This window comes from Pinus tabuliformis, chromosome 1_2 (genome assembly GCF_031772625.1).
Source record: "Pinus tabuliformis cultivar Carrire ecotype Pingquan chromosome 1_2, CPIR1, whole genome shotgun sequence".
Taxonomy (NCBI): domain Eukaryota; kingdom Viridiplantae; phylum Streptophyta; class Pinopsida; order Pinales; family Pinaceae; genus Pinus; species Pinus tabuliformis.
The window spans coordinates 466,762,597-466,885,582 of record NC_142298.1 but is presented as its reverse complement, the minus strand read 5'-3'; the positions used below and the strand labels follow the sequence as shown (position 1 = coordinate 466,885,582).

The window sequence follows — 122,986 nt, the reverse complement described above, 5'->3', positions numbered from 1 at the left end:
TCATTTGGATTTTACAGATGGATTCACAAATAATAAATCAGTAAAGAGTATACGGATCAATTAGTTTCAATCCTTGAAATTATCACTAGATTCCAATAAAAAAATATGTCAGGAAGCCCTTCCATAGCAAAAAAATAGTGTTGATGTGGCATTAATGATGGGTAAATTCTAGGTTTGCCATTGGAAAGTCATAATCTTACAGAGATTTTTGGTTTTGTGTAAATGTAGAAAACCATAGGCCTATGAAATTTAGAGTGCCCGCATTGCAATACATGTATGCATGGGATTTTTACACGATAGGATTTGGGTCCAATCCTATGGAGCTTGCTTACATTGAATTGCATGCCCTATATTTGAACACTTGGCTACACCACCTCAGTGAAAAATATCTACATTCCTTCGTTGGAACTTGAAAGCATTTAACTTCAATGAAATCCTTTTCTGGAATACTTTCTGACACAACTGGCTCAAGTTTATCCATTTTTCTACTGGTCTGTGAATAGACATAGAGAGGATAGATGAGGTTGAGCAGTGCATGGAAAATATCCTGGTCGTAATGATTCTGGATAGGAAGTTGAGTCACATGAAAAAAGAAGCTGATTTAATATGAAAACTTGACTCAAATGAAATACAGTAAATGGGTATGATTTACTAGTGGCATTTGAAAAGGAAATAATAGGATCTGAAGAGAATGATATATGCCCCTTAATATATATCACCACTAAACAAATTAGGACTAGGTAATGAACTCCAATTAGACTGAGATGCAGATGCAAATGTAGTGATAACTTGATGATCTATCATGTCATTAAAATGCAAAGGTAGTGTAAATGACTGAAGGCATCTCTAGTAGAAAAATAAGATGATGAATTGAATAGCTCGACCTTCATTCTCAGGTCAGCTATAGGCTGGGAAGATGAGCTGAAATTTTGAGGCAAAAATTCAACTCCACCATCATCAAAAGTGGGTCCATCATTCAAGTCAAAATCTCTCAGAACACATGAAGCTCCAAGGGACGATACACTGGTGTCAGCCTTCAAAGTCAATCCAAAATGTTCAGCATTGATACCAAGAGGAATTTTGATCAGTTCATTCTTCCCACTATCATCAATGTGATTCAATTCTAAATATGAATTCAAAGGACTACAAGGCCTGGTATGAGCAAAAGGTTCAACAATTGAAGATATAAATCTTTTTTGCTCATATCTCTGCATCCAAATCGTATTGATGGTTCACATATTTGAGAAGATAAATGTGTTGTTATTACCCGATCTTCATATTTTTTCTCATAAGCCACATTAAGATCAATATATAATGAATCTCTATTTCCTTTTCCAATTGAATTAAATGCATCAGAATATGAAATTGGTATTTTGGAGATAGGATGTTGAAGATCAATTATTTATCTAGTATCTATTGGTCGAAAAGCACTTGTTGCTCCATATCCTTTCTAGCCTAGTTCTCCTATGAATTTCACTGGATTTATTGAAGGAATAAAAGGTCCCTTTGACCTAGCAACCACTACACTTGGTGTTGCTAAGATAGTGCACGATACAGGAAGGGGAAGAGAAGCACTTGTGTAAGGCACAATTGATAAATGAGATGCTAATGTGGATAGTGTTGCGTCATAATGACCCGCTTCATCCAGTTCAACAGATTCATTTAATTCAAAAGCAAGTATTTATGATGAATCATTGCTTTTGTCATATTTTGCTAGAGGGATGGTTGTTGCCATAATTTTGTCAAAAGAATGCAATTCATCTGACCACGCACTATATACTATTTGTTTTCAAACAAAATTCTTGATGTTCTACAAATGTTGAAGATACAACTATAATGCTTTGTGGACCTTCATAACCAATATTAGAAGATACCTTTGAAAGCTCATTATGTTTGATTTGAAATTTCCTTTCAATGTCACAAATATCAAGAACAATACAAGATCCCTTCTCTGTAGTAACATTTTTCTTGTCATAACTAGTAGTCACACCGATTCCTTTATTTGCTACTTCTCTAGATGCCACAGTCTGCTCTGGTTCCATGCACTCTCTTTTTTCAATCAGAGTTTCCTGAGTTTCCTGACTTATATGTGATGCTCCTGGCAACAAGAAGATGTTAATTACCTTTGTGTTCACCCTTTCCTTGGTCTTCATGTTCAATTCCATAGGTAGAATGATATTCCTTGGCATCAAGCCCGTCAGTACTTTTATTTTGTTGATAAGACAAACTTATATCCTCTACATCTTTATCAGGCAACTTATTATATCTAGACTGCTTGTCATGGCCCTCTTCTTTTTCCAACCGTGTTTGCCACTTGATGTGTAATTTACACAAAATTGTTTTCAAAAAGGCCTGCATGATAATTATTTGGCTCCCTAACATCAGAATTAGAGGCCCCTATGCATGGAACATATCCTTCACTTGGATTTTCTTGGTTTTCATTTCCAACCTCTTTTTCCTTTTCTAAGCAGTGTTCACTAATTCCCTGGTTGTCTCCTTCTACACTAATGCCCTTGAAATGTACCTTTTCTTCTTGTAAATTAATTGCGTCCTGTATTTGGTCTCCACCAAGTACCTATTGTCTGTCTCTTCTCTCTAGTTCAGATTGTTTTTCACAGTTGAATCCAGTCCATCTTTTCCTTTGATGTATAGTTATTCAACATCATAATAGAACTCATGCCTTGGTTGTTCCCCACCCTTGTTTGAACATAGTGCTCTTGTATTATGTCCTCAATAAGGCCCTTTATACCATCCCCTACCATAGCAACATTTACAGTTTCCAAATCCCTCATAGAGGAATTCAAAGCATCCTCCTTTTTACCAGTAAATTCCAAATTTTGAAATGTATCCAAGTTAGTTCTAGAAGCATCTCGATTATCCATGGAATAGTGATCATTCTTTTCTTTCTTCATATTCAGCACATTTTGACCTACTACATCATCACTCCGAGGTGAATTGAATTGGGATCCATAACCTGATAAACCATCCTGGCCTAAATTCTCTCATGTTCCCATGAAAGTTGTTACAGAATTGCCTACAACATTTGCATTCTCATATTTTGATATTTCAGTCACAACTATGATTGCTAGTAAATTCATATAGCGTTGATCCACGCTACTATTTTTGCTTGAGAATGGACAGAGAATCCTTAACTGGTACCTTTTGATTTCTCACTAGGTTCACAATATTTTCTTCTTTCTATCTCAACAGTCCCCTCTGCCAAGTCTTCCTTTCGCTTTTCCCTTTCACCAAGGTCTGAAGACAGAATTTGAGCTGTATTGCACATTTCCAACATTTTTTCACTATTTTCACCATTAATGCTACACTTTACTCCTAAATAGGTATAGAACTTATGGATTTGGTTTTATTTCTCTAGAAATCCTCTGTATTAACCTTTGGAGAGGAATTACCATCAAAAAGAATATTTAGTTCTTTTATCTTCCCATAATGCACATCCTGTTTTTCTTTCTTTCTAGGAGAAATCCCATGGTTCCCAGGAATTGCTTTATCTACATTCAATCCACAGTTTACACTTCTAGTAGGACTTTAGGATGGGTTAGGAAGTCTTTGTATCAAGTATCAACCTGTGAATGTTATGCCCTTGGGAAATATTTATTCCCTTGTCACATAATTTTCCATAGTGTGATTCTTTCTCACCTGATGCATTTCTACTACGTGACTATGCTTTCCCAACCATGGATTCTTCGTGGCTCCCTAATAGAAGTGAACTATGGACACTCTTGATTGAAATCTTACGTGGTGAACTACAAAAGAGGACTTATTACTAACTAAACATACCATATAACTCTGAGTATCTTGTTTTTTGAACTGGACTAGAAACTTTTGCAAATATATAATGAATCAAATACAAAATTTCCTCTTAATTGTAAAATCAAGCAGCAAATTCCCTTTTTTATTTATCAAAAAAGCATTGTTGGAACGTGAACAAATTGATCTGTTCATTTAAAACATTCAAGGGATATAGGATAAACTATATCATTAAAACAATAGCATAAGAAAAAAAAGTAAAAATAATGACAAGATGTGGTGAAGTTTCAATGTCTACCAGATTGTTGTAATGCAATCATATCAGCTGAAGCAATCAGTAGCAATCGTACATAGTGGCACAAGAGTTGTGTCCCATCTTTGCCCATGGAATCTTGTTTGCCCCATGCAAAAGGAAAAAATAGATATTCCCTTAGTCCACTATAACATAAAGTTGCGTTCTTCACCCATGTTTCTTTCTAATATTTTTCAACAACACCTTTAATGTCATTTTCAAATCAAGAACTAAATACCATTACAATTGTATTAAAGTTTGAATTGTTTAGGATGTAGAAGTACTCAAATATAGAGTAAAAGAGTACTAATTGAAAACAAAATTATAATAATAAGGTGCATGAGGCTTCATTACACTTTTAAACTTGAAGAATATAGAGATAATAAAACAAAAGTTCCTAAATTCCCAAACCATGCCAGTTTAATATAAGCTATCAACTCAATTAGAAAATTGGAAAATTCTGGAGAGGGAATGAGAGAAATTTAAATCCACATGAAAATATCCATCCAACACTTCCCTCTGGGTTGATTAGAGGAAAATAGATGCATAACAAATTCTAAAGAGACACACAATTTATTATGAAATTTGAAATAAATTCATAGTATTACAATATCCTTGCAAAATGAAATGATAAGGTAGTCCTTGATAATTGATTTCAAATCCATTAGATGAACTTGCACTTTTTTTAGGAAAATGCATTTAACATACCAGGATCCATATGTTGTGAAAGCCAAGCCTTTCTTTTGTTCCAGCAAAAGCCTTCATAGTAGCAACAGTTAGCTACAACATCTACTTTGCTAAACATAGACACCCAGTTGTTGTCTTTGCATTTCCAAACATCTCTTGAAGTAAAGGATATTTTCTAAAAGTCTTTTGTTCCCCATTAAGAGATCATTTTCAAAGAACACTGGGAAGATCTCCTACATCAATCCTTATAACCATGTCCCTCAATTCACCTCTTTTACTATCAGACTGCCATTGTAGAAAAACCATAGCCTTAGCCTCTATCATGGAATCCTCCATGTTTTCTAGAATGTCAATGCTTCAAACAGATTCACAAATACCACTCATCAGTGCACCACTAACAGTATCAGGATGCTCTTTACAGGTTTCCTCCCCAGCAAAGAATAAAAAAATTTCTACAGGCCTACCCAAAACATCGTAGTCCTCTCCAAAAGGACCAAAGACAACATAAGAATAAGAACACCTATTGAATCGTCCACCACCTCAGTGTGTAGAAACAAATTCAATGGGTTTTGGTATAGTAGTTTCTCCAAAAAAAATTCAGAGGATCATGACTGCATGTTTAACATGATCGGAGGTTTCTAAATCCTGGCCATCTATTGCAACCTTTCCAACAACAATAGCAATCAGAACTAGTGCACCAACTCTTTTCTTCAGATTCCAAAACATAAAACATCATCCCCATAACTCTGTTCTCTTTGCAGTTGCCCCAAAATAATCCACACTCTCATCCAAAAAGACCTTCAGGAATCCCATAACTACCTTGTTCAAGACAAAAAATTCAAGTTGTTTAATGGAGGCTAATTTCCAATCTGGAAAATCTAGTGAAAACTCTTTTGTATTTGCTTTCAAGCAGCTAAGGGGTACAGTTATTAGAACTACATCACCAACAACTCCTAATTATTCTCAGTGCAAACTTTGACCTCTCTCTCTATTCCACCTTTTGACTTTGGGTCCTTTTGTACAGTATGAAATCTCTGTTACAACATGACCTAGCTGAATATTAAGACCTTCAGTTAATGCCTCCATAATAGTGCTATAACCTCCTTTAATCATACAATGAGCTCCTCCAAAACCTCCGTAAGTATCATCATGATTCCAGTAAGGGAGTGAAACCCAACTAATTTTCGCTGCACAGACATACTACAAATTAGAAAAATTCCAATCCATAACTCATCCCTCAAGTGGATTGAGGCTCTGCTATTCCATGTTGGAATTGTCAGATAAATTTAGTTTATTAGGTTGAGATTCCATGTTAATTCCATTTTCCATACCTGCAACTATTAAAATGTTACTTTCAGAAGCTGCCTTTATACGAGAATCAACTGTTTCACTCAGTGCCTCTAAGTATCCTGCTGAGGAATCCTAAATTGTGCTTTGACATAATTGTTAAGAAGACCTTTACTGCTTGCCAACACTGAACCAGTTGAACTTGATCGAGTGATGTGTCACTTTTTTTAGAGAATGCTCTAACTCGTCATCCAGAGAAATGTGCATTGCTACATCTCCATTTTGAGCAATAAGAATCACCATATCATCAAGTGGTACATTATACTCTGCTTCAAGTGCCTCATCTAAGGTGGCCGGAACTTTTGACCAGTCACATAATCATATAGAGGGAAGTAACTATTTAGCACTGTCAACTCTAGGCCAAGTTGTGTACAAAGCAATGCAGATGGATCTAGTTTTCTTTCTGTTGTCACATCTACCTCGATGCTAGTAATAATGCTAACACCTAGATCCATCGGCACTCAGAGTGCTGAAAAATCTATATAAACTCTTCCACCTACCCTATCTCATGCTTCCAAAATAATTACATGACAATTTAGCCACTGTAAATGCCCAGCAACTGCTAGCTCAGAAGGCCTTGCACCAATAATAATTATCCTTTTCCAACTTTCTAAAATAGAATTTCCATCATTGGCCTGTGATGATGCATTTCACATGGATTCTTGTTTATCAATTTGTCAGTCCACTTGCAAATCATGCTTACGAAGATTATGCAAAACGTTTGCTCTATCAATATCACTAAACTCATCTTCACCATAAGAATTTTTTATCTGGTCCAAAGCATAATGAACTTTGAGTAATGGATCCACTTCAATTTTTACTCCATGATCCTTTCCTAAAAAAACTTCATTTTCAGTCTCAGCCAGAAATGTCTCTTGTTCCTAGCTTATCATCTTTGTGGGCAACAACAGATTCAATTTCCACCTCATTTTTCAAAACAGAGCTTCTTACAGCCTCCACAGTTAAATTCCCTGTTGTATTGGGTACAACCACTGGGGATCTGTCTATTTTCATAAGAGAAATACCACATTCTTCATAATCCATTTTATCTGATTCTGTTGACCAAGAGCAGTTCTCTGGAAGTTTGTTTCTCTTCACATATTCCACATTAAGCAACATTGTCTGGTTTTCACCTTCTACCTAAATTTGATTCTTCCCAGGTGAAAGGTTTTCCTCATAATCCTTAATCTGACCAAGAATGAAAGAAACCTCCTCTTCTCCATCAATCCCTTTGTCGCCACAATTTTCTGTCTACATACTCTCTTTTGAAAGCTTCGGCTTTGGCTCAAAATCATCTTTCGTTTTTGGTTTTTTCACTGCAACACCAACATTTATATACCCCTGCAGTAATAATCATGCACATTGTGAGCCAAAAATTCTCTTCTAATTAGATTTAATTTTTTTAAGGTTATAACAGATGCATGGAAATACATTAATGACTACCAAAGATGCAACTCCTTTGAAACAAGACAAATGCAGTAAGTTTATCAAGAATTTTATCATAAATCAAAGAAGAAAATAATTTTTCAAATAACTAATAAGGATCTAATTTGCAAACCTTGAATGGAAGACGTTTTCTGAGAGTATTTCTTCAGGCTATGAGACAACAAAATGCTGACCTAAGTGCACCTTCTGCAGCCTTGTAGAGTGGATTCATAGGCAGAGTTTTGAGACAATTCTGGGCATTCACACATTGATGATTGGGTTTGGATTTTCGATAGCATTTCAGACTCCTTTTTTTCTGAGCACGTATGAGATTGATACGCTAGTTATCTATGCTCTGCGGCCTATCTCAGTGACTGAAGGCACAAATATATGCACATCGAGCTCCAAAAATCAAACAAAAATTTGGGTAAAGGTGGTTGACTGATCTGTGGCTGAAGCAAGCTTTTGAAGCTTATTTCTTAAGGCCAATCTAAGAATTGAAGGCTAAACTGTGATGCCCTAACCAGACTCCCACCAAACAGGGCACAAAAAATGGTATCATTTTGAATGTTCTTAAGGACATTTGGAAGGCAGATCTGTGAGACTTCTTGGCATGATTTTGAGGTTAAATTCCTAGCATAATTCTGAGGATAAGTCCTTTGTTGAGCTCTTGTAAAAAGCATGGTATATTGGAAATTTGTTGCAAAAAAATACCATAGATCCAAGCTGTTCTTTTGACTTACAAATCTGAGGCAGTTTCTGTGACAAAACTTGGCACTGTCTAACCAAAGATCTGAGTGAATTTTGTGTGCATAGTTCAAGCTTATTCTAAGTCAAACATTTGTGGCAATCTTGGTACACTAATTGTTCTTTGCTCGACATTTTCATGGAATTTGTTCATATTTTTTTAAGCATATTTTGCAAACTAATTCAGGCCCAAAGTCTTTTCTGAAGTGAAGCCATGAAGAACTTCTGTGCAAGCTGGAGTTTCGGCCTCTTATTTCTTGATGATTAAGCTCTACAATTTGGCAACTATCTGCATCCTTTCTTGAGGCTGCCTGTGTAAAATTCGTTCTGCAAAACTACATGTTCTAGAGGTATGCTATCTGATATTAATGACTGTATTTGAAGGACTGATAAAGGTCATGAACCTGTAACTTTAAGATTTCCTGGCGTTGATCTAATGATGAATTTATGGGGCACCTTGGAAGCAATATTAAGATTGTGATTGTGTGAACAATCGTCCTTCTTTTGGCATGTCTGTGCAAAGTTGAAGTTGACAGTGAATCAACAATTACAGTCCATTTGTGATAAACCAACTAAGTATCCCTATGCAATAAATTTTTCTGATATGTGTCATGAATCAACAAGGGCCACTATGTTAAAGAAGACAGAAGAAAAGTTAATGTCCTTAGGGTTTGCAAATGTATTTGAATAAGACCAGCAGCAAGCAGATACAGGCAGAGGCAACAGACAACAGCAAATAAAGGCAGAAGCAATCCTGAACCTCACTGTACATGTAAAGTTGGGCTTTGGTCATCGTTGTAGCTGTGAATTGCTTCCAAAAGAGCGGAGACAACATGATTTGTGTATGTTGTAAACACCGGGTCTATGTTTGGGTGATGTATAGTTCTTGTATTGAATGGTTGATGCCATATGGTTAAGAAAGGGTGTCTTACCATTATTATTAATGCCATGTGAAGCAGAGAATGTAAGTGTTTATGTTGTTTTGTCATAAGAATTGCTACAGGGATGTATGGCTGATGTTGTGTCTGTAGTTGTTGATTTGATGAGTGAAAAACATGATTGGCATGTTCTTGAGTTTTATGGTAGTGGAGGAAGAATTGTTAAATCATAAGATTCATATTCTTCTCAGAAGATTAACAATCTTGAAGATCAAGGCTCAACTTGCAACGTTTTGAAGCTTCCTGAAATCTAAAAGTTAGAAAACATTAGTATGATAAGATCTGTGGACTGACGTAAGGTTTGTGTACTCCAAATTGAAGAAGTAATTCTAACACTGAAATAATATTTCAGCCTCAAATTACAACAGTCTAGGTATGTTTCTGAAGTCATCCCTGAGATTTTGTGTTACTTATAGCAGTAAGGATTTATCTGGAGAGTATATATTGCTACTACTCTGAAGTAGTTTTGAATCTTGATTATATATATGATCATTGGAAGCTTGTTGTAGTCTAAGCATTATAAGCTAGATTCTGAAGATTACATAACTCTTTTAGCACACTAAGAGACTCGAATGTGAAATCTGGAATCAGAAATATGACTTTAAAGGAAAGTACGCTATGGACAATAAAGAACTGAAACTTGTGTATGTATACCTGAGATACACTATGCATTGCAGCACGTAGGAGGAATGGTAGTATCTTATGTAGTTCCTTCAGACACTCATATAGAAGTCCGTCCAAGATTCTTAATTAACTAACCTAGAGCAAATCACTGTGATGATGTACAAGAGAAACAATGATTTCTAGAGCTTGATCTCTCCTTGAAAGGAGCACTGAACCCCTGGCTGCTAACAAAATTGTCTAATCTTTATTATATCTGAATTGTTGCACTATACGTAAGTGAAAAAGTGGTTGGTCAATCACTCCAAAGAAAGAAGGTTTGATTGAATATCTGTGTGTCTCAACATTAATGACCAGTGGTTGGGTTCCTTGCATAAATACACTATTGCTATTGAGCTATCATTATTATGTCTGATAGAGCTTATATATATTGTCAAGTTAGTATTTTGGTGAAGCCAAGGTTGTATCATTGATGTGCTACCATCTAGATGCACAGAAGTTTATGGTGACAGAATTACAACAGTGAATTTGAATACAATAAATGACCCAAGCATTATGTAGTCCATCTAGAGTACGAAGATATTCAGATCAGTGACAATAAGGGCTACGAATCAGGATTGTTTAAAACATGTTGGCTCACTTAGATTTGTAGTAGTCAGTTCAAAAGCATCAGAGCAGAATTCGGAGAAAATCTCTTCGATGTCTTTACATAATTGGAAGTTCATGTATAATTCTGCTAAATCCATTAATTTACTGTTGAATGGTTATAGCATGTGTGAAAGTCTGATAGGGCAAGTTTTGTGGATATAGTTGCAACAAGCCGAGGAACAGACATGGAACAGACTAACGAGGAAACAACTGAAGTAAGACCTAGAGGGAGCTCTGACATAATAACTTGATGAATCTTCGTGGCAAAGATGACTCTAATGATGCCTTGATGACCGTGGCTCATGAACATGGGTCTATAGTAGAAAAAGGGCAGGTTACAGGTGGCTCAATGATTGTGTTTTTAGAGGGAATTATGACCCTCTCAGTTGTTAATATAAGAGGGAGTAAGATCAGTCGTGTACTAATATATGATGTTGGATGGAGCTATTGATGATTTGGTCAGCAAAATCATCACTCAGTTATGGTCATGATTTTCAGATGGTTCTATCCTATATATAAAAGGATCATTGGTTAAGATTGAATATTGAGCTCTAGGAGCTCCTGGGAACTTGGGGTACTTTTTGAGCTATGAGAGACCACAGGGTGAGCGGTTCACTGATGTGTTGTGTACAGTGTGAGTGGTTCACCTTCCCTTGTGATACCCCATAGTGGCTGACATGTGTGTACGGTGAGCGGTTCACCTTCCCCTACGATTGCAGACACATGTATGTAGGGTAAGGGGTTCACCTTCCGCTATTGTTGATGACATATGCATAGGATGAGTGGTTCACCTTCTCCTATCGCATATGAGGAGGATGAGGGGCTCACCTTCTCCTGTGGATACCCCAATTAGAGATGCATATAGGCATTTGTTGACAATTCAATGGGATGTGGTTCATCCTTTCCCCATGATTGATTGTTGTGATGTGTGATTGTAGGATGTGGTTCATCCTTTCCCTACGTGTGATTGTGATTGTGATTGTAGGATGTGGTTCGTCCTTTCCCTACATGTGATTGTGATTGTAGGATGTGATTCATCATTTCCCTACGTGTGATTGTATTGTAGGATGTGGTTCGCCCTTTCCCTACGTATGGTTGTGAGCAGGATGTGATACATTCTTTCCCTACTATTGGTGCAGTATCATCCTACCCATGTAGTCTAGGACACATGGGAAGTACCTCTCATCTAGCCAATGAGTTGGAAAAGTGGTTAAGGACCATAGCATTACTGATGGACGCATCGGCTACTGTCGTACTCCCTATGACTAGGATGCATGGTGTTGTTCAACTTGATCCAGGATCAAGTCTGATTAAGGATTTACCTCTGGAATGACTTTTGTCAATAGAGAGTGGTAAAGTCTTGTGAGTCCCTCTCAATCAATTCTTTTTCATTATTACATCAGTGTTAAGCAAAGAAAAGTAGAGCAGAGACGGGATTCAGAGATGGTTCATGGTGTCAGGATGGTTTTATGATCAGTGACAGTGGTTGATGGTTTGAGAGGGGGAATTCTCCCTAGTTGAGAGGGATTGTTAAAATTGGAAACTAGGGCGAAATTCCACTTTGATCTGCTCTTTTAAAGAAGATTATTGTGGAATTAAATTCCTCTTTTCAAGAGGTCCAAAATCGACCATAATATCACCAAATTTGGATAGCGAAAAATATGTACTTACTTAAAAGAAATTCTACAAGTCATGAGCTTATTAAAGTGGGAAAAATGAAATTTGAAATTCAAATTTGCCTCCAAAATGTTAAGGTCGGCTTCACCTCCATAAGTATAAATTGTTATATATATAGGTGTCCTCCATTCTCATTAGACATATCTTAGAGACATCAAAAGGCTTCTGAGGTAGCCGAGTTCTTGAAGGAGAACACAGTGCTTGTTGTTTTGGGTCTCTCTTCTCAGGTAGGGCCGAGAATTTCCAGAAGGGCAACTGCAGACTTTGCGGGAATTTATGAAATTTTTTTGTAAGTAAAATTTGTCCTTGCAAGATCCAATTATAGAGAAGAAAGGCCGGTTGTATTCATGTACTGCTCCTGGGTTAGTTTGTGGACGTTTTGAGACTGCTCTTCAGATCTACCCCTCTAGGGCAGCTGCAGGTCTGCATCATCACAGTCAAGGGGACCGAGACTACTATCATGGGCCCAGATCAACCCTAAGGGTCAGCGATGGTCTTCTTCATGCATGTCAGTGGAAGCTGCAGTAGAAAAGAGGGTCTTTGGATCAAATGAATGAAATCAGAGTGGACAGTAAGCAACCCTAACTAGATTACAGTTGACTGAATATTGGTATTACAATTTGAGCCCTACACTTGTTTAAGATATTGAATCTTCAAATTGTCAAAGTCATTTTGACTTTGGATTATTGTACTCTCTCTCTGCTGAACATTCGATATTAATAATAAGAAGAATTGATATAGGGTTTTCCCCATCTTGGGGTTTTTCCTTGGCTTGAGCCATATCCTTGTGTACTCTTGTCTTGGCTTGTCTTTTGCATCTATCTCTTATGTTCTTTGTTTAGTCACTATAATTTTGATAATGTTTCATGAGATTTCTAATGGCTATAAAATAGACTAACAAATGAGCTTATATGAAATTTTGAAGTGACTGTCCTAAGCTAAGAACATGTTATCTAAATTAAAAAAAAAATCAGGCTTTTCAAAGTTTGAATGTCTTGAGAAAAACTTGTGCTAATGAACGATTTGCACAACAATAAAAAAATAAAATCCATACAAATTCTTGAAGGCCAATTGTGAGGAAAATATTAGGCATTTTGCATGCACCACTGATCCATGCCATTTGAATGAAATTGCAATCCGACCTGTGTAAATATACACCGACTGTAAATAGATGGAGAGTTATTTCAATGATACAGGCTTTTCTAGACTTCTAGGAAGCACAATTAGAATTTCACAAGATCCCAAATGGAGTTCTTGGAGACAATTCAGGTAACATAGAAAGAGAAAGGAAACCAGAAGGCCAAATTTAGGTACTCAGAGTAAACCCCGCCCACTTCTAATGTGCGTACATGCTATCATCAAAGAGCGCAGAGGTGTCTGTTGTATCTGCAATGAAAAGACCTTTGCATTAAGCCATCAAAAAACCGTTTTGATTACTTTTTGAACATGCCCATTATGTGCCATAACTATTAATTTTCTCTTAACTATTAACTATTAATCCAATGACCTAAAAATCTTCAATCGTCTAACATTCCATCCGATGGTGTAGACTGGTACAGAGTGGCAGTTAGGGGAGTTTTTCTCAAAGGGAACGCCTTACGGCGTAAATATTCTTCACAAGCTAAAACACCAAGCTGGTGAAGAATATCTCCTGCACTGTCATAGCTCAACAGACTCAAGACTTTTATTTTACGAAGGTAAAGTGGTCAATCCTTTTTCAGTGTTGAACAATAGAGTGATTTTCCAGAACAATCACCAAGCGTTGGAGATGTTTCTTCAAGTTAAGCATAGATCAAGAGTCCATTGTTTTGCTAATCAAAGGAAAGTGCTAAAACCCCACAAAAAATAAACAAAAGAAGAAATGAAAAACAATATGAAAAGAAAAATCTCCTGCTGTGGTCAAAACAAAATTGAAGTAGAGTGTTGAGCAGAACAAAATCCAAATACTTTGAGAAGGTGAACTCTAGTGTGCAGAAAGCTTCAGTTCAAAGTAGTTGTAAGTGAAGGAGATAGTCGATGAAAGAAGCAAAGTATTTTCAGGGAAGAAGGTAGAATCTAACAAATTAAGGATGGTGTAGAGTATCTAGTTAAGGCAGGATAAAGTTTTCAGAGAATGTGAGAAGTCTCATAGAGCATGAGATAAACAATAATTCCATTTCTACTTTGATTTTGTCAATATTTGTAGATAGTTACCCAATACTCTTCATATTTATGATTTGTCTTATATATATGCTATAAAAAATGAAAAAAATCAGTAACACTTATGTACAATGAGAAAAGTGATAGCTCTGTGGCTAGGGTTGGAGCGGATCTCAAATAAATGTGGTAGAATTAGATTTCTACAGTGCCAATAGGCCTCGTGCCTATGCCCTAACCATCTCCATTGTTGTTCTCCACTTAAGTAAGCATTTACAAGGCTGATTAATATTCTTCACAAGCTAAGGAACTAATCTAGTGAAGAATACCTCCTAAGCTACCATATCTCAACAGATTCAAGACTCTTATTTAACGAAGGTAAAATGGTTAATCATTTTTCAGTTTTGAACAATAGAGTGATTTTCCAGAAGAATCACCAAGCGTTGAAGATGTTTCTCCAAGTGAAGCATAGATCAGGAGTCCACTATTTTGCTAATCAATGGAAAGTGCTAAAACCCCCCAAAAAATAGACAGCAGAAGAAAATCAAAACAATATGAAAAGAAAATATCCTATGCAAAGTGGATTCTTTTCTTCTTTGTGGTCAGAATAAAATTGAAGTAGAATGTTGAGTTGAAAAAAATCCAGGCAACTTGATAAGGTGAAGTGAAATGTGTAGAAAGCTTCAATTTGAAGTAGCTATAAGTGAAGGAGATAGAGTCTGTGAAGGAAGCAAAGTATTGTGAGGGAAGAAGGAATAATCTAATAGCTTAAGGATGGTGTAGAGTATCCAGTTAAGGGAGAATAGAGTTTTCAAAACAAAATCCAAGTCCTCACTCTGATGCATGTTAGAAGCGAACTAAAAATAGATTCATTTAATGCATGAGGTTACAATGTGCAAGAGAGAAATAATGCAGATGTGGAAGAACATTCAGATGGAAACAATTATGTAATACATGTCCACTTAGCAGAGATTGTGAGAAGTCTCAGAGAGCATGAGATAAACAATAATTCCATTTCTACTTTGATTTGGTCTATATATGCAGATGTTACCCAATACTCGTCATATTTCTGATTTCTCTTATATATATGCTATAAAAAGATGAAAAAAATCGTTAACACTTATGTACAATGACAAAACTGGTAAAATCATATTTCTGCAAGGCCAATAGGCCTACTTCCTGTGGCCTAACCATCTCCATGCTCACTCTCCATTGCAACCCTATTTTTCCCACCCCTCGAATGCAAAAAAATTTGAGGACAAGGTCGACTTCACTGAGGATCCACTTGAAGGTTGCAACATCTAGTGTATCCCACTAAAGCCCTCACCGTCTACAAAAACTACTAGCACATCAAATCATGATGACAGTATGACACTCTTGACAATCCTAGTGAACAACACAAATGAGGTTTGGGGGGTTTAGAAAGGACATATAATCCTTGACTATCATTCCTTCACATGTCATGATTATTGGCACTCCTAACAAGATGGCAATTTCCTTGGAAATCAAATAGACTCTCCTCACCTCGAAATTTTTTAGGAAGTTACACCTCTTATTGAAACCACTCCATTATAAAACAACTACTATGATACAAAATATTGTTAAAAGAAAAAATGTCAGATGTGAAAAACAAACCTTTATTTTATCTAGCAAGTTCCCTTCATCCTTGTACAAAAATCCACAGTGCATGAGTGCACAAGAATTCTGGGGATCAAGTGCAATAACTTCAGCAAAGCATTAAAATGCCTTCAGAATGAGACCTTGCATTTGGACACATTTTCATTTTTCATCGATATTGGTAGGCTTTGTTTCCAGAATAATTCCATAGAGACCAAGTGCATTTGAAAATTTAATCGTCGATCACATTATATTGGCATAATACAACGCATCCTTTCCTTGAAACCTTCGAAGTGATGAGGACGAAGGGGAGAAGGCAGGAAATGGCTGATTCGAGTTCTCATTGTCGCCTACGAAATCTCCCTCCACCATTCCAGCATTTAGTATTTGAGACTGAGGAGATTGAGTGACATGAGGTTTTTTCGATGCCATAACTGGACCCATTCCACTCATCAATGCCCTTAGTTTTCCATGCTGCTCCACTTCACAACGTTATTCCGTCAAAATAAAAATAAAAATGCCAAGGTTACAGACTTATTTCAGAAAGCTAATCATATCATAACCCGCCATTAAACCAAGCTTTGGGATGATAAGCTTTACATTAGGGTAGTGCAAGACAAATTCTTGATGGCTACTTGTTCTGAAAGGCAAAACAACAAAAGTCTTAAATTCCCACCAAATTAATAAATGTGTGGAGGGAAATATAAAAAGAGTTTTCCACCAAATCAATATATGCATGGAGGGAAATATATAAGGAGTTTTAAATGTTAAAGCTCCCACTAAATTAATTAATAAATAAAAACTTAATGATCACTAAAAGAGGTAAAAATAAGGAACGATAAGACACAGGTAATTTACCTCTTCACCAAAGCCAAATGCTAATAGAAAAAAAAGTCCACTCCCTATGTTCAAGATGTTAATATAAAAAATGATCACTTCTTATGTTCAAGTCTTTATTGCATATTGATATACATCTCTTATCATTCTATGTCTATGTATACTCGTATATTTAATTATGAAAAACTAAGTTATAGTGAAAATGTGGTAATGGTGATAATTGTGGGGAAAAATAAATATATATATATATGAATGATAAGGATATTAATCTTGTTAATATGTGTTAAAATTATTGTTGTTATTAAAATTATGGGTAATTTTTATGTTGGTTTAGTATTGTTTTGCTTTATTTTTTAATATTTGAATATATGACTTTTTAAAGTCAATATTAGTCAGTAGAATGTTGAAGCTCAACTACAAAGATAGGCTATCAAAATAATAGTTAAAAAATAAATCGCAATGTTGTTTATCTAATATATATATATATATATATATATATATATATATATATATATATAAATCCAATTTTATTGGGAAAAATAAATTTTAAGATTTTGATTAATCTAACATTATTCGTATTTTTCTAAGGTTTTAAATTCAATCAAATATCCTTAAACACTTCTAATCATGGTAGGATCATGAGAAAAACTATGATCCAAATGTAATGATAATCCATGATTGAATTCCATCTGAAATCGTGCCTATAAATTGTTACATTTTGTGTGTTATTTTACATATGCCATAAATGGCTAGAGTTCAATCTTTGATAGATATCAAGTAATAAAAAAAAATTCCAATCATCACTTTGGTTTGATCTCTAATAAGGTAAGAATAATAATCTACATTACTCCATTATAAAAACTCACTTTAACATTGAGGGGAGAGGTTTGTCATGTTATGGTTTGGCAGCGAGTTGGAAAACTTATTATAATGATTCCCCAAGTTTAAGTCACAGCTTGAAAAGTTGTGCTCTTATAATGTCGACATATTCAACAATCGGTGGAAGTCCTAAAATAAATTGACAATGCATGGATACGATGATTTTTTTTATCGTGGCTTAGTTGCAATGACCATTTTAGTAAAGAGAAAACATGGGAAGGGGCAAGAAATTTGAACCTTGTGCCTCTCACTTGCAAGAGAAATGACTTTAGAAGCACCCACTTAATATGGGAAGGGGATATTTGTTGAGTTTTGGTCTACATATAAGTTGGGGTTCTTACCTTAACGATGACTTGGGTTCAAGTCTCAATCCCAAAGTGCATGCTCTTATTTGCTTGTGTTAAAGGTTGGGTGGAAGTCCTAGCTAGAAGAAATTCATGGCCTATGGATGTGGCCATAATATTTCTAACACCAAATTATTATGGCCTTAGTTGTAGTAATCATTTCAATGTCTAAAGAGCATGGGGGGGAGGTTTAAACCTTAGACATCTCCCATGTAAGAATAATGACATTACCAATTGATTATATGATAATCCACCCTAATTTGGGTGGGCATTGAGGATAACATGTGTAGGCTTTAATCCAAATTTCTATTTGCAATCAATGTTATGTGTGCATTACACACTAGTAGGGTACCCATGGCTGCCTTAAGGTATTGAGTTATGTCATTTGGCAGGTGTTGAGGAGACCATGGGTCAACATTGGTCCATATATATGTGGGAAATGGTTGTGTTATGTGTGCATTGCACATTCAACCACTACCTCTAAATGTTTGCATTGTTTCCTATGCTCATAATGTACGTTCAAACTAGATAAACAACATGGTATCTGAGTTAAAAACTAGTATCCTAAGTTCAATGGATATGACCCTGATAATAAAAAATGTAGATACACATGAAAAGTTAAGTCTTCAACTAAAGAAATGTGCCATCTACTAATTAACCAACACTTCTCCTTGCAGGTATTCTTCATAATGTATTTGATTCAACTGTATGCCCACTCTCATTTTGGATAATTTGTCAACCTTTGAATTTAATTCCCTGTGAATGTGGTCAAAGGATATAACCCTGAAGATTCTAATAAGCTCCATAAATCTAGTCATCCACTAATCCAATAAAGAAGTATTTAAGGAAGTATAACCTTTCAACCAATCTATATTAATAGCCTTTGAATCCCCTATCACTTGTAAGTTTAGATTGCTAAAGTGACACAATTAAAATGACGAACATAAACCACTAATTTGTATTACTGTAGTACTTGTTAGGTTGTAGTTTTGTTCCTAAACTAAATTAGTCATTTATGTTAGTCATTTTTAGTTGTATTACTTATTAGCTAGTCATATATTTTAACCCGAGACTAAATTAGTCATTTATGTTAGTCGTTTTTAGTTGGGTCACTTAATATTGCTCATTTTTTGTAGTATTTCACTTTGAAAAGTTGCAGTGACTAACTTTTTTAGTCACCTAGTCACTAATTTCTCATTTTTTTACTAGTGTATGATGAAAACGTGTTGGCTCAGTTATATTATTAAGTGAAAGTTCCATTCATACATACACCATTGACAACCACTAGCCGCAATGGTGGAACATTATAGTCAAGACCGCTTGCTCCTCCAAAGAGATGTACTACATCTCGCTCTATGCTATATAACAAATGGTGGGGTAACCCTTGGTGTTCCCCTTTGACTCTTTCACTACCCTTGTGACTCTTCAACTCATTTACAAATAACTCTTTACATTACATAGTGACAATTCACATTCCACTATTGACACTTGGAATTTCACTTACAATATATTTACAAGTAATAATACAATTTCCACATATACCCATGTGATACAAAATAGGCTTGAGTATCCTAACAAGACAAACACCATCACTTGGAATCTTGGGGAAAGACCAACCCAAAAACATCCTCATGATGTTCTTTGGTGACAAACTGATACCAAGCTTGGTACTCTGCTATTGTGTCCCCATACTATTTGGTGATGTATTTCTGTAAATGGACTCTTGCCTCCATGGCTTCAGGGTATATGGTTCTGTGACCTTTGTCCAACTCATCTTGAAGCATGCGTAGAATTTTCTTGAGTGTTGTTAGACCACTGATGTACTTCTGCATGTTTTCTGCACTCAGCTACAAGTCATCGTTGGTGGCCTCTCGCATCAACTGCACCATGTACTTGTTGATCTCCAACAGGACTTAGCTCTTCTTCATGGCTTGAGTGAGGGATCTGATTGAAGGGATCATGTGTGTCCTCACTATCACATCAAGAATCTTGAACAATCATGCATAGGAAGCCTCAATGCTAGTGATGAGCGGAGGGAGCTTCTCATAGTTCCAGATCAACATCTGAATATGTGCTTTGTCTATCTTTGTCTACGATGTCATTATCTTATGCAAGTAAAGCGAGGCTCCCTTGTACCTCATTTTCCATTCCTGTACATGCGTAATAGCAACATTTATGTCTTTGAGATTTTTGACAATCTTCATGCACTGCTGCTGAAAACCATATAGATGGCCAACCAGCTTATGCACAGTGACAAATATTTCATACAATTTCTGCATCGTGGTCTCAAGAGTCGATACTTCAGCAAGTATAGATTTTCTCATTTCTTCCATAGCGGACCTTGTGGATTGTTTTGTCCTCTGCTCGGCTTCTTGCAAGTCCTTTTCCATCTGATAATTCTCTACTAACAATAAATTGACGGGTTAACTCATGGTTTCTGCATAAGAATTAGAGGCATCGCCCAAGGAAGTTGGATGTCTTCTAACATCTGACACAATCAACCTTTCCTTTATATGTGCAAGTGATGTGTGATCATTCGGGAGATACTTTCTTCATTCTTGTACAATCCTTTGATGTGAATAATTAAATGACAGATTGTACAAATCCATCACTAGATCATCATCAAGGAGGACAATCTCTCCTTGTTCACTCGGGAATGGTTCTGATTCTAGAGGTGGTGGAGACTGAGGTGCGACCTCATATGTTCTCGAGATGAGGTTGGTATCTTGGTCCTGTGACTCCTTTTCCAACTCCATGTCCCTTGCTTCAACCACCTGCTCAATCTACTGATCAAGTTCCAAAACCTGCACCTGCTCACCCTCTTCTTCATTTGCTAGTTGCTCTGACTCCTTCAACTATATAGCTATAGTTTTCTCTATCATTGCACCTTGCCTTTCATCATGTTCTTGTTTCTTCTTCGCTTCCTTTTCTCTCCTTCTTAGTTGTTGCTCTTCTTTTAGATTCTTCTCTATTTCCTTCAAATTCGTCTCTACATCCTCCAACCATTGCTCCTCTCTCTGCCTCTGTTATACTCTCCTTAAGTGTTGTTTCGTCTTTGCCTCTATTTACAAAGATGCTTTCTCAACGAGAGGATCTTCTTTGAACTTGTATCTTTTCTCAACCTCTGGGTTCTTGGCAATCTTCCTCTTGCCTTTGTTCTTCGTTGGTTTGCTACTCACTGTTGTTGTTGTTGATGCTTCATGTGGTTCTTCTGCCTGCAGAGTTGTTTTCCATTCTATGGCCATGCTCACCGGTTCATTGAGCTTAGAGGAGTTTTAGAAATACCTCCAAGGGTCCTCCTTTGGCCAATGACATGCCCCATGGATCCATGGATAATACACCTTTGCACATTGGTTCTTGCATATGCAGTGGGGATTATATGGATTTAAATCCTGGATGCCGAACTCAAACTTCTCTAAGTCCTTGACCTCGGAAATCACATCCTTCAAGCTCCGGATGTTGTACAATCCAATCCGCAAAGGAAGAGAATGCCATGGTGCCTTTTTCCTCCTATGAAATCTTGTTAATAACCCTATGGAGATGTGATATGCAACCTCTTTCATGACCAACTTATCTGTGGAAAACCTTGGTAGCACATGCAGAGACTTATCTCCGCCAAACATCCTGATGAAGGTGCCACTAGGTGAGGCATACCAATCTGCAATGTTAAGCAACGCTTGCATCGCTTCTTGGGACATGCAAGGTGGATCCTGCTCAAAGATCATCTTGTAAACTGGCATAATGAAATGGCCAAATAGCCTCTCCATGACTCCTCGGTAGTTGCACTCAAAAAGAAACTTGCAAAAAATGTTCACAACATTCTTTGATGGTGTCCATGTCTAATCCATGCCAGGAAACTGAGGTTGGGCATAGATTGCATCAAGCAAGTACACAAAAATATAGAATATCGCTTGCTCATCATTGAGCAGGTTCTGGGCATTAGCCACATGCACTTTCAGCTGAAGAGCCAACATATCCAACCAGTTGAATGGCCTACCTTCATTTTCCAACTGATCCAACACAACCACCCAATTCTATGGAAAGGTCTCTATGCTCTCTTGACTTTACAAGCGACATGGAAAGATGATCAAGAGTTGGTAGGCCTTTCTAGGTGACGTAGTTGTGTAGACTTGATTGTTGACCTGGAATTCGATGACTCTTTTACCCAACGCTTCATGGTGTCTCTAGTGTTCACATTGTGGTTGAGAGTATATAAGAGTGCATACATGTGGTTCACCGGTTGTGGTAAGTGATACATCTGATGATAGTTTTCCGGCCCGAAGGTAGAAAGTTTTGTTCCACTAGCACTACTCAATGTCATCATCTTAGGATCGGTATGTGAGAAAATCTAGTGAATGATGTCTGCAAATGGGAAGGCAGGGTACCTACATGCAACCTTATATAAGCCTGACATGTGGATTTTGACATAGTCCTGTCGATCTTCCAGATCTTCCTTGAAGCTACCTGCAAATATGTCTTGAATTTCTTGCCATTTTATCTTCATGTCCTTCTCTATGAAAAATGTGTTTGAATACACTAAAAATTTCATTGACACCTATTCAACTACATTTCCAGTGCTTCTCTCTATAGTATCCTTTATTCTAGCTCTCTTGGAAGCCATACTACTTGTACTACTGAGGAGTTTCTCAACAACTTTTTTACTTGGAGACAGAGCGAACACTCATGGAATGGAAACGTGTGCTTGAAATCAAAAAGAAATTCAAGGGAAGATCATGCAACAAACTAATGTTGGCTTGATGGGCCCTGACCCAGGTTCAATGATAATTAGCCAAGCAAATCCCTACACTACTAACCCTTTCGGCATCAATCCATGGAGTGCAGGCTAAAGTCTCACTCGAAGTAGTATGGGGGGATGCAGGAACCAAGTTTCCACACCCAAAGATGGTAGTGATGTCATTTTGTACCCTAAACCTTCCTTCACGTAGGTCGATATTCCTTTTAGGGCTTATCAATATACTCCTCTTAGTTGTCCTTTAACCCTCTGCGAAGGTCTACGACTGTCCTTCGCGTACCCTAGATAGGTGGATCATACACTTAAGCACCTCTATAACTCCTCTTACTTCTGTATTTACCCAAATTAGCTTAAGCATTGAATAACTTCAACATGCATTAAGATGATTTTTGCATAAACATATATTCTTACGTGTGTTCATATAACAAAGCAAAACATATGGATTTGCGCATCAATACAACATTAAAACATAAACCCAGTATTCATCATAACATAATCATATGCATTTATAACAGAAGTAAAATAGATCATACACAGATAATTCTAGATTAATTCTCTTTATTGATGCTTCAAATCTTCTTTATAGACTCTAACTTCCCTGCTTACACAACTGCAAGGGTCTGCGTGCTCAGCTGCGGATTTCTACCCTAGGCCTATATGCACATAGCTGTAGAGCCTCTTTCCTACGCTAATACTCTTCTCTCTTAGCTCTCACAGACCCATTATGTTCATCAATGAATCAAAACATACCAAGACTCAACTGCCTTAGACTTGTTTAAGACTCTCCTTTTATACAATCCCTTGGTCCATGGACCATGGGTGGATCTCTTAAAGCCAACATGACTTACATGAACTAAGGGTGGAAAACCTTGATGACTCTTTACATATTCATGCTCCGCGGCCATAAAATGCAGAGACATTAAATTCTTTATACAAAAACTTGGGCTTTTAACCCCAAAATTGACTCAAGGGGACCTGCTCCCAATAGGCCCCCAACCCAAATATGGTGACTTGCCCCCGGAGTCACTCTACTCGCGAAGACCTCCCAGATCCACTTGCACTACTACAACCTCAGCGGTACACTGCATCGTCGCCTGCTTAACTTGCTCAACCAACTGCTTCGTCGCTAAGCCTACACTATCTATCTATATCTTCTGTTGTGTTTCCTGCAGACTGGCCAATTTTCCTTCAATGGCGGCCATGATCACATAGGCTTCATCTAGCCAAGGCCCCAATTTGGCCTTCAGTAATGCCTCCCTACATTGTGCTAGATCCACATGTTCCTTTAGTGCCTTTGCTTCTTATAGCTTCGCCAACCTCTATGTGATGGAGATGGTGTGTGTCATCGCTCTGACCTCATCATACTTCTGCTGCAGTTCCCTCACCTCAGTCTCTATTCTCTGCAGGTTTGGATCTTCCTACAAACTGGTAACTACTTTCAGTGACCACTCAAAGAGCGTAGTGTAATCCTTCACGACGGCATCCAGGGCTGCAACTGCATCTTTTGATAGTTGCCTCGTGCTACTGTCTGACTTCTGGTTGAGTCAAAGGCTAGGCATTCAACTCAAGCTCTGTGATCTTAAGGTTCAACTCAAACTGAACGTTAGCCAGCTCTGTCTTTGCGTCACACATACCTGTAACAAGCTTCTAAATTCTGGCTTCGACCGAAACATCTTCTGGGATATGCAGCTCTAGAACAATTCTGCATGCTTCAGCTACCACGGCTATGGTGCACTCATTCCTCTCCTGAATCTTCTTAATGATATCAGTTGTGAAAGTCTTCTCTATAAACATTTAGCAATTGTTAACTTTTTGTTAGTTGATCACATTCAGAGCACGCTGCCCTCGGGCCCGAAGTTCTTGATCACACCATCTTGCAGGGTGTGAAGGGCTTCACTTGGAAACATGGCCAAGTTCAACCCAACCTTCTTGAGAGTGCTGATGGTGGCCCTGTCAACTTCTGCTTCTGCAGTCAAAGCTCCATCCAGCAGCGTGAGGCCCGGGGATCCATAGAGCGAACCATCTCTGCTGCTTTTGAGGTTCCAAGCACTAAACTAGTCCACACCGCGCTGCCCCGCCCTACACCGGCCTGCAGTTGAGTAGCCTGGATCTGTAGCTCGTGCATACCCATTTGAATGGCGACCAAGGGTTGTTGTTGTTGCTGCTCAAACTGCTGTAGAAGTTTCGCAGTTGTGTTCCTTACTGTGTCCCCTATGTCATTCAGATCACCTTCTGTCAAAGTGATCGGGTCGAGCGATGATTTACTGGCCTTGGACTTCTTCCGTGGCCCTTCTCTTTCCTGCTCCCTAGTGCGCTTAACTCGGAATGGAGTAGTCTACGGGTCTGCACCACCCTTTCCTAATAACTTCTCTTCTTCCTCTCTCTCTGGGAGACTTATGACTTCTGTTAGAGTCATGCTCTTCCTCATCTTCCTTTTCTTCCGTGTGCTCCTTAGTAGTGCGCTCTGCTCTCACTTTTTCCTCAGCCTCCTTTTTCCTCCTGTCAGCCAACTGTTGCATCTTCAACCGAGCCTCTTCCTTCTTCTGCTTTCCTTTGGACTTATTGGACCCAGCTAACAAATATGAGGCCATGCATCACTTTGTTGGCCAGTGCTCAAGGACTGTTGTGATTGCATCGTATGTTGCAAGGTATGGGAGATCATACCACTTCTGCTTAGGTTCCTTCCGTGCTCACATGGAGACACAGTGGAAGTCTGCTTTGAACTCTACATAGCCTGACAACTGCTCGAAGATAGTTGGTGATAGTCACATCTTGCGGTTTTTCACAGTGCGGATTCTTGCTTCCATCAGCACCCAAAATATCTTACTGTCCTTGACCCTTTCGGGGTCCTTTGTAGCCTAGATTGAAGCGAACTTTGTGGCTTCTAGTAGATCTGAGGCAATGGGAGGAAACTGGCTATTCTCCGGTAATTCCCACGCAACCAACACAATTGAGAGTAAAAGCCAGGCATAATGGAAGGTCTTACTCTAGTCTTGTGCTTCTCTGCAGTTCACGAGAAACTCATTGCAGAGGTAGTGCACCCAATTAAATTGTACGCCCTTTGCGCACTGAGTTGCTAAAGATACAACCCGTGTTGGCACCTCATCTGCGTGACACTTCTTCACTATTTTCCCAGCTAGGATCTGGGTGGCTACCTTAACCGCAGGGTCGGTTATGCTGGAAAGTGAGTAGCCGCGTGGCTTCTTGGCAAGCTTAAACATGTCCTTCATTCTCCCGGCAAGGTCATGCTCTCCCGTCTTTCTGCCAAATGCTCTAGCCAGATTTAACCCTGAGTGTGGTGGCAATGTGGTCCTATGGATTAGCATATCAGTGATCAGTATCGGTTCTCCTAACCACAGGCACCTTTTGTGCACCAAGCACAACAATTTTTTGATCACTATTAGAGTGATGGGCGTGGGGTTGTAATGTGGCACCCATAGAAGGTTCAACAGTCTTGCCTTGTCTACCCCTTTAATCGACTACCTCTACTCTAGCGCGGTGACACAGAATCTTTACAGAAGACGCGGGTCATAAATGTATCAGTCACCAAGTGGGGGAATCACTTCGTTTTCGCCAAGTCCCAATCCTCTAGCTTGAGATGGGGGTTGTGCGCCAAGTGCGGGCCTTCAATGTGATCTGGTCTAGAAGCAATGGGGTATTCATTGTTATCGGGAAATCTAGTTTCTATGCAGAACTGCTAGTCCCACTAAGATGGGTATCTATCTTAGAAAAAAACAGATTAAAGTTATTCTTATTTTCCTTTATGAGAAGTAGATAGGAGAGGAGCAAAGAATACCAACCTCGATCTCTCGCTCGGTTCCTTGCTTGTTCCTTCTCCTCTCTGATAGGTCTTTGCTGCTCCTTCCTTGATCACTCCGCTTCAATGAGTACCTGTAAAGTCAAAGCTGCATAATACCTCTAAAGTGCAGAGATCTACAATTGTAAACAATAGAGGGCTAGATATATATTGACCACACAAATGCATATATCATCAAACATACAAGAATGTGGAGGAAAACTTGAATAGATTTATTGATAAAAGAGTAGAAGATAGGATTACAACCAATTGATTTGACCCAGCGTCATCCTCCCAGCATGAAAGCCCTTTTTCACCTCATGAAAAGCTTAGATCACCCAACACTATGAAATTCCACCAGGAAACCAACAACACTTCCTTACAAGATACAAGATTCCAGCGTCTAGATCTCTGGGATGAGGGATCCATATATAGATGATTGAAAGGGGGTGAGTCAGCTTCTGGGATTTTGATTAGTGTCTTCTCTCTGATAGTTCTTGATTCCACTTGGAGATTGATGATCTCTTACTCATCCCTGGGCAAATTCAAAGAGGCAAGTGTCACAGGAGAAGTTTCTGGAAGATTCCATGATCATCCACCTTGCAAACTGTCTCTGCCATTTGTCTACTCTCGCCCATCGCACCCTACAGAAGGGCTTTCCAGTATGCATCGCACTTTTTACACTGAGCAGGTGAGATGCATCGCACCCTTAACACTGGGCAGTCTGTATGGTCCAGTTTTGACCAGTTCTGAGTAGTTTTCTGTGGATAACTTCTGGGAGATGATGTAATCAGCAGACCTTGCTCCTTTAGGGCATGAAACAACACTTTTAGGGGCTTAGAAGCCCTCGGTTTATGGACATATGTGATTGGGGATGCAGTGCCCAAATATGTCTATAACAGTTGCCCCCTAAAGTATGAGGTCGAGAATCTTTTGATGTCCGGTGAAATGCTTTATCATGAGGATCCGAGGTTTTTCGAACTGGAAGGTGACCTGTAATAAGATACAATACAATGCATTATCTTCATAACATTTTTATGATCTAGCTGAGGCGGGCATTCCCATGCTCAGCTTTATAAATTCATTTTCATGTACATAGGACAGACAATCGTCTGTGTGGCAGACTGATGATTCTGATAGAGCCATCATCCTTTTGATTCAGATGATTATCTGTGCAGCAATGATGTACATTTGATGTCTTTATTTTCCTGAATATATCGCAGCCCGGATTGATGAAACTAGATCCGGGGTCTTCAAACTCATCCAATCTTCGTCTGAAGTACAAGTCGATCCATGTGAGAAATGTTTTGGACTCGAACATGGAAAGACATCGCCTGATTACCAGCCAATGATGTAAGCTGTTAACAGGCCCGAGAGGAATCACCGATAATGATGATGACCCTCAAGGTACTACAGTACAATTCGCATGGTGTGAAAATGAGACTTGGCGTCGAACACCATGCAAAATATTTCGGTCAAAGGCCATTGATGTCAACCTGTCGCCGAAAGTGAGAAACTTGCCATTGAGGCATGCAAGCTTCAAAGTACTGAAGGGTTGTTCCTAGGTCGACTTCCTGGATAATGAGTTGTCGTCGACAAGAAGTGACCCGTCGTAGGAGGGCCTTAATGAATCCCACATCTACGACATGGAACGGAGCAAATGATTTTGTGGAGGTGAAAATGATCTGATGATACAGTGTTCAGGGTGGCAGTCATGAAGGAATGAAGTGTGAAGGTATTGCAGCGGGTGAGACACAAGCGGAATTGGTGAATTCTCTGATTGACTTCTCTTGAACATATCGGCGACACTGAAATGGATTGGTAGCGTTAACCCCAAAGATGGATGGTACGGTGGACCAATGGCTGTATGACCGGTGAACGGAATAACCCAACCCGACTCAATCATGGTGATGGAGTGAAAGTGTCATGTTCAAGAGCGACTCGCTACCAATAAAGTTTCTTCAAGTTTTCTCCCCAATTTTCCCCAGTCATTGCTGACCAGTACCTCTTTATTTTTATAAAGCTTGAGGAGAATAACATATGCTTGTTCTATAATTTTCCCTTCGGGCAAACCCTTCGCTATGTTTTAACGAGCCTAGCGACAGTGAAACTCGTTCTTGTCTACATGGACAAGTTTGTCGCTATTGGTTTTAACAAGTTTAACGACAAAGACAACTCGGTCCTTTTTTAATTTTAGAGAGTCTGAAAAGGGACGAAAAGAAAACTCCAGTAATCCTTTTTCGTCATATAATCCCTTAAGTCCGAAAAAGTATAAAATAATACGAAAGGGATGAATTTTCGATCGTTTTAACAAGCCGAACAAGACAAGTGCTCTATCTTTTTGTGTAATAATCCCTCAGGTCCAAAAAGATTAAAATCTAGAGGAGGGATAGCACTTCCGATAGCTTTAACGAGATGGAGAGGCCAATTGCTCGGCAATCTTTTCATATTTTACGAGTCAGATGAAAAGAGCTTAAAGGAGACTCATTTTTGAGGAACGAGTGATATTTTCGGGTAGCTGCTAATTCCAGGTAAGGTTTGGAATTTTCCAATCACGACAGTGTCACAAGGATGGCTAATAGAATCACTCTTCGCAGTTGTTCCTAAAAAGGGGTAAACAATCAAATAAAGGCGAATGATCAGCCAAAACAGAGTGGAGGTGATGGTAAGAACACGACCAAGGCTCAAAAGGCTGATGATACTGCATTCACAATGGTTATTTACCGGAGATTGGTTCATTTTTTAATGAGCTTAAACTCTGGGGGAACATTTTCTCATTGATTAGGTTTAATTTTTAATGAGCTTGAGCTTCGCATAAAAACTGATCGTGGCGGGTTTATTTTTTAACGAGCTTGAACGTTGCGGTAACACTACTCGTGGCGGGTTTATTTTTTAATGAGATTGAACCCTCTGGTAACACTGCTTGGGTTCAGTTTCATGTTTACACAAGCTTGAAACGAAAAACTGTGCTTGTTATAAGTTCACATGCCCCCAACATAATAAAGCAAATTGAGGTGCATGCCCCCCAAGCTTCATTGCATTCAATGCGGTGGTTGGAATGAAGGTTTACTTCCGAGATCTGTGAAAGACTCAACTTGGAAAGGAGTTGTTTCATTTTTTAATGAGGTTGACACAGTAAAAGAACTATCCTCATAATCCACCGTATTTACAATATTTGATAGAAAATAAAAAACTGAAGGATGATTAAGGTCGCTGGAATAATCTTCATGGTAATCCAGAAGATGGGAGCGATGGTGGTGATCTTCCCATGGTGCCACTCCTATCATCATTGACTGAATGATTCCTTTGTCTGTAGAATGTACATGCGACCAAGGATCTGAAGAGGTACCATATTCCTTAGACCTATCTATCCAAACACTCGATGAGCGTTGATTTGGGTTTTCCCCCCAGGCCAAGAAAATTGATTGCTACAATATTTATAAAATGGCGATGATCCATGCTGACAAAATGTTCAAGAATCTTCTGAATCTTTTAGATATAGAAGATACCATATTGCAGGTTTCCACCGTGGCCACTTCCACGTTACTTGGAGGCGGTAGGGCAAAAGTACCCATTAAGGCAGGGTCTTTTAGGAGGCCTACTCCGATATTTTGAAGCGATTGAGAACTTTCGTGGATCATCAGAATGCTTCCCGTAACTTGTAAATTGTTGGGGAGAAAGGTTTGCTGGTCGACGATTGTAATCCCTCCTTGAAAAGGAAATGCAATCTTTCTGAAGTATGTCAACACAATAGCAGCCATAACATAAATCCAGGGCCTTCCCAGTAGGATGTTGTAATCGAGGTTTCCATCGATAACTTCAACATCAATTTCTACTGTTTTTCCCCCCAGTTTGACTTGCAAGTTACTTAAAATCCCGTATGGAGTGTATGTTCATCCATCAAATGCTTTTAACGTCATTGATGATCGCGACAAGGGTGGAGATCCTAAAGTTTTCCAGCAACTCATTGACATAATACATGTAGATGCCCCCTCATCAATAATTGTTCGATGAACAGTTTTGTTGAGGGCTTTCACTTGAATGAGGAAAGCGAGTTGAGCTGGTAACTGAGGTTCATATCCTTTATGATTAAAGGCCACAAGATTGGAATCCGCTGGGTCAATCCCACCTATTGCTGATAATAGAGCCTGCTTTTGGGAAGGGCAATTTTGCAGTACCTTAAGTGTCGACATAGCGGGCGGTGATTGGGCCAGGTCCTCTACTATATTATAATCCTGTGATGCTCTGGCACGAGGATTAAATGTCGATTTGTGTAATACTCCCTTTGGCAGCTTTATCATTAGCTCAGGAATGATGGGTGGCACAACTTCGGTCGAAGTTGTTGTCGAACTACTAGGTTGATCAGTAACCTTGTTGTTCGACATCTGTGGATTCTCGTAATCTTTATTCCTTGTCGATATCAAAGCATCATTTTGTTGTTTTGAAATGGACAACATAAGCACTTAGGATCGGGAAGCATTTTGATTAGCAACCAGCTTGGTTCCCGGGTTTGGAAATGGATCAGTCAATGCCGCTGAGGTTTTTGAACTCTTAAAGAGTTTCTTAACTTCAACTTTATGTGGACAATCTCTCGTCTGATGATCCTCATCGCATATTTGACACCCCGTAGGGGGTTTCCTTTGCCCAGAAGGGTTTGCGGAAGGTTTTTCAGGAGAAGACTCATCCTGCTTCTTCTTTCTCCCTTTCTTTTTCTTCTTGCCCCCTGGTTGCTTCAGTTGTTTGCCCTTGTCGGTTGACACGACATTAACTTCCGAGGCTAGAAGTTCTTCATTTGCATTTTGATCAGAAATCTTACGGGTTTTCATAGATGTAGCCTTTGTCGATTTCGTGCTTGTCGTACCTATCACGCCATCACTGGCATGAGAGTCCTTGTTTGATTTAGGAGGAGGAGGAAAAGAAAATTCTAGTCTTGGAGCATCATGGATTTTGTCATAGAGCGTGCCAGACTGAGTATAGATCAAGTTTAGATATATCGTGCGAGCGATGACCTGCTCTTCAGTGACGACTCCTCCCTTTGCCAGATCTTTTGTAATAGAAGGTAACAAAGACTTTATAAACCATTTAGCTAGTAGTTGATCAGGGACATATGTCTTCACCATTCTATGACGACGTTGCCACTCATGAATATGATCGGATATGTGAGTGGCCGTTGTCTATTTGAAATTGGTAAGAGGCTCTGTTCCTGTTTCGTACCTTATTGGTAACTGAAAATGGGTTAAAAAGGTTGTGGTGAGGGTACTGAAGTTATCGAATGAAGCTCTAGGCAATTTGATGTACCATTTTGCTGCCGGACCAGTTAACGTTCGCTAAAAAAGGCGAAGCCTAATTGAATCATCATTTAGGGTGTCGAATGAACAACACAAATGAAAGGTCATCACATGATTCGACGGGTCTTCACCTTGATTTCCATTAAATTTAGGAATATCTGACGAAAGTTTATGAGGAATCGCCGGCCACCAAGGGGCATAAGCAATTGGATCGTTCGTTAGCCGATTTAGATCTAGTAACTCTAAAGTCGCCACAAAGGGCAACTATTGATTCAAGTTCAGCGAAGCATACCTAGGATAAGATGGGATTGCTTGAGCAGTGGGTCTTTGCATACCAGCATAATGCATTTGATTCTGATAACTTTGGTAAGGTTGATGGGCGTAACCACTATGAAGTGATTGATGTTGACCGTTTTGAATATATGGCTGCCCATTATTTGCAAAGATTTGTTGCTCAGATCCTTAGGAAACTTGTTGGAATTGCGGTTGTTGATATTGCACCAGCCATGGTTGTGAAACCATTTTCTGTTGTCCAATACTGGCTATTTGACCAAGATGAGGGGTAATGGTACCCGTCTGAACCTGGGTCGCTCCAGTTAGGGAGCCACTAATTGGTGATTGCAGCTGTGTCGTGGAGACAGGAGGCTGTTGTATTACGACCTGAGAAACTTGAGGTTGACATACAATAGGCAATGCTTGTACTTGCGACATTGTCACAAGGCCGGTGTAGTGGGGATATTCGACATAGGTAAGCTTTGTTGCATTGAGTACACAACTCTTGGTTGTTGAGGCAGTATTGGCACCCTACCACTGGATGTAATTCTAGCATGACCTGAATTCTGTTGAGAACTCTCATATGGTTGTTCTCCCGGAGGAAACAATGAAACAATGTACTGCCCTCCATATGGTTGCAATCCAGTGCTCAAAGGAATGATTGGCCTTTAGGGACATGACTGCCCAAATTGATACCATTGCGAACGATCAATCTGTTGAGACTCAACATAAGAGATTCCAGATATTATTCAGGACGAACAAACGAGAAGAGATCATACTGTCGAAATAGTCCCTGGATGGACTCCATCTAGTGGTTGAGAGCTAGTTGGGACAGATGGTACACCAGCAAACATCGTTGGAGTAGTAGCAGGAAGTTCCGCCGCTGCTGTGTTGGATGACACAGTCCTAGATGTGGCCAGTTGTTCAGACATATCTAGTCTATCCAAAAGATTTCCTAGTGATTCTATAGGAACTTCTGATGACGGGAAACTAACTTCTGATAAAGAAGGATACAGGGTGATCCCAACTCCAAAATGTAATGGAGTACTAGATGGAGGATCCTCCACAATCTCTTCTACAACAATCAATCCAGGTGGAAGAGGAAGACCGTGAGGTCCATAAAATATTTCTGGTGCCGAAGAAGGTGTAGACTCTGCAGCGACAGATGTTCGGGGAATAACACCTTCCGAATCAGCTGTAGATGGAGCCGATTCAGGAATAGAAGTGTTTGCCATTACACTAGGATTAGTTCTGATCAAGGAAAATTTTAAGAACCCCCCCTAAATTTATAAATATAATAAATGGGCAAATCTCCATGGTATATAGGAAAAATGGGAGACGATTTTATCAATAATATAATATGTATATATAATTTTTTGGCGAATCTTTCACCAGGCATGGCGAATATTTTACTCAATTATAAAATCTTGTAAGATCTTGGCGAGTCTTTCACTAAATAATAAAACTTTGTAAAGTCCTAGTGAATCTTAGCATAGGCTACATGCTGGTTTAATTCCCCCATTTAAATAGGCTACATTCCAGGTGAATACCATGGGTCAATACCATGTGTCATTTTGGTGAATACCATGGGTCAATACCATGTGCCATTTTTATTTTTATTAATTCTAATATTAGGGTTAATAATGGTTTTTTGCATGGTATTAATAACAATCTAGTCAATGGTATTTGTCCCATAGTATTTTGGCCATAGGTTTCACCTAAATATAACCCATTTTTTAAATATAAAAAAATGTTTTATTTGTTTACCATACCTCTCGTTTATTTATATTTTTATTAATTTACCATACCTCTTTTACAAATATGGTATTTGGCCCATAGGATTCACTTAAATAAAACCTCTTTCTTGAGCCTTCATAAATAGAACGAGGGTTATGGACTAAATATAAAAAGAGGTTTTATTTATTTACGATACGTCTAGTTTATTTATATTTTTATTTATTTACCATACCTTTTGAGTAAGTATAAAAAGGCGTTTTATTTATTTACCATACCTCCACTTTACTTATATTTTTATTTGTTTACACCCTTACATGTATATAAGGTGACTTATGGAGTAAATATAATTTTTTTATTTATTTATTTACCATACCTCTTATTTATTTATATTTTTATTAATTTACCATACCTCTTTTATAAATATGGTATTTGGCCCATAGGATTCACTTAAATAAAACCTATTCTTGAAAATGGGCGAATGGAAGGTTGTAAGTCCTAATTTCAAGGGCTAAATTTACCTTTTTTACCCTCTCCCTTAAAATAAGGTGGGCTATTTGAGGTGATTTGTAAAAATGTACTATGATACAAAATATTCGCCCACTAAAATTTTAAAACCCCTTAATTTCGCCAAAGGGCGAACATTCGCCCCTAAAATTATCCTTGGTTCTAATGTCCTCTTGTGGCTGCAGAACTTATTCTGTAAAGGCAGGGATACCAAAAATAGTTGGAGTAACTGGAGTCCCTGAGGATGTTGGAACACAAGTTCCAATCAAACCAGGGGACTTTGATCTAGTTAAACGAGTTTACTTTGTTTGGAATGGTTTCGTCTCTGGAGTCAAAGATGGTTGACTCGTTAGCCTCCACGAACGACGGGGTTTCGATTAACTTTCTTCCATGATTGCGGATTACTCGATCAACTCAAAAGGGGAAAAAGTGATTCCGAATTAAATGAATTTTAGACGCTTTGACACAACTTTCTTTTTCAATTTTTAAGAGTCGAGAAAAAGCTAAAGATGACTCTAGTCGCCTTCGATTTTTAATGAGCCTAAAGTGACAAGTGCTCAGATGGACCTTTTACTTTAAGGAGTCTAAAAAGGAACGAAAGAGACTACTCTGGAAATCTAGGCAGAGGGATTACCAAACCAATCGCAAAAACTGCAAAATACTTTTTACAGTACGACAATCAATCTTCCCGAATGTTGTGTTCAGTGCATTGCGATCGATAGGGTGGCAGACATGGCTTCCTAAGGATAAAGGATATAGCCTATTGTGGTCTCCCAATATATACTCGACGGTACGTGGGAGCACAAGTCCATACTGGCACTTATCGTCTCAAAGAGGAGGAATTACCCAACCTACGATGAAAGCGATAGTTACCAGGCTTTACGACGCCGGAATACGTCTCTAGCCTAGAATTCTAAATGTTGTGCGTTATGTTCCAAAGCATTTTTATGCTCATTGAATTTATTTTACAGTTGATCTTTCGTAAGAAGTTTGCCTTTCAGGTTCACCGCGTGATGTAGACATACAATTCCTAAAATGCAATCTAAGATGATAAACAGTCATTTAATCTTCTTATTTGCAATGAAAATCCTAGCTGCTAAGGAAAGACAAGCGGGAATCTTTCAACATAGAGTAGAGAGCACACACTAAATACACTGTCTTAAATCAACAAGCAGTCTAAATGCAAATGCACATGCATGTATTTGTTTTCGCTTTCTTAATGTGTGAATGACAGAAATAATGCTAAGTACAAATCTGAATTGTTTCAAGCGACAGTACTAATGATTTTCTTTTCAAAAGACGAAAGGAAGATAATGACGACACTTTGCGATTTTGAATTGAAAACTATTTTCGACACTTGAAAAACTATTAATTCAAATCAAATACAAGAGTAACAATGTAATCGACCATCCAGAACAACGGGATTCTTTCTTTGACTGAAAATGACACTTGTGACACTTCCAAATCAAAAGACGACAGTTTGTTTACGCTACTTCTTTGTAAAAGAGAATTGTAAATGGCGAACAATACATAAAAACATTCACAATTCTTTGTACTAGGGAGGCTAAATCATGCAAAGGAAGGGAGTTTCCACAGAGGTATACTGATCATAGACAACAAAACTCCTAAATAAAGCTAAAGAGAGTGAACAAGAAACCAAAATCTGGAGGTAGATGAGGTCTTATTTGATCATCGCACCTGCAACACAAGGAAAGAGCGATGCAGCACACCTACTACACTCGGGAGGTGCAATGCATCCAGTTTCCTAAGAGGAGAAGGTGCGATGGTCGAGGGACGAGACTTCAACTTGGTTCCGAGTCACAGTTTGCGGCTCAGTTCAGGGGTTTAGGCCAAGCAAATGATAGTCAGTAAATGAAAATCACATGGGCTGATCTAAAGAGGCTACTGAGCCACCACCAGGGCAATTAGGATGTTTGCAAATCGATCGTTCAGTTTATAAACAAAACCCGGAGATAGACTGAAGCAGCATTGATCTACTTTGCACTTGCATAGCAAATGCAGTTCGAAGGCTAGCTGGCTTGACTTTAGGCTCAGTCTATAAGTTTATAAAGCAAACAAATATAGACAAGAAAACAAGCTATTTGCTCCCCAGTGGAGTTGCCATTTTGTTATCGAGAAATCTAGTGTCTATGTAGAACTACTAGTCCCACTAAGATGGGTAGCTATCTTAGAAACAAACAGATTAAAGTTATTCTTATTTTCCTTTATCAGAAGTAGATAGGAGAGGAGCAAAGAATACCAACCTCGATCTCTCACTCGGTTCCTTGCTTGTTCCTTCTCCTCTCTAATAGGTCTTTACCGCTCCTTCCTTGACCACTTTGCTTCAATGAGTACCTGTAAAGTCAAAGAAGCATAATACCTCTAAAGTGCAGAGATCTACAATCGTAAACAATATAGGACCAAATATATATTGACCACACAAATGCATATATCATCAAACATACAAGAATGTGGAGGAAAACTTGAATAGCTTTATTGATAAAAGAGTAGAAGAGAGGATTACAACCAATTGATCTGACCCAGCGTCATCCTCCCAGCATGAAAGCCCTTTTTCACCTCATGAAAAGCTTAGATCACCCAACACTATGAAATTCCACTAGGAAACCAACAACACTTCCTTACAAGATACAAGATTCCAGCCTCTGGATCTCTGGGATGAGGGATCCATATATAGATGATTGAAAGGGGGTGAGTCAACTTCTGGGATTTTGATTAGTGTCTTCTCTCTGATAGTTCTTGATTCCACTTGGAGATTGATGATCTCTTACTCATCCCTGGGTGAATTCAGAGAGGCAAGTGTCACAGGAGAAGTTTTTGGAAGATTCCATGATCATCCACCTTGCAAACTGTCTCTGCCATTTGTCTACTCTCGCCCATCGCACCCTACAGAAGGGCTTTCAAGTATGCATCACAATTTTTACACTGAGCAGGTGAGATGCATCGCACCCTTACCACTAGGCACTCTGTATGGTCCAATTTTGACCAGTTCTGAGCAGTTTTCTATGGAGAACTTCTGGGAGATGATGTAATCAGCTGACCTTGTTCCTTTAGGGCATGAAACAACACTTTTATGGGCTTAGAAGCCCTCAATTTATGGACATATGTGATTGGGGTTGCAGTGTCCAAATATGTCTATAACATTCATCATAAATTTTCCCTCATCTAAGTCCTTCGGGACCTTCATCTTGCCTTGGTGCAGAGGGATGTATTCTGGTAACTTGGAAATGGGGTCTACCCCCTCAATATCAATACCCTCTATGCACATACCGGTGTCTTCCATCCCCTCATCAGATTCTAGGTCAACCAACTTGCCTTTCTCCTACACAGTAGGCTTCTCTCTCTTTTGGCGCTTCCTTGGTGACTTGCACACCAATTGTGTAACTTTCTTCTTGTCTTTCTTTGTCTTAGGCCCCTTTTTTGTTGGTGTAGGCCTCGGCCTAGATGGCATCAATGATTTTGGCACTTTTGCAGGCACCTCTACACTCACAACCACAAAGGTAGCTCCCTCAGAGGCCATTGATCTTCTAACACTTGTAGTTTCCATGGGCGCCGACATGAGGCTAGTAAGGAGCTCCCAGGTTTCCTTAGGCAATTTATCAAATATTGAATTGGCCAACAAAGCCTCAAAATTATCAAGGTTCATGCGCGCCTGATAGCTCGAAACCTGAATTTTCAAAATGAAAAGTGTTTTTCATTGGGCGACCATCTGTAATTTATAGGCAAATTTGCATTCATCTCCAACCGTTCCCCCCAAAATCTGCTCATAAATGCTAGACTAGCGGTAGACTTTCTTATCTCGCAATTAAATTCTGACTTAAATTCCACCCCCCACTCCACTTAGCTATTTTCTCACTATCAAATCATGAACAATGACCATAATGGTCACTTTCTGGCTGCCCTGCGGGGTTTCCTCTTCAATAGCGCAACTCCCCTCGCGCTTCTGCTGATATTATGACGTTCCTCCTTTCTACGTATTCCCTCTGTCGTGCAGCTCTATAATCTAGGCAGTGTAGTTTATGGTCTAGCTCCTCGTTTCAGCTACCTGGAACACTAAGACTATGCTTCCACCAAATAGTCATTTAGCTAGATCCCTGATGTATGGCTTTAATCGGATATCATTTACCTTCCCTGGAAATGGATCTCCATTCAACTTCACCAGATGAATTGCTCTGCCATCAGTAATCTCCCTGATGACATAGGGCCCAAGCCAATGCATCCAAAATTTTCCTGGAAATTTATCATACTTGTTGTCATATAATAACACTAAATCATTTACCTTGACGGTGTGTAGTTTGATGTGTCAATCATGCCATGCCTTTTCACGCTCCTTTTGAACTTGCTGATGGAATATAGCCAAAAAGGTATCCTCTTCTAGCTCAGTCCGCTGCGTGAGCCTTTCTCCCGGGGCTTCGCGATCCTCCATTCCTGTGAATGACACTATGTGTAGACTAGTTACAATGTACTCCATCAGCATCACAACTTCTATGCCATAGACTAGCCTGAAAGGTGTTTGTTGAGTCAGATTTTTGCAAGTCGTTTTGTAAGCCCATAGCACCGCGGGTACGCGCACATCCCAGATATTCATTTGTGCATTGCAAACCTTCATCAACGCATTATCCAATATCTTATTAAATGCTTCCACCATCCCATTAGCTTGCGGGTGATATGGCGTACTCTTCTAATGATAAACTTAGAATTCCTCCATCAGTGCACTGATTATTTCATTAAGGAAATGTGTGCTGTGATCGCTCATCAAAATCTTTAGGCAACCAAACCTAGTCAATACATACTCAAATATGAACTTTGCTATTGTTGCCCCTATACAGTCCTTCATAGGCTACGCCTCCACCCATCTGGTCAAATACTCAGTCGCGGTGATGATGTAACGTGCACCCGTCTTCTTTCCCAGAGGCTAAATTGGTCCTACAAAGTCAAAATGACATATGTGGATTCAGAGGCAGCTCATCCCTCCTCAATGGCTTACCCATCCTCTAACATGCATCACATGCCTTACAATAAGCCTTGGAATCCTTATGAAGCATTGGCCACCATAGCCCAGCGCGTAAAATCTTATGCGTTCTTGCTTTTCCTGCATAATGTCCTCCCGCGACTCCTCCATGAACTTTAGCAATGATGCTGCTCCGTTCAAAGTCAGGTACATAACGTCACAAAATTTCATCCAAGCCCATTTTATATAAATGCCCTGCAATGATAGAAAAGTCTGCCACACGCACCACCAATTCCTTCTTTTGTTGGCTAGTGTACCCTTCTGTTGTTGTCCCTGTCATCAGGAAGTGTATGATATTTGCAAAGTGATTTTTCGCAATAGGCACTACAAATTGCTGCAAGTCAGGCAATCCTTACTCCAAATTAGTAGGCCCCTATCCTATTTCAATGTGCAACAGATGATACGGTCCGACATTCAATCATCCTGGATTCACAATAACTTTGAAATCATATTCTTGAAACAACAACAACCATATGCATATCTTCCCCCTGAACACAAGCTTGTTGACCAAGTATTTCAAGGTGGAATCGTCCGTATACATTTTAAAGTTTCCACCTAACAAGTAGTGTAGGAACTTATGGAGTGCATACACCATAGCCAACCCTTTGTGCTTTGTCGTTGAATAGTTCTTCTCAACTTTAGACAATTTTCTACTAGAAAACGTTATAGAGCGATCCAAATCTCCCTCACTGTCTTGTGTCTGGCCCCAACACAATACATGACGCATCCACATGCACATGAAATTCCTTCTTCCAATCCGAGAAGACTAGGATTGGCATGGTGATCATCTTTTCCTTTAACACATCTAAGCTTTGCTGACGCTCTTCATTCCAACAGAACGTAGCATCCTTCTTTAGCAGCTTCTCCATCGGTGCAGTATTCTAGGCATAACTCTTAATGAAATTTCTATAGTATCCTGTATGCCCCAATGTTGCGCGCAACTGTTTCACACTTCTTGGTGCCTCCAAATTAATTATAACCATGATCATAGAAGGGTCTACCATCAGGCGTTGTCTTCATACTACATGACCTAGCAAGATCCCAAAAGGGACACAAAATAAACATTTCTTTAAATTGAGCATGATCTGGTACCTCCGACATGTATCCAACATCAAGCGTAGACTAGCTACATGGCGCTTTACCAATCCAAACACCATCCAATCATCGAAGTATACCTCCAAAAATTTGTGAATGAAGTCCTTGAACGCTGCGATAACTACACGCGAAAAAATCGTTGGCACGTTCTTCAACCCAAACAGCATCACAATATACTAAAAGCATCACCATTCAGTCGCGAAGGTCGTCTTACTTCTATCCTCTGGTGCAATCTTGATATGATGGTACCCAGAGAACCCATCAATGAATGAATATGCTTCTTGACCACCTACATTATCTAGTACTTCGTTTGTGAACATAGTCGGAAAGGAATCATGTACGCAGGCATCATTCAACTTCTTGAGATCTACACATATCCTTATTTCATCATTTTTCTTCTTTTATTGGACTACTATTGGGCTCACCCAATCATATTCTTCGACTGGTTCATTAATATCTGTGGCAAGCATTTTATCCAACTCTAAGTGGACCTTTTCTTTATGCTTAGAGTTGAGGCGATAAGGCCTTTCCTTAATCGGCTTTGCATCTGGTTTCAATGTGATTTTCATAAATCCTAGGTCCCCTATTATCCCTTTCAAATCTGAAAAATTTGTAGGGAAAAAGTCTTTATATTCGTGGAGAAATTCGACGACCTTATCTACTGTTGCATTATCCCAGTAGTCCCAAATATTTCAAATTTCGTCTTCGTCTCTGTCCCAATGTTCACTTGTCTCGTTTTTAGAGGTACGGTGATATCTGGATTCTCAATTTGCGGTCCTTCAACTTCACGGTGACCTTCAATCTCTAGGATATTAATGTTCCTCGAGTCCTCGTCTTCCTCTTCAGCAGTCACATTGTAGCACTCCAACATGTGGCGTAGCTGGGTGGTCCAATCTAATTAAGTCCAAGGGATCCTGCAGTATTCTAAAGATCGTTGCCTTGACTTCCTGTAATGCCTCATTAATACATTCAAATCCATCTTCAAAGCTAACCGTCATCAAGAATTCCTGTTGCAAAATGTCTCTTTCTTCAGTGCCATGGTGAAGCTCCGTTTCTGAGTACTAGTTCATTGATATTACATCCAAAGTATGACAAAACAGATGCACCCATTCAGGCTAAGGCTCTGCTCCATAAACCTTAGTACATTTGGCTAGGTGATCGCGTGGATCATCCCTTCCATCATATCTCTCTATTAGCCACACTTGTGGGTGACAAAACCACAATCTCATCATATTTATGTACACGCGGCAATAATCAACCTGTCTTTGTGCGCACCCCACCATCTTGTAGGCATAGCGCATAGTGCCTAATCCAAGGCTTAGAAGCAATGCTTCTAAGGAACTTCCCTTTGAAATGCATCCAAAAATTTATCAACATTAGTTAAACCATCATAATAGGGTAGATTCCTTACCTCCGATGATACACAATGCAGCGACTTGGTCATCATATTACAGGGCAGCATAGATACTTCATGCAGTTAGTTCTCCTAGTGTTCCAATTCCTCATCTAAATCTGATGTGCAAGAAATTTCGTGGTCCCAGGAAATGCATCCATCTTCTATGGGATTCACCCAATCCTGGTCTTGCGTTGTTATCTTATAAATCTAGTCCAAATCATCATCACTTTCATAATCGCGGGCAGGTTCGGTATAGCATGGTCCTTCTGCAAGGTCCAAGGGCACTACTATGCAGAGGGCTTTCTTCTCAAATATCATCTTCCACTTCTTCAAATTGATTACCCCATTCATGTTAGTGGCCTAATCAATCCCAAGGAGTGTAGGGTAGGGATTGTTGTCATCCACAATCTCTATCACTTCGAAGTCATCCAATGCACTCACGCCCTCAATATCAACTGTCATTCACTGCAATCTTCCCATGGGGATGATTTTCTGTTGATTTTCCATTCTTAACTGGATCAGAGACCACTGCAACGCATGTCTCCCCATCCTCTCCCATGTCTGTTTAGGCAAAACATTCGCATCTAAACCCATATCCAGAATTACTTCATCCATCTCACATTCTCCTATCTGCGCAATGAGCCTCATCTCACACCCCATTCTTGCCTTATGCTTACCAATCTTCCTCACTATGTGCGGTCCTTTGGGAGCATTTTATTTTCCGACACACTTCTTTATTAGCTCCTGTAGTCCCTTCACTACCTTGCTATCACGCAACAACTTCATACAGGTCTCCAAGGAAGTAGTAAGCATGGAAGGGTCCATCTCTTTAGTTGAATTATCTTGACTTTCTAAGGTAGAGGCCTCAGCAAAGCTTTTCTTTGCTTTCATAAATGTTTCCCTTGCATGCTCTAGATCAAACTCAATCTCCTTTTCTGGGGCTTTGCAGACCCATTCACTTTCTTCAGTCTTCTTCTGCTTATCTTCACTAGTCGTCTTTCCACTTCGGAGCCAATATTTACCTTAGGATCCTCTTCATGAGGCTTAGCCACCATCATATGCAAGTTCTGAGTTAGCTGCAAAGGTTGTGCCCCCCGTTTCATGTATCTTAGCTATGAACACCAGGAAATTTTCAGTCGCATGGTCAAATTGAGTACAATATCAACATGAAAGACGCGTCGGGTTCATGCATTCTTGTGCATAGTGTCTTGGTCCTCCATAGTTGTAACAAATGACCTGTCCCCGACCTATACCAAGTCCTCCTCCACCCCGACCTTGTCCACGCCCCTGATATTCCCCTCGCGCTCCCCCAATGCCTTGGTCTAGAGGCTGGATTTCTGCTCGCACCATATATGTGGGTGTTCTATCCATCATTAGCTCAAAACTATGGAAATTACACTTATAATGACCCACGAATTGACAGAAGTTGCAGAAGAGCTGTTGCGGTGTTTGTACAAATTTCTGTAGCAAATGGCAATTGTCAGTCACATGTTTTCTAGCTACCTAACAGATAGCACACCATAGTGTGAGCCATGTACTTGATCCTACTTGAGCTTCTGGCCTCAGAGGCATCGGTCCCCTTGCTGTAACATAATTCACGAAGACTAGATAGTGATCTTTGTCATGCCGCTGACTTTTACACTTCAGGCACCAAATTTCTTCACGCACCTCCAGCTGAACTGTTCTATCTTTCTTCAAGCTCTGAAATTCTAGGCACAGGTTCTACAACTACGCGTGAATTTGATGAACCCCCAAATTAGCATCTTGCATTGGAGTCTCATTCAATCTCATTGCAATCTCTAGGGCTTCTACTTGGGTCCCAATCTTTTGTTGTGACAAATCAACCCTTAGATGAGGCAGGAGCGAAGCCAAAAACCATTCGTTGTGTTGTCCATCCGTAAGGCTTATGTTGGCTTCGTGGATTGTGCACTTCAAACTCTGATCCAAATCCCAGGGTGTCTCTCCAGGCTTCATCATGATCTCCTTGAATCCCACAATTGATTGAGCTTCAGACTCGGGCCTACTGAATTCCTTATTCAGTGCAGTCTGAATATCTTCTAATGAAGCCATCAGATTATCAGTGTAGTACTTAATGTACCATGTTAGCACGCATTCCTAAAATGCGGTAACCAATGTTGCTTTCTTCATTTGATAATTTGTAATACCCTAAGCTTCCGATACAACCTTCACGACGAACCAAAATTGCTTTGGGTCCTCAGTTCCTGACCCCTTGAACACAAGAAATTTTATTGAATTCTCCTTATTGGATGGTGGTGGAGGTGGTGATGGTGTGGGTGAAGGCATATGTGGTAGGGGTGAAGATGGAGGTGGTGTGGGTGGATGGGGTATTCGCGAAAACCCTTGTCTTATCAGTTGAACAACGATCTGTGGAGGAGCTTGTGCTGCTTCCTCGTCATCACTCAGAGGGGAGGTCCAATCAGAGGGCTATATGCAGGGCTTGTTTTCCATCTATCCCTAAATATATTTCCACTTTGTGTAGCTCCAAACATCAAGGTAGATGCATAACCTACTTTTCAGAGAAGAGCATCTCAATCCAAGTATTTAAAGACCTTAAATACTTACCTCGCGGTCTCTTGAAGAAGTGGCACTCTGCTTCACTAAATCTGACTGACGTATTGACTGCGAACTCTGTCACGAATCCTTCTATGATACAATTGAGGCAATGATCAACAACACGTGTGACCTTATCTTTAGAGGCTTCCAATCTTCACACTAACTCCAGGGTCCAAACTATCGGACTATCAAGTCTCCACCCTCCTTGCTCGTCTGCTGATTTCACGATCCACTCATATAATTCAACTGGGAAGGAATGGAAGAAGATTTCATGTATCTCTATGTATATATATCTATCCAACCACTATTCTTTCATCAATCACAAATTCTTGTTCTCTTGCTCCATGAATTCATGGATATTTCTATCCAACTAGTCTTTGATTTCTTTCTTGGTTGGATTATAGTGATGTGACATCTCACATCTCTTTATGCAAATCCTGATCTCGAAAATGGAACCATTTGTTGGCTTGATGGGCCCTAACCTGGGTTCAACATTAATTAGCCAAGAAAATCCCTACACTACTAACCCTTTCGGCATCAATCCACGGAGCACGGGCTGAAGTCTGACTTGAAGCAATATAAGGGATGTAGGAACCAAGTTTTTGCACCCAGAGATGGTAGTGATGTCATTTTATACCCTAAACCTTCCTTCACGTAGGTCAATAAGCCTTTTAGGGCTTATCGATATACTCCTCTTATTCGTCCTCTAACCCTTTATAAAGGTCTATGACTGTCCTTCGCATACCCTAGATAGGTGGATCAAACACTTACATGACTCTATAACTCTTCTTACTTCCGTATTTACCCAGACTAGCTTAAGCATTGAATAAAATTAGCATGCATTAGGATGATCTTCACGTAAACAGATATTCTTACTTGCATTCATATAGCAAAATCACTCATGCAAAATTTCAAGAAATTTGGTAAACTTTTTGGCAATTTTGGATTTTTCAAGGAAAAACAGGTTTTTTCGGCAGGTGCATAGCACCACCTGGTGCTCGCTTTTGATAGGGACCTCCTTTGGAAGAAAAATTTGCATTTTTGGATTCCTTATGAAAATTTATGCATTCCAAAAAATTACTAGGAAAGTTTGACAAGTTTTGGACCTCCAAAAGGGTCAAAAACACCTCAAAAATGCCCTCTCGGCCACTTTTTGGCCACATAGGAAGCAGTGTTGGGAGAATTGATTTTTGGAGGGGCAAATGGGCACCAAATTAAAAAATTCCACTTTTCCTAGAAAGTAGACAGATATGCCTTTCCAACAAGCCAACTTGGAGCAAATTTGGTTAAGGGTAAGGCCTCCAAATTTAGCTGGGAAAAAGTGCTACGCACAGAAAAAGTGGCGCTACACATAGGAGGAAAAAGTGCAATTTTGCTCAAAAACTTTGTTTTTCGCCTAGTTTTCTTCCAGTTTGACTTTTTCTCTCTTATGGTCAAATTCATGCTGTGACATGATGTAAATTGATGTACTATGATATAAAAATGATAAAGATTGACTTGATAAAGTAGATACATCAATTATAGGTGGTTTGGAGATGAATGAATCAGTTTCCTAGGTTTAAGAGGCAAGCTGTTCCACTGCCTATTTTTGTGTTCCTAGTTTAGATATGGTTGAAACCACCCCTCTTATCATGTATTCGACCCCTGATGGATAGCACAATTGGTTTGAAGGTCTATATCATGTGTTTTTCAGTAATTTGTAAAGGTTGGACTCTTGTGAATGCTTGGAGCATTATTGTACATTCATTTCTGCAGTTTGGCAAGGAAATAGACCAGGGTTTGCAGCATTTTGTGGGATTCTTGTAGAAATGTGATTTAGTATTATTTCTCCTTTTGTAATTCAATTTATCATGTGTTTATGTGTGCCATTATCTCTCTCTTTTTCAACTTAACTAAATGAATCAAGTATAAAGGTGGAAATCATTGATGTTGTAGTGCTCCACCTTAGGGTTTGTTTAGCTTTACATGTTTTCTATTGTTTGAAGAGGACTCATGACACTTTCATGCCCTATCCAACTCCTCACTAGTCTTAAGACTATCCCTTTCGCTTAATTCAAAGTACTAAAGCATTTGCCTACCTCGCCCCACAGAAAACTCTGCAAGACTGAGTTCATTCCCTGGACCCAAAACTGCCTTTCACATTTGATCTAGCAAACCAACATAAAACTCAATCAAACTCCTCTGAGCATATACCTAGCCTAAAATTAGTCTTTACATCAATCATCTCAAGCCTCATTTGCTATATTTTCCTGAGATTGATAAGGAGAGAGCCCTCTCCCGACCTGGTAGGGCTAGCTACCAAGTTAAGCGTGGTTTGATGTTACCCTAGACCTGCCTTTCTTAGCCTGAGGTAGATTTAGGCCCTAAAAACTTCGACTTCACCTTTGGTGAATTTGAAGAGGGATGAGGAATCCATTGATGCTTTTGTCCTTTCCCAACTATCTTTGGTGATTGCTCTTTCACTCTTGCTTGGGCTTTGTTTTCGCCTCGCTCTGATACCATGTTAATTTTAGGTATGTTCTATGCTTAGAGCAATTTATTACAATTTTCACAATTAGCTCAATATATTTTCCATATTAGCAATCACATCAACATTAAAGTAAAATGTAGATAGAACATAAACATAAACCGCAGAAGACAAGCCAAGACAAGAGGACACAAGATGTGGTGCTAGCCAGGAACAAACCCCAATGTGGGGAATCCTTGATCAATTCTTCTTATATGTTCTTCAATAGTTCAGCAAATAGAGAGAGAGAGAGAGAGAGATAGTACATTTACAACAGAAATCAACACTTTGACTTATCTAGATAAGAGCATAGATCATCTCTAAGAAGATGATACATGAGATGAGTTGAAGACATGCTGCTTCAACTAATTCTCCAAGGTGACTCCTTCACCTATCATTATGCTACATCTCATCATCATGTTGCACCATACTGTACCCATCATCATAATGCTGAACCTTATGCTGCACTATTGTCCCATGTGACATTGTTGCACCATGCTAGCCACTGCTGTCTTAAGTGGCATATTCCTATCCCACTGTTAGTGACATGGTCATTACATGTTTGCTTGCTGTCCCATTGTTTTGTTATTGTCCCATCATATCTTGCTATACCTTGTTGCTGTCCCAATAACTTTGTGATACCTTGTTGCTGTCCCATGTGTCTTAGCAACACCATGTAGTCCAACTGTACCATTTACTAGCGCTATTGTATAATGTCATTGTTGTCCCAACATGCTGTTTTCCCATTGAACATTGTTGGACCATGCCTTAGGACCCTCATCCATTATCATCCTCATCGCCAAAATACCATCAGCTGCATGTTACAACTCACTGTTCAAGGTCCACTCTTATGCTGCCACATAGGCCTAGTTAGGGCATCATTACAATCCCATATCCAACCTTCAATTCTGCTGTTAAGGAGTGTGGTTGCCCTTTGTTAGGAGGCTGAACCTTCTTGCTGTGGTTCTAGGCAGTCTAGCCCTCTTTAACAACCTCGCCCTACCTGCAATTACTGAGGCACCCTACAACAATATTGTGTAGGGTTGCGACTACCATTCCATGGATCTGCAATCCTCCAAAGTGCCCTCAAATCAGTCCTATGACTACAACTCTTCCAACAAGGGAACTCGGCCCTCCTTCACCTTGAAACAGGCCTTAAATTAACTGCGTTTAAACCTTAAACTTACCTGAGAGATACGTTGTCCGTACAACCCTTCCACGATGTCTAGGGAAGCCTCCTAATGCTACGGCTAGGGGATGCTGTTATCCTCCTTGACTGCATCTTTGTAGGGACCAGCGTATAGGGCTATAGGCCTCCTTCTTGAATGCATAGAGACCAGCGTATAGGTTAGGGCTCCTTCTTGATAACGTTAGGGCTTCTCTTCATGACTGTATCCTATTGATTAGGGCATCATATTTATTCTTCTTGACTGTGGCTAGGTTATGCGTAGAAGCTAGGGCTATGACTGTAGCTAGGGATGATTGTTAAGCCTCCTTTCCTCCTGCGTCTGAGGGCCACTTCATCCTATATTTTTCTCACACTAAAACCAAGTGGAGAGAAATCAAGAGAGAAGTGTGTGTGAAATGACTCTCAAGTCATCTCCTTTTATACTAAAACGTTGACCACATGTGTGGGTTATTTGGTTGCTGTCTCACCTTGACAAATTGTCTTATAACATAAATAAATTCATAACTCCATGAATACTTATCGGAATCAAATGATCTTTAGATCAATCCTACACCTCTCGATGAGAGGGATCCAAGAAAAATATCAACTGCCATGAATAAGATAATCCACATGGAGTTTGGCCCTAGTTGGAAATTTTAACAATAATGCATGGAAAATAAGAAATCATTTTCTTGTGTGAGATATACTCTCTTGCCAAGTCTATGACACTTGTACACAGGTCATAACCACTAGTCGAATATTGATATGAATGTTGTAAGGAAACATGGGAAAAATGTATAGTACTTTAAATGGAAATATCGAAGTCAAATCACTCGACACCCCCTTTTTTTGTTCCCCTCTTAGTGTCATTATCCTATTGTTTCTCCCTCAAGCATTCATTTTTACATGATTATAGAAAAAATATTCACCACATTATAAACCTATTAAACCATTTCGAATCATATGCATTCACAATTGGATCTTGGCCTTGAACTTTGCATTATATATATATATATATATATATATAACACATGCTCGTTATATGTTAACTTCTCATGGATTAATTTCTATCATATAATAATACATGATTATTACGTATTATAATTTAAGCATAACAAACTATTATATTACATTCCCCTACCCATTGACATAACACCTTCCTTAATTCTCTTTTTCCTTCCCACAATAAGACCATGTTTCCATGTCTTTGTTCAACAACGGCATTTGCAATGATATACTCTTCATTATAGTTGGCCTTGATGGATATATTTGTATTAAAGTGTTGCAAAATTCATTCCATAACCCGAATATGCTCCCAAGGTGTTATATTTTTAGCATATTTCTACAACAATCATCATGGTAAACATGTGTGTCATATCCATTTACATGCATAAATTATTCCTTCCATATGAATTTCAAATTCATGATTGAAGAGTATACACACAGACACACACAGACACACATAAAATATAACTATGCAATTCAACAAAATACTTATCCTTATGCATATGTGCCTACTCATGGTTACCATGGGTGACATTGAAATTACTATCTTCTCTAACATGCTCTAGCATATATAATTTCGTATTGATCCCAACCAACACATACCATGAGTCTCTCGTAATAGATTCATTCAAGTAACATCTTCCTTTCCACACTTACCCTTCAAGATATAAGCATCATCTTCTCTACTAAATAGCCCCTTAAAAGTTCCATATTACTAAGGATTTTATGCATAAGAAGAATGTAAACCTAAAGTGTCTTACTACTAAGGCATCTCACTAGCAACCTCTAGATAAAAATGGCCTAAGGAAGTCAAGGCACATCATAAGGTTCTAGTGCCATCATAGTTTCATCCTCTCTAATGCTTTCTAGCTCCAACATCCATCATATGTCCTTATCAGAAAACTCCATTATTTCATCTGTATCATACAAAGACAATTACCAAGGAATGCCATCATAAATACTTGAACCATAAATTTTAAATTTGTCTGATATGAAAACAATATTTCACATCTCTATGATCCTTCTCATGATGTATATTGCTTACATGTTGTATTAACTAGTCTTTGCCATGGAATTACAATCATTGCCATATGTCAAAAAGAAACTATTAGTCAACCAAACAAATTGTGAGTATTCATGCATATAATCTTTTCATTGAAAGGTTTACAAAAACCCATGAATTAATCTCAAAATTATAACATGCCAATAATTCAATCATTTTTAGATATTAATGTATTAAATGCAATGAAATATCATTCCCTATATATGCATTATCAATATGATAAACTTTTATAGAATGCAATCAAACATATGTGCCAATATTCATGGATGCACAGTCATAACTTGCACACTTACATAATGTACCTAACTACATTTACTAAATGCATCCTTCTATTGATTCAAGAATACCATAATTCCAACTCATGATTTACCTTGAGAAGTTGGAGAGTTAAACAAACACATTGACATTTCACCCATCTATGTCCCCAACACTTGTTTACTCATCTAAACCGTTTTGTCTTCAACCCCAACACAATACCATAAATATACAATTTATCTACTAAATAGTACCTTAAACAAACTATAAGTATTTTCCTCTTTTGCACAATAATACCTCAAGACACCTTCTCCTATTATGGTGTTCTTAGTGTTGTCGAGATGTTATAGTCTAATATGATACTACGAGTAGGGAGATTTTTATATACTTATTTAGTGTTGTAACCTTCCCAAAGCCACTAACACATGGCACCACACATGGTTATCTCTAATGCCATTCATTTCATATGATTACACATACTCATGTTGGGAAAAATACTGAGAGGGGGAAGGGGGGATGGGAATGAATATTTTATAACTCAAACTTTTCTTTTCTTATCCAGTTTTTTGTATGCAACTATAATGAAGCAAACTTGCATGTGTATGCGATTGTTATGCAGACAACTAATGTATATCCAGTTAGCTAACTTTTTAGTTAATCCATCATATGTTTAACTTGAACCAATGTATCAATACTTCATTAGGCATTAATTAAATAGTACCCATGTGCAGTAAGCACATAATAAAACATCACACATTAGCAACACATCAACACACATAAACACTAGGATTTTTAGGTGGAAACCCAATGTGGGAAAAAACCACTACTGTAGACTCATACCAGCACATAGGCACCCACCTGTAGAAGGCTACAACATTCTCTCATTCTCCAATACCCATTAGAAGGGAACTCTAAACCCCTGATCTCGTTTACCAGCACCCATTGGAAGGGAGCTCCAACCCCCTAATTAGATTTACCAACTACCATTGGAAGGAAGCTTCAACTTCCTCACTGAAGACTCCAACCCTCAACAAATCTGTGGACCATGCTTCATAAGTTTTCATACTGGATCCACTTGATACAAAACATCACAACTTGTAGGCCATTTTTCATCAAATTTTCAGACTAGAACCAATACCATCATTTAAGCCCAATACCAAATATCAAAATTGAAACTTGATCACTGCAAAAAATCACTTAATCATTGAACCAATTGAATCAACCAATCACTGAACCAGCTGAGACCCAAATCAATCAACTTATTCTCAAACAATCAAAGCAGTTAGATCATTGTAACCAAAATATCAATACTGAACCCAAACACTACATAAATTCATTGAACCAACTGAAAACCCTGATCAATAAAATGTCAGAATATATACGCTACTTTACTTTAGCAAATCCACGTGTATACGTGACTTACTTGAAGCATACCTGTGTACAGATCCCAAAACATTAAACCCTAAAACTGAATCGCAATCATTCTTAAACAAACACTGAGTTACACCATGAACCCCTGAATTACTCTGAAATAATCACGAATCTTCAATCACATACAACTAGCAACATCATCACTATTCAATCAATCAATTCAATTTCAATCATCGTTGTTAAACCCATATCATCAAGTAAGAATTCATTGACATACAACATAAACACAACGAGACTGATTAGACTGATAAGACATCTTATTCAGCAAAACCTTAGCTTATATACGTGCTTTCCACAAAACATTTCCACAGGTATACAGGCTCTTCAAGCATCAAACCCGCGTACAGATCTGTCCAAAGTGTAGAATTGACGTGCGACTTACCAACATTAAACCCGTGTATGTACGTGCCTTTCAAGTTATAAAACCCATATACATATCTGCAACTATTTACTTATAGCTTCACTGCACATCATACCTTTAGAGCAAACCCATATCTCGACATACATAATCTTTTTTTTTGTGTTTTTACTTTTTTCTTAAAATAACTAGTTTTCCTCCAAGAGGTTTTCACCCTAGCTGCTTGCCCTGGATGCCTCAAAAGAGGTTTTCACTCAAAGATATTTTTATCTCTTTTTTGTTTTGACACCATTGGGCCGCCTCGGGAGGTTTTCAACCCAACAATAGGACTAAGGTGCCTCATGGAAGTTTTCACATGAGTCCCCTTATTTTTTCTCCCTATTTTTTTTTAGTGACTTAATGGGGTAGAAGCCGAGACTTGCTCCACCACCATCACTGTCTTACTCATGCCATTAATGTATTCTTGCTTTGAGAAGGGCTTCTTGTAGACCTTTAATCTGTGCCCATTGACAAGTAAAGGAATAACCTCTGCATCAATGGTTCTTTTCTACACTGAACCATTATCATGAAATTTCTCTATGACATAAGGCCCTAACCATCTAGTCCTTAACTTGCCTTTAAAATATTTGTATCTAGAATCATACAACAAATCCCAATCACCTTCTTGAAATTCTTTGTCCTTTATGTTTTTGTCATGCCAGATCTTCCTTTGAACTTGAGTCACCTCTATGTGCAGGAGGGCTTGCATTCTAAACTCATTTAACCCATCCAGCTGGAGCAATCTCTCTTGTTGTGCGCTGGTGAGATCTAGATCTAGTTGTGCTGCCATTCTTAATGTGTTGTACTCAAATTCAATGGGAAAAAAGGCCTTCTTCCCATAGACCAACTCATAGGGAGTGAATCCAGTGGTGGTCTTCCAGGTGGTATTGTAGGTCGAAGCGGCCTCAACTAATCTATCTGCCCAATCTTTTCTGCGACTACTAATCACTTTGGTCAGAATGCCCTCTAGCGCTCTGTTGGTCAACTCCACTTGCCCATTAGCTTTTGGATGGTAAGGAGTGGATGTTCTATGCTTGATTTTGTGCTAAATTAACAAATTTTCAATCATGTGAGATGTAAACTAGCTTCCTTGATCAGTAACTAGTTCTCTAGGGTACCCAGGTCCCAAACTTATAAAATACATTTTCCCTTAAGAAATCGACCACTTTATCCTCTATTGTTGCCTTGATTGACTTGGTTTCAACCCACTTGGTCAAATAGTTAGTGCACATAATGATATACTGCTTTTGCTTGGATGGAGGGTCAATGGGTCAAATGAAATCCATGCCCCACTTGTTAAATGGCTTGAAAGTCACTTGAGGTTGTAGAGCCATTTCATCCCTTGGGGTAGGCTGTCCCATCCTTTGGCACCGATCACACTGACTAGTATACCTTCTCACATCCTTATGAAGAGTAGGCCAATAATACCCAGCTTGTAGCACCTTGAATGTTGTCCTCTTGGCTGCAAAGTGACCTGCACAAGACCCATCATGACAGGTTAGAAGGATGTGTTATAGCTCCAAATCTCACTCTTGATGTTTGTGATGCTACACTCATGGCCTAGGTCAACCCCTCCTTCCAGACTTGGTCCATATACTTAAAAAACAGTGTTTTACTCCCTATACGCGACATTTCCCTGAACTAAACGTGTGTGTACCTGGGTCTGTGTATACCCAACCTGCGTATATGTCTTAAAACACTTAAAAAAAATAAATATCCTTAATTTCGGGCGGAGATCACGGGTTTTACCTATTTATTACCTGTTAGCGCCTGTGGCCCAACTGTTCCCAACAAACTCCCAACTAAAAAACTACTTTGGGAGAAGTATAAAAAGGCTTCAATGGGAAGGCCTAAAGGAGGAAAGAATAGAGAGAAAAATCACTCTGCTGAGATCATCCCTGATCAGGTCTAAATATCCTTGTGCTTCCAACACTTCCCCCCATTATAGGAAACCCTTGTTTCCTTGAGCTTTGATGTTATTTCACTAGTTGAGATACTTTGGTATGAGTCATGGAAGGAGTTTGTTGAAGGCTCGAGATTGGACGAATCCGGAGGATGGTTTCGCTTGGAGCCTACGAAAGGAAGACTCAGGTGAAATCATTCCTTACTATATTTTAGTTATCTACAATAAAAGAAACACTTGTCTTGTTCCTGATATTAATCTTCTTCATGCTTATGATATTAATGTTATGATTTGCATATGAATAGTTTTTTCAATTCTATAACTAACTACCTTTCAATATCCTATGAAGTTGATTTCTTTATGATGCTTGGTCCATATACTGCTATGCTTCTTTGATTTGGTTGTTTTGCAGGTTGAAGGATCGAAAATAACTCCAAGAGGGTTTGGACCCTGGCTGGATCTACACAAACGAAGGACCCCTAGGTACACCTCTCTTCATGTAGTAACCCCTGCTCTACTAGGGTATTGACCCAAGACCCTAGGGGACTTTGTCCCTCAAAAGAATTGGCGACTCCACTGGGGACAAAAATATTGTTGTTCCTAGTTTAGGTTAATTTAAGCCAATCAGGGCTTAGCTTTTGATTTCCTTGTTGTGACTGAGTTGTCTATTCGTATAGGAACTTAGACTTTAAGTCTGAACAGTTTCTTTAGAACCCTTTTTTTTAATTTTCTTGTGAACTGTTATATATGCTATTTTTTCAAGTTACAGAAGCATATATATGTAAGTTTCCCCATAAGAACTTGCGTATACGCAGGTTTCCTTGGGCTGAATCGCGTATACACGCAGCTGTGCATTGACATAGTCACGTATACCCCAATTTTCCAAGATTTTTGCAAATCTTTCTTGTTTAATAAATTTGTTTGCGGGTCTGAGTACTTCCTTAGTAGTCAAGTTTGGTTGTCAGTCTTTGTTTTTACAACAAGTTTCCGGTTTCGAATTCTCTCTGTTTGTAGCAAGTTTTGGTCTTGTTTTGCTTTGTTGCAAGAGTCATCATTTGTTTTTGAGCACACGAGATTTCTCTCTGAGAATCTTGGTTTTTCTGATCTTCCAAAGCAGAAATATTGTTTTCAATCTTTGTGATCTTCTTGCTTTGTGTCAAAACTACACCTTGTGGCCATTTACTTTTCTTTCTTTTTGAAAGTTGTTGACTGACGATTTTGAGAGTGGTCTTTCTTGATCTTTTGATAATTGTCACCAAGCTCTTTTTTCTGCTTTATGGTTGTTGAGAGCATCTTGAAACACCTATTTTGTTGAGTTTTCGCCCATTTTGAGTTGATAACTTGCAAAGTGTTTTGGTTGCTTATTCTTCGGTCTCAAAGTTTTCAATAGTATTTGGAGCACCTTTGAAAAGTCATTTTTGTTTTTGCTTTTGAAGAAAACTTCTTGAAAACTTGGTTTTTGCTTTCTTTGGCCTTGTTTTGATTTAGTTTATTTTTTGTGAGTGAAAGTGCATTTTTGTTTGTCTTAAAACTTTCTTTTAGCGTTTGGACGAAAATGAGCATTAGCAACTTATATTCTATCTGAACATATTAAGTGGCTAATTAGAATTGATAAGCAAGTTACTTTCATTCTTTGATTTAGAGTAGTCTTAAGTTTTTGCATCAACATATACTTATTGCATTAGGATAGTTTGTGCATCTTTAGGGCATCCATAGTTTTGTTCATTTTTGTGAGTGAGAAGCTTAAGTAAACGAAAAGAAAACAAAAATTTATTGCTTTCTTAGAAGTTCCTTGGAACCTAGTAGAAATTTCTTTCATCGAAGAATAAAATGATTGCATTTGCATATAGTTTTGTTTTTATTAATTTGTTTTGCATCAAAACACCACAAGTTTCATTTCCGCTTATCCCTTGACTTAAGAATAGCCCATTTAAAAACGAGCGCTAACTAAAATACACTAGAACTTTTTTATGATTGTCAATTTAGACACACCAACAAGTTTTAGGATATTTTATGGCCTTGGATTAGGCATGCAGAGAGAAAACTCTCCAAGGCCATTTAAACTGTCAAACATAGGAGTTTGAATAGTGAGTGCAAATCCAATAGTGTTAGGAATACCAGGAAAGCTCCGGATCTAGGAGTTAAGCACGAGGGTTTTTGAAGATAAGGAAGAGAGATACCCCCTCTCCTACTTATCGGATCTTACCTCAAGACTGTTCTGCCTGGCTTCTGACACGAGTTGGTAACCTTAGTTGCTTCTCCTAGGGATCTACATAGGTGGCTGCGAAGGGGAATCCCATGGCACCTTAGGTCGACGTTGTATCACTCTCAATGGTACTACTGGAGGGCACCCTTGCGAAGCTTGGGGGCTAACACCGGCGCAGGCTATTGTTAGGAGGTTAGCGTAACTTCCTCTATTACTTTCACTGGTAGGAATAGGCATCATTATCCCAGACTATCTTCGGAAGGCCCCTTACTTCACTTTCTTGTATTTTGGTGTCCGATCCTCATCACTTAGAGTGGAAATACTTGAAAGTTGTTTGACTGGATGACATCATTTAGGGACTTTTTAGTGTGTTCTCTGTGCTCATAATTGGCCTAGATTTAATTTTTTCTTGAGTCTTTAATTAGATCTTAATAAAAAAATTAAAGTGGCTAACCGATCGCCTAGACGGTCTCGAAGACTTCATGGTCTTTCACCACCAAGTTTAGAGCCTTCTCCGAGAAGGCACAGAGGTAATATTGCTGGTGGTTTTCATCCCGTGGCAGCTAACGCATCGGGGATTGATGCTCCCCCTAGGGGCATTCATGTTCAAGATAGGCCTGGTACTTCTGCAGAACTAGAGAGGAACACCCCAGTTCTTTCTCGAGTTCTCTTTCAATCGGAAGATAACATTGAGGTAGAAGAAATCCCAGAGTCGTAGTGACTCCGAATTCTCCTCTACCTTCTAGTCATCCAGATGTATTACAATAAATTGGGACTCCGACGCATAGATCGTCAAGTCCGGGTCATATTACACACTTACCTTCGATGACCACCACTGGAAGCATGGCTTCTACCACAAGTGCTACAACCATGCAGACTCCAATATCAGTAAAAGGGGGAGGAACTATTTCCATCCCCTCTACATCTTTATTTGGGTCTTTTTCTAGCACATCCTTAGTTGTTTCTACCTCCATCCCTTCTACGAGTGGAAATTCCCAAGCCAGTGCATCTGGTTCTGGATTTGTCCCGTTTAGCACCCATTCACAGGGTATTCCATTAGTTTCATTTAGTGCCTCCACATCCATGGTGAGTGGGTTGGCTTCATTTCAGGGTTTTCCTTTTGGAAGTGGTCATATACCACATTCCAACCCAACGATAGGATCTATGCCTTTTTCTTCTATAGGACAGGGTAGCAATCCCTTTCAAGGTTGGAATAACCCTGTGGTTAGTGGCATGGGAACTGAGAATCCGTTTTTTGGTCAACAAGGGAATTGGCTGTACTCCATAGTTAGTTCATTTCGAAGTATTCCTCCCTTAGCTTCTACACGGAATCCTTATCCAGGGTTATCAACTCCTTATAATCCTTTAGGAGGGAGCTTCGCTGCTTATGGAGGATTTTTGGCCAGAGTTGGTCAAACTTCGAGTTTTGCTGGATCACAAGGTTCGCCTTTTGGTTCCGCTGGTTCTGCTGGTTACTTTGGGCAACCTGGTGCCTTCCAAAATCCAGGCCAATATTTTCAGAAATTTGGGAACTTCGCCTAGTCTAGGTGGAATCCCCAAGGTCCTCCTAGGCTTCCTCTTCTCGCAACGTTGAATTTGCTAGATCTCATGAAATTAAAAAATGATCCAATCAAATACAATCTAGCCTGGCCTTCAGTTCCAACCAAAGTCCCTTCAAACATTCCAAAGTTTGAGGGGAAGGGTGATGAAGACTTAGGCGGCCATGTAACCACATTCCATTTATGGTGCTCATCATACTCCCTCATCGATGACTCGGTTAGGTTGAGACCTTTTCAATGCACCTTAACTGACAATGCGGCCAAGTGGTATATAGAGTTGCCAGGGGGAAAATTTACATCTTTCGCTGATTTGGCTAACAATTTCCTAAATCATTTCCAGTTGCCCGTCCGTTATGATGCCGGAACTGAACTTCTGGCCAATTTTCATTAAGACACAACAACTCACATTTCTGATCATATTCAAGAATGGAGACGAAGAAAGAGGCTCATTAAAGCTGAAATTCCTCCTGAATACTGTCTCGAATGGTTTTTGAAATCCTTACAACCTAAAATATCTAAGGATGTCTCTCTGTCTGGAGTCTATTCTGAGGAGCAAGCTATTTTTAGAGCCCAGTAGTTAGAATTGATTTACTCTCAGTCTGGGATTCTACAAAAAATCTTGCTTGATGCTCCTGGGACTAAGGTTGATATAGCCAAGTCGAAGCCAGGTCCCCATGCAGATGGTATCATTGGATCCATAGACACCAATGCGGTGAACCTGTTGAGCCAATTACAACAATTGTCTTTACAAACTGCTCCTAACAATCAGGTCACATCGTCTAACCCTTTGTCTTCTCAACCCTCTTCTATTAATGCCATCCAATCTTCCAACCCCAAAGGAAATCAAAATTCCAATGGGAAAAATAAAGGACGAGGTAAGAAAAAGAGTCAAGATGGGAAGACTGATGCAAATAAACCTGGCAATAATGCTGGTGGTGGTGGAAATGAGTCTAGAAAGAAAGTCAAGTTTCCATGCAAGCTATGCAGTGGAGACCATTTAACTCATCTCTGCCCAAAGATTCAAGATGCTCAGCGCTTGTTAGGGCAGCAAGGGACTTCTAGCTCTCAAGCTGTGTTAACCAACCCTTTTCCCCAAGGGCAACAAATTCTTGCTGGCGCGAGTTCAAATCCTGGTACCTCTGCAGGGGGTAACCAGGAAGGGGAGAAATCATCAAATGTTTTCATGATGGGTTCTAACGTCCATGTGGCCACTCAGTCGTGTGATTATGGTGAAACTGAAACATCCAAGGACAAAACTGCTCTCAAAAATACCGACCTTCATATTGAGCGACCCCCTATCGAGACTATACCACGGATACCGAAAGGTTCCGCTAAATGCGCAACTATCAATCCTAATGCTAGGGCCGCCCAGAATTACTCCATTTTTGAGGATCTGGCTCAAAGTCCATGCGCTATGTCCACTTTAGAGGTTCTCTAGTCATGTCCAGCTCAACGAAGTGCTTTGCTTTCGACAATAGGGGAAGTTGATCCAAATAACTCTTTAGTGCTCACTTTCAACATGCTTAATGTCAAAAAGCGACTCCCTCATCACATGGATTTTCAAATAAAGTCTACATACCGGAAAATCAACATTTTTTGTACCGGTATTGATGAAGGAGCTTCCATGTGCATCATGTCGATGTCATGCTGGAAGGCCATTGGATTGCCTTCAGCTGTTCCTTCACCTACCCTCCTAACTGCATTTTATGGGCATTCTCATAATCCGCATGGGATTATCCTAGCCTTTCCGATATGTGTTGGAGGGAAGGTCGTCAATATCGAAGTAGAAGTCATTGATGCTAACCTAGATTACAATCTCATCTTAGGAAAGAACTGGGTATATGAAATGGATACCATTGTTTCGACTCTGTTTCGTGTCATTTTCTTTCCTCATGAGGGGAAAATTGTGAAGGTTGATCAGTTGGATTACTCTCCAGTTGATCCTCAAGCAACTTTGGATTCTATTGTTCCTTTAGTGGATAACCCTCGTCCGCCTACTGAGAATCTAGGAGTTGGGATGTATTCTTAATTGATGGGTACATTTGATTTTCCCTCTCCTATCGCTAAAATCAATGTCGTTTCATCATCCAAGGAGTCTTCACGAGAAGAGTTCTTCCGAACTCATTATTTTTCAAACCCTTGGACCTTGCCTTCACCTACGACCACATTAGATGAAGGACAAGTTGGTGGAATGGCATTTCCTATGTCTGCAACAGAGCTTAGATATCAGTCTATCGTCAACTCTGCAGACAACCATTCTACTCCTTTCTCTGAAGAGGAGTTAGATGGTGATGTGGCCCCAGCTTGGACCCTTGATTCTACCTCTGCTATGGACTGCTTAGATATGGTTTTACCATCCGAGGAAGCAATCCTAGAAGTAATGATGGGTGTAGATCGACCTTGGGAAGACTTACACCATTGTTCATATTTTATTCCTTCGTTGCAGGAAGTAGAATCTAGGTTCTCCGAGCTGTTTACTAGTAATGTTTGTACGATATCAAATCCTTTGGCTCCAACACACTTTCGTGCCGAAGGTAATACGTCGGTGATTTAAAAGACGATATCTACAAACATCTCTAGGAACTTGTTGTGGCCACCAACAACCCCCCTCCTTATTTAGTATTAGCAATAACACTATATAAGCGGGGACCCTTAGTAAAAAAATTAAAAAAAATCAATTAGTGTTTATATTTTCTTTTGGATAAAACTTACCATCATGGACTTAAGAAAATACTTTTGAAAAATCTAAAAAGCTTAAGTTTCATGATGAATAAAGTAAAGTCACTCCTTAATAAATATCGTATCGCGCAAAGAATGATAGGGCACCTTATTATGAGCCAAAATGATAAAAAATGTGAGATTGCGATGCGAAACTCCATCGCATCGCATGCATTAATGAGCACTCACGTTGGAAAACCTTAAAATCGCCGATATGCGATATCGCATATCGCATATCGCAAAATCGCATAAAATACACATAACGATTAAATGATTAAGCGATCTGCGATCTTGCGATATTGCAATCTCGCGACATTGCGATACTGCGATCAAGCAACCTTGCAATAGAACAACACGATGATATTGCGGTAATGCGAATAGGGATATGTGATACTGCGATGCAAATCGCAGAAACATTCCATCGCAGATTTTCCTGGCTCAATATTCAAGAAAAATATTTTTCCATAAACCAAGAACCGATTATGCGCTTTAATGATAATTAATGAGTTACAAGCCAATTGTTAATAAAATATGGTTTTGTGTTTTCGAAAGAGCCAGTTCACATAAGGTGGCGTGTTTTTGCATATCTGTTGCATTTAAAGCTTTCTTGTCATTATTTATTATCATTACTCTCACCTCACTTATGAACTGCAGGAACGAAGAACAAAAATTATACAAAGAAATGTGCAGAAAACTATGTGGAAAAGGGTAAGGCTCCAATGTCCAAAGACAGAGACATGGCACCCTTATAAACAGACACCGCATGCAACAGAGCTGCAAATTCACAGAATTTTGCTGAGGCATCCATTACAGATCTCTCATATACAACCATGATTAAATGGGTACTAAACGATGCTGATATCAATAACAGACAATTTAATGCTAAGGGTCAAGAGCTCACAAAATCATTATTTTTACAAATTTTGAGCTTTATACCCGATAAGAGAAAGAGGCGCAAAAGGCGAAAAACGCATAAGAGAAGCCCAGATCAAAGAACATAGGTAGTTTCTAATGCGTGAAAATTGCTTGAGAAGGAAAGCTTCTAATTTCTTAGTCACCTGCAAGCTCGAAAATTGCAAGAAAGCATTGATAAAAACAAACTAGAAACAGAAAGCTAAAGAAAAGGCAGAAGCAATCCAAAGGGTTAACCAAGTTGAACTGGGATTATTACTGGGCATACACGGTAAAGCCACATAGTCAGTGGATGACTCTCAAGTATATCATCGATTTTGCTGAGAAGATGGTGCCAGCTCTTGCCAATTCTGTTTGCTTAGCTCAACTAAAAGCGGAAGACAGTCAGCCGACTCTACTCAAGCAAATACTGAATGCTTGCAACGTTAAGGAGCAAATGCAGAAATAGTTAGATATTAGATTTAATTTTAGAAATAGTTTTGCTTTATTTTTGCTTAGAAAAAGGACGGTCATTTAAACCACATCCTGAATTTTTGTAAATAAGTTATTTTTAGATTTAGTTAGTAGTATTTAAACCCTTCTCATGCATTTAGAAAAGGGTCCAGAAATTTGTCAAAAACTTGTCCTCAGAACATGCAGTTTTGCACCCTCCGAGGAGGTTTTGATGAATGAATGGAACAAGATTTGTTGATGTTTGCATTTAATATCTGCTACTGATGTTGCACTTCTGTACTCTTAGTGGATGTTAGATCAAGGAGAGATAAATCATTGTCGCTTGAAGCTCATGAGTAGGACTAGTTATAAATGGTACTTTTATCTCTTAACCATTTCTGCTTATGTGTTAAAGTGGTATACAGTTTTTAGTTGTTTATATATTACTGCATGAATGCCTGAGTTATCATTTGGCACTTTTGTACGGTGATAGCTATTTATTTATGCTTAATGTATGAATATCTCATTATGAGATATGTTTTTCACAACTATTTCGTCTAACTTTTTATACGAAGTGGTTCATCCTTATTGATTTATTTTCTCATAATAGCTTAATGATCTTTATTACCAGTTGTTATTTGAAATCTTTTTAGATCGCATAATAGAAGAATTACATCCCGGGTTAGTATAGACTTAGATGTTGCTGCTTATTAGAATACAATAGCATAGCACTAGATTAAAGTTAAAATTAGAATATCTTAATTAGGAACTGCTAGATCAGGAACATCAAATTCTACACACACACACTCATAAATTGGGAAACTGGTCCCATATCCCCAGTCGGAGCTGCTATACCAAACAGATAAGGAGCTGCCAACCAAGGTCTGGACCGGGCGGGTATCCCCCTTGTTGTAGACCCGATTTTCGGGGCTTCAACGTATTTGGCGCTAGAAGGAGGGCCTGAACTATGAATGGCAAGTAAATCTAAATCTAAACACCATCCTGAGAGTAAATCACCCTCACTATCTCCCCCAACTTCTCCATTACACTTAAATCCAGAGTTAGAAGTCGTTGGAGCATCAACCGCTGCTACAAACCCTGACATTTCAGAAAAATCTATTGTTGAACCCCCTGAAGTCGAATCTCTAATTCACAAACTTCAACGATTTTCTATTTCTCCTCAAAGATCTGATAAATGTCAAGGCAGCGTGACTTCGCAATATAACCCTGCTCATCCCCTGACCAGATTAAAGAGTGAAAAGTTTGGCGTTCAACCAACTGAATTACCTCTTCCCAAAAGGAAAAGAGCAAGGAAATCACCTAAGGAGTCCGATAGCGAGACTCTTTCATCATCATCATCCATCTCAACCTCTTCACCACGAAGTCAACCATCCACTCCTCCACTTCAGATCATTGTCCATCCGCCCACTGGAACCCCCACAACTCCTCCTCAATCATCTGCAATCGTAATATCCTCATCTTCCCAACCACAGGGATCATCTTCTGCACTTTCCTCTGTTAGTAGTTCAGCAATGGCCCAATCTCCATGGAATAACCCTGGGGCAGTCTTAATGCCTACACCCTTGAGTCAAATACCGACCCATCCTAAGAAATGGCTGCCTAAGTTTAATCCCGAGGCAGGCATGGTAGCAGAAGAGCATATAAACAACTTTATGATATCCATTAATCTGAATGGGGTTACTAACGAAGATGCTGTTGCTCGACTTTTTCCTTATACTCTCCAAGGAACAGCTGGATCATGGTATTTCTCATTACCCTCTGGATCTATTACTAGTTGGGACATCTTCCAAGAGCAATTCTTGACCAAGTTTGGTGATGAAAGGTCTACGGCAACGCTAATCAGCGACCTATCTAACCTTAGGGCCGAGTCAAGAGAGCCTATCAAAGATTTCAATTTACATTTCAATAAAATCCTAAACAAAATTCCTACTGCTTCCCAGCCTAGCGAAGAAGTACGAAGTGAATGGTATATCACTGCTTTACCATCAAACATAGCAATCTTCATGGATAGGGCTAATAAAAAAACCTTAGTTGAAAACATGAAAGAAGCAATAGCAGTAGAGAAATGTATAATAGCCTTAGAGAAGAAATCCGCGATAGAGGAAAGGAAATCCAAGAAAGTCACCTTCAAGGAAGATTCCAAGAAGAAACAAACAAAAGATCCATTCAATTTGGAAGGATTGCAAAAAGTTCTGAAGACCATGTCCAACAAAATGGTTGACATCAAAAAGCAAGTAGCAGAAACTTCTTCAAAAAAGCCCTACAGAGCTTTTAAAAGAGGCCCTTCAATGGATTCAAAGCCACCAAATGCTATTACAAATGCAGAATTCGAAGAAGAGGAAGAGGAAATTGCCATTGAAGGGAAAACCAATGAAGAAGAAGTTGTAGAGTTACAAGGAATGTGGGATTTCATCCTCCCACAAGAAGAAGATCAAGAAGTATTCCCAGTTAGCACACGAAGTAGAAATCAACTTGATCCTCCCCAAACTATCCCTAAGCCAAAGAGCGCAAGCTCTGCAATAAAGGATAAAGTCGCAACAAAGAAAACGACATCTAAAGCGACTCAAACCAGCCCAATCCAAATAGATTCATCAACTCCATCTAAAATGCTGATCGTTTCGGATGAGATGGAGTACAATATTATAGAAGATATGAAAAAGACCAAGGCCAACATTACTCTTTACAAATTGAGCAAGTTAAAGCATCAACAAAAGATAATGATGAAAGAATTACATGTTGTGCCAGTTGCACCTTTGCCTGCCATTGTACTTTCTCAAGCTTCCCATAACATGGGAAGACCTCCAAATAATGCGACCAATAAGATTGATCCAAATGACATTGCTCCAATTGGAGGAAGATCGAGATCTCATACTCCCCCGTTTCTCCTTATGAAATTTTCAATAAAAATGTGCATAATTGCTTAGTGGATTCTGGTGCTTCATCGAATATTTTACCAAAGTCCATATGTGCCAAATTAAACGTTCAACCACAGAAATCCGCTGTGCACATAGTTCAGCTAGATCGATCTCAAGTTGAAGTGATTGGCGAACTAAATCAAGTAACCATAAGGCTGTCATCCAACCCAAGGTATGTCAAGTTATTGACATTTTAGTTGCCGATATTCCAGAATTTTATGGCTTATTTCTTAGCAGGGATTGGTTAGAAAAACTTCATGGATACTTTGCAACTGACTGGTCGCACATGTGGCTGCCCTACAATGGTAAAACAAATCAAATAAAAGTTGAACGAGAACTACATTAGAAATAAATAGTAATGGAGCTAGAGGGGCAAAATGAACCAGTAGCATATAACAGTAGCATTATTGGCAATTACTCAGTAGATTCTTTCCTCAGAAATTTTAATGCTCATACGTCACCTTACTTAGAACATTCTGTTTTGTCCCAATTCGAAATTTTTTCTCAAACGGATAGTTCAAAATGTATCAATTTTTTAGATAGTCCTGTAAATAAATCTTTGTTTTGGAAATTATTTTTTGATGGTTCTAAATCTAACGAAGGAGCAGGAGTAGGATGCGTTCTAATTATTCCATAAGGAGATAAAATTATGCTAACATGCAGACTCGAATTTGATTGCACCAACAATACAGCAGAATATGAGGCTTTGGTCCAAGGATTGTACAAAGCAATCAGGTTAAACGTCAAGTACCTTCAAGTTTTCGAAGACTCTGAAATTGTAGTCAGACACGTACGTAATACTATACATTTCTTATCAAGTCATTTAAAACATTATCAATCCTTAGTTCAAGATCTGATTGAGCATTTTATAGCATTTAATATTTCTTCATTTCCCAGACTCCAGAATGCAAGTGCAGACCTTTTAGCTAACGTAGCTTCTAAGCTTATTCCTTCAGAAGATTTTAGTCCAGATAGATTCTCAATAGAATTAATCTTTAGACCATCTATTCCTGATAACATCACAAATTGGAGAGTATTCAATGATGATCCTGATATCATAAATTTCCTCACATCTGAAGGATCCTACTCCAATCAAATAATTGACGAAGACCAACATGATCGACAATTGCAACAAGATAGCACTAACAATGCTATACCTAAGTTGGTAGTCAAGTTAGAAGACCTGTACGATTTGAAAGATTGGTTTAAAAGATCTACCAATTCAAAACTCCAAAGTTCAACTTTGAATTACGAATTAGTAAACCTAGGAACCGATGCCAAACCACAAAACATTAATCTAGGTCTCGGCTTAGCCCCTGAAGAAAAATTAGCATATATTCATCTTTTGAGACAATATAAAAATGTTTTTTCTTGGAGCTATGATGAACTCAAAACATACGACACTTCCATCATCCAACATACTATTCCAATGATCGACAATGAAAAACCTGTCCAACAAAAGTTGAGAAAGATCCATCCCAATTTAGAAAATCAGATAACTACTGAAATCAATAAGTTATTGAAAGTCAGAATAATCTTTCCCGTCAGACATTCTAAATGGGTCTCCAATATGGTACCTGTTAGAAAGAAAAATGGAGATATTAGGATTTGCATTGACTTTCGAAACCTTAACAAGGCCTGCCAAAAAGATAATTTTCCTTTACCACCTATGGAACAGATATTGCAGGCAGTGGCGGGCTCAGAATTAATGTCTTTCTTGGATGGATTTTCAGGATACAATCAAGTGTTGGTACATCCTGATGATCAATTAAAAACCACATTCAGAACTAAATGGGGCACATACGCATATCGAAAGATGCCATTTGGTTTGATTAATGCTGGTGCCACATTTTAGAGAGCCATGGACATCGCATTCAAAGGTTTAGTCAATAAATCTGTAGTAATTTATTTGGATGATATAACAATGTATTCCAAGAAACGAAGCGACCATATTAGAGATTTAAAACAAATCTTTCAACGTTGTTTAAGGTATGGAATCTCACTTAACCCGAAAAAATCTTTTTTTGCATTAAGTAAAGGGAAACTTCTAGGATTCATAGTGTCAAAATCTGGAATTCACATCGATTCCAACAGAATCAAAGAGATTTCTGAAATATCCTTACCTCACAACAAAAAAGCCATGCAATATTTCCTTGGTCAGATCAACTTTGTAAAGAGATTTGTTCCAGATTTTTCACGAATCGTGTCTCCTTTGCAAGCCATGATTAAAAGGAACTCAAATTTTAAATGGGGCCAAGATGAACACGAAGCATTCAACCTGATCAAACAAGCTATTATTAATGCTCCATCTTTAGCAACTCCGAATTTTTCAAAGCCTTTTATTTTATATACATTTGCCTCAGATATGTCATATGCTGCGATACTCACTCAAGCAAATCAAGAAAAAGCGGAAGCCCCAATTGTTTTTTTTAGTTCAAATTTACAGGGCGCTGAATTAAATTATTCCGATGTGGAGAAATAGGCTTATGCTGTTTTCAAAGCAGTCAAATACTTCATACCTTTTTTACTCAAAACCCATACAAAAATTATAGTACCGTTTCCATCGGTAAGGAATCTTCTAGTACAAGAGGATGTGGGTGAGAAAAGGGCCAATTGGGTTACTGCCTTACAGGAATATGACATAGAAATTAAACCATCAAACATTGTTAAAGGTCAAGGCTTTTGCAAAATGCTGGCTGGAGCGTCGCAAATTTCTGAAATTCCATCTGCAGAGGTACAAATGTGCCAGGTAAGCCTAAACGATGCAGAACCATTAGACGCTGATATCATTTATTATCTTAAGAACGGGTTTGCTCCTTCACACCTCGATCATACTAAGAAAAGAGCTCTAAGGTTGAAAGCCAAAAAATATCAGCCCATAAATGATATTCTGTTTAGAATAAATTATGATTATGTTCTCCTTAGATGTCTTGAGAAATTTGAAGCTGAAAAAGTTTTGCAGGAACTCCACGATGGGCCAGCAGGGGGACACTATGCTGGAGATGCTACTGCACAAAATCTTGCGCGCAGGCTATTACTGGCCCACGTTATTTAAAGACTCGCACAGTTACGTGAGGAAATGTCAAGTCTTCCAAACTACTGTTGGGAGACAAAAGAAACCATCCTTGCCATTACATCCAGTTAACATTGAGAAACCTTTCAGTCAGTGGGGATTGGACATAATAGGTGAGATCGTTCCTCACTCTTCTAAGAAGCATAGATATATCCTTACAACAACAGATTATTTTACTAAGTGGGTAGAAGCAGTTCCACTCAAGATAGCTAATGCTGAAAATATCAATGAGTTCATAGATCAATTTATAATCACCAGGTTTGGATTGCCTTCCACTTTAATGTTTGATAATGCGTCATACTTTTCTGGAAATGCAATGACTGAATTTGCACTTAAAAGAGGATTGAAACTTAAATATTCGGCCAATTATTACCCACGAGGCGATGGGTTAGCTGAGTCTACAAATAAAAACCTAATCAGGATGATCAAAAGGACAATTGACCAAAATCATAAAAATTGGCACAAGACTTTAATATATGCTTTATGGGCAGACCGAATAACGCAAAAAGCTTCTATCGGCACTTCTCCCTTTAATTTAGTTTATGGGAAAGAAGTGGTTCTTCCGAATCATTTAGCAATTCCCTCTTTGTCTCTAGTTCAATACATTGATGAAGTACCAACTTCCTCCTTACAGCTAAGACAAATGGAAATAATCAAATTAGAAGAACAACGAGAACAGGTTAAGCAAACCCATGCTCATCATCAAGCACTAGTAAAATCCTCTTTTGATTCAAACATAATGACCAGAAAAGATTTTCAGATGGGAGACTTAGTTTTAAAATGGGACAAGGCTCATGAAGAGAAAGGGAAACATACAAAATTTCAAAGAATGTGGCTTGGTCCTTTTCAAATTGTAGAAGTCATAGGTCCAACAACGTTTGTGTTATAGGATTTAGTAGGTAAGAGACACTCTTTGCCTGTTAACGGACAAATTCTCAAGAAATATTTTCCATAGAAGATTATTCTTCTATTTTTGTAGAGTAATTGTTTTTCTTTTCATAATAAAACCAGTTGTGAGTGGTTACATTAGGCACTTACGAATAAGGCACCAATTCTCTTTCAGATTTTGATTTTTTTTCTTGTATAAATAGCAAATATTTTGGAAAATTGATCTTTATTATTGAAAGATACAATTAAAGACTCTAGCCTAGGTATGATACTAGTTTCAACTTCATAAAGTTTGATGAAAACAACCTTTAGTGAAGAAATTGTTTTATGTCAGTACAATGAAAGGTATCAATAACAAAATAAAGATTCTCTGTAGAACAACTATTTCCAAAAACTCTACTATTGTCATCCAGAGCTATCTTAAGGAAACAATGACTTCCTCCCTGCTAAGGAAATCACAACTTTCAGAGGAACAACCCAAGGATACACTTCATCTTGAAGAATAAGAGGTCTCATCACGAGCCAGCTTATCATAATCACAGATATTATAACTTGCTGACTTTGCCAAATACTGTACACCACAACAGGGAAATGAATCAAGATTGTTGCAATCAAAAGACAAGGGGTCTCATCACGAGTCAACTTGTTCAGCAAAGTTACAAATCAAGTGAATGACTGTGTCATAAATTAGCTATCAAACCAAGACATTGTTCTTTAAGAGTAAAAAAGAAAATCAAAGCAATAAGTGTGGATGTGGATTCTTCTTCGAGAGTTGTAGGTTGCTTTAAGTAGGATAAAGGATCATTGTTGGGTAATAGGTAACCCTGTTAAAGCTATAAACGCCTGATGGCAGCAGAGGCTATACCTACGACAAATGAGCATATTTAAAACTGGTTTACAGAGAAGACTTTGTTTTATCTTTACAGACCAAGTAATGACTGATGTAAATACAAGGACTAGCTTGAGGGAGAAAATAACCAAAGTTGAAAATAGTTGAAACAAAACGTCATTGACAGGTTAGAGCATAATGTACTTTATCTTTCCATAATAAAGTTTAACTTTCTGAAAAATTTTCTATTTTGGAAGTTTAGAAAATTCAATAGAAAAACAGAGATAACTGGTTCTTCCAAATGAATCGCCAATTGTTGTGGCCACCAACAACCCCCCTCCTTATTTAGTATTAGCAATAACACTATATAAGTGGGGACCCTTAGTCAAAAAATTAAAAAAAATCAATTAGTGTTTATATTTCCTTTTGGATAAAACTTACCATCATGGACTTAGGAAAATACTTTTGAAAAATCTAAAAAGCTTAAGTTTCATGATGAAGAAAGTAAAGTCACTCCTTAAGAAATATTGCATCGCGCAAAGAATGATAGGGCACCTTCTTATGAGCCAAAATGATAAAAAATGCGAGATTGCGACGCGAAACTCCATCACATCGCATGCATTAATGAGCACTCATGTTGGAAAACCTTAAAATCGTCGATATGCGATATCGCATATCGCATATTGCAAAATATCATAAAATACACATAACGATTAAACGAATAAGCGATCTGCGATCTTGCGATATTTCGATCTCGCGACATTGCGATACTGCGATCAAGCAACCTTGCGATAGAAAAACACGATGATATTGCGGTAATGCGATACAGCGATATGCGATACTGCGATGCAAATCGCGGAAACATTCCATTGCAGATTTTCCTGGCTCAATATTCAAGAAAAAGATTTTTCCATAAGCCAAGAACCGGTTACACGCTTTAATGATAATTAATGAGTTACATTCCAGTTGTTAATAAAATATGGTTTTGTGTTTTCCAAAGAGCCAGTTCAAATAAGGTGGCATGTTTTTGCATATCTGTTGCATTTAAAGCTTTCCTGTCATTATTTATTATCATTACTCTCACCTCACTTGTGAACTGTAGGAACAAAGAACAAAAGTTATACAAAGCAATGTGCAGAAAATTATGGGGAAAAATGGTAAGGCTCCAATGTCCAAAGACAAAGAAATGGCACCCTTATAAACAGACACCGCATGCAACAGAGTCGCAGATTCATAGAATTCTGCTGAGCCATCCATTACAGATCTCTCATATACAGCCATGATTAAATGGGTACTGAATGATGCTGATATCAGAAACATACAGTTTAATGCTCAGGGTCAAGAGCTCACGAAATAATTATTTTTACAAATTTTGAGCTTTATACCCGATAAGAGAAAGAGGCGCAAAAGGCGAAAAACGCATCAGAGAAGCCCGGATCAAAGAATGGAGGCAGTTTCCGATGCACGAAAATTGCTCGAGAAGGAAAGCTTCTAATTGCTCAGTCACCTGCAATCCCGAAAATTGCAAGAAAGCATTGATAAAAACAAACTGGAAACAGAAAGCTAAAGAAAAGGCATAAGCAATCCAAAGGGTTAACCAAGTTGAACTGGGATTATTACTGGGCATACACGGTAAAGCCACATAGTCAGTGGATGACTCTCAAGTATATCATCAATTTTGCTGAGAAGATGGTGCCAGCTCTTGCCAATTCTGTTTGCTTAGCTCAACTAAAAGCAGAAGACAGTCAGCCGACTCTACTCAAGCAAATACTGAATGCTTGCAATGTTAAGGAGCAAATGCAGAAATAGTTAGATATTAGATTTAATTTTAGAAATAGTTTTGCTTTATTTTTGCTTAGAAAAAGGACGGTCATTTAAACCGCATCCTGAATTTTTGTAAATAAGTTATTTTTAGATTTAGTTAGTAGTATTTAAACCCTTCTCATGCATTTAGATAAGGGTCCAAAAATTTGTCAAAAACTTTTCCTCAGAACATGCAATTTTGCACCCTCCGAGGAGGTTTTGATGAATGAATGGAACAAGATTTGTTGATGTTTGCATTTATAATCTGCTACTGATGTTGCACTTCTATACTCTTAGTGGATGTTAGATCAAGGAGAGATAAATCATTGTCGCTTGAAGCTCATGAGTAGGACTAGTTATAAATGGTACTTTTATCTCTTAACCATTTCTGCTTATGTGTTAAAGTGATATAGAGTTTTTAGTTGTTTATATATTACTGCATGAATGCCTGAGTTATCATTTGGCACTTTTGTACGGTGATAGCTATTTATTTATGCTTAATGTATGAATAACTCATTAGGCGATATGTTTTTCACAACTGTTTCGTCTAACTTTTTATACAAAGAGGTTCATCCTTATTGATTTCTTTTCTCATAATAGCTGAATGATCTTTATTACCAGTTTTTATTTGAAATCTTTTTAGATCGCATAATAGAAGAATTACATCCCGGGTTAGTATATACTTAGATGTTGCTGCTTATTAGAATACAATAGCATAACACTAGATTAAAGTTAAAATTAAAATATCTTAATTAGGAACTGTTAGATCAGGAACATCAAATTCTACACACACACACTCGTAAATTGGGAAACTGGTCCCATATCCCCAGTCGGATTCGCTATACCAAACGGATAAGGAGCTGCCAACCAAGGTCCGGATTGGGCGGGTATCCCCCTTGTTGTAGACCCGATTTTCGGGGCTTCAACAGAACCTTAACGTGATTGAGAATCTCTTCATTGGAGCCGAGTGTTCCCCTGAAGAAATTCAAATTTACACCAACCTTTATAAGGAGTTTCGAAATGTATTCGCATGGTCTTATGAAGAAATGCCTCGCATTGATCCATCCATAATTCAACATGAGATCAAGACGTATGAAAACACTATGCCGACTCATCAGAAGCTTCGGCCGGTTAATCCTAGGAAAGCAGCAGCTATTAAAGCTGAAGTTGAAAAGCTGCTCAAGGTGGGTTTTATATACCCTATTCCTCTTATGGATTGGGTTTCTAATCCAGTCCCTGTAGATAAAAAGCAAGGAACAATCTGAGTATGCATTGACTTTAGAGACCTAAACAAAGCTTGTCCCAAAGATAATTACCCCATGCCATTCATTGATCAGATTATTGATGAGTGTGCGGGTAATGAGATTTTCTCCTTCATGGACGGTTTTTCCGGTTATAACCAGATCTCTATCCATCTTGAAGATCAACATAAGACAGCTTTTATATGTCCCAGGGGTACCTTCGCATACAGAAAGATGCCTTTTGGTCTTTAAAATGTTGGAGCTACCTTCCAGTGGGCCATGTCATACGCTTTCCACAACATTAAACATATCATCGAAGCATACTTAGGTGATTTAGCTACTTGTTCTTGAAAGAGAACAGATCATCCTAGTCACCTTCGATTGGTTTTTGAGCAATGTCAATTTTACAAGATCTGGTTTAATCCCAATAATGCATTTTTGCGGTTACAGCTAGTTGGTTATTAGGGTTCATTGTGTCAACTGTAGGGATTTGAGTTGATCCCTTCAAGGTAGAGCAATAATTAAGTTGCATCCCTCGTCCTCAATTCAACAACTTCAAAGTCTTCAAGGGAAGGCTAATTTCTTAAGAAGGCTTATAGCGAATTATGCCGAGATCACTAAAGGGTTTGTGTTTGCTACGAAAAGGAGTTCCATATGTATGGGACAACTTTGCGTAGCGATCGTTCGATGCCTTGAAAAAGGCATTAGTCTCTGCCCATCTGTTGAGTCCACTGGATTATGGTAGGGATTTCCTTTTATATATTGCTGTTGCATAATCAACCATAGGTATGGTTCTCATTCAGGAAGACGATGCTGTCATGGAGCATGTGATTTATCATTTGAGCCGAGGCTTGATAGGTCCTGAAATTCGCTATTCTCCTGTTGAGAAGTTGGCTTTGGCAGCTGTCCATGCTGTCCAGCGGCTCCATCATTATATCTTGCTACACAAAACCTTTATCTTAGCGGAAGTCAATCCATTCCAATTTGTCATCAGAATGCAAGTGATTGGGGCAAATACAGTCGATGGATCATCATTTTGCAAGAATTCGATCTCGAGTTCTTGTCCGCCAAGTCTAAGAAATCTATGGTTTTTGCGGAGTTAGTTTCCGAGTTGCCTTGTGTAGAGGAGACTGTTTATGAGGAAAGTTTTCCTGATGAACATCTATTCCTCATCTCTTCACTCGACCCTTGGTATGGAGATATCATTCTCTATCTCCAGATTTCGAAGTTTCCCTCACTTTCTCTAAGGATGAATGCCAAAAATTACATCACCTAGCTAAGAACTACGTCATCATTGGTGATACATTATATCATCGAGGGGTTGATTCAATCCTTTAGCGTTGTTTAAATTTAGAGGAAGCAGAGTCAGTGCTCAATGATTGACACAGTGGAGCTTGTGGTGGTCATCCTTCAGGGCTTGCTACAGCCCAGCGTATCTTGTGTGTCGACTATTTTTGGCCTTCACTGTTCAAAGATTGTGTTGAAGCGGTCAAACGCTGTCACCCCTATCAAGTTTATACTCGGAATATGCATGCACATATAGCTCCTCTTTTCCCCATTGTCACTATCGGTCCTTTTACCAAGTGGGGTATTGATTTTACAACTTGTAATCTGCCTTCAACAATGAATCACAAGTACATTGTCGTGGCCATAGACTACTTCATGAAGTGGGCTGAGGGCATGCCCACTTTTAAAAATGATAGTGAAATAGTGGAATTATTCCTTTTTAATCAGATTATCTCAAGGTTCAGCATCCCGAGAGAGATTGTCACTGACCATGGCAGTCATTTTTAGAACCAACGAATGTCTAAATTGGCTCTTAAATTGGGTTTGCGGCAGAAGCACTTGTCTCCATTATCCTCAGGCCAATGGATAGGTCGAGGCAATGAACAAAACCCTTAAGAAGATCCTGCAAAGGATGATTGACAAAAATCAGTCCTATTGGAATCTTATGTTGTATCAGGCTCTTTGGGCATACCGAACCTCTGTAAAGATTGCTACAAGTTTTACACCTTTTCAATTAGTTTATGGGATGGAATCTACCTTCCCTGTTGAATGTGAAATTCCATCTCTTAAGTTAGCTATTGAGCTCCTTACAGAGACCTCTAGTCTCAAAGAGTGGCTCATTCATTTGGAACATCTCGATGAGTAGCATCGAGATGCCACCACAATCAATGAGGCTCATAAGAAAAGGGTTAAAACTCAGTACGATAAAGGTTTTTGTCCTCAAGTCTTTTCTGAAGGCGACCTCGTCCTAGTCTATGACCAAGATAAGGACGCCTTGGGGGCAGGCAAGTTCAAGCCTATGTGGTACGGTCCCTTTATAATTAAACAAGTTTTGGAAAAAGGGGTGTATGAGTTAGTCGATTTCAAAGGGAACAAGCTGGCAGAGCCCTGAAACGAGCTCTACCTCAAGAAGTACTTTACTTAAGTAGAAACTAGGCAATGGCTTCTTTGTACATTTTGTATTTTTGTACATATCTCATCGGGAGTTTTTTGATATCGACACTTTTTGGTCTATCGTGGCAGGTGTTGATGGATGACTTGGTCTATTTTGGATTCGCCGATGGTGCTAGTAGGCACATTCGGAACCTCACTTCCGTAGCTTGGGTAATATACTATCCAACTGGTCACTTGATGGTATCAAGGGGAGTATGCATTGGTCCCGCTTCAAATAATATGGCTAAGTATACTGCCATCATTAATTTACTATCGGAAGCAATTTCTTATGAAATCGATTCATTGGTAGTCTATCTTGATTCACAACTGATAATGTCACAATTGAATGACATTTATAGGGTAAGGGATCCATGTTTATATCGCCAGTATTTAGGGTGAGGTTGTTGCAAAGATCATTTACTGACATTAATTATTTTCACATTCCAAGATCTCATAATTGGTTAGCTGATTCTATCACTAATCAAGCATTAGACTGGCACATCATTCATTCATCACAATAAAATCAAGCATCAAAAATTCGAAGCTGTATGTATATATCATAAAATATCTTGAGTGTACATAAGTGTGTCCAAAATAATATACAAAAATTGGGACTCAAATGCCCATAATCATGTCCAGTACATCTAATGCCCCGGATCAGGATGAGCGGCTAAGTATGCGACCACTGCTTTGTCCACACGCCTAAGAGTGCGAACCTAGTCTCGTGGCATGCCAACCACATGACGCTGCATGTCTATAGGGAGATCCTCTACAGCCTCCATTGGTACTCGGTGAGTTAGTCTCACCAAGTGCCATTGAAATGTGTGTAGAAGTCGCTCTATGTTTGCAGCTACCTCTTCGGTACCTCGGCCGCGACGTCCATGCCATGGGAACCCATTTGGTCGTACAGGCCCAATATCTGGAACATGATATTAGTCATTTGAATCCTATAAAAAATATTTTTCAACATTTATTATTATATTTGAAAAATCATAAAAATCATAAAATCAAAAACATTTGTTACCTATATCACCCCATGCTGTGGTTGGTGGTAAAGCTAGATCATGATCTCCTCGGAAGTCCAACCCAGCATAGGGGTAGTTGTCTACAATGATGATTTGCTGCTTCCACTAGGAGAAGAAGTCATTGTTGAAAGAATTCTGTGGAACGTCCCCACCTCCTAGTCGTTTCATCAAGTTAGCCCACCTGCCCATTCGTGGATCTCATGGGGTGCTGATCAAAACTGATACTCTAGGACGGAGTGTTGGAACCCTCTCAAAGAAGAAAGAGCACAAAATAGTTCCATACCCGAAGTTTTTGGTCTACCCCTTCTTGATAGACGTTAGCTGGATCTTCAAATTGGTGAGAAGAGGAGTACACCAGTCAAATACAGTGGTGATACAGTCTACCACCAAGCTCATGGCAAGCCAAGAAGTTGATTCGTTCACTCTAGATATAGTGAACAGGATGATCCTCAATGATAAACTCTCCATGTGCTTGATTAGAATTTGACTTCCAACCTTTTTTGGATGACCCGGGTAATATATATGCATGTAGTCCTCGATAGAGACACTGCCTCGTGATCTGCCCGTGGAATGTACTACCTCTCCCCTTCGGGAAAGGTCTATGATGAACTAAATATCCTCAACCTCTATCTTGAGTGGCATTTGATCAATCATAAATGAGTCATCCTTGATGCTGCAGTAGTGAATGAGCATTTCGATCAAGCGAGTGTTTGCTTTCATGTTTGGCATTTTGAAGAAATTTAGCAAACCACATCCCCTTAAGGCATCCAGGGCATTAGGATCGTTCATAACCTCATCATCCACTAAGGCATGCTCTCTTTCCCTCCAAGTGATTGGCATCCTGAAGAAAAAAATAAGTTTGGACCGTTAGTTTTCTGTTTTGAAGTTTTCATGGCGTATACGCGGGTCTGTTTCATACACAGTCACGTTTAGGGCCTGCGTATACGTGGGTTGCACATAGCCAACCCGTGTATACGCTGCAACAAATTTTTTGACATATATTCAACGGTGAACCTTGAATTAAAATTTTTAAAACCAATCACAATTAAATGCAAGATAAGTTTAAGGGTTACTTGGTGATTTTGGGAAGATTTGAACGGTCGAATTTGGTGAATGGCAATGCTTGCTCCTTTTTCTTCACTCCTTTTCTCTCAAATGAAATGGTGATAATAGTGAGTCGAAAAACTATTTTATAAGCTTTGAAAATGTCAAATTTTTTCAAAACTTTATTTTGTTTATTCTCATGGAACTTTTAACTTGGGAACTTGGAACGTCGAGAATGGTTTGATTTTCAGGACATTTTGGACGCTTTTTCAACAGTTTTGAGACGGTTCGATGACTGCTGACCCGTCATGGTAGGTATCATTTTCTCACTGGCATATAGGTTAGGGAAGCCATTTTTCCGTTTCATTATGCATACTTGCCTCCATTTGTCGATACACTTGCCATAGGGTAGATCCCATCGTGTTATGGTTCGTAAAGCATCTTCACTCACTGATTTTTAATCATGACATGATGGTAGAGCCATACTTTTCATGGGCATCGTAGTTAGAACCTCACTGACATTTGTTGCCCATGTTGCTTTGATTTGAGTAGGCTCAGGAGTCCTCTGTAGTCCCGCCATGACTTATGCGATGAAGATTAATTCCTCTTTGCTTCGTTCTGGCCTTATACCCTAGAGGCTCCTTTGTGTTGAGTTGTATTACTGCATTGCATTTTGACCATTTGCACCTTTTGGCCTTGAGCCAGCTTCACTTGGACTCGTGTTTAAGCCAACTTTTGACCATGATGTCTGCAAAATCAAACTTGCATCCCCTTGACTTCTGCAACTTGACACACCTTGATCCATGGAAGGAACACACCTTTGAGTGTCTTTGACCAGTTTTCTCCTCCTTGCATTGAGCATAGGATTGTTCCAATCCTAGGAACTAGATCATCTATTTCATCGACACTCGTTCTTTCCACTCTACTATAGCATTATTTTATTCTTTTTCCAGCTTAAAGAAAAATACAAAAAAATTATATATTCCAAAAAAGAGCAGGAACGGGACAATATTTCCACTTATTGTTGGCAGCTAGAGTCAGTCACGTCGCCCTTGAACAAAGCACTCAAAACAAAGTCTCCTCCATTTTGGCGGGATTAAGTTTGACTTATGTATGCCCTAACCTTGTTATTGAGTCAGTTCTCTCCCGATTGGTAATCTCTTCCAATCATATGGAGGGTTCGTTCGTGCCTCCTGCATGATGAGCTTATACAAAGTCATCATATGCTGCCATATAGTCATCATTGAGTCGTGCTTTTGTTCAAGGAAAGTTAGCTTGAGTCGGCCTCTCTGTAGTGTCTCTTGAATCGTTTTTCCGTCGGCCATCCCTGGTTGTCAGTATCTTGTCTATCATCACATCAGTTATATTGGTTCTTTACTCGTGCCGGTTTGAGAAAGTCTCCATTAAATTCTTGCTGGTGGGTCTTGTCCTTATCGACGACGGCATCTTGCTCTAAGGACAGGCATAGAGACGCACCCTGGCCCTATTTTCATTATTGATAGGTCACCTTGTGCTCAGCATCGATTAGTATCATGGGTCTTTGACTGAGTGGTTTCCCTTGTGTTCGACATCAACTTACACTATCAAAAATTGGGATTCATGCAGTACCTTGGTTTCCATTTGACTGTATTGGTGGATACCTCACCTCTGTGTTAGCTTTCATTATTGGGTGGCTCAGAGGGTTTCTGTCGTGCGCTAGCCACGTCTTATGTACGCTAGAAATGTGCTTTGGTTAGGTTGCTACATCTTTTTCGTCCAATTCCTTCCACATTATTGGCCTACGGGTTACACTCGCGTTAGATTGATGAAGGATGCCTTAATGCCTTCCTTCTAGCAGATCTTTCCATATCGACTACGACTCATTGCTTTGGGGCAAAGGTCTAGAGTCCATTTGTCAGTACCTTGAGGTTTGCAATCATCAGTGGCAGATCCTTCACTATCAATAGTGGGAAATCATCATTGTCTCCTGATTGATAGATTCTCACAAGTGTTCGACTCCAGCTCATCTATTCACACTTGTTAGATTGCACTAGGTACCTTGACTCTCATTATCATTATCAGTGAGTAGTCTTGCATTTGTTAACAGTATACATCAATGACCAGTAATCAAACGATTTCTCACATGGTCAACTTCAAATCATTTATTCCCATTGTGTGGAAATGTACCACGGTGGTCGGTGAAGACCTCAGGTTGCATCAGCATTCATTGCTTCACTTGACAGTTGCTCTTGTTGCTGCTAGTTGATGCCACTCCACCTTATATGTTGCAGTCATTCATGGCGACATTCTATATGATGGCACCTGAGTTTGCAGTGTAGTACCATCCTATTCCACAATGTTCACTTGGTACTTTTAGGATCAGTCTTTGATATCAGTGATCAGCTTTATCCTTCAGCATCATTGACATTCTTATATGTGATATTCAGACATGTACTTGTACGATTGTGATTAGATGATCCATTATGTATTTTCTAGCCTTCTATACTCGTATACTTAGTGGATCCACTTGCACTTGATATGCGAACATGCTTTATTTTCTCTGAGCATGGGTATGCTCGCCTCAGATAGTGTTTCTTTCTGATCTCCTTTTGTGGCTTGGCAGGCTGAACTCTGGTGAAGTCCTTCTCAATTTTTGACAGGTTTCCTTTCCATGCACTTATTTAATACATTTTAGCCATCATGTACCCCTTTTGACCTCATATATTAGGGGGCATATGTTATAGCTCCAAATCTCACTCTTGATGTTTGTGATGCTACACTCATGGCCTAGGGCAACCCCTCTTTCCAGACCTGGTCCAAATACTTAAAAAATAGTGTTTTACTCCCTATACGTGACATTGAACTGAGCTAAATGTGTGTGTACACGGGTCTGTGTATACCCAACCCGCGTATATGTCTTAAAAAAGTTAAAAAAATTAAATCTCCTTAATTTCGGGTGGAGATCATGGGTTTTACGTGTTGATTACCTATTAGTGCCCATGGCTCAACTGTTCTCAATGAACTCCCAACTAAAAACTACTTTGGGAGAAGTATAAAAAGGCTTCAATGGGAAGGCCCAAAGGAGAAGAGAATAGAGAGAAAAATCACTCTGCTGAGATTATCCTTGATTAGGTCTAAAGATTCTTGTGCTTCCAACACTTCCCCCATTATAGGAAACCCTTATTTCCTTGAGCTTTGATGTTATTTCACTAGTTGAGATACTTTGGTATGAGTCATGGAAGGCATTTGTTGAAGGCTTGAGATTGGACGAATCCGGAGGACGGTTCCGCTCGGAGCCTGCGAAAGGAAGACTCAGGTGAAATCATTCCTTACTATATTTTAGTTATCTACAATAAAAGAAAGTCTTGTCTTGTTCCTGATATTAATCTTCTTCATGCTTATGATATTAATGTTATGATTTGAATATGAATAGTTGTTTCAATTGTATAACTAACTACCTTTCAATATGCTATGAAGTTCATTTCTTTATGATGCTTGGTCCATATACTACTATGCTTATTTGAGTTGGTTTTTTTGTAGGTTGAAGGATCGAAAAGAACTCCAATAGGGTTTGGACCTTGGCTGGATCTACCCAAACAAAGGACCCCCAGGTACACCTCTCTTCGCGTAGTTTTCTTATATTAGTATCATGGTTGTATGGAATGCATGTTTTTCATTATATATAACCCCCACTCTGCTAGGGTATTGACCCAAGACCCTAGGGGACTTTGGACCTCAACAGGAGGTCAAAGACTTCCTCCTCCCTGACACATCTTCTCAGAATTTGATCCGGGCCTAGTTTGAAGAGGTTGTCCCCAATCCAAGTGAATGGGGCGCTCTTCCTCACAATCTTGCTTTTCTCTTTAGAGGAGAAATTTGGTGGGAACTGTGCAGACACCAAGTAGTTTGATATGTTAGCAAACCATGGAGAGAGAACTGAAATGACGAATAAGTGTTTATTTGGTAACTGATCATCAACCATTCATTCTTCTCCTGCAGGAAAGGTTAATCTGGATAAAAAAATCTGCAACAACATTCTCCTTGTCCAAGCTTATCAATAATAGTTAGATCAAACTGTTGTAATAAAAGTAACCATCTAATAATTCGGGCATTCACATTAGGTTTATTCATCAAGTATTTAATTGCAGCATGGTCAATATGTACAAATGCTTGGTAACCTGTGATGTAATGCCTAAATTTGTTCAATGAATGCATAACAACTGGGAGCTCCTTTTCAGTCACTGTGTAGTTCAGTTCATCCTTTGACAGATTCTTACCGATGAAGTAAATGGCATAAGATAACTTGTCATCTATCTGGCCTAGAGCTACTCCTAAGTTTTTTTGAGAGGCATTAACATGTATATGGAAAGGAAGGGCCCAATTTGGGCCTTGGAGAATAAGTGCAGTGGTCAACTTGTCCTTCGGGGTGTCTAGGGCCTCTTGACAACTTTTTGACCATAGAAATTTCAGAGTCTTTGGCTAATAACCCAAATAAAGGAGAAGCTAACTTGCTGAAGTCTTTTATGAATCTCCGATAGTATCCAACTAAACCTATAAAAATTTTGACTTCTCTCTGTTTTTGCAGATGTGGGACCCTTTGGATGATGACTATCTTATTTGGATCCACCTCCAGTCCTTTTTGGGATATTGAATGACCTAGAACAGTCCCTGCAGTAATCAAATACTCACATTTTTCGGGACTAAGGGATAGGTTCATTTGAATGCATTTGTTTAGCACCTTACCAGTGTTGGACAAAGCCTCAGGGAAATCACACCCATAGGGTGTAAAATCATCCATATAAATTTCTACTGCACATGGAATAGCACAACAAATATACTTAGGATTTCTCTCTAGAAAGTGGCAAGGGTATTGCATAGGCCAAAAGGAAGGACCCTATAGGCAAAAGTACCCCAAGGACAAGTGAAGGTGGTTTTATCATGGTCTTCTCAGCTGATCTGGATTTGATTTTACTCGCTAAACCCATCTAGGAAAGAGAAAAACTTCTTCCGCGCCAGGCCATCTAACACTTGGTCAATGAAAGGTAGAGGGAAATGGTCCTTCTTTTTTCTTTGTTTAACTCTCTATAATCAACACAAATCCCGCACTTGCCATTTGTCTTTGGGACCAACACCAAAGGAGAAACCCACTCACTGTCCGAGATAGGGTAAATGAATCCTGCATCTAGCAGCTTTTGCAGTTCTTCTTTGACTATATCTTTGAGAGCTAGATTCATTCTCCTTTGGGGTTGTCGAACTAGTTTGCAACCTTCTTTGATATAAATGTGGTGAGTACACACCGAGGGGTGCACTCCCTTCATTTCCTTGTAACTCCAAGCAAATGCATCCAAATGTTTCTTTAGCATGTTGCACAACCTTTCTTCTTGGTGTACAGAAAGAGATGGGTTGATTTTCAAAGTTCTTTTAGGGCCGAATTCTATGGTTTTGACATAGGTAGGGTTTGAATTAGCTAAGCATAGATCAATTTGATGGTTGCTCTTGGTTTCCTTTACTACTTCCTCTAAGGACAAGGTGTTGGGAGTTGGACTTTGGAGTATGTGTTCAATCAAATCATCTTCATCCGGTTGTCCTCCTCCCATGGATGTTTCTAAGGTATAGAGTTGGGCTGAGTAGACTTCATCTTCTTCCTCCTCTTCTAGCCATAAAGGTAAGTCATGTTCTAGAGATTGTTGAGTAGGAGGGTATAAGACTAACTGCTTGGAAATATGCTCATTTTTTGATAGTCATATTTCCAGCCCTACAACTGATGTAGGCATTGAAAGTGGCTAACTAGGGCCTCCCAAGGATGAGAGGATAACCAGTAAGCTTGGCCTTAGGCTAGAGAACCAAGAAGCCTTCAAGGTGCTCCCAAGAGTCAATGGAGACCATCACATCCTCAAAAATCCCCTCAGGGGTCACTGTCGAACAGTCTGCAAGTTGCAAGAATGTTGTGGTCTTTCTTAATGAACCCTGGAGATTGAGCTTGAGCATGGTGCCCTTAGTCATTAGATTAATGGTAGACCCAAGATCAATCAAAGTGTGTGGGACAATGGTGCCATTGATATGCACATCTACTACAAGGATTCCATGGTCCAAATACTTTGGGAAAATTATTTTCCCCAACATTAAGTCAGACAGTTGTCCAATGACATTAATGGTAGGGGTGTCTCTTTTTCACCTCCCTAGATGTTTGAAGCACTTTTATTTAATCAAATTGTTGTAAATAGGTACATCCTTTATGGCTTGGAGAAGTGGAATATTGAAGCATATATTTTTCAATTCACCCAGAAGTTCATCATCTTCTGGGGTAGGCTGGACTGATTGAGTTAATCTCTCAGGAAAGGGTGGTGGGCTTACTCTAGGCATGCTTTCCTCTCTTTCCTCCTCACTCTCCCTAGGTGGAGGTGGAGGTTGGCTGTCTAGGAGTACTCTTCCAGATCTCAGGTTGATTTCCTAAATATCCATAGCATAAGCAATATAGGATGTCTCTCCATTGTACACTTTCTGTGCCTGTCTGTTTTTCGAGTTTGGATTTGGCTGGGCAGGCATATGAGGTTGTTTAGGTGGAGAAGGGTGTAAAATCTATGGTTGAGTATGTGGTGAAGACAATAAAGCTGGAGCATTGTTGTACGGGGGCCTCCACCCCTGGGGTGGTGCATTCCACTAAGGTTGTGATGGAGCATATGGCTAAAATGACTGGTTGGTTGGGCGGGAATGGTATTGAGGTGCAAAAGGTCAAGGAGGAGGTGTAGAAAAGGAAGGATGAGCAAGGCCCCCCAAGGAGGGAATGGATGTGTTCTGGTTAGGGTTGTAATATGCATGGGATGACCCTTGCATGCCTTGCTAGTATGACCGAGGCCCATGAGGTCTCCTTTGATTTATGTAGTAGAGTTGTTCAGTCACCCCTTCAGTTCCCTGATACACAACTTTTAGTCCAGCTAGGGAAGGGCACTTATCTGTGGAGTGGTTTTCTTCACAGACCGAGTAGATTTCAATCAGATTCAACGGAAATTCATTCCTAGAGTGCCTCCTTGTGCATCTAGGACATAAAATGGCTAAGGCTGTCATGACTTCCTCCTACTTTCTCTTGATGTGCATAGTGTCCATATGTAGGACAAGGGTTTGAAATCTTCCAACATATTTCCAATTTCACCTTTGATAGATGTATTGGAAGAGGATGGGATGACCATTGGTTGACTACCCCTACCCTTTTTCCTAGCTGCCCTAGAATGATTCCTAAAGACAATCTTGATATCTTCATAGGGTAGCTGGTAGATATACCCTCCTGCTAGTAGGTTTAGGGTATCCAGAAGATCTTCCCTTACCCCTCTGAGCAGGACTAGCTTCAATGACTCAGGATCAAGTGTGCACCTGGCCCTTTTGTAGCTAAGCTTGAATCTTTCTTCATAATCCTCTAGGGATTCATCATGCCCTAAGGTAATGCTAAAAATTTCCTCTTTAGTGTCTTTGGACCTGGAGTGGTCTCGATACTTGTTGTTGAAGGCTTGCTGCATCTGAGCCCAGGTTGTGATGCTATCCCTAGGTAAACCCATGAACCAGTGCAGGGCTGCATCTTTAAGAGTATATGGGAATAGTTTCAACTTCTGCTCATCAGTGGTGTAATCATAAGTTATGCATATGACAAAAAACTCAAACAAGAAAGTGTCTGGATCTTCTGAGGTTAGCCCATGGAAATGAGAAGAGCAGAGGGGCTTATGTTTTCATCTTGGTATCCCCATTAGTTTCTCTGATGGGGAAGGCACCCTCAATTCTCTCTCTATCTCCTCTGTCATTTCTATTTTCAGCCATGAGGTCAGTTGGAATGGGTTCTCCTTCTTCCTCGCCTCCCTGTAGGTTCTTCAAATATCTCTAGTTGTTCACCTAAGGGGTCCTTCAATTCACAGCCACTGAAGAAGAGGGAAGGTTGGCTGTTTGAAGTGGTGGGGGTATTGGGTAGAAATTTTCCTAAGTTATCCCTATTCCTACGAGGCATGAAATAAGTGTTTTCATTTTGTTTTGCATTTTTTTCAAGCTTTGAGACTAATTGTAGAATTGAAATCACAAACTAAATGAAAACTAACTGCTTGAATGAAATCTCACTTGCAGAATGGAAAAGAAAGCAAACTGACTTACAATTACTTTTGCAGAAATGAAGCTAATAGCAGAATGTCTATTACAGGTCTATTTTGGAACATCAATCCCGACGATAAAATCAGTGTAAATAGGGTCTATCAAACTCTAATTCAGTTTCTACATGCCCTAGACATGCCACCTCATTGAGTGTTTTCATCCATGAGAGTTTCTTGACTTCAAACCCTACTGAAGTGCTTCCCTGGGTCACCAGCACACCCCTGGTCAGGGGTAAGCTCTCCGCAGAGCAGGTAGCCCCATTCAAGGCTACATTGCAGAGCACCTAAGCCCATTTAAGACTGCGCAAGGCGAGAATCCTCAAAATGTTCATTGGATATTTGAGTATATTCCTCCTTTCTAGATCCTTATAGAAGGAACCCAGCTCCTATCCTATCAAGATGAGCTTGACTTAGGATAGCCTTGGATCATCTAATACTCTATCCTCTCATCCCTTTGAACATGGAAACTAATCATCCAATTATGGAAAACCATTCAACACCATATTAATGAAAAAACCACTTGCATTCATCTGTAAATTGGCCTCCCATCATAGAGCTAAGGGTTTTGGATAATATAGAGAAATATTGTTGGTTTAGAGACTTGAAATCATTATCAAAGTAATGTTATGATGCTGGATTGATGTTGCTATTGGTGTGATGAGGGCTTGGAATAAGCTGGATGAGTGACACGAGATTGAACCACATTGAGTGTAACGTCTCCTTCTATCAATCAATAAAGTTGTTTGTTCCTTTTCGAATACTTTTGTCTATATATGTGATGAATGTATGTTCAAATGTTTTTGATTCCATTTGTTTACAATAAATAGATCATATGCTTTGATTGTTGTCGTCTCTTGTTTATGTTGGTAGGTACCAATTGAGCGAATTCAGTTTGAGCGGGAGTGATGGGAGCAACTCAAACGAGATCAAAGGAAGTGAAGGATCAAAAGTAGGTTCTTTTATCTTATCTTTTTATTTTAGGAAAAGGTTAAACATCTTTACTTCAGTTTTTCTAAGTGTAACTACCCACTTAGGGAAGATATACTTATCCGTAGGTATAAATTCTGTATAGAAATTTGGCGACCATACTGGGGAGCAACCATTGTTCCTGGTAGTTATCCCTTGTCTTAGAAGCACTAGTAGACTTTACTTGAGTTCATTTACCTATATTCAGTCATTTTGAAGCTTGTTTGGTCAAAATGTGTGCTTATTTATTTGTTGGTAGTGCTCTCTGACATCAACACACTGTTGTTCTTGACACAGTGCGCTACAGAGAAGCCTTAGCCTAGAGAAAGTGCTCTGCAATGCACTGTCTCCCACTCAAAGCTGTGCTAGTCCTTGTCAAGCCAAAAACCCATCTTTTTTCTTGATTTTTTCCAAGTTGTTTCACATATTGTTTGCTGAATGGTCAATTTTTCTTTGTCCCTGAAGTCCAAATTAGCATTTCTTTTCCATGCCCACTTTGGCTTTGTTTTTTCAATGTTTCTTGATATTTTCTTTATCATTTTCGAATCAATCCCAAAGTTAGCTTACATTTATTAGTATTTACTTTCGTGAAAAAGAATTGTCGTGAAGTCTTCATTTGTTTAAAAAAGAAACTGTTGTAAAGTCTTCGTTTCTTGTGAAAAGCATTGATTGATCATTTGTGCATTTAGTTTCTTTATGTTCATCTAAACATTAAAGGAATGAAAAGAAAAACATGCATAATGCATTTAGAATTTTGTGTGTGCTTGTAGGAATGGTATAGGGAATGTTGCATTAGGTGTCCTCTATGCTCTTTGTTTAGAGATGTTGATTGCTCTATCCCTTTTAGTTAGAGTTTTTGTTATTTAAATCAAATGAAAAGAACATTTCCCATCTTAGTTGCATTCTAGGAGTTTCAGAAACATCACATGGTGAACCTGAAAGGAAAACTTTTAAACAAGATCAACTAAAATGTATCTCAATTAACCTAATGGAGCATTGTAACTTAACACATAACATTTAGAGGTCTAGGCTAGAGACGTGTTCCGACATCGTTAAACATAGCAGCTGTCACTAACGGCCTGCGATACATTATGAGTGTGATACCTCATTCCACATACGTAAGTATATCGTAGCTCATCCATGTACTTTCGGGTATATCGGGCAGCGTTATAGTATGAAAAGTATAAGGGAATGCTCTCATTGTGCGGTTTCACATTAGACAACGCTAACATGGATTGGGCCTCCACGTATTTTTAGGTATATTTGGGAGGACTACATTAGGTTGTTATCCATCCATAGGTAACCGAGTTGGCCGCCTTGTATATTGTGATACACCGAAAACAACATTTTGGGAGATTACCTGCACATATGTTAAGTCCTTGGCTCCTTCGAGGCGGTCGATTGTAGTTCACAGTTACTTGGTAATTCTTTTGCCTAGATTACCCCCTTTTTGTTTATTTCTTTTATAATAAAATCAATCAACAATCATGGAAGAAAATCAACCTCTACCCTATCATTCATGTAGGACAGCGAGTAAATTTCCTTTACCGCCTGAAGCTACACCTCATCGGTGAAAGCGGTCTCCTTTAACTGAGTCCAGTACATCACAAACTTCTAGTTCTTCATCTGATTTACCAGAGCCACCTATACCAGTACGCACTGCGATTCTAGTTCCTCCTACTATTATTGGTTTATCTGCTACTGAAGTGGAACCTTTACAATTACTTGAGGACACTGAAAGTGAACTTAGTGAAATCGTAACTGAATTTTTCCAAAAATAACTTGATCCTCAACCAGAAGTTGTTCAAGAAATTCATACTGAACTCGTTGTTCTTTTACCAGAACATTTGGATCCCGAAGTTGAACAACCAGAAGTTGGTCCCGTACCGGAAGATGATCGACCGTTTATCCTCAAACATCTGTAACTATTGAGACTTATCCTTTACCGCAGAGTAAAACACCAAAAATTTATTATGGACTTGATGGTGAAATCCTTTCACCCGGTTTGATTGCTATTGAAGAGGAATTTGAAGAACAAATTTCACCTAGAACTCCAACTCATTTTAGACTAGGGCTTTATCTTTATCCTTCTTTTCCTCGGTTAACTTATACTACTCCTCTTGATCTTGTTTACTTTCAAACTCCCATAGATTCATTAGGACATTTATTAGGTTAGTTGACTATGGCTGAAGCAACATCCTAGACTGTATCATCCATTACAACTGCGACAACATATACTGTCGTTACTTCTTTGATGTTTACCACAACACTTGAGTCACATCTGTATGGTGGTCATCCATCCCATTGGGTTACCAATCATTATCTGGAACTCACTTCGATGTTTCTTCTAGTCCATGGTCTTCACCCATGTCATCCACAGGAATTTTACCTAGTTCTTCACTTACATATACTGAACAATTTGATCCATCAAGTCAATATCAAGTTGGTCCATCTGGTTACCGTCCAATGTATCCACTTAACACTGGATTACCTCCATATGGAGAACAATCTGTGCAATTTTCTTATTCTCCATACTCTTGGGGGCCACCATATGGAAGTATACCATCATCTTTAGGTCCAACTTATTCTGGAATGGCTGTTTTTTAATGGCAACCTACAATGCATGTTCAACCAAGGCTTGTGTATTCATCACAACCAATACAACCTGTTTCATCCATACCTACTACGCCTGTCATTACGACTTTACCACAGTCACAAGCTCAGTTGATTGTATCTCAACCTTTGCAAGCTAATCCTTCAACCTCTTACCCTCAAGTTTCAGGTCTACAGACTCAGTCTTCTCAGGCCATTTTACAACAACCGTTTATGTCTGAAATCCAACAACCTCAGGCCAGTTCATCATTAACTGGGATGACTCAGACTTATACTAGTCCAATCTATCCAAAACCTAGGCAAACTTATACAAATGGGCAACAACCGTTGTAGCCACAATACCAAAAACAACAATTCCAACAGTACCAAACTTATCATGGACTTGGTCAACAAGCCTATGTTGGGTTTGGTCAACAACAAGCTTACCCAGGTTCTAGTCAACAAGCCTATGCTGGTTTTGGTCAACATCAAATTTATCCTAGTTCCCAATAACAACCTTATACTGGATATGCTCAACAAACCTACCCCTATCAAGATTACCAGCAGTATATTCCTTATGCTGGTATGCAAAGGCCTATTTCCCAGGCAATTCCATCTTACCCTGGTTATGCTCAACCCGACCTAAACTGACAATTGCCTTTTGTCACAACACTTGAATTACCAAATTTAAATCGGCTTACTAATGATCCCATTCTTTATTTCGCTTGGTGGCCACTGATTCCACAAAAATTGCCTTCTCATATTCCTAAGTTCAATGGAAACCCTGGAGAAGATTTGTCCAATCACATTATGACTTTTCATTTATGGTGTTCATCCAACTCCCTAAATGATGATTCAGTAAGACTACGTCTTTTCTAGCGAATGTTCACTGGTTTGGCTGCAAACTGGTATATTGAATTACCACGAGCTTCATTTGACAACTTCACAGCCTTAAGCACTACATTTTTTACCCATTTCCAGTTACCCATCAGATATGAAACTAGAATATAATTGTTGACCAACTTTAAACAGACCACTTGTACTCACATTTCTGATCATATTCATGAGTAGTGTTGTCGTCGTCGAATGGTCAAAATTTTTGTTCCTAATCAGCTTTTAGCCGAGGGGCTTATTAAATCCTTGTTTCCATCTATCACTGAGGATGTGGCTAAATGAGGAGTTTTTATTGAAGAGCAAGTAATTTATCGTGCCCAATACTTAGACTTGATTTAAACCCAATCTGGCACGCTCTATGATAAGATTCCAAATGCACCTAGACCGACTTTTATTGTTCCACCATGTCCATCCAGTAAGGACTCTCATGCCGATGATGGTGTGATAGGTTCTTCAAGCACTCAAACAACAAGTAGACCATCTAGTCAAACACTTTCTATTTCAAATCAAACCTCTGCTTTCGAAATAAATGTTGTGTCATCTAACAAATGTAAAAATGAAAAGCAACCTAGAAGCAAGAAAAAGGGGGAAACCAAAAAGAAACAAAATTCTTACCCTCAAGAGAAATCATCTGATTCCTCTTCTTCAGCTAGGAAACCTCGTTACCCATGTTCAATTTGTATTGAGGAGCACTTTACGTGAGACTGTCCTCACTGCTATGAAGTCTCAAAACTTATTAAGGCTACTAGTACATTCGCTGTGTTGATAGACCCTTTTCCAAACCCAAAGATTCATTTGGTTGCTACAGATCATGCTTCCACTTCACAAGTTCTTAAGCTATTTGCCACTAAGACTAATACTAATGTTTTGGTGACTACACGAAGTAAATATTACGGTAATCCACTGTCGTCATTGAATAACCAAGCTATAGATCAACACAATACTTCGACTTCAACTTCGTCTGACTCCATTCCACCACCCATTGCACTAGAGTTAACAATAAAACCGCCTAAGGGAGTTATTCATAAATCTGCATTCAACCCTCGAGCTCGAGCAGCGCAAAATTACAACATAGTAGAAGATTTGGCTCAGTCACCTTCTACTATGTCGACGCTTGAGGTGCTTCAAAATTGTCCCTCCCAAAAGCATGCTTTATTGTCAGCAATTGGTGAAATTGATCCAATGGATTCCAATCTCGTAGTTTTTAACCATGCGGGTTATACTCCACAATTACCAGCAAAGTTAGCATTCTTGATCCAAGTAAATGCTTTGAATCACCTCATACATCAAACCATTGTTGACGAAGGTGCATCTACTTGTATCATGTCAATGAATTTCTAGAAAACACTTGGCTCACCTCCTTTGTCACGATCACCTACGACGTTAAAAGCTTTTGACAATCACACTTATACACCTTTTGGAATTTTAAGTAACTTGTAGATAGAACTAGGGGGAAAAACTGTGACTGTTGAAGTTGAGGTTGTTGACAAATCCCTTGACTATAATATTTTACTAGGAAGACCGTGGGTTTATGCTATGGCTGCTGTGGTTTCAAAATACTTTCGCATGATCACTTTCCCTCATAAAGGCGAAATCACAGTAATTGATCAACTCAGCTTCTTTGCCTCTAGTTCATAGGCAACTGGAAGCGTTTTGTGAGGTCACACACCTACACTCTCTTAAGAACATTGGAGTAGGTCTCTTCAAATATTCTTCCCTAATGGGCACCTTTTCACTATCGTCACCATCACAAACAACGGAAGTTGCAAAAGTTGAGACCTGTAACATGATATATTCCACTTCATCTGACTCATGGAAGATTTAAAATAATTTCGAAGTTGATATGCGTAATGAAACTGTTATCACTCCAAAATTTCTTGTAAGTTGTTCAGAAAAATAATTGATAGAGGTAACCATAAACCAACTTTAGAGATTAGGATCTAGCCTTCCTGATCTCAGAGAGGGCTCTCTCTTTATGATTTAACTTTTTTTAGTTAATTGTTTTTAGGCTAGTTATGATTGTGCTGGGATTTTTTATTTGAATTTGGGTGGTCGGATCACTTAGATGAAAAAGGGTTGTATTTTACCATTGGGTTATGGGGTCGAATGTCAGACAAACTAGACATGATTAAGCTTTAAAAACAGTGTCTACAGGGCAAGATAGGTGAGTTATTATAGATCTCAAATTCTGGATGGTGAAATGGTTTCTAATCAGATCCAGGGAGCAATTAAGGGTTCCTTAGGCCAGATTATGAAGAGAATGAAAGAGGTCAATTGGGATGGGAGAGCAATTAAGGGTTCTCAAATTTGGATATCAGAGGAAAACATATAAATGACTAATTGTGCAAAACAAAGTGTATTTAAACAAATTATGAGTTATATATTTGAATAACATTTAAGTTTATGAAACACATAAGAAAGTAACAAAATCAGACAAAGAAGATACTTCACTGCAATAGCTCATCTCATGAATCCTGTAGTGCAATCTTTTTATTACTTGCTCTAGTCTGTTGACTTGAAAATTGGTACAATCACCCTTAGGTTTAAGATCAAAATAACTCTACAAATGTATAGCAATCCACACTCAATACTTTGAATTATGAAGTATTTATACAAAAAGAATTTACAAAATATCTCAAACTGCATTGAGAACTAATCTAGGAAAAGGAAATATCTTCATGCAAGAAGATAGAGACAACTATTGAACTATTGTTTGTTGTCCCTATTATTTAGGTTCTGTTGTCTTTTAGTCTTTGATCTTTTTCCCTTTAAGCTGCTTGGTTGTTTGGTATTCACGTTGGATGTCATATTTACTTATGACCTTTCATCTGATACAGTTTCATTTGATACACTTCGAGCTTGCTTTTTTGTCAATATCCTTTTACTGTGCTCGTTTATTTTTTATTGTACATTTATATTTTTACTGTGTATTTCCTATAGTAAATCATTGAATTTTTCCCATATCTTAGCATCTTGTAATTGGATATTGAGCATTTTTCGGTATATCTCATCTGCCTCTGTGTATTTGGCAAAAGTAGGCCTATTGACAAAAAGGTGTTTTACCTCATGCTGGAGGTAAAACAAGTTTTCAAAAGTTTGGTATAATACTTTTCTTGTTGGTATGCCCCTCATGGATGAAGTGTTTACCTAATCTCTGGCCACTTCCTTGTTCTTCTTATTGTAATCTTCTTGCGTCATTAGCTTATCATTTATAACTGAGGGACTTGGTAATCCCTTTTGCCTCAAAAGTTCGAATTTAACCATGAATTCGTCAATGGCTAGTTGCATGGTTTGACACTTATCCTCCAAGTTCAACATAAAATTCCTCTTAGTGAGGACTCTTTTGACTTCCAAAATTATACCTGTCTTTTCTGGTATCTCTAGTTTTTGCGGCTCATACTTGTTCTTGGAGTTGAGGAAATGGATGATTCTTGCAGCTTCCTCTGGCATATCTCCAAGTTCTGCTTTGAATCTCTGAATGGCTTATGTAGCCTGCTTTATCAATTCAATTTGTTCAAAAATAACCTAAATGGATGGCCAAATATCATTGACAGAGTCAATGATATTGGCCCACAGTTGTTCCTTAGCCTGACCTAGAGGTTCATTCAGTGTCAGTTCTTTCTCCAGGCTTTTGATTCTTTCAGTCATCCTTGTGGCCTTCTGCTATTCTTCTCTGTGCATGATTTGGGCCAATTTGTAATCTGTTTCCAGGCTGGTGACCTTTTCCTTAAGTCTGTTCATCTCCGTGGTCTGAATGGACATTTCTTCCATTACCTTAACTAGCCTGTTTGCTTCATGACTTGTAGAGCCTGTTGTTGATGCAGTTGGTGTAGATGTTGGTAGTGCAATGGCCATTGGAGCAGTGGGAGCTAAGGATGCTGCCAATGTAGAAGGTACAACAGTGGTAACTGTTGGAATGACAGTTGCAGGAGCATCATCAAGACTAGCTTATTTGAGCTACATCAAGCTATCTAGTTCTTTCTCCATCTCCTTCAAGTGATCATTCAGTTGCAGCACTAGGTCCATCATCTCTTCATGATTGCTCTGACTTTCCAGGACTGCCTTTGTCTGTGGGTATTGTGAGTGAGGTAGTTTAAGATGTTTCTTGAGGGCTGCTATGTCCTCATTCTTCTTCTTGATCAACTGTTCAGTAGCCTTAATATCACTTGGATCATGTTCGAGTTCAATGACCAAGTCCTCCAATGATTTTATCCTGTTATCTTTGGCTTGTGAGGAGGCCTTTTCCAGTTTGTATTGGGTTTTCACATTATCCAATGAATCCTGCAGCTTGTGGGTAGCCATGGCCTTTCCTGTAAGGGTGGAGTAAATCATTTCTCCAGCCTGCTTATGGAACTCTATCTGATCAATGGGATGAACATCCCTGGCCAACACCTTAAAATTAGTTTTCTTGTAATCTGTCGAGGTCTTTGGTGGCTGAACAGTGGGCAACAGAAATGACACCTGCATCTTGCCTGCTTTGAATTCAAAGGCTGACATCAATTTGGTCTGGTTTGGTGGTGTAAGCTTAAGTATTGGGCATATGTCTCTGCCTTCAACTTTTCATTCCTCATATTTATTTCTTTGAATCTGTCTTTGATATGCTTTTCCCAGTCAGCTGGCCTGGCAAAGGAAGAAACCTCCATAATCTGTCCTCTCTATCATCTGCGTGTTGGAGGTTGATGGCTGCTGTGTTTCACCTGATGCAACTGTTCCTTTACTTCTCTACCCCATTATCTCAGTGTAATTTATTTCCTCTGAAACAATGCTTTCCTCTTGTTCAGACACAGGATTCAACTTGGGTCTCTTTCTTAGCTCAAACAGTTCATCAGTAGTCTCCATGGCAGAGCTGGATGCCCCTTCCCTGTTCCTCTTAGGATTCTTTCCTAATTTGCTGGGGTTTGAAGCACAGGATGAACATTCATTGTTTCTCCTATCTCTGGAACCCGCAGGAAAGAGCTCTGGTCAAATTGTTTTTCAAGGTCAATCAATGTTTTCTCAACATCCACAACTGTGCTGTCCATATCAATCAATGTTTTCTCCACCCACTCAGATTGGTTAGCAAACCATTCAATGTCTGGTCTTGGGTGGTGGATGTAAGGTCTCAACTTGACCTTAAGTATCATGTTGTTTATGACCCCATGAGGGTCATTTTGCCATATAAAGCTGGTTCTAAACTTCATCTGTTGTAGTAACCTGTCGGCCTTTGGTCCAACCTCTCTATTATTGCAAATGAATGGGCCCAATTGGTTTTTCACCCTGAATTGGGTTTTTTTCCTCGCATATAGCAAGTGGACCTCATAAGAATTGATGATTTGTCTGAAATATTCAAGGGAAATATCCTCATAGGGAGGTATTTTGGGAATTTATAAGGGGCTAACTGGCAGCCATAAACTCTTATCTCAGTGTGGTTCTGGTAGAGGTACTAGTCTCCCGCCTTGCTATTCTTTGCCAATTGTAGCACTCTCTTGATCTCTTGGCTGATTCTAGGATGAGTATTAGAAGTCAGCAAGTTCATGACTGGATACACAAAGGAGTCTATGAAATCTTTGTAAGTGAATGTTGTGGAAAACTTCTGGACCAAGAGTGTTCAGTAGACTACTAATCTGTCCTTTCCCTTGGTGTCCAATTTCTATATGCTCACAGGAAACTTATCTATCTGGTAAAATAAAAACATATAAAACAACATTGAAGAGTATTTGAAAGCTCTTTCAATCGGAAGTCTGGTGAATTGTTCATGCATTCTGTCTGCAATGAACTGAGCATAATTATACATGATAGCAGGAGGCTTGCTTGGAGTGAAAATGGTCAGGAAAGCCACGATGACCTCATCCACATGCTCATCTGATGTGTATCGTAGGATGCATGAGAGAATGGTGATTATGCGTTTGTCGTTTTATGAGAAAATGGTGATAGCATAGGGTGGGGTATCTATAGGAGTATGGCAGTCTTCAATGATAAAATTCTGGAAAATTTGCTTGATTTTCACTTGGTCTAATGTGATGTACAAGTCCAATAGGTTTCCAATGTATAGAAGGGTATGATTAGGGCTATATTGGATTTTTAGCATTTGGTTGATTGACTCAGGTCTAATAGTGAATAAAAACTGCTAATTTGGGGCAACAATAGCCCTTTGGCTAGGGACATAATAGGCATGACAATAATGTACAATATCTGGGAAAGGGTGAACTTCTGGGAATGTGTATTTGGGTAAATTGGATTCCCAAAGGTTGATGTCATCTGCATGGTTCAAAAATCTATCCTTACTCCAACAGTGGAGCTTCAGAAGGTGGGCTGGAGTTGCAGTGTCTTTTATTTGGAAATCCTTGTCTGCTAGGGCCAAATGGTCAATGTCCAGGTGAGGGGTTGACACAGGTCTGACATCCAGAGAGGTCTGGGCAGCCATCTTATGGGGAAAGGTGTGAATTGGGCTTGCACAGACTGTAGAAGTGAAGCTTGAACAAGTCTGGTGGAGTGAAAGGGTAGTTTGCAGGTCGGAAAAGAGGGGTTTGGGTATTCAGGGGGGAAATACTCTCAATTTAGGGAAAATTAATTAAATTCAATCAATTTAACATTTGAATTCACTGTACGTTTTTAAATTTGAGAGGGTCATTCTGGTTTCTTGTCAAATACCTGGAAATGGTGGTATAGGCTGCAAATGGTTTCAATGGTGGCTGCAGAGGGTACTGTGGCTTTAGCTGTGCACTGGATGGCTGAATTGGGTGTTCGGAGCGTGTTCGGGAGGTAATTAGCGGTCAAATTTGGCTGCAGAGGCTTAGGGTGGCACAGGAAGGCTTAGGAAGCTTTCATAGAGCGAATGAGCAAAAAGAGTGAAAATGAGCATCTTCAGCATTTTAACCGGAAAGGGTTAGCATTTGGTGTGGAATTTCATAATGAGCAGTGGGTGGTTTCAGGGGCCATCGCACCACTTTTGGTAGTTGGGCAGTATTTCCTCGAGAGCACGTGAGTTCACGTAGTGCTGCCACGTAACTGAAGAGGGCCCGAGCAAAATCACGAATCTCGCATGCTCTTGGGCAGGTAAAGTTAGGCAAGGGAATCAGCGTGATATGGATGCATGTCGTTAGATCTGGGGGTACAAGATCTAATGGTTGTCGCGCGATGGAGTTGCACGGAGGGAACTCAGGCGGAGGCTTGCCGGGCCCGAGGGATTAATTACACTTAACTGTAATTAATTAATGAATAATGTGGGGTTTGTTAACTACACCAGGGTGGTGGGTTAAATAGGTTTATGTCAGGAAAATGTGAATTGCGGAGTAGTTAATTGAATAATGCAGAGGGGGGGGAATAAAACTTAAGACAAGGGGGGTTTTATGGGTTTGTAGGAAAAATAGGGAACTTAATAAGGGGAAAATGTTTTTTTCAAAGGGGAATAGGTTTCACACTAGGGAAAAGGGGTTTTGGGTTGGGAAATGACTTTTGGAAGGTAATTTGCTAGGGAAATGTGTGAAACCAAGGGGAAAGGATCAAAATGAAGGAAAAAGGGTATTTTAACAAGAAATGATGGGATAATGGGGAAATTAGTAAATATGTAGTGGGGGATGAAATGAAATGAGGGGAAGTTAATCAAATCATCTTTTGAACATCCTTTCACTTTAATAATTGCTCTTGTACACTGAAACATTGGATTAAGCATGATAAATGTGCTTATGCTTCAATCAACTTTGTACTTCTGCTTTTCCTGAGGGGAAAAAACTTTGTACTTCTGCAACCTTTCTTCTACTTACCCTTTACTTACCCTAACATTTTTTCTTCACTTTATTGGGTGCATTTAAGCTAGTAGACCCTTTCTTTCCCTTTTCTTTTGTGAAACAAACTATCTAATTCTAACCTTATATCTTCCAATGGCTTAGATTAAGCTTATGAGCACATTTTATTTCTCTACCTAACTATTGATCTGCCAAGATTAAACAATTTGGCTAGATCTTTATTCTCTAACTATAAACATGAAATTTAAAGCATGAACTAGTCAAGATTAAACAGTTTGACTATCATGGGTTGTGGCATTTATGACAAGCTGCACACAACCATTATTTTGCACAGTAAAGTAAAAAGTAGTGGCACTTGGACTTGCACACTTTCATGATCTGTTTTTGTTTGGGGTTCATATATTTTCACTTTTTTGATCTTTTCTTATTCTTTTTGTCCTTTGATATTTCTTTTAGGACATACCCTCTTTACATTTTTTATTTTTTAATATGGAAAACATTTTGCAGAAAGCAAAAGTATGTACAATATTACAAGATCAACCACAACTAATTCAAAATTATGAATCCTATTATAGGACCCTAACAGAAACCATGTCGCTAAGCCCAATTGAGCTCGCATGGCAATCAATCGTTTTGGCTGGTGCAGCAAATCCAAATCCATCATCACCGATTGCATGGGTTGATTGTTTGTTAGAATATGGTACTTCCTCTGATCCTTTTTCACGTACATTTTCTACTGATGAAGTTATCATCCAATCAATGATGACAAAAGAAGAACCATGGGCAGATTATCATCATTGATCCCATCTTCCAAATCACATAGAAGATATTCCAAATGAACTAAATCACCCTTCAATTGTTGATTTCCTTTCAAATTCTATATTTATAGACACAGTCGATTCCGAACGAAACTTATCAAATATCAAAGAAACCATTTCTATCGATATTTCAACCAAACCTGGAATTGTAGAAAACATCCATGTTGGCAAATCTTGTTCTCCATCGGAACTTGAAACTTATCGTGCTCTTTTTCATGAATTCCACAATATATTTGCTTGGTCATATGAGAAAATGCCAAGTATTGATTCTAGTATAGTTGAACATGAGATTAAAATGTATCCTGATGTCAAGCTGGTACGACATCACCTCCGTCTTGTTCATCTGAAGAAGGCTACCGCCATAAAAGTAGAAGTTGAAAAAATTTTGCATGCTGGTTTCATATACCCCATTCTTCTTACCGATTAGGTTTCCAATATTGTTCCTGTCATGAACAAACAATGAACAATACGAGTGTGCGTTGATTATAGGGACATTAATCATGTTTGTCCAAAAAAAAACTATCCCACTCCCTTTATCAACCAGATAATTGATGAATGTGCCGGATGTGAAATATTTTCATTTATGGATGGCTTTTCCAGCTATAATCATATCAATATTTGCCCATAAGACTAATCTAAAACTGCCTTTATTTGTCCTTGGGGCACATTCACAGATAGGAAACTCCCTTTTGGTTTGAAGAATGTTGGGGCAACTTTTCAGAGGGTAATGAATTATGCCTTCCACGACATCAAACACATTGTTCAACCCTATCTAGATGACTTACCTACTCATTCACGGAAACAGGCTGATCACCCGCAACATTTGAGAGCCATCTCTTTACGGTGCCGACACTACAAAATTCAAATCAATCCACATAAATTTGTGTTTTGTGTTGGTTTTGGTTGTTTTCTTAGTTTCATAGTGTCCAAAGAAGGAATTCGACTCGACCCCTTGAAGGTTAAGGCAATTATTGATCTGCCTCCCCCTTCCAATTTACTTCAGTTACAAAGACTCCAAGGGAAGGCTAACTTTCTAAGGAGAGTCATTCCCAACTATGCCAAAATGGCTAAAGGATTTACTCGTCTTTTGAAAAATGGAATTCCCTTCCATTGGGACCAGGTTGCGCAAGCTTCCTTTGATGCTACCAAAGATACCCTGATCCGAGTGTCATTAATGTATTCCCATAATTATCAGAACGACTATTTCCCGTATCTCGCTGCTATAGATACAACCATTGCTATGGTTTTAGTCCAAGAAGATGATGGGATTGAACATCCGATTTATTATTTAAGTCATAATCTCAATGATACAGAAGTTAAGTATTCTTATGTTGAGAGGCTAACTTTGGCTTTTGTTCAAGCTGTATAGAGATTTCGCCATTATATCCTACTTTGAAAGGCCACTGTCATTTTGGATTGCAACCCTATGACATACTTCTTGTCACGTCAATTTCTGGGGGAAATTATTCAAAATGGATCATCATTTTTTAGGAATTTGATTTGGAATTCATCAAATCCAAGTCAAAGAAATCTCTAGTTTTTGCCGAGCTTCTTTGCGACCTTCCCTCTACCACCATCGACTCAAAAACATAACCATCAATTCCAGATGAGTCTTTGTTTTTGATCTCGTCATCTAACCCTTGGTATGGAGATATACTGATCTATCTCCAAACCCAAACTTTCCGGTCTGATACCTCTCGCTTGCAAAAACAACGTATTCGATATCAAGCCAAAGATTATCTGATCATTGGCGACACCCTTTATTGTCGCGATATCGATACAATTTTTCGTATGAAGTGTTATCACTCAGGTTGTTCCCCAAAAGCAGTGGAAAAGGGAATACGGCTGAGGTAACCACTAACCAGTCTTTTAGCTGCAGATTCTAGCTAATCTGCAACCAGAGAGGGCTCTCTCTTTATGATTTAGCTTTGTTTTGCTATATGTTAGGCTAGTTATGAAGTGCAGATAGTTGTTGGATGTTTGGAATGTGACATTCAATAAAACAGAGCTGCATAGTGTGAGAAGTTCAGACCATTGGGTTAATGGATTCAGATGAAAATAAACTTTTGGATATGGTTTCTTTGGCAAAGGAGGGACTGCAGAGCAAGATAATTACACATGGAACAATCTTCAAGATGAAATAGGATGAAATGGAGTCAGGGAATGAAAGGAAATTAAGAATCTTTCATTATGCTAACAGAGGGAAAATGAGTAAATACTACCAAGGAGCAATTAATAATTCCTTAATTGTATTCAGGGTGTAAGAACCAGGGAGACAGGAGCAGTTAAGAATTCCTGACTATGCTAGTCCTGTAGAAAACATAAAAAATGATAGGAATTGAACACAGAGTACAACAAAGTAAATTCTGGGCTATTCTTTTTTCCTGCAATTTAGAACATGGTATTTAGATGATATATAAAACATAGAAACAATAAAACATGAGTTAGAAAAGACTTATTGATCCATGAGACAATCCAAGAATTCTGCAACATATTCTTCTGTCATTAATTCCATAACCAGAGAGTTCATCAGCAAAGCATTCCAACAATCTTTATTCAGAAGAGTTCTCAAAATTTACAGCGCAGGTCCAGAATGATATTCACCAACCAACCCCCAATACATCTCTAGGGGAGGTATTTATACAAAAATGAGTTACAAAATATCTCATAGAGAAAATATCAAGCAATAAATTTATCCATCTACTTCTTCAAAGGCAGTAAATGACATTGAAAATAGAGCGCAATGAATGTAGGAGTAACTTCCACTGTACTGGCTGCCTTAGGTGGTCTGCTATATTTGACTTTTTGACTCAACAAGTTGGCTGGTAGCTGTCTCTTTAATTTGCGTCCCTGCATTGCTGTCCCGGCCCTTTCATCTGTGCCTGATTCTGCTTTAACGCATTTTAGCGTGAATTCCTTCCTTTGTTATTTTCATTTTTCTGATAGGTGGCACGTGCATTTGAATTTGATTTAATGCAGATGATCAAAAGAGGATTAAAACTACCTTGGTAAAACCTCTAACATGCTCTGCCACCATTGGTCTGTTGGCAACTGGTGTCTTTGTAGTTTTATCAATATTTCATCAGCTTCAGTGTACCTGTAGAAATCGGGTTGGACTTCAAAAAGATGCATTATTTCATGCTCAATATAGAACAAATTTTCCAACTTGTCATATAAGCTTTGCCCAGAGGGAGGGACTATGTCTTCTGAAGTGATTGATGATGCTATGATCTGATTTGCAGCATATGTATTCACCCTATGAGCATACTGTTCATGTGTCAACAACCTCTAATTGCTGGTTAACAAACTGGGTAGACCCCTTTGCTGCAAGGCTGTAAACTTTTCTGTAAAAGCATTTATTTCTTCCTGCATTTCTTGACATTTTCTCTCCAGATTTTGCACAAAACTCTTCATAGTCAACACCTTTTTAATTGTCAAAATTGTACCTGTTCTGTCCCCGATATCTAGAGCTGCTAATTGCTCTCTGGTATGAGTATTCAAAAAATGAATTAGTCTATTGGCCTGTTCGGGCATGTTTCTCAATAGTGCTCTGGCCTTTTGAATCTCCACTTGAGCTATTTCTATCAATTCAATTTGCTCATGGATTGTTTGAATTGATCTCCATTGATCAGTGATGGACTGGCCAATTTTAGTCCACAAAATTGTCTTGATTTCTGACAGAGTTTTATGAAGAGTAAGCTCTTTTTCCAAGGATTTTACCTTATTTTCCAAGGCCTTTACCTCTCTTGTTTTCTCAGCCACAGTTATTTTTGATTTATCATAGCTTACCTCTAACTTGGCTAGTTTTTCTTTGGCTTCCTTTAGCTCTGCCATTTGGAGTTCTAAAGCCTTTATTTCCTCCATCATCTTTTCCATGCTCATGCTGGTATCTGGCACTGTTGTTGTTGCTGCTGTTGAAGTATCTGTGGCTGATGTACCTGTTGTCGATGCTGGGGAAGTGGGAGGGACTGATGTTGTTGCTGTAGGAGGAGAAGTTGTAGCTATTGGGGCTATTTGAGCTGGTTGAGAGGCCAACTCTCCCTGTTTTTCCTGCAATGCTTTCTCTAAAGCCTGCTCTGTTTCACTTAGCCTTTGATTCATTTTTATTAACAGCTCCATCATATCTTCTTCTTCTTTTTCTTTCACCATCTCTGTGGTCTGCAGATGCATAGTAACTGGCAGTCTTAATTGCTTCTTGAGGGCAGCTATGTCATCCTCCTTTTTCTTTGTAAGTGCTTTTATTGCCTTAGGGTCCTTGGGATTATGTCCCAGATCAATGATGATTTCCTCCAAGGAATTTATCCTATTGTCCTTAGCTAGAGAGGATGCTTTTTCCAACTCTAATTGAGCAGATGTATTGTTCAGTGAATTCTGCAATTGCTGAGCTTGTATGGCCTTGTCTGCCAAAGTGGAATAGACCATTTCATCGGTTTGCCTGTGCAGCTCAACCTGGTCCAAAGGGTGAATGTCTTTGGCCAGAGCCTTTAGATTTGTTCTAATATAATCGGCAACTGACTGTGGCTGCTACACTGTGGGCTTGAAATGACTCAAGATCAATTTCCCTTCCTTGATATCATAGGCAGACATCAATCTCTGTTTTGGCAGGAGTCATTTTGAGGAACTGATCGTAAAGCTGCATTCTTATTTGCTCATTTTGTGCCTTGATCTCCATGAATGGCCTCTTAATATTGGAGCTTTGTTTGCTTTGTGGCCGTGCTGATGAAATTTCCATAATAGGTTGTTTTCCAAATTGTTGTCCATGAGAACTGGTAGGTGATTTTGTCACTGTGGAAGTCAGTGGGCTGGCTACCATTTCACTTCTTGGACTTTCAATGATCTCCTCAATAACTTCCTCTTCAGGTAGAGGATCCACTCTCTGCCTCTTTGCTTCTGGCTGCTCCGCTGGCCCACTTATTGGTGTGTCCTCTTCCCGGTCCCTTTTTCTGTGCTTCTCCTCATTGAGAGGAGTCTGCAATGCTGGTATCTCTGGTGCATTGATCTGGGTAGGAGGAATTTTCCCTTGGCCTTGCTGCTGTGATGATGTTGACTGATCGGTCATTTCTTCTTGTTCCGAATGCATCACTTCTTTGCCTTTGGATGTGCCTGCAGGAGGAGTATCTTCTTGGGCAGGTTGTTGTGAAGTTGTAGCAACTGATGTGTCCGCTCCTATGTGTTGAGGCAATTTGAAGGAGACCTGTCCAAAAGAGTCCAGGTCAAGAGTTTTTTCAAGGTTTTTCATTGCCTACTCCATTTTCTCTTCCCTAGTAATCTGCTCTACCAAAGTGCCTTCTACCCATTCATCTTGATTAGCATACTGTTCTATATGAGGGATTCTACAATGTTAATAGCCTGATAGCCTATATTTTGTCTTTCTATCATTGATAAATCCTTTTGGGTCATAGGGTACCCACCAAAAGCTCCTTTTTAGTTTGAGCTGCTCACTTAATATCTTTTCAGCATCTTTCCACCCTTCCTTTTTGTTAATAATGAAGGGGCCTAATTGGTTTCTTAGCTTCAGCTGAGCCTTTTTCTTGGCTTCATAAAAATGAGTCAAATCTAAGCTAATAAACTGCCTAAAGTATTCAAGGGGAAAAAATCTCATGGGTACATACTTTGGCAGCTTGTAGGGGCATAATTCACAGCCATAAATTCTGATCTTTGTGTGATTCTGGTAAAAGTACCAGTCACCTACTTTATAACTTTTGGACAGTTGCAAAATTTTCTGCATGTCACCTGAGAGTCTGGGAGGGGGACTTGTCATCAGCAGAGATGAGACTGGATATATAAATAGATCAATGAACTCACAATAAGTATAAGGAGAATTATGGACTATATGGAAGACTGGGGTCCAAAATATGACAGATCTCCTTTCTCCTTTTGCATCCAATTTCTTGACAGGGAACTGAAAACTATCTGTTTGATAGTATAAGAACAGATGGTATATGTATGCTGTATACTTGAAAACCCCTTCTCTATTTAGGCTCATGAATTGTTCATGGATTTTGTTGCTAATGAAGGTAGCAAAGTCAAACTTGATGGCAGGAGGGTGCCCTGGAATAAATATGGACATCAGAGCTAGAATAGTTTCATCAACATACTCACTTGTTCTAAAACCCAGGACGTAGGATATCATGTCAATAACAGTTCTCCCAACTTCATTGAAATAGACCTGGTGAAAAGGAGGTGAGTCTCTAGGCTGGGAGTCTGGGCTCATGAATAACTTGGCAATTCAGCCTATCTCTGCAGAAGATAGTTTGGAGCCTTGGTCCAGCAGATACTTCATAGACAGGGGAGCCAGAGGCTGATTAGGCTTGAAATGCAACATCTCATTGATTGAGTCAGGAGTGATGTAGAATAGGACAATGTCATTTGGGGACATGACTGCTCTTTGAGTAGGCTCATAGTTAGCACAACACAAGTGGATTATATCAGGAAACAAATTGATTGATGGAAGATAATATATGGGCAGATTGGACTCCCAGATGCCATAGAGATCAATCTTGTTTAGGTAGTTGTTTCTAATTTCACAGAAGGTTTGCAGATGGTTTTAGATACCCATTAGGTCTTGTATTTGGAAGTCCGTATCAGCTAAGGGCAACCATTCCAGCTCCTTGTGTGGTGCATTCAAAGGGGCAACATTGAGGGCTACTGGAGGTTCAGTTCTTCAACCCTCTATGATTTTTGAACTTGAATTTTGAGTTTTCACTGCAATAGTAGGTAAAATATGAGTTTCTGGGGCTTTCTGCGGGAATTGCACGTTGAAATGGGTTTAAATTTTTAGCTAAACAGGTAAATTTGCAGAGGTAAACACAGTTCATAGGTTTTCTTTGAAAAAATGGGCCGAACAGAGGTTTAAAAGCAGAGGTTCGAGGGCAGCGCTGTGTTTTTAATTCGAAATTTGGTTCTACGGGCAATTTTTGGAGAAAAACTTGGAAAAACAGGTTTTGGGAGAATAATTTGGGTAAATACCTGTTCTATGGACACCTGGTGCACAACGCAGGTGGCAGGCTGAGCTGAGGGACTGAGTAGCGGAGTTGATTTCCCTGGGTGGTGGACTGTGCAGTGAAAATGGTGTTTTGGTCATTGGAAATCATGGAAATATCGTGCAGAACAAACAAAGTGAAATGGACAAAAACGACGTTTTAACGGCTTTTTGACAAAATTTTTAATTTTGGCGGGTTTTTGGCATGCTTTATTCGGGTGATGTCAGCATGACGTCATGATTTTGTCATATAGCGGGGGGTACGGAGGCCGACCTGGCAGTGACGTGGTGGACACGGCGGATGATATGGAGGTGCGGTGGTGGGTGATGTGTTTGATGACGTGAGGGTGACGTCAGCGGGGCGGGGGCATAGGCGGTAAGCGGTTTGGCCCTCGCACCACTTTTGGGTGATAGTGGTATTGTCAGAGTGGGCAGCGATCATGCCGGGCACCTGACACCTGTCCTCGGTATGGCGGCAATACCGCCCATCCCCCGGACGCTATCGTTCGGCGTATAAGGGCTAGCGATATGCATGAGGGCCGTCCGATCTGGGGGATCGGATCCGATGGCTGGCGGCATGTTAAATAGGCGGAGGGGTAATATATGGGACCCGCCATAATATTTCAGCGTTCTGTAAGGTTTTTGCGAAGTATTACAGTGTATTGCAATTTTGGGTTGCGGGTTGGTTATTTAATCAACCAAGTGTTAATTAAATCCCATGGTTTGTATGTGCGGGGAGGGGTTATTATAAGGTTCCAAGTGAACCTATAATTCCCGTAAACCTTAGTATATGGCTATATTAAGCCGGGGGTTGGGATATTTATCTTTTTAGGGACCTTTATGCTATTTCATGTATAATAGGGGTGGGGAAAACTTTAAATAGGAGCTATATAATAAAGTAAAGTGTTAATATGGTTTTGCGAATAGAAAATGCTAAGCTAATAAGGTAATAACTTAAGCTTTTATGGAAATGAAAGTGAAATGGAATGATTATTTTTACACAAGAAATGTGGCTTGTTTTGGCTAAGTAAACACAAAATTCCACTTAGTATTTCTCATAGAATGAAATGAATTAGGACTACTGAGCAGATCTCACTTGTCCTTGAAGGGATGTTAGTAAGTGTTCTCGGGGAAATGAGAGGGGAAATTAGTCATGCTCCACTGAAATGTAGCCACTTTTCCATGGTACCTGTGATAGCCATGAGATAGATCACAAAAAGGACAAAACTGTTCATGAACTTTCTTCTACAACATCCAACTGCCTACCCAACCTAATACACCTAACATTTTTTCTTCTTTTTCCAGGGTGCATTTGAACTAGCAAACCCTTTCTATTTTTGTTTTTCTTTTAACTGTCCTCCTATCTAAGTCTGCCCTTATCTCTTCCAGGGGCTCAGATTTAATTGTTGAGCACCCTTGCTTCTCTACCTAACTATTGATCTTCCAGGCTTGAACTATTGAAACAGACCTTATTCTCTAGTTCTACAACAAGAAATTTAAATATGGACTGGACAAGATTGGGCTGTTTGGCCATCCATCAAGTGTGACAGAAGTCACTGATTGCATAATCTGAACTTGTTTGCAAAAAATAGGATAGTAGTGGCATTTTGACTAGCACACTTTCCTGGTCTTTTCTTTGGGGTTCATTTTCTTTCTTTCTTGACCAATTCATTCTTTTGCCCTTTGATTATTCTTTTAGGGCATACCCTCTTTACATTTTTTTAAATTTTTTGGTTTTTTGAAAATATGGAACCTTTGCAGCATGGAAAGGATGATCATATTTTGCATTTCCACAGCCAATCATGAAATATGACACCTATTGGTATAGGAATCTAATAGGAAGATAAGAAAGTTATAAATGATTGCCACTCTGGTGCTTGTGGTGGAAAATTATCTAGTTATGCTACCGCATAGAAAATTATTTGTGCTAGTTACTTCTAGCCTACCATATTTAATGATTGTATTACTACTATCACAAGTTGTCATTCAGGTCAGATTTTTTACCGTAAAACTTGATTACCACTTGCACCACTGCATCTCGTTGTCGTTGTTGGACCATTTGCAAAATGGGGCATTGATTTCATGACATGTAACCCTCACTCGGCCGGGGGACATGGGTATATTATTGTCATCGTTGACTATTTTACGAAATGGGTTGAGGCGATGTCTACATTAAAAAGCAATGGTGATATAACTGCACTTTTTTTATTCAACCATGTGGTTGCACGGTTTGGTGTACCACAAGCTGTAGTTACAAATCATGGTTCACATTTTCACAACCACATGATTACTAAATTAACTGCCAAGTTAGGACTCTCACATGATGGTTATACTCCTTATTATCCACAGGCTAATGGTCAAGTTTAAGCCATTAGCAATGTCCTTAAGCAAATGCTTCAACGAATGATAGGAGTTCATAAACGAAACTGGCATTTGATCATGTACTCAGCTTTGTGGGCTTACCGTCCCTTAGTAAGAAATGTAATTGGATTCACACCTTTCCAATTGGTGTATGGTCTTGAGGTAATCTGAATACTACAATGTGAGATTTCATCACTAAAACTCACAATTGACTTGTTACTTGACACTTTTGATGAGGAAGCACGTTTCTTAGAACTCATCCATCTAGATGAAACACATCGTGAGGCTGAATTGGCTAATGAAGCAATATGACCGCAATGTGAAGCTTCGCATATTCTCAAAATGAGACCTAGTCTTGCTTTATGATCAGGAAGCCGATAAATTAGGAAAAGGAAAATTTGAACCACTATGGATGGGCCCCTACATTGTCAAGCGTGTTTTGGAAAAGGTGTTTACGAGTTTGTTTTTTATGATGGAATTCCATTGTTGCAGCCACGAAATGAGCTGTATCTTAAACGTTACTATGCTTGATTGTGCGTAGTAAAAACACTGTATATATGCGTTGATTGCATTTGTGTGTCACAATGTGACTTTTAGAGTTTTTATGTGGTTAGTAATCTGCTTTTCATTTGTTGCAGATGTCAAAATCTTTGAAACCATTTGTTGGTTATGCCAATGGTGCTAGTTGTAGTACGTAGAACCTATCCTCTGCATCTAGGGCCATATTCGCTCCAAGTGGCGAGTTAGTGAGTTTTCAAGGGATTTGTATTGATCATTATGAGAACAATAGTGCTGAGTATAACACATTGATCGAACTCCTCTCTGATTCCATTTCACTTGGCATTCACCGAATCATCATTAGGCTAGGCTAACAAATTTTTGTACTACAACTTACAAATGTTTATACCATTCGAAATCCAACTATTCATTGTATATTCCTTAGAGTTCATCTCTTGGAAAGACATTTTTATTACATCCAATATCAACACATTTCCAAAAACTTTAACACATTAACTGATTCTTTAGCGAATTATGTGTTAAACAGGTATTTACGACATATGTAAAGAGTAAATTTTCAATTCACATCAATAGTTGAATATGATTAAACATAACCATACAAAAACACTGAAAGTAAAATAGATAGATGTTCAAAGTTCTTACAAAAATTTGTGTCCAAGACACATTGGTCATCTGACCTCAATACCTCAAAATGCATACAATAAATGATCCTAAGTAGATCTAATGATGCTCATGATAACAAGTCACTACCTAAGTTATCATGCGCAATAGCTTCATCCAACGACTAGGTACACCAATAGTATGGCACTGTAGTCTCATCGGTAACTCCTTGATCCGAACATCCAGTATACCGAGGGTTAACCCCTTTATATGATGCTGCAACTCCGCCAGTGTCTCGATCAGATCTAAATCCTAGAGAACTTCTCTTCTGACATTTCTCCCTACTGGTTCACCCACCTCCTGTTGATGACCCATTGGTCGAACAGTGCCAACATCTGTATACATGAGAAAATTTTTAATTTAGTCTTGGAAACATCAAAAAACAAAAAAACATGTAAAAACTCAAAAAATAAAAAATACATGGTCAAAACAATTTACCTATAACACCCCATTGAGCACCCATTGGTAATCTCAAATCTGGATCTCTATGGAAATCCATCCTTGCATATGGATGCTCCTCTATGACAATATGTTGTCAACGGAGTCAACTGAAGAATGTGGTAGAAAATGAGATTGATGACTGACCAACATATCTAGCCATCAACTCTACCCATCTCTGTATCCATGGATCTCTAGGACCAGCTAAACTTAGTGTCACATACTAAGGTTGCATCAATGGAATTCTATCCAAAGTAAAAGTGATCAAGATCGATCCATAGCTGAAATTTTTTGTCTTACTGCTTTTTACTTTAGTCAGCTGCTCTTTCATCAAAGAGAATACTGCCTCACACCAATGGAACATAGTTGGCTCGAGACACTTGAGCGCATACTTCATGTATGATATTTTCACGACATGAAGTGTCATGCTACCTGCCAACTTTGTGATATTAAAGAGGATTGTTCTCAAGGGCATATCACAAACATCCCTGATGTTTATCTTTCCATCTTTTCTAGGCTATGTACCTAGCCGGTAGAATTTTTGAATGTAGTCCCTCACTGATTCACCCCCACGGACCAAACCTAAAAGAGAAATGGGGGGCACCACGTCTTGACAATCCTGTGAGAAAGTAAATATAATCGATCAATATAGGGAGCACTTTGTCCCCTATGTGAAAAACCTATTTCATTGGATCCCATGAATGAACCAAGAACTGCAATAGTTCTAATTGTGGCCTCATCCCGGATAACCTGAAATATTTGAGTAACCCATAATCTCTAAGGACCTCAACAATACCAGGATCATTTAGGGCAACCATATCCTATTCTTCATGTTCTTTCATGCCATGTGATAACCATTTTGATTCGATTGAAGTCTAAAATCATGCCACATGCTTAGTTATGATCCATTTCATGCAAAAAACTAAAGAGATTTTGGGTAGAAATGATGAATCAAATTTCTAAATTGCGCCCAATGCACCCTTGATCTTTAGACAGTGTGATGAAGAGCAATTTACCTCCTTTTTGACTGCTCTATAGCCCAGTTTTTGATGCATAAGGGTGCGTTGATCCTAGGGTGTGATATATTTACCTTAGGGACCCCAAAACCCTGAAAATTTTGCCTGAAATTGAAAAAGAATGTCCTTAAATGAAAGAGAAAAGGTAGATCTCCTACCTGGTCCTGTTGACGTGAAGAATGATCCACAAAATCTATCGCAATCAACTGCTAAAGTTTGAGGTAAAAAACTGGTTCAGAGCACAAAACTAAATGGTAAATGTCAAATGGTAAAATGACTTGGTAAATTCTTGTTTTATGGTTATTTCATGTTCATTAAATGAATAAACTATAGTTTTACCTATTTTTACCAATGAAATAGGTATGTTTAATCCGTTTGGTGGTTCTTTGAGTAGGTTTATAGCTGACATAGTGAATTTGACGTGCATGATCATAAAATGTACTTTTGACCATAGAGCATACTTTTATCTCTTTTTCTATCTCTGTTAAACATCAAAAAAGAAACCCCCCTAGAGTCCTCTTTCAACACTTTTCAGACTCTCAAAATATGAAAATATTGCTCGGTGCTTGTCCTTTTCATCTTGTAAACAGATTGGAAACGACATCTACTCAGTATAAGTTTAACCCTTTTTCGGACTGCGATAGATTACTTACGAAAAAGGAATACGTTGATCGAACATGGTCAATAGTTTCTCTCTTGTATTATTTTACACTTTTTTAGACTTGAGAGACAAATTTACGAAAAAGAACTTGTGGAGTTTTCTTCTTGTCCCTTTTCGAACTCTCTAAATATGAAAAGAGTTGAGTTCTCATTGTCGTTAAATTCGTTAAAGCATCAAATAGCGAGAAACTTGTCCATCATGACAAGACCGAGTTTCACCTTTGCTAGACTCGTTAAAACATCACGAAGTGATGGATTCACCCAAAGGGTAGAATTATGCATCAAGCATATGTTATCCTCCTCAAGCTTGTTAAAAAATAAAGAGGTACTGGTCAACAATGATTGGGGAAAATGGAAAAATGGATAAATCACTTTATGGTAGCAAGTCACTCTTGAACATGATACTTTCAATTCATCTTTGTGACTATTTGGGTTTCCAGGTTATTTGCTTGATGGTTATCATACCTATGGTCTATCACACCATCCATCACTTTGGTTTTGGGTCAATGCTGCTAATTCATTCAGTGTCGTCGACATGTTAAATAGAAGTCACTCATTAAACTTCATCCTTTGCAATACTCGTAAACCTTCATTTTCATGATTGCCATCCCTGAACATTGTGTCACTAGTCACATTCTATCTTCAAAATCATTACACTCATTTTGTGTCGTTGATGGGGGATACATCAAGTCCCTCCTGCAACAAGTCGCTTCTTGTCGACATCATCACATTTTCCAGGAATTTTTCTTAGAAACACCCTTCCAATACCTCGAGGCTTGCATACATCAATGGAAAGTTTCTCACTTCTGGTGATAGGTTGACATCACAGGCCTTCGACCAAAAGTCTTTGTATGGTGTTTGACATCAAAACATCTATTAACACCATGCAGAATGTATTGTAGTAACTTGAGAATCATTATCATTATTGGTGATTTCTCTCGCATTTGCTAGCAACTTACATCATTGGCTGGTAATCAAACATTGTCTTCCCAAGTTTGACTTCAGATCACATTTTCATATGGTTAGACTCGTACTTAAGAAAATGATTGGACAAGATAAAGGGCCCCAGATCTAGTTTCATCCATCCGGGTTGCGATTTTAGGAGAGTACTAAATTATCTGTACGATGGATTTACACAGATAGTCATCTTATCATGGATCTATATCTGTAGATGACTATTTGATTTATGTACATGTAATGAAAAGTTTATATGCAGAGCATGGGTATGCCCCCCCTCAGCAATTCGTGAAAAATTCAAAGATATCGTGATATTATGTATTGTAATTGATGCAGGTCACCGTCTACTTCAGATCCTTCTCATCACATCATAAAGCATATCACTCAACATTATCATTTATGACTTCATGATTTAGGGGGTAGCTGTTACAGGTCTATTTGGGCATATCACTCCCAACAATCAAATTAGTATAAATAGGGTCTATCAAAATCTAATTTAGTTGCTACATGCCCTAGACATGCCACCTCATTGAGTGATTTCATCCATGAGAGTTTACTAACTTCAAACCCTGCTGAACTGCTTCCTTGGGTCACCAGCGCACCCCTGGTCAGGGCTAAGAGCTATGTAGAGCAGGTAGCCCCATTCAAGGCTGCGTTGCAGAGCACCTAAGCCCACTCAAGCCTACGCTAGGCAAGAATCCTTAAAATATTCATTGCATCCTAAATATATTCCTCCTTTCTAGAGCCTTCTAGAAGGAACCCAACTCCTATCCTATCAAGATGAGATTGAATTAGGATAGCCTTGGATCATCTAATCCTCTATTCTCTCACCCTTTGAACATGGAAACTAATCATCCAATTATGGAAAACCATTCAATGCCATATTAATGACAAAACCACTTGCATTCATCTATAAATTGGCCTCCCATCATAGAGCCAAGGGTTTTGGATAATATAGAGAAATACTGTTGGTTTAGAGACTTGAAATCATTGTCAAAGTAATGTTATGTTGTTGGATTCATGTTGCTATTGGTGTGATGAGGGCTTGGCCTAAGCTAGATGAGTGACACGAGATCAAACCACATTGGGTGTAACTTTTCCTTCTATCAATCAATAAATTTGTTTGTTCCTTTTCCAATACTTTTGTCTATATCTATGCTGAATGTATGTTCAAATGTTGTTGATTCCATTTGTTTACAATAAATAGATCATATGCTTTGATTGTTGTCATCTTCTATTTATGTTGGCAGGTCCCAATTGAGCGAATTTAGTTTGAGCAGGAGCGACTGGAGCAACTCAAAGGAGATCAAAGGAGGCAAAGGATCACAAGTAGGTTCTTTTATTTCATATGTTTATTGTAGGAAAAGGTTAAATATCTTTACTTCAATTGTTCTATGTGTAACTACCCACTTAGGGAAGATATACTTATCCATAGGTATAAATTCTGTATAACAATGTCAGAGATAAGAAATGGAAGAAATAAAATAGAAATCACATCTTACTCAGACACCTCCCTGGAAACGACACCAAAAAGTGATGAGCACCAGTATTGCAGTGAGAATGCTGCAACCCCTGGGGCTACCAACTTTATTTTATCAACTCGAGGCTCATAGAAACTTGGAGGTCACAGTGTTGTATACACAAGTAGATGTTATGGGTCCGCTCTTTGTCAATGTAAGTTGGCAATAGACCACTATGGTTTTTCAAACCAGACTTCTATTGATTCAGAAGAAGCTTGATTACTAATGAGAAAAAGGGAATTTTTCACTAAAGGAAATCTTGTCTACTGTAGTAAGGAAAAGACCAAAATCAAATGCTTACCATTCATCTAATTAAATGTTAAGAGGCTTTGCTTCAAGAGAATTCTAAGTTAACATGCGTGCAATCCTACTATCCTAGGCATGCAATTTGAAACATCAAACATTCTACTGCTGTGCATGTGAATGAACAAAATAACTCTTTTTTCCTTTTTGTATTTTTTGTGCGAAAATGTGAATGCTAACTTCTTTTGCCAGTGTTGCAGGTGGATTAGGGATGAAGGTGAATGGTTAGATGTCTTGGGAGGTAAGCAGGGGTCTTCTCCTATCTTCCTAGGGTATTTTTCCACAATTCGGCCTCAAAACAGGCCACTACAGGTCAACCTACAGGATTTCCTAATGCATCCTACATGATGTCCTAAAGCTCCTACAAGATCCCCTGTATTCCTACATGATACACCCGTGAGCAAGAGGAGGGATTTGGAAGGTGATGTAAGGCTTAGGGAAGGTGAATGGTGGGTGAAATGAGGCAAGGGAGTGCATAGGACTCCTTCAAAGCTAAAAATAGAGTTGTAAGATGATTGGATTTGCTCAACAAGCTTGAATAAGTATTCTTATGGAATGATGAATTTGGTGAGGGATTTAGTAAAATAAAGTGATAACCATGGATGGATGAGGTTAGGATGGGGTTGTTGGTCATGAAATCTCTTTGTACTGTTGAAACTCTTGCACTACAACAATCACAGACATTTTATCCATGAATCATGTTAAACAAGAAAACTTATCAATTAACTAAGGAAAAACAAAATTTTATTATCTAGTTGCCTATACATGGGAAATTGTGCAGAATGATGTGAAACCTTTATGAGATCTAATGAAAGGCTGAAGACATCAGAAATGGCAATTAAATCCTATTCTTGAAAACTAGTAAAACGTTGGCTTAAGTAACAAAAAACCCTAAATTCCATGAGAAATCAGAATTCTGTATTTTTGGGGCTGCATAGGAGTTCTTTCCTCAAACCATGGTCCCTAAAGGGAGGAGCGAGGCTAGATACACCCACTAAAAACTTTTGGATATTCCTTTACCTTCCTAATTTACTGCTACAACAATGCACAAATGGAAGAAAACTAGTCAAATCCACAACTACCTGTAATGAAATACCACTAAAGGCAATTCAATTATTAATCTATGAAATCAACTAAGCATACAAATACAAGAAGAGGAGACTTTATTGTTAGGGTTGGGCCCAAACCCAAGAGCTTAAGACCTTTGATTCAACTCAGTGTTGGAACAAGGAAATACTCATTCTCATTATCAAATCAGAAAATTAAATAACAATGTCTTCCACAAGTCTTGAACTCGAAAAATGTTTAGTGCTTTTACATTGAAAATTCGAATCCTAATGAGGCTCTAGGATTTCTTGTTTATACAACTGAAGTCTCCAACGACTTCCTTAAATCTAGGGAGGCTTGGCTCCCAAACTTAAGATGAACTAACTCTTTAACTGTCACTGGCTCACCCGTCTTTTGAACTTCATGACTTGGCTACTTGTAACTCTGAGCTAGTGTGGTTTTATGGGGGAATATTCGAATGAGTGAGGAGTAAATGAGGAGGATTCATCTCCTACAATATCTTCTCCTTATCTCATTTCATTTTCTGCCCTTAATTAGCCAAAATTTCCATGATTTTCTGTCAAAATCCTACAATCAATGCACATTAGTCCACTATGCATAACATCTCACTTTTACTCATCTCATTAAGCAAAATATAATCAAAATATGTAAAGAATTATGAGAAGAGTTGATTTCAATAAGCTAGGAGGTGTATTAAGGTCCATATAGTTACCCAATGATGAGGCTCATCAAGCTTGACCCTGTGGGACCCTAAATTGGACTAAGGTGGCAGACACCAAAAAATCCAAGTAGGTCTTTGTGGATGCCATGTGAGGAGTACATATGACATGGACTAAATGCTGTGGAAATACTACTGATGTGGCATGCGGTCAGCATGACATGTGTCAAGAAGGGGTGACCATCATGAAGAGAAAGGTGGCTAGTTTTTGGATGACACGTGGTACTAAGAGAGGATGCAACATGGTAGGGAGACATTATCCTAATGTCATTATGAAATTAGTAGGACATTTTGAATGTAGACTGATGTGGATTCAGATGACATGGACTTTATACAGACACGTGGATACCTAGGTGGTGCCATGTGAGATGCCATGTCATCTTGGAATGAATATATCAGAAAACTCATGAGCATCTCCATTGTCTCTTGGCATGCGTAACAGAGAGTGTGGCAATAAATTTGGTGTTTCAATATGGGAAATTTTCCATCTACACCCCTATTTAGTGCCAGGTTTGGTTGACCCATCCTTTGTTTTGGGCACAATTAACATAAGGCACACCAAAGGATTTTCCATTAACTAATGTGGAAAGTTCCAACAATGAACCCCATTGATTGTTTTGGATGCAGGGGGCCCCACTATTAATACAAACCATTGATTTCAATCAGAGTGGTTGGGCAAGGCTTAAGCCATGAGGTGGTTAATCCATTGACCATGGAGGGAGCCATGTGGTACTATCTAATATGTCAATATTAAGAAGGGTATAACTTTCAATAAAGGAATTTGATTGAAGTAAAGTTTACATCACTGATAGGATTTTGACAAGTCGAATACAATAATGTTATTCAAGGCTAATTCCACTAACTTTTGGAAGGAGGGAAATTTTGTAACCCCATTTCCATAAAGAGGCCTTTGAGTTTGGGTTAATTAGAAATAACAACTCCCGTCACCTTGGGAAGTATAAGGGGGTGGGGGGGGGGATTATAGTGTGGTACACAGTTAAGGTTCTACACTAGACCCTTGGGAGAACAAACTTGATATCTGTTATAGTGTGGTATCACCACACTTGGTGGTGATTAAAGGATGATTGGTTGTTGTATGCAAATGTGTGTTGGATTTAGAATTTTGATTCAAAGTTGTGTGTTGTATGCATGTATTGGTATCATAATTCTAAAATGAAAAGAATGATATATTTTGATGTCTAAATATCTAACTGGCCTACTGACTTGAAAATTGGTGTTACAGAAAGTCTCACATCAACATGCTTATTGTAAATGGGCCAGGGTGATAGGTGAGTCTAAATGGCACCACCAGAAATTCATAATTCCCATACCTAGTTCTGAAAGTTATCTTATGGATGTCTTCATCCCTAATTCACCCCTGATGGTACGTAGAACTCAAGTCTTTCATCGAAAATATTATAGCTCCTCTAAGTTATTGAAACAAGTTGTCAATCCCAAGAAAATGATACTTGTTTTTTTATTTATTGTGGATTTGTTTAGTTGCTCGTAGTCAATACACAATATCAATGTACCATCCTTTTTATTTGCAAATAATTCTAAAGCTCCCCATGGCGATATGTTGAGTTTGATGTATCTCCTGTCCAACATTTCCTTTATTTCAATTTTAGTTCCACTAGCTCTGGAGTGCTCATGCGATACAAAGATTTTAACACTGGTGTCGATCCTTGAACCAATTTGATTGAGAAATCAATTTCTATCCAATTTCTCTCAATGTGGTGGTGCCATTCAGACTCACCAATGCTCCAATAAATTTTATGTATTTAATGAAAAAGGTGTAGAATTTCTTGTAGATTCACAAGCTCATGCAATTTACTAAAGCATAGGACAAGAATCTACTTCTAATTTCAAACAACAAAAGCCAATAGATCGATTGAAAAAAATAAGAACAAGAAGAAGATAAATCAATGACACATAACACAAGATGTATCTAGGGAAGCCACTACTCAAAACCCAACTATATGTATTGCATATATCAAAAATATGAGTGAAGATTCAAATCTTGTTCTCACTAGAACAATTCCACATAAGTATGCTCAACTCTCTAAGCTCACAAGCTAGCTCTTGGCCAAAACTTAGCCAATTCTGCAGCTCTCTAAGCCCATAATCTCTTGTGCAATTCCTAGGATGAATAACTTGTATTTAAAGGGATTTAATGCTTCCAAAACTAGGCAATTCAAACATAGGATCAATCTCTGATGCATGCATGATATTTAAACTCCAGTAAATAATACAACGGATAGTACACTGTGTTGGGATGGGGTCCCTTGGGTCAAATTTTGTTAAGTTATTTTAAATTTTTTGTAAAGTCTCCACATTTTTAGGAGTGGAGCGCAAGTAACGTAGGTCAATAGGAGTCAAAGGGACTTTAGGAAGGTCAAAGCTCCTTAGTTTTTTAAAGGCAAGTTGTTTTAAGACCTAATGAGCCCCAGAAATGGGTAACTATATGGGCTCACTATGCCTATTATTTTCATTTAATCTGCCATTCTCAATAGTTTTGTGTATGTTTTTGAATATATTTATGTCAATAGAGTGAATGGGGATGGTCACTTTGCCATGTGGTCTAATGAGTGTTTATTGCAGATTTTTTGGACAATTTTGGACAAGGACTAGGAATTTAGGAGCAAAATGATAGCCAAACTCGAGGAAATAGAGCTGAAGACTTATAGGAGGGATGTCCCCTTCATTAAATGACCCCTGCCTTGAATTCTTCACCAACAGCTTGGAGTGCAAAGGTCCACATTGATGATTCCAAGGAGTAGCCGAACAACTAAAGTAGGGATGCATTTATCTTTAGTTCCAAGTAGCCAAGTTCCTTAAGTTTAGGAGGACTGTTGCGAGTCCCCACTTGTATAAATAAGAAGGCTTCAAGCCTCAGTGGGTTAGCCATTTCATAGTATATTTTCACACTTTTGTGCAGCCTTGTACTCAACTCATTTTCGAGCTCTTTTGAAGATAGTTTTGTGATGTAACTGCTATTTTTTTTATCAATGAAGATGAATCTAGTTTTGAACCAACACTAATCTTTCCTAGAGGGATGAAGCTCTTGGGTTAGGGCCCAACCCAAGTTTCCAAATGCCTCCTTTGTGTATTTATATGTTTTTTTCTTGCATTCATAAGATAAGTTCTGTTGTTTAGGTTAAATCCTGCTTTGGTAAAATAGGTTGCTTTTGATGGTTAGAGTAGTTGTTCTTGTTTCAAGTTGCTTAAGTAGTTCATTGTAGTAACAGAGAAAGATCCAAAAAGGCTACCAACAGGTCTTGACCTCGATTCTCCATCCTTGGGACCATGATTTGAGGTCAAGGCACTACTATTGCCACCAAAAACACAGTTTTTTCCCTTCATGCAATTGCTAGTGTGATGTTTTGAGTTGGAGAAGTTGATATTCATTTGGATTCACATGCTTAGACCATTTCATGTTCATTTACCATGGTTTTCTCGCACAACTTCTTGTTCATAAATTTATGTTCAGCACTTCTTTGTTTTTAGGTCAAAATAGACAAAACTCTGTTTTTCGGTTCTTGCTTGGGTCAGTTTTGAGAAGTAAGTGTGAAGATCACTTGTAGAACACTCCAGCTTATCATTCCTCCATAGCACAACCTGTACCAGTTCATCTCTCAATATTTCCCCACTCATTCGCCTCATTTCGCCAATCTGCCCTAATTTCTACGTTTTTGTACAAAGTTGCTTTCTTGCCCTTTGAACAAATCCAACCATCTCCTTCATTCCTGATCTTCATTGATAGAGTCCTAGACCCTTCAACACCTTCATCCAGCCTTCATTTCCCTTTTCCCACCATTTTTCCACCTTCAAACCTCCAAAAACCACTTTCGGCCTCCTCCTGTAGAACCTCCTGTAGATCCCCTGCAGCCTCTTATAGAAGTTCATGCGAGTGATTTTTTGAAGTCTAATCACAATGGAAGTCTCCAGAAGAGTAGTAGGGACTTCTTAGGGCCTCTTCACACCTTCCCCTCCATCTACAAAAGCCAACTCCATCTTCCTTTGCCACCAAACCTCTGCATAGACACAATCAGTCAAACCATAAGCATAATAGTTCCACATAAAATACTCAAAAGTACAAAAAGAAGATTTCTTCTCATTTTTATTCAGAAGTAGCCTGAATAAATGCAATTTGCCTTTTTAGTATTTAATTGCATCCATTTCAGTAGTTTCCATCTCTTCTTGAAAAAGTAGGTTAGTGGGTAAACTAGGGTTTGCTAGGGTTTATGTTTCATTTCAGTTTTCCTTCTCTTTCTGCAAGTAGAGTAGTCCTTGTAGAGTCAAATTTCTTCCATCACAGTAAAAGATTCTTCTGAGAACTCATAGGAGTTGGCTTAAGCTCCTAGCGAACTTGTGCCAGCTGATTAAGTGACAGCTTGCAGTAAGAGCTAGTACTTTTGCATACATCACCGTCGCTTCCAAGTTTGTTACGAACTACTGGGTTGATAAAAGTAAAGAAGGAAGCCCCAGGAGTTGCAGCATTATTGCTGCAATACTGGAGCTCACCACTCTTTTTTGCGCCATTGCCGAGGAAGCGTCAGAGTATTTTGTGATTACTACTTTTCTTCTATTTTCTACTGCAACATTCTGCTAAGTAGTTTATTTCAGCAAAAGTAGAGTAGTTGTTTCATTTCAATTCTGCAAAAGTAGATTAGGCACTTGCTTCTTTCATTTCAATTCTGCAATTTCATTTTAGTAAGCATAGATTATACACTTCCTGCTTTCATTTAAATTCTGCAATTTCATTTTAGCAAGCGTAGATTAGACATTTCCCGCTTTCATTTAAATTTTGCAATTTTCATTTCAGCAAAGTAGACTAATTTCAGTTAGTTGCAAATTGTTCAATCCATTTCAGTTTTTGCAGGTATAAGCAGAAAGAGAAACAAAAAAATCACCCAAAAAAAAGAGATTACCTTTCATGCCTCATAGGAATAGAGAGAATTCAGAAAAATTCCTACCCAACACCCCCACCACATCACTGAGTCACCCTTCTCTCTTCTTTGGTGGCAGTGATCCAGAAGAACCTATAGGTGAACCTCCAGAGATATACGAAGATCATGTAACAAAAGAAGAGCAACAAACCATTCCTCTTGAGACCATGGCTGAAAACATAAATGTTAGAGGAAATGGGGAAAGAAGAGAAAGTGCCTTTCCTATCCGAGAGACCAATGGGGACACAAAAATGAAAAACATAAGTCCTTCAACCTTACCTCACTTCCATGTAATAACTAACCGAAGATCCTGATACTTTCTTGTTTGAATTTTTGTTCTCTGTCAAAACTATGACTATGAAGAAGACGAGCAGAAGTTGAAACTGTTCCCTTCTACCCTCAAGGATGCAACCTTGCACTGGTTCATGGGGTTACCTGGAAACAGTATCACAACTTGGGCTCAGATGCAGCAAGCCTTTAACAACAAATACCGGGACTACTGCAGGTTAAAGGATACCAAGGAAGAGATCTTCCGAATGACCATGGGTAGTGATGAATCTTTAGAGGACTATGAAGAGAGGTTTCAACTCAGTTATAAAAGGGCCAGGTGCACACTTGACCCTGAATCTCTGAAGTTGGTTATGCTCAGAGGAGTCCTTGAAGACCTTCTAGATACCCTCCATTTGCTGGCTGGGGGAGACATCTACTAGCTACCTTATGATGGCATAAAGACTGTGTTTAGAAACCATTCCAGGTCAGCAAGAAAGAGAGGTAGGGGAAGTCAACCTTTAGCCAGGACATCCTCATCTAGTTCGTCCCTTAGAAACGAACTTGAGAATCGGCTGGAAGATTTCAAGAGCGAGGTGAGGCAGACTCTTGCCGTGCAAATGGATACCTTACATATCAAAAGGAAACAAGAGGAAGCTAAGAGGGCTTTGGTCATCTTTTGTCCTGCGTGCACTAGAAAGCATCCTAGGAACGAATGTCCATTGCACTCTATAGAAGTGTGTTTAGTCTATGAAGAAGGCCATCCTACGAATCAGTGCCCTTCCTTGCCCGAAATCAAAGCTGCATATCAGGGGGCTGAAGGAGCCATTGAACCACTCTATTTCATGAATCAAAGGAGGCCACATGGACCCAGACCGTACCAGTAGGCAATGCAAGGGACATCCCAGAGCTATTACAACCCTAATCAAGCCACTTCCATGCCTTCTTGGGGTCCCCCCTGCTCATCCTTCCTGGTCCACACCCCCTCCTTGGTCATATCCTCCTTAATACCAGGCTCCTCCAGTTGCTCATTCATTTCACTCTTATGCTTAGCCACAACCTTAGTGGAATGCACCTCATCAGGGGTGGAGGCCCCAGTATAACTCTCCTCCCACTCTTTTGCCTCCACCACCTGCTCAACCACAACCATTACCTCCTACTCCTCCAAGACAACCCCAAATACCTGCTCAACTGAACCCGAACCCCAACAACAGACAGGCCTAGTAGGTATATAGTGGAGAAACATCATTCCCAACCTATGCTGTGGAGATTCAAGAGATTAACCTACGATTTGGAAAGGTTCTCCCAGATAGCCAACCTCCTCCTAAGGAGGATGAGGAAGAAAAATAGGAAAGTGAAATAAAAGTCATTCCACCCTTTCTTGAGAGACTAACTGGAACCACACAACTGACCCTAGAAGAAACTGAACTTCTAGGAGAACTGAAACAGTTATGTGTAAAAATACCACTTCTCCAAGCCATAAAGGACGTGCCTATCTACAATAAGATGATCAAGGAGAAGTGCTTCAAGCACCCAGGCAGGCGCAAAAGAGATGTCACAACTATCAATGTCATAGGAAAACTGCCCAACCTGATGTTGGGGCAGGTAATCTGTCCGAAATATCTAGACCCTGGGATTCCTGTAGTCGATGTCCACGTCAATGGCACCATAATTCCCCATACCTTGATTGATTTAGGGGCTGCCATTAATGTGATGACCAGGGACACTATGCTCAAACTCAAACTTCAAGGTTCCTGTTGTGGCCAGCAACAACCCCCCCCCTTATTCAGCCTAATATCAGTCATGATGATAGATTGAATTGGGGACCCTTAGTTAATCTTTAAAAAACAAAAGATTTCTTTTTGAAATTACAAGCATAAAACGTAGAAAAAGGTCCTTAGACGATTTAACCCTAAAACCTATGTTCATAAAAGCAAATCTCTAAGACTGCATCTCTAAAAAGATAAAAACACCTTCGTTCCTCTCTAGAAAACAACATCACATCGCAATGCACTAGCCTCCATAAAGAAAAACTTATAAACTCGCCAATCTGCGATGTTGCGATCGCACGATCGCATATCGCAGAAACCAGGCAAGGTACGTTGGCGAACATTGAATTGTTGCGATCTGCGATGTTGCAATCACTACCGTTTGCGATCGCGCGATATGAAAAGATGCGTTGGCAAATCATAAAAGCACCTTGATACGACTCTTTCGGGCATTGCACC

At 39.0% G+C, this 122,986-nt stretch overlaps 1 pseudogene; it reads right to left on the bottom strand.

Moving 5' to 3' along the window:
* Positions 1-2,612: 2,612 nt before the first annotated feature.
* Positions 2,613-103,399, bottom strand: LOC149206367 (lysine-specific histone demethylase 1 homolog 3-like; annotated as a pseudogene).
* Between the last annotated feature and the right edge of the window lie 19,587 nt (positions 103,400-122,986).